At 42.4% G+C, this 144,179-nt stretch overlaps 2 protein-coding genes across 3 annotated transcripts; both read right to left on the bottom strand.

Moving 5' to 3' along the window:
- Positions 1 to 10,011: 10,011 nt before the first annotated feature.
- Positions 10,012 to 24,006, bottom strand: LOC308396509 (histone deacetylase 2). The gene is made up of 14 exons (XM_080881868.1): positions 23,825 to 24,006; positions 22,192 to 22,304; positions 21,981 to 22,098; positions 21,734 to 21,808; positions 20,495 to 20,633; positions 20,212 to 20,353; positions 19,868 to 19,960; positions 14,849 to 14,957; positions 14,598 to 14,738; positions 13,210 to 13,318; positions 12,206 to 12,336; positions 10,991 to 11,146; positions 10,827 to 10,884; positions 10,012 to 10,380 (listed from the first exon to the last, which is right to left on the bottom strand). Exons 1-14 carry the CDS (start codon positions 23,877 to 23,879, stop codon positions 10,350 to 10,352), a joined length of 1,470 nt encoding a protein of 489 aa, XP_080737994.1. The 5' UTR covers positions 23,880 to 24,006; the 3' UTR covers positions 10,012 to 10,349.
- A 3,388-nt stretch (positions 24,007 to 27,394) lies between these two features.
- On the bottom strand, positions 27,395 to 110,848 carry LOC308397448 (heparan sulfate glucosamine 3-O-sulfotransferase 5). 2 transcript variants are annotated; one of them, XM_080883372.1, is made up of 3 exons: positions 110,771 to 110,848; positions 29,536 to 29,677; positions 27,395 to 28,454 (listed from the first exon to the last, which is right to left on the bottom strand). In XM_080883372.1, exons 2-3 carry the CDS (start codon positions 29,640 to 29,642, stop codon positions 27,524 to 27,526), a joined length of 1,038 nt encoding a protein of 345 aa, XP_080739498.1. In that variant the 5' UTR covers positions 29,643 to 29,677; positions 110,771 to 110,848; the 3' UTR covers positions 27,395 to 27,523. The 2 variants fall into 2 exon arrangements, with proteins under 2 accessions (XP_080739498.1, XP_080739499.1); XM_080883373.1 differs by lacking the exon at positions 110,771 to 110,848 and having other exon boundaries at positions 29,536 to 29,683.
- Positions 110,849 to 144,179: the final 33,331 nt, after the last annotated feature.

Raw genomic sequence — 144,179 nt, forward strand, 5'->3', positions numbered from 1 at the left:
AATGGCACTAAAAAGACCGACTGTGTCTTCCTAACATTACAAACCATTGGTTATGCAGACATTTGAGCATGGAGACTTGAGTCAAGCTCAGTCTGCAGGATTCACTTTAATAATAAACATAATTTCCCATTTTTCTTTTCTGTTCAGTCGCACATTCTTACACCTCGTTTCTCCACATTTATCTTGTAAGAAAACCACAGTATTAAATCAGGTTCATAATTTAAACTCACTTGGTTTCCTTGTTTCCTCTGTATAAAAATACTAAATAAGTGCTAGATTCACAGTTTATTATATATAAACTGCTTCCCAGCAGTAATAATATATCCTTCAGTTGCACCAGAAGCAATGTGTCAAAGAGCTACATCTGAGACAATATAAAATATATGCTGTAAGGCCTGCCATCTTGTTACATTGCATGTTTGAGGAAGAGCAACTTTCCTTTCAACTTGTCCACACTTCCCTCTTGTGGCAAAAACACACAATTACATTTCCAGGAACCCAACTAAAAGCGGCTGCAGTACCGTGGTGAGTTTTCCCACCAAGAAATTCTTAAAGGAAATGACAGTTGTTGTTATCATACATGTGTAGGTGCCACATATACTAACTACAGTGGGGCAAAAAAGTATTTAGTCAGCCACCGATTGTGCAAGTTCCCCCACCTAAAATGATGACAGAGGTCAGTAATTTGCACCAGAGGTACACTTCAACTGTGAGAGACAGAATGTGAAAAAAAAATATCCATGAATCCACATGGTAGGATTTGTAAAGAATTTATTCGTAAATCAGGGTGGAAAATAAGTATTTGGTCAATAACAAAAATACAACTCAATACTTTGTAACATAACCTTTGTTGGCAATAACAGAGGTCAAACGTTTACTATAGGTCTTTACCAGGTTTGCACACACAGTAGCTGGTATTTTGGCCCATTCCTCCATGCAGATCTTCTCGAGAGCAGTGATGTTTTGGGGCTGTCGCCGAGCAACACGGACTTTCAACTCCCGCCACAGATTTTCTATGGGGTTGAGGTCTGGAGACTGGCTAGGCCACTCCAGGACTTTCAAATGCTTCTTACGGAGCCACTCCTTTGTTGCCCGGGCGGTGTGTTTTGGATCATTGTCATGTTGGAAGACCCAGCCTCGTTTCATCTTCAAAGTTCTCACTGATGGAAGGAGGTTTTGGCTCAAAATCTCACGATACATGGCCCCATTCATTCTGTCCTTAACACGGATCAGTCGTCCTGTCCCCTTGGCAGAAAAACAGCCCCATAGCATGATGTTTCCACCCCCATGCTTCACAGTAGGTATGGTGTTCTTGGGATGCAACTCAGTATTCTTCTTCCTCCAAACACGACGAGTTGAGTTTATACCAAAAAGTTCTACTTTGGTTTCATCTGACCACATGACATTCTCCCAATCCTCTGCTGTATCATCCATGTGCTCTCTGGCAAACTTCAGACGGGCCTGGACATGCACTGGCTTCAGCAGCGGAACACGTCTGGCACTGCGGGATTTGATTCCCTGCCGTTGTAGTGTGTTACTGATGGTGACCTTTGTTACTTTGGTCCCAGCTCTCTGCAGGTCATTCACCAGGTCCCCCCGTGTGGTTCTGGGATCTTTGCTCACCGTTCTCATGATCATTTTGACCCCACGGGATGAGATCTTGTGTGGAGCCCCAGATCGAGGGAGATTATCAGTGGTCTTGTATGTCTTCCATTTTCTGATGATTGCTCCCACAGTTGATTTTTTCACACCAAGCTGCTTGCCTATTGTAGATTCACTCTTCCCAGTCTGGTGCAGGTCTACAATACTTTTCCTGGTGTCCTTCGAAAGCTCTTTGGTCTTGGCCATGGCGGAGTTTGGAGTCTGACTGTTTGCGGCTGTGGACAGGTGTCTTTTATACAGATGATGAGTTCAAACAGGTGCCATTCATACGGGTAACGAGTGGGGGACAGAAAAGCTTCTTACAGAAGACGTTACAGGTCTGTGAGAGCCTGAGATTTTCCTTGTTTGAGGTGACCAAATACTTATTTTCCACCCTGAATTTACGAATAAATTCTTTACAAATCCTACCATGTGGATTCATGGCTTTTTTTTTCACATTCTGTCTCTCACAGTTGAAGTGTACCTCTGGTGCAAATTACTGACCTCTGTCATCATTTTAGGTGGGGGAACTTGCACAATCGGTGGCTGACTAAATACTTTTTTGCCCCACTGTATAAGAGCACTCCTGTCACTTTGTACAAATGAGGAAACGGTGTCAGTATTATAGATTTCATTTTGTACAAAATATTCTTTCTGTAAAGAAAACCCAATAAGCTGGTGTCCATATTCAAAAGGCAGTAAAGGGGGATGAGTTAGAGCTCTTTATCAGCTGCAGTACCGTGCTGTACTTGGAAGAGTCACATTTTCATCATACCCAAATTCCCATCTGCAGGTCCCAGGTTTTTCATCTGACCTCTAACCTCAGCCTTGCATCCTACTAGATAGACAATGTGCAATTGGGATAGCAGCAGCGGTAGTATCTAGATTTTTTTTTTTTAAAGCTTATTGAATGTCTTAATTATAGAGTCTTTACCTTACATAGAAAATGGCATGTGTGTTGTGGACTAGCACTACATAAATAGCAACACTTATGTTACTCTGGGTTAAAATGCCTTGTTGATGCCAGCAGTCAGAGGAATGGTCAGAGCGCTTTGAGCTGGTAGAAAGCTAGCAGAAACTTAAATATCAACTTGTTACAACCAAAGTCTTGCAGGGGAGCATCTCCTTTGATATTCGAGGTATCAGAATGTAAAACTGATGGTTTGTGTGGGCTCATCAAAGTTAGACACCAGAAGATTATAAAAATGTTGCCTGATCTAATCAGTGTCAGTTTTTCTTGGGACATTAAGATGATATTATCTATATTTGGAGTACACAACATGAAAGTATGCTTAATGGTTAGAACTTAATATTAAGAATTAACACAATTAATTTAAGTCATCTTGCTGCTGTTGCTTCTTTTAGGTCACTAGCAGCAAAAGCATTTCTGTAGACAAAAGCTGAAACTTGGTGTGTTTAGGTGCATATAAATACTATATTCATTGTTTTTCCTATGATATCTGCCTAACTATACCCCAGAACAAGTGAAGCTTACCATCATTCCAGTGTCATATTGTACATGTAACATGTTTCTGTTTCATCTGACCTGCTTTTGGCCTTTAAGATCTCAAACCACTTGGTGGAGGCCTTGTACGATATGTCACTGTGCCAGAAGTTTTTGCTCCAATATTACATTTTTCAAAGCAGGAACTTTTTTTCTGTATGATGTAAGGGGGCAAATTTCCATCAGCATTACATAGACTAACAAATGAGTGTTGGCTGTGTGGGCTCTGGATTTGTGGACCCAGTTTGAGAAACACAAAGGGTAGGAGTAACTGAAAACGAGCATTTAATGTCAATGAATCTAAAGTACAGGTACAAACAGAAATAAAACACTAGGAGAAACAGTCTCAGAGCACAGATATACAAAAGTGGGATACAGGCAGATGTGAGGGACAACACAATAATGAACAGAAGCAGAGACAACATAGACACCACATAACAAAGGGAGAGGTAACAGGCGGAGTCTCTTCAGACCGGCTGCTGTCCGCACCTGGTGGTGATTTGGTTACCAGTATTTAAGTCTTCTCCAGATCTTCTGCTAACCTACATTAGTGAAAGCCCGGCAAGTAATCTTGTGTGTTCATAGTGATCGCATCACGCTTACCTTGCTTCTGTCCCCGTGTTTTAGTGATCCCTCGGATCCTCGTTTCTCCACAACAATACTCACGCTCACCTCAACGCTGATCTTCAATTCAATTTAATTTAATTTATACAGCGCCAAATCACAACAGAAGTCGCCTCAAGGCGCTTTATATTGTAAGGTAGACCCTACAACAATACATACAGAGAAAAACCCAACAATCATATAACCCTCTATGAGCAAGCACTTTGGCGACAGTGGGAAGGAAAAACTCCCTTTTAACAGGAAGAAACCTCCGGCAGAACCAGATTCAAGAAGGTGCAGCCATCTGCAGCGACCGTTTGGGGGAGAGAAGGAAGAGAGGATAGAAGACATTCAGATCTTCTCGGTACTTCACAGCCACGATTCAAGCTCGTGCTCCGGGATTCACTGGATCATTCTGCCAGGACTCACCACCAACAGGATGCCCACCTGGGCCTCTCTGACCGCCTCTCCCGTTCTGTGCTCTACCTGCTAACCAGTAAGATGCTAAAATTAACGAAGTTCTCTATTCTGACAAGACAGTGGCTGTATCCCTCTCTTACAGTGACTCAGAGCACCACCATTTGAACCACCAAGTCCCCCTTTATCTCTCACTTTAGTCCACCATTCCCTGAAGCCTGTGTTCATCATAGGTCACAGTTTATGTGTGGTATTCTAAGCACTGAAACATTTTCTGTAAATGAAGCTTGGTTATCACTTTCAAATCTGGGCCTCTGTCTGTATCTGCATTTGGGTCCATTCACTCAGCCTGGCCACCCCGCCGTAACACCACGAAGAGCCACAGAGAATCGACAAGACTTCTGAACTTCCATACATGGTTATGTGAACAGTGGCTATGTGAACAGGTGTGAAATAGACATGTTGTATGAAACACAGAGTAGAACAGTTATCATCATTTACAAATGATGGACTAAATGTATATTTATATGAGATTTAAACCTTTACTTAATCACACATCACTAGATCATGAATGAAGCGAAAGGAAAGGTCTCCTTAACTTAACTTTTATTTACATATTTATGCAAAACTTACTGATAAAATACAACAATAAAAAAACCCTGCCAGACTGGTATTTGCTTTATTGGCTGAACTGATCCTTCATCTGTGGATTTAATTAGAATACAAAATCTTGAATAAACCACATTCTTCAATGTCAAATTAAATTTTTACAGCAGTGTTATATAATCCATGGATATTAGTACATTTATTATACCTTATGTACTTTGAACTGAGGACACAGGCCACATCCACAAAATGTAATTTTCAGTAATCCAGTTTTCTGTCAATGGGAATGCTACCGTGGTTAGCCTTATCATCATTGGACAAAATAACAACTCTCTAAACCACAACAAGGTTGGAGCTTAATCATATAGCTGTTAATACGCCACATATGTTGGTACGTTCTAAGCATTGCTGGAAACCTGAGTGTGTGAGCCTGAGCTCAGGGTAAATGAAACCCTAACTGACAGATAACTGTCTGCATTTGTAGATCACTACATGCATTTGTGGATCTGCCACAGCAGCTGTATAACAAAGGTCAGGTGTAAAAACAATTGCCACTTGTAAGGCTGGGAGAACTGTGACTGATATCTGTGCATGCCTACAGATTTATTTACACACTCCCTAAGCTGAATACGCACACAGATCTCAGTACACATATTTAGATCAAAATACACACAAATGGTAAGGTTCTTATATAGTGCTTTTCTACTCTATCTGAGCACTCGAAGCAACTAATTCATTCACCCAATCACACAAGCACTTTTTCTAAGCTGTTAAGTGCTTATTCATACATCGGAGAGCAACATGGGGTTAGTATCTTGCCCAAGGATATTTGGCATGCAGACTGGAGGAGCCTTGGATTGAACCACAAACCTTCCGGTTAGTAACTGACCTGCTCTACCACCTGAGCTACAGCCATGGTCACATACCTGAATATGCACACATGCATTTCAATACACATATATTTTTTTGTATATAGTACACAATATAATATAGTTCTGTTCATGTAGGCGATGAATCTTCCTCAAAAGTTGAAACTTCTAACAACCAGTCATATCTATCTATTTGAACGACACAAAGAGGACTAAGGAGCTTGGGAAAAATATGACTGGACTTCTTTGAGTTTCTTGACGATGTTTCGCCTCCTATCTGGAAACTTAAAAGAAGTCCAGTGGCTTTTTTTCCAATCTCCTTAGGTTACCATGACCTGGATAACTGAGAACCTACTGAGAGATACAAAGAAGAATTTCAGATGGTGCCTTTGATGTGAAATGGACAGGTCCGTTTTTGATCAGCTCACAGCAGCAGCAGAAATCGGACAGTAATAGAAAAGAGATTGAAAAGGCAGTTTGTGTAATGACTGATAAATGCTGAAAGAAAAAAGTCCAGAGGAAAGAAATTTAATAAGATGTGGAGTTAACCCTAAACTAAACTTGTTAACTAAAAGCAATCAACATATATAGACACACATCGAGTTTGAAATTTCTCTGAAACAGAACATCTCTACAGATATCTGACATCATCATGAAACTTTCCCTTGTTTTTTTTGTTGTTAAAGATTATGTCAGGGTATGGGTCCTGTAGAGACAAGGATACTCCGCTAGTAAGTCAATTCAATTTTATTTATATAGCGCCAAATCACAACAACAGTTGCCTGAAGGCGCTTTATATTGTATACAATAATACATACAGAGAAAAATCCAACAATCATATGACCCCCTATGAGCAAGCACTTTGGCGACAGTGGGAAGGAAAAACTCCATTTTAACAGGAAGAAACCTCCGGCAGAACCAGGCTCAGGGAGAGGCGGCCATCTGCAGCGACCGGTTGGGGTGAGAGAAGGAAGACAGGGTAGAAGACATGCTGTGGAAGAGAGACAGAGGTTAATAACAAGTATGATTCAACGCAAAGAGGTCTATTAACACATACTGAGTGAGAAAGGTGACTGGAAAGGGAAAACTCAATGCATCATGGGAATCCCCCAGCAACCTACACCTATTGCAGCATAACTAAGGGAGAATTCAGGGTCACCTGGTCCAGCCCTAACTATATGCTTTAGCAAAAAGGAAAGTTTTAAGCGTAATCTTAAAAGTAGAGATAGTGTCTGTCTCCCGAATCCAAACTGGAAGCTGGTTCCATAGAAGAGGGGCCTGAAAACTGAAGGCTCTCCCTCCCATTCTACTTTTAAATACTCTAGGAACAACAAGTAAGCCTGCAGTGTGAGAGCAAAGTGCTCTAATAGGGTGATATGGTACTACAAGGTCATTAAGATAAGATGGGGCCTGATTATTTAAGACCTTGTATGTGAGGAGCAGGGTTTTGAATTCAATTCTGGATTTAACAGGGAGCCAATGAAGGGAAGCCAAAACAGGACAAATATGCTCTCTCTTTCTAGTCCCTGTCAGTATTCTAGCTGCAGCATTTTGGATTAACTGAAGGCTTTTCAATACTAGTCCAGTATTGAATAGCACTCTGGCTGGGCTGTCTGAGATTTAGATGGGGATGAGGTAGGTGGCATGAAAGAAAGTCTGAAAGGGAGAATGACGGCGAGCACAGAATTAAACAATGCAACGCGGAGAACGATTGGTTCAAATAATCTAGAGTATGAACCTTGAGGCACCAGACTACTGGAAACATGTAATGACAAACAACAACAATGACTTTACCAAGGAATATGATGTAACACCTGCTGATATTCCTGCAAATTAGCATATTGTCTTAAAAGCACAGGCAGAAAAAGTATCGATGAGTCACTTTAAATCAAGCGAGAGTGCTTTTTCTATTCATTTTTTCTAGACTACAATTAGTTCAACGTGGCTGCACTAAACAGCACATCATAACCTCTCATTACTTCATAATGTGTGCCCATAAAACATCCATTCACTCAATATTCTCTTAAATACCATTGCATTGGCAATATCCTGAACGTTCACACCACTTGTAATATAGCAGACTGCAGGTGATTACACTACTGATTCTCTTATTAACAGTTTGTGTTTGATAAGATTCAGAACATCATCCTTTGTATTGAGGATTCCTTTAAACATCTGAGTGAGTCAGAGCTTGAAATTGAGGAACTGAGCTCAGCAGACACGAAAATGGCTTTAAACAGTTCTCGAGAGACAGACAGGATTATGGCCTTATCTTTGGGAAGGAACTAAGATCCCTCTTATCTGGCACTTTATAAGAATATGCAGAGAAGAAAGGAATGGATGCTAGGCTTGAAACAGTTACTAAATCTGCCAAAGATAAAAGAGTTTTAGACAATTTAATACCAATCGCTCTGCTAAACACTGATTATAAGATTCTGTTAGGGGCTATATTTGTGACGCTGAAGAAAGGCACGAGGATTTCATAGTCAGGATTTGTAAAAGGAATAATAATAACAATGATATAACGCTGGTATTGGAGCGTCTTTATTATAGCAAAATAATTCAAGAAAGAGTGTATTTCTATTTTAAGATTTTCACAAAGCAAAGTTCATATTGAAAAGATTTATCTCTTTGACTCTTTGAATTTGGGGAAAAATCTGTTAGTGCCATTGGTTATCCAACGGAATAAATAACTCTCTAGGCCAGGGGTGTCAAACTCAAATACACAGTGGGCCAAAATTCAAAATGGAACAAAGTCACGGGCTAACATTAATATTTATTGAAAAAATAATCTTCCTCCAGATATAAGAATGAATCTTTTCTTATGGACTCAAACAAGTTTAGCTGAAAAACTGAATATGGAACAGCAAAGCTTAATACTAAACAATATATATATTAGCTGTATAATACCAGTAGGCCTGCTCTAATAGTAATTTGGTATGGCTTCGCGGGCCAAATGTAATTAGGCTGTGGGCCAAATTTGGCCCGCGGGCCAGAGTTTGACACCTATGCTCTAGGCCATCACACTTGATTCAAGATTTCAGATTAATTGAGGAATGTGTCAAATATGTAGTAGCAAACCAATTTTCCTCCCTCCAAAGGGAGGGGTTATCAACTCGGTTCCATTTGTCTGTTTGTTAGCAGGCTAGCTTCCACAGTTTTTAATATTTCACTTCAAATGTTATGTGATGGTTGATATCAAAAACCAGCTTGAACTGATTTAATTTGGATGGAAATTGGGTCAAGGTCAAGTCACACATTACTGACCAGCCTGCACCAACCCCTGACTTAAACCCCTTTGAAAATCTTTGAGGTGATCTCAATTGAGTTTTATTTATATAGCGCCAAAACACAACAACAGTTGGCTCAAGATACTTTATACTGGAAGGTAAAGACCTTATAATAATACAAAGAAAACCCCCCAAATTAGATGACCACCTATGACCAAGTGCTTTGGCGACAGTGGGAAGGAAAAACTCCCTTTTAACAGGAAGAAAGCCTAATCTAAAAAGTAGAGATGGTGTCTGCCTCGTGAATCCACAATGGAAGCTGGTTCCACAGAAGAGGGGCCTGATAAGAAGGCTCTGCCTCCCATTCTACTTTTAAATATTAGGAACTACAAGTGAGCCCAGTCTGAGAGCGAAGTGCTCTAATGGGGTGATATGGTACTATAAGATCATTAAGATAAGATGGGGCCTGATTATTTAAGACCTTGCATGTAAAGAGAAGAATTTTAAGTGGGAGCTAATGAAGTGAAGCCAATATAGGAGAAGTATGCTCTCTCTTTCTAGTCCCTGTCAGTACTCTTGCTGCAGCATTTTGGATCAACTTTTCAGGGATTTTTGAACTAAAGAGCAAGGTACATGCCAGAAGACCATCAAATATGGAGAAGCCTGAGAGATTTGTCAAAGAATGGGATTGCTCAGGAGACATGCGCATGACTCGTTGAAAACTACAACAAACAACTGCAGGCTGTTGTCCAGCAAAAAGGATACGCAATTCACTATTCCGGAAAACCACTTCTCAGAACTATGAGCAAAATATTTATAATAGACCGGAAACTGACAAGGGGTCAATACTTCCTTGTCATTCAGCTTGTTATATGAATGAAGAAGCTGAATGAAAATAACCAAGTTCACAAGTTTGGGTCACTAGTTACTCCTAGTTACTGCCTGAGGTGGGCTTCCATCACAGCAACACTGTATGAAAGCTATGCATTACATATGCATGCCAGTAATAATCCTTCATTCCACCTGTGTCTGGGAAATAAATTGCATGTACTGTGATGCCTTTTCCCAGGTTAGAAAGCCCTCTTGTGGCTGAACATGTTCAGAACATGAATCTATGATGAGCTGAAACAACAATCTCAAAGACAACAGTATAAAATTTTTTTTATTAACAAGCACAAAATATCAAAATTCAGCTGTAAAATCATTACAGGTTCACGTAAGGGTTTAAACTCTTGTTTAACGACAAAAGAGCTGATTCAGAAGATTAAGCACATTGGATTCACATCGTTTAATAAGCACCAAATCTGGAAAATTCAAGGGCTGAATTCAGGATAACCACTGACACACAACACAAAGAGACAATTTACAAGTAGAAAACAAAGAGTCATAATAAATATAATGCTTCTTAATGGTGTTTTGGGGAAGTGCAGGATCCTTGAGGCTCGACAGCACCAGTTAAGATCTTTGGATAAGAACACTTTAGGTACTGCTGGTCTGCTCAGTTTTCACACTGCAGAGGAAGAAAAATCGATTAGTTCAAACAACAGAAATGTTGCTATAGTGATGAGTTAAGTACTGGCTACATATAACATTAGAACAACAGGCTACTAACGTGTGCACATACTGTGGTAGCCCAGTGGTTGAACAAGGTACAGCTCCGGATCAGAGCAACAGCTGACTGCACTGGCGCTTTGGTTTGCCCAATATGACTTTCACTTGAGTTTCTGAAGCATCTTTTGTGTTTTGATGTCACAGTAAAATAACTTCATGAAAAATGACAACAATCCCACAGTCTCTCCACATCTTTGAAGTATTGTGCCCTAATCAGATTTGTGCATATAAAAGCTCTGCTTGTCATGCACAACACAACCTCATACTCAGTTTGAAAAAGCATGCAGTAACTGCATTTAAAAAGGAGCGAGAACACTCAGTGTGTGAATGAATTCAAACATTCACCTCTTTGAGTCAGTCTTCTCAGCACTGCTGTCTTTTGTCTTCTCTTCTTCTTTTATATCTAAGGTGTGAAAAATGGGGAAGAAAGAAACCTTTTAATCACAATCAGCGTTACACATTGTTACACTGTTAATAACAACAATCGAGTAAGCATCAAAGTAACCAACCAGCTTTCTTCTCCTCTCCTTCCTGTTTGTCCTCGTCCACTCTGGGCCTTTTGGCTCCTTTCTTGTGATTGGCTGTGTTCCTCCTGCCTCCCTCCCCTTCATCCTCAGAGTCTGAGAACTCTTCGTCACAGGCTATTCTCTTATCTGTAGCACGGACTGCAATCAAAGACCAAACTCTGGTGAGTTTGAGTGAGTGAGTTGTAACACAGCATAATAATGCATATGCAGTACTGCTGCTCCTTTTTTCCAAACCTGGGGTCCTTTCTCCCATGGGTTGGCAACCTTTCTGATGATGAGTGCCATCTAAAATTTCCCCAGAAGTCACTGTGCCATATCAACCATTGCATTAGGAATAAATTTAATAACGCTCTATATCAACAGTTACACACTATATAGAACAAATTTATAGAACTATTTTTGTTTGCAGATGTTGGCATAGTGCAGTATTATATTTATGTGTATTTCCGTGTTGCTGATGCTGCGCTGAGCTCCTGAAGCATTTGAAGTGTCGGAATGTGGAAATTTCAACATTGCTTGAAAAAACTGCCAGCTAGCAACGTCCTTCTCACCGGTAGGCTAAGTGATTTTTAGGCAATTAAAAGTTGAATCTGGTAGTTGGGGTTGTTAGCTAAGATACCGTCATTAAGAAGCAGCACAACTAATGTGTCTATGCGAGCTAATTTGCGATGTACACCGGTGGCCCGGCCATTTATTTTTAATACACCTTCTCAGATTAATTCACTGCGTGTCGTGCCATCAGTTAACCCTTCGCATGCCAGCTGTGGCACAAGTGCCCAGGGTTGCCGACCCCTGGTCTAAATTACAAACATGTCTGGGTAAACACTGCAGGCATTTTCCAATTTTAGTGTTCCCACTCAATACTGTTCTTCACCCTTTGATTCAAAACATTTTTTGATCATTTCATAAGTTGAGAGCCAGAGTAATGGGACCGTAAGGCTAATGTGGTACAATGCAGAAATGAAGATACTGCAGAACTGCACTGATAACATCCCCCTCTGTCTTATTTTCCACCTTTTTGCCACTTAGTGTCTCAGAAGGCTTTTCTTATTTCTCTGTTTTGTGCCTGTTCCCCCATCTTGTCTTAGAAAATAATTGTAGACGACAGCAGAAAGAGGCTTGCCAAAGAAGCTATAACCAAAAATGCAACGTACGCCATAGAAGCCGATGCTTTGTGAAAACGAATGAAGGTCTTACTGGACAAGCGTTTGTCAGGATCCTCTGTGTCCTCATCCACTGTGTCGTCTGGGACAGCATCCCCTGGGATGGCTTGCATCTGAACCCCTGGAGCATGAGGCAGCATCCGCAGGTTCTCAAACAGCCGCTGCCTGAAAAGTCACATACTGATCATCTGCATTTCAATGTCTTTATTAATCAATTGTTGTACATCACTTTTCTAGCCTAGCAACATTTTGACATTGTAATGTGAAGGTGGTTGTTTCCTTTCCACTGCTGCTTGCTCATAGCAAGTCAACGTTTTCTGCCTGTTATTGTGGGTCTTAAAGAACTTCAAATCGATGTTGTTGTGTTTCAGTGATAAATAGAACAGAATAGAACTGAAAAAGCTGAATTGAGATGAAGGCTGATATAAGTACAGTTAACTAGAGTTGACTGACAGATTAATATATAAGGGGAATAATGACTGTAGAACTGAATGGGTCGGTGATAGATGTTTTGCCAGGCAGAGGCGTCAGAGTGTGGAGAGCGTGTCTGAATGTGTGGAGTACTGGGCAGATTGTTGGCTGTACGGAGAAGCAGGAGAAATGAAATGAGCAGAGAATCCAGAGGGTGGAGAACTAATCTGAGCAAATAAAGAGTCAAATCTGGAGCACAGCCACCGAACTGGATGGCTCTCAGGGTGGGTTTCAGGCCTGAGAAGCAGCGCAGAGGAGGTGAAGGGCTACGGACTGAGGTGGGGCAGCGTGGACAGTGGAGAAGCTGCAGGTCCAGTTGTGGACATTGACTATCTAACTTATACAACAATTCATTTATTAGTTAGCCAACTGTGAGGTCAGCTTTCTAAGTTCAATCTGTTTTCATTCCTTCTGTATTTTAATTAAACTAATACCACACTGTCCAAAATGTATTTTTAACTTGTCAATAACATTCTTTTTCCACAATTATTCCAAATCTCCAGCAGTTCTAGGCTTGGAATTCTGGCAGTTCTAGAAAGAAAACAAATAGTTTCACATTTGACATACTTGATTTTGTCCATATATTCCTGTGAGTTCTGGTTGGTCATGTTGGAGGGGCTGATGTGGAGCTTGAAGTCAGGCCCGAAGTACTCAAAGTAGTCATTGTATGGCAGTTCTACAACAGAAACATCGTTGAGATGAGAAAAAAAAAACTGCTGGAGAAAATCTGTCAAATGAGGAATCACGTTAAAAGAAAAAGGGGTGCTACCACACCTGTTAAGATTTATTGAAACTTTATAACCTACACTGATCATGAGTGAGGGCAAGATGAAGAGAAATGTGTAGGGAGGTAAGTTAATGTGTTGAAATCCCGTTAAGAGAACTGCTGTCCCATTCCACGCTCTAATTACATCCCCCCTCTTTATGTGGAAATCTGACAGTCTGCTGACTCAGCTCCTTGTGAGCAAAGGCAGGAAGCAGGTTGGCCCTTCCCTAAGGTGAAGTTAACTAAAAACTCCATCACCTCCAACAAGCCTCACACTGCAGGCTACAGACACACACATTAAACTTTAAATGACCAGCATCACTGTTTGACATGCTCCACTTATTTGATCTATACCTGCAAAATTTAAAAAGAATATACATATGGTCCTGCAGTGATATTTATTTTGTTTTTTAGGCTTTGTTGAGTCAAGCTTGTCTATGGCAAGCATAGTACACTCCTCTGGCACCAATTCTTAAGAAGCTAGTAACTGCTAATGTAGTCTGGGGTCTCTAACTTCACACAGAGATCAAGAGAAGGCTATAGAGGTCTTTATACACCCAGATTATTTCAGCCTCAGCAGGCTCTACTTTAAGTAATAATTAGATAATATATCAGTTAAGTGGTGTGCACAACTACTCAACAAGGCTATAAAGCACTGCTGCCCTAAATAAATAGCACCCAAATTTAAGTTAACCATATGGACTGTATGTGTGTGTTAACCATCTTGGATCTGTCCAACCATCAGTTCAATTTTCAATTCAATTCCGCCTGAGAAACATGGAGTCAGACTTCGAGGTGCTCGTTCTCATCTCAACTAACTTCAAACTCAGTTGGAAACCACCCAAGTGCAAGCTGGAGGTCATAGCTTGATGAAATGAACAAAACCACATCGTCTGCAAAAAGCAGAGAGGTTATTCTGAGACCACCTCTAACTCTGGGCTGCACCTAGAAATTGTGTTCATTGAAGCTATGAAAAGAGTCAGTGACAAAGAACAACCCTGGTCACCTCAATGATGTGGCGAGTTAAACGAATCGCTCTTTTTATTAATGTAGGACACCTATTAAGTGCCGGTTCGGTAAACCAGATTGCCACTTAGCTTTTTTCTTCTTTCTTGTATAACAAAGAAAGCAAAGAAATCCAAGACAATTTTAACTACAGTCATTCACTGACATGGAAAAAGTGACTAACCGTCAGGGATGTCAGTGTCCAGAGCCACAGCTGTCTCATAGGTCCAGCATCGGGCCACATTTCGAATGGTGTATCCTCCTCCACCCAGCATGAGCAGTGGCAGGTTGAAGGACTTGATGTATTCCACACATTTGGCATGCCCTTTTAGGATTAAAAAACCCAGGAAAAACACACAAAATGCAAGACATTCAGTATGGTTTGTGACATCACTTTATTACACCATTCAGCATTACTGTACTGTGTATGTTTACCTCGGATGGTGAGGTTAAAGCAGCCGAGGCGGTCTCCTGAGAGAGAGTCTGCACCACACTGAAGAACCACAGCACTGGGCTGGTACATCTCCATCACCTTAGCCATCACCTACACAATCAAAGCAGAAAAATCTGTGACTCCTTGTCAACACCTTTATATTTATCTCTAATTCTTTAGACGTAAGGAAGCACTATAATTTCTGTTAAACATAATGACGACACCAAGATGGCGCCGCGTATGGATGCCCTGGTGCTTCAGTGCGTTACTTTTGTCTTGTTTTTGTGCATTTCTTCTGTGTCTGGGCACTCCTCTGGATATCCTTACACCAGAGAAGAGCTCCTTAACTGCAGGACTACAACGCCTGTGGATTTATTTCCAATATTTGTCGCATCTGCGGCAGATTTACTGCTGACTCTGATCAGGAAAGTGAGACGTCGAAAGAGAGGTAAGCGAGCCGGCGTACTCGTGCGTTTGAGGAAACGCGGACTGAGAACGGCCCTTCCTGGGATCTTCCTTTCTAATGTACGCTCACTCTGGAATAAGATAGACGAACTGGCCCTGATGAGAAGCATGAACAAAGACTTTGCCTCCTCCTGTGTCTTATGTTTTACGGAGTCGTGGCTCAGTGAGGACATCCCGGACTGCGCGCTCAAGCTGGAGGGCTTTCATCTGCTGCGCGCGGACCGGCAGGCCGCTCTCTCCGGTAAAACCAAAGGTGGAGGTGTCTGCTTCTACATCAATAGTGGCTGGTGCACAGATGTAACAGTGATTGCTCAGCACTGCTCTTCCTCTCTGGAATATCTTTTTATTCACTGCAAACCGTTTTATTCTCCGCGGGAGTTTGCTTCATTCATCCTGGCCGCTGTTTACATCCCGCCAGACGCAGATGCGCAGGCAGCTCAGTGCGCACTCGCGGAGCAGATACTGCACACGGAGCGGACATTCCCGGACTCTCTCATCATTGCTCTTGGGGACTTTAACAAAGCCAATCTGAGCCATGAGCTTCCAAAATATAAGCAGCATATTAAATGCCCGACCAGAGAAGAGAGAACATTAGACCACTGTTACAGTACGATCAGCGGGGCCTATCGCGCGGTGCCCCGCGCTTCACTCGGACTTTCTGACCACGTCATGATCCACCTAATCCCCGCGTACAGACAGAGGCTGAAGCTCTCCAAACCTGTCGTGAGGACTAAAAAACTGTGGAGCAACGAGGCTGTGGAGGAGCTTCGCACGTGTTTGGAGTCTACAGACTGGGACACAATGAAGGCTGCTTCTAACAGCTTGGACGAGTTTACGGACACTGTCACCTCCTATATCCACTTCTGTGAGGACAGCATTGTGCCATCACGCACCAGGGTGAGTTATAACAATGACAAACCCTGGTTTACTCCTAAACTCAAAAAGCTGTGGCTGGAAAAGAGTAAGGCGTTCAGAAGCGGAGACAGGGACTGCTACAGAGAGGCCAAGTACAGGTTCACTAAAGAAGTGGACATTGCCAAACATCAGCACTCTGAGAAGATGCAGCAGCAGATCTCAGAGAATGACTCGGCCTCTGTGTGGAAAGGTTTTAGGAATATTACAAACTACAAGCCTAAAACCCCCCACTCCACTGATGACTTGCTCTTAGCCAACACCCTTAACGACTTTTACTGCCGTTTTGACGAGCCATCAGGCAGCCTTCACACCTCCAACGACCCCAACAATAGAGGCACTTTGGACACTCATTCCCCCACCTCTCCCCCCTCCATAGAGCCATCACCACCTTCAAACTCTTCACCTGCAACACCCGCCCCCTCACCCCACACAAAAGAGGATTTCACACCACCTCCTCCGACCACAACTCTTCATATTCATGAAGCAGATGTGAGGAAGCAGTTTAGGAGTCTGAATGCTCGGAAAGCTCCCGGCCCAGACGGTGTGTCTCCTGCCACCCTCAGACACTGTGCAAACGAGCTGGCCCCAGTGTTTTCTGGCATCTTCAACTCCTCACTGCAGGCATGTCATGTGCCTGCCTGCTTCAAGTCCTCTACCATAATCCCTGTCCCCAAGAAACCTAGGATCACTGGACTAAATGACTACAGACCCGTGGCTCTGACATCTGTGGTCATGAAGTCATTTGAGCGCCTAGTTCTCTCCCATCTCAAGACCCTCACGGCCCCCCTCCTGGACCCCCTGCAGTTTGCATATAGAGCCAACAGGTCGGTAGACGACGCCATCAACATGGCCCTACACTTCATCCTGCAGCATCTGGACTCCCCAGGAACCTACGCCAGGATCCTGTTTGTGGACTTCAGCTCTGCCTTCAACACCATCCTTCCAGACCATCTCCGAGGCAAGCTTTCCCAGATGAATGTGCCTGATCCCATCTGCCGGTGGATCACTGACTTCCTGACGGACAGGAAGCAGCACGTGAGGCTGGGAAAGAATGTCTCGGACTCCCGGACCATCAGCACCGGCTCCCCTCAGGGCTGTGTTCTTTCTCCTCTGCTCTTCTCCCTGTACACCAACTGCTGCACCTCCACCCACCAGTCTGTCAAGCTAATCAAGTTCGCAGATGACACCACCGTCATTGGGCTCATCTCGGACGGGGACGAGTCTGCCTACAGGAGGGAGGTTGAACGTCTGGTGTCTTGGTGCAGCCACAACAACCTGGTGCTGAATGCCCAGAAGACAGTGGAGATTATTGTGGACTTCAGGAAGCACACAGCCCCACTCCCCCCCATCATCCTGACTGACACCCCCATCACCTCTGTGGACTCATTCCGCTTCCTGGGTACCACCATCACCCAGGACCTGAAGTGGGAGCCCACCATCACCTCCGTCATCAAGAAAGCCCAGCAGAGGATGTACTTCCTGAGACAGCTGAAGAAATTCAACCTGCCAACACGGACGATGATGCAATTCTACACTGCAATCATCGAGTCCATCCTCACCTCCTCCATCACCGTGTGGTACGCTGGAGCCACTATCAGGGACAAACAGAGACTGCAGCGTGTTGTGCGCTCTGCTGAGAAGGTGATTGGCTGCAGACTCCCATCTCTGCAGGACCTGTACACCTCCAGGACACTGCGGCGTGCAGCCCGGATCTCAGCTGACCCTTCTCACCCTGGACACAGTCTGTTTGACCTGCTCCCCTCAGGCAGGAGGCTCCGGTCCATTCGCACCAGAACCTCTCGCCACAAGAACAGTTTCTTCCCCTCTGCTGTTGGACACATGAACAATAACCACATGTTTGTCCCCGCCACTAACACATGACCCTACGCTGTGTCACTGCATCATTTCATGTTTGGCACTGATCACCACCTGCACTCATGTATATATCTTTCTACGTAGCACTCATAATTCTTATTCTCATGTATATATCTCATGTATATCTCATGCACATATCTTTCTTTCTACATAGCACTTTAATTCTTATTGTCTGCACTGAAGCACCGCAGCAATTTCCTAATGTTGTAAACCTCAACATCTGGCAATAAACCCATTCTGATTCTGATTCTGATTCTGACACAAGCCCGTGTGCGTCTAAGAGCAAGAGCCAAGCAACACAAATTTTGTATCTAAGAAGGGGGCTGCTTCAACATCTTCCGATAAAGCACAGAATTTTGCAACAACATGCTTGTGAAAACACTGCCTAAGCTAATTTTATGCTAATATTTGACTTACGCTGTGTCACAGGATAAAAACATGTCACTACTATTGCACTGTAATGCTTCTGCTGGCACACTGTTTCAATAGATTCACACTAGATACACAAATTGTGCATCTGAAAAGAAGAATAGAAAATACTTACACCTATAAATGTTACCGAGTGCCAGCTGCAAGCATCAATAAAAAAAAACAAGAGTAGCTGTCTGTCTCCTATGTGACTACAGTACTTTAGATTTGAATTGCCTGCTGTAGCTAACCCTAACCCTACAATTAAAATCAGAACAGTGAGCTAAAAGACAACATGGTAATTCTCTATTGGTTTGCCTTTGAAAATACAATATTTTATCTGTTGTTTTTTTCCCCCCAGCAATATATTTATTTATTAATTATATTAGAGATGTTCCTGGTGATCAATTTCCTAGTCGACTAGTCGTGGGAAAAAAAACTTAGACTGCCCGACTAGTCTAAAACTAGGAAACAAAACTAAGACAATCTAAAGTTGGGTCGTGGGGGAAGCAGCAGGGAAGCCCAGACCTCCCTCTCACCACCTCCACCAGCGTATCCAGGAAACGTTTAGCCATTCCCAGATGTAATATCTCAAGCATGTCCCAGATAAACGCCCAGTTGGAACACCTTACCCTGGAGGCGACAACCTTAGCCATCTCCTTTCAATATGGAGGAGCGTTGACTCTACTCTGAAGTTGTCCCAAATGATCTAACTCATCACCCTATTGCATCCTGTCAGAGAAAGCTAATTTCCTCCAGTTGTATCCGCGATCTCATTCTAATAACGTTAGCCTAGATCAGGGCTAGGCAACTCCAGGCCTCAAAGGCCGGTGTACTGCAGGTTTTGGTTGTGTCCTTGATCCAACACAGCTGATTTAAATGGCTAAAATACCTCCTCAAAATGTCTTGAAGTTCTCTAGAGGCCTGGTAGTGTGATTCAGGTGTGATCCAGGGTGATATCTAAAACCTGTAGGACACCGGCACTTGAGGCCTGGACCTTGCCTAACACTGGTCTAGATTGATAGATTCATGGCGTTTCCCAACAACAATCTGCTGTTGGGAAACGCAACAGCAGATTGCCCAATGCTGCCACCTGGTGGCAGATGGCAGCATTGGGCATCAATTAAAATTTTAACAAGTATAACAATTAGACTAGCAAGTCTGGTACTGACTAGTGACGACAGCGACGAGTAGTCAGCTGGGCAACTAGTTGCGGACATCCCTAAATTATATATATATTACTATTTAATCATTTCCTTCTGGATCAGTTCATTTGGGAAGAGCGAAAAAACGAAGTGCTGTGACTTTTAAAGGGTCAGTTATATTTGCAGTGCAAAACAAGCATTTGTGGAACTCACAGGCTTGAAGATTTGCTCATATGACTCGTCATCTATGCCATCCCGCAGTGGGAAGTTGACAGCGTAATATTTGCCTTTTCCAGCTCCAATATCCTAAAGGTAAAAAAGACAAAAAAGTGCATACTGAATAATCTCCAAGTATAGACTCCTCAGCAGTGTGCAAATGCATGTGTTAGCTGCACCAAATTAACAAAGCCCTTATATCTTTCCATGAACAAAAACAAAAAATAAATACTCACACAAATGCAAAACTATCCTATGATATCATCATACAGATTTTGCTGTTTTCAATTAAGAAATTATGACTTCTTAGTAACCAGCTGAAGGAAGAGTGTAAGGCTCACCCGAAGGTCACCAGTTCCAGGGAAGTACTCCCCATATTTATGGAAGGACACAGTCATAACTCTGTCTGTTGTGTAGAAGGCCTCCTCCACTCCATCTCCATGGTGGATGTCTATGTCGATGTACAGCACCCTCTGGTGGTACCTGGTAAAAAGGGCCACAGACAGAGCTCGGATGAGTACAAACACTGCATAGAAACAATGCTGTGAGAAATGGGTCTTTCACCTGCTTTCATTTAATGAATTTTTATATGTAGATGGGAAACAAAGCGGGAAATATTCTCACTTGAGCAGCTCCAGGATGGCCAGCACAATGTCATTGACGTAACAGAACCCTGAGGCCTCCGATTTCTTTGCATGGTGGAGTCCTCCTGCCCAATTCACTGCAATGTCTGTCTGCTGTCGGTTCAGCTTCACTGAGCCAGCTGTACACAACAGGAAACATGTTTGATTATGCAGTTTGTAAAGAAACTGATATATATCTGATGAGTTAATCAATAAGTCACTTAGTCTAACTTTGTTGTCATAACCGGAAAAATGTTTAATCAAGGCTGGCACTGAAACAGCTGGACAACTGAAAGCCAAGAACTTGTTCCTGTAACTGTGCTCTCCGGGAACAGGTGACAATAAAAAGAATTTGCTGCCTCAGTCTAATGACCACTGCACTGACTTTGTTTCTCAAGGATTTGACTGACAGTAATGAGGTCCTACATGAGCAATTACAGCTTTCTGTCTGTTCTTTTATAGAGGACTATTTATAAAGATGGTTGGTGCTAACTATACAGATCATGTTTCATTCTACTCTGGTTGATGACTTGTCAACAAACACAGTGCTTGTAACTTATACCACAAAGCAGGATTTGGGGTTTAGTGAGAGAACTTCAGGAGTCCCACCAAATCCTCAGGATTACAAAGGTGGTTCACAAAGGTACACAAGATAAGGATTCATTTTTGTAGGGAATTCAATCCTGACCTCTTATTCCAAAGACAGTCATGTCTTTAGGAATATTATCCTTCCAAAGACAATGTAGAAATGACTGAGAACCACAAGACTTTTTAGATACAAATAATTGTGTTATTCTGTTAAATTGGCAGTGTCTATTAATGTTACAGATAGGTCTAATGTTGCTGAAACAGGAGCTCAATGACTTCCTGATGTTCCACACAAAATATTGTGAGTGTTGTGAATGTCATCACGTGGTGCATGTTCCTGCTTGTCTGCTGTGGTTCTATGGGAAGTAGTGTGTCAACTAGCAGATGCAAAGACAGTACTGTGGGTACTGATACTGCTATAAATGAGTAACTAATCCAATCGTCAGTTTTAGTGTCAGTTAGGATCTGAGTATCTATTTTTTGACAACCCTACTACAGACTATTTATCACCTCCAGAGTTGCAACAGAATGAATAAAACTGTGTCACAGTATATCTTTAACATAAATATTCAGATTGCTTGACTCAACTGACTTATCAAGACCTTTTATATGACCGCTTAGCAACATCTGATTCATCATTAGCACGACTTACCAGCCGAACCACCAGCAGACAGTTGGCAGAACTCAAACAAGCCATCGAATACTGGACAGTCCTCCCCAACATTGACTGCAGAGTAAATAAATACATAAATAAATAGGAAACCAAAAAATAGGAAGGTGTTCAAAATTTTGTTTGAGCAGTATGAATGGAAACAGAAGGGCAGAGGAGCTCCTTGTATTTCGTACTTGGAATAGTACACAAAATTCTGTAATGTCCCAAAGAGGACACAATGACTTACACCTCTGCATCTGTTTGCTGAACTCTGACATGTTGTCTGGTCGTATGGATCGGAGGAACTTGATGTAGTCATCACTGTGATATTTTGTCATCTCGTCTGCAGTGGCTTTGTGTGGCCTCTGAAACACAAGACATTCCAAGCTGGTTGGAAACTACAACAAGGAAGGCCAGAACCTATGGTATGCTTAGTGTCACATGCTTGGAAAACATACATAGACCTCCATCTTCCTGTACAGTCCATAGTTCAGAAGTAAGTTGTGGGTCATCCGGATACGATGTGGTTTCATGGGGTGCCCCTGTCCATAGTAATAATTTCCTATGTCACCTGCAAAGACAAAAGGAACAAGATAAACACATTTCCATCCGATAATAATTATTAATTTAAGCTGCGAATGAAAATAAAAATGGATGCTTTTCAGGTTCTGTCTGAGCAACAAAAGAGATTTTACACTTATTTACACATTCTATAAAAACAGCACATTTTGTACTTTTCATCAAAATTGACAACCTGCCAATTGTGTACTGTGTTTCTCCCCCCCTTCTTAATTCTTGGCTGTTCCTGCTCTAATCCTGACCACAAACAAAAAGACCAAATGAAACCCCCATATGTTAAGGTATTAACTGTTTTACATCTTTGAGGTATTCTGTGGCTGCTAAGTTAGCAACTAGCATGACACAAACATAATGCTAGAACAGCAAATAACAGAAAAGCAAAGGGAAAACCGAGTTTTTCTTAACACAACAACAGCGGGGAACAACAGCAACATCATTCACGGTGTAATACCATACGTATAATTCAAGCATTTTTAATGTAACTGAAAAACTATGGATGCTTACCACCAAGAAGTAGATCACAAGATTGTGCAGGTCAAACAGTGATGTTTACTTCAATTTTACCTGCACATGCAGTTATCCTACAATAGCTCACTACACCTCCTTCAGACTATGAATGTACTGCTGATCTCAGTTGCCAATATTATTAAAAGGTATAAAGTTCATGGGGCTGTAGCCACCTTCCCAGGACATGGGCGCAAGAACAAATGCAACTTCAGGTTGAACAGAGAAATAGCACGCAAAGTAGAAAAGAGAAAAAAAAAATACTGGGTTGTTGTGTTTAGTGAGAAATAAAAAGCAACGTAAAAACAACAATAACACAGCATTTGACTGTTAAATATTCAGATGAAAACTGAATGCACGGTTCTAGTTCTAGTACATGTAAACTGAATGCAGGGCTATATGTGAACAAAGTTAGTTTTTACTGCAAGTCTCTTCAAAATTCTGACAAGATACTGTAACTATGTTCCTTGTACATGAGGAATACAAATAAGGGGTTTCTCTTATGAGAGAGAGTGATGTTAGACAACACGGTGATACGCTCCAATAAGGCCTGAGCACTTAATTGTGTAACAGTGGCACATTTTGCTTCATTATTTTTACGAATGTAACTCTGACGACGACTCATCAGTTCCTAATCATTTTTGATTTAACAGAGGTAACGCGGTGCACAAAGCCCGATCTACGTCTGCAACTATAAGTTATACAATCGTGACAATGAGTGCTTGTGTCGCAAATTCTCAACATTAATTTAACCGAAGCCCTCCTCTTTTCTCTGACTCGGTTGAAGTAAGGTGATTTTTTTTTACTTTTACTCATAATAGTAAACACACGAATACTCTCTTTGCACCGCGGATACCTTTCAAACGATGGTCATTAGCGCCTACTCGTTAGCTTGCTAGTGTTAAACAGTATACATTCACCAGCAGCTACACTGACTAGCTGGCTAGCGTTAGCCTGCCAGATGGCTCAGTTTGGGCTGCCCATTCACACGCTCAGGATGTCCCATACCGTCGTAGTAGTAGCAGACCTTCTTCTTGGTCCCGCCTGCGGTCGTGTAAGCCATTTTAAAAGTGCCTCTAGAAATAAAAAGTTGGTTTGAATTTGCTTCAGCAGACAGAAGATGGGATAGACGGCATCAACACATAATTACACACGGCGGAAAGTCGCTGAATGGGAGGCGCAACTTCGGCGGGGAGGGGCGGGTTAGACAACTTCGGTAGGCCACTTACCCCACCGCGAGGAGTCCCATTCAACCCAGAGGATGGGAAAAGTGGACTCATAAGGATGTGTGAAACATGGTAAAAACGCGCTTCATAAAATTCAGTTCCACTGCTTTATCCGTTACATTCTTTCATTTCTTACTACCATGCAATAGAATTAGATACATTTATGGCTGTAACAAATATGGATTTTTTAACTCCATTACCTGAAGTATTGCCCAACAAACCTGTCCCTGACCCACCTGTCAGGGACAGGTACTGGCGGTGACTGCGAAAATACAGGCGATCGTTGAGTTTCCAGTCCCACAAACGAGAAGGGCGCTGCGCCGATTTCTAGGAATGTGTGGTTATTACAGAGGTTTTTGTAAGAACTTTGCCACTGTTGTCGTTCCTCTCACCGATTTGATCAGTCCGGTGAAGCCTTTTGTGTGGACGCCTGTTTGTCAGACTGCTTTCGAGTCTGCGAAAGCATTACTGTGCAGTTCCCCTGTTCTTACGGCACCAAATTTCATGTCCCCTTTCAAGCTCGAGGTTGACGCTAGTGCGGCTGGTGCAGGAGCTGTCCTTATGCAGGAAGACCATCGCGGCGTGGATCGCCCAATTTGTTATTTTTCCAAAAAATTCAACAAACATCAGATTAACTACAGCACTATTGAAAAGGAAGCCCTTGCCTTGTTGTTAGCCCTGCAGCATTTCGAGGTGTATATCGGATCCAGCTCTATCCCTGTTCAAGTGTTCACTGACCACAATCCATTGGTGTTTCTCTCCCAGATGCAAAACTCAAATCAGAGACTTATGCGTTGGTCCCTTCTTTTGCAAGATTTCAACCTGCAAATCAAACATAAGAAAGGGACGGAAAATGTCATCGCTGACGCCCTGTCGAGAGCAATTTCATAGTTTGGGAATTAAACAATAGGAGGGTTGTTTAATTGTTTTTGTTTTTCGTCAGTTTTCACCTGGTTTGATATTTATATTTACCCCGAGAGTCATTTTTGGGCAATGCCCTGATTTTATGCTGAGCTTTAAAGGAATTTTAAGAGGGTAATACCAAAAAAAGCCAGTACAGATTTGCACATGGACAGAGCTGGAGCTGTTAACTTATCAGGTTGTACATGAGTACTAATCAGTTCTTCGGTTTTTCCACAGTTATAGTGTTGTTATGGAGCTATATCTGAGTGGAAGACTTTTGAGAACCAGACCACATTTTAACAAATCTGATGTCTGAACATTATATATGTATATAGTGAAAGTTGGGGAAATGTCCACTTAAAGAAAATCATGGCAGACAGAATCCTCTCATAGCTTGAGAGTGGTTCCAGATTCTTTGTGCAGCAGTAATCCTGTACAGTATTGCTCAGGTACAAGGCAAACTGTAAATGATGATGAAACATTTTTTACCAAAAACTATTTTGGTAGTCTCTTATTCTATTCATGCCCCTTAATGTAGCCATATTGTGAACTTTGGACAGAACTGGGTTAGCTGTTTCTGAATCCTGTTTTCATGCTAAGTTATTCTAAAGACAGGGTTATTTTGTTTTGGAACCAAATCAGACGTTAATGAAACTCAAAGTCTGTACTGTAGCAACTGTAGTGTCTAGACCTAGTCTTTGTCGTTTTTAGTGCCTTAACGTAACCGAATGAATTTTTGAAGAATTGATGCTAATGTAGAAATCTCTGATATATATGACTTAAACTTGGGTGTGTGTGTAAATTCTTTGCTCCACTGCCCTTCCATTTTCCAAATGCAGACTTATTTGCTTTAAAAAATATTGATGAAAGCAAGATTAAACATTACATTCAGGGATATGAAAATAATGTAGGGACGTTTGTGTCCAGAAACATGAATCAATAGAACATTTCCCATGTTGCTTGTTTGTGTTTATTGTGTTATGGTGTGTTGATACCTGTGCATTCCTGCATTATCCTTTTGTGTTGCACATTTCGATGATTTTTTTGCTTGCTACCTGGCCTGACCTGTCTCCCCAATGTGATGTTTGTATTGTATACGGTCGGCAAGGTCTGTCATCTCGGTTGTGGGCAAAAGACCTTCAACTGACAAATAAAGGCTATCTCATCTCATCTCATCTCATCAACATTTCTTCAGGGAGACACCGATGGTGGTTTTGGTTTGTACCCCACTAAGTTTCTTTCTTTCCACCACTCAGAATTACAACCACGGTGTAAGTCTGCAAGTCAGTTATTTCTGATCTACTACCCTCAAAAAGAATATTAAAATACACCAATACACATGAAATCCTCTCACAAATGTTTACACATTCTATTAATTTAACAACACACTTATGATACAGAATGAATATTTGCACAGAACAGATTTCCTTTTTTAAAAAAAATCAGCATAGAACAAACAGCTGGTTTGACATGAGTCATCAGAGGACACCTTCTTTTCTTCACTAAGTGTTGGTAACCCAATGAGAAAGCAGTAGGGGAAAAGAACAGTATACTTACATTTATAAACACAAGCTCAAGTCTTAAATGCTTTAAAGGTTTTGGACATGGTGACAGCCAAGCTTGCAACACTTATAACTATTCTGATAAGCCAATCTGTTCTACAGACTAGGTATTATGTTAAAAACTAAAGGAGGCCACCTTCTAAAGCAGCGGTCCCCAACCCCCGGGCCTCAGACCGGTACCGGTCCGTGAGTCATTTGGTACTGGACCGCGAGTGTTGAGGCTCAGGTGTGAAATGTATGGTTTTCAGGGTTTTTATCGGTTTTCAGCGTTATTTTGTTATCGTTTTTATCATTAACTCGGTTTTCCTGGGTCTTTTCACGTGTGTTATGAATAAATCTTCTTTTTTTCGGTACCGGTACTAGTTTTATTTTGTTGTATTTATCTGCGACACCTTAAAGGCCGGTCCGTGAAAATATTGTCGGGCATAAACCGGTCCGTGGCGCAAAAAAGGTTGGGGACCGCTGTTCTAAAGGACTGATCACAGCAGGCGTTAAATAAAACACAATGAGCAAACACAAAAGTCTACTGTGTTATACTGGCAACTGGATTTTACATGCAGTTTTGGCCAGGTAAACACCACGATAAGGAATGATGAACTTTTTCTGTTCGGTTTTGAAGGTGTTTTTTCATGAAAAAAAGCATCACACTTATAGCTTATCTTAACAGCACGAATGTCAGTGTTTGATAATCTCTTAAAAATAATCTCTTTAGTTAATCACACAGCTCAGCACTGTTTTTTTCTCTACATGGGGAAAACATTGACAGACAAGTGAGTTCATTTGCAAGATCAAATGCTTTGAACTGCAGCTTTTAGTCAAACCATGAAACTATTTTGTTCTTTTTTCTTTCACACATTTGAAAAGAAATTTACATCAAGTTCCTTTTATATTTGGTCACACTGTCATCCTGGTATTAAATGCCATCAAAGTGCTATTAATGTCTTTCGAGGTCTCAGAATTTGGCATTTTTAAATAAACCCCAATTCAAAGAATCTCATCAGAGGAGTTTGAGCTCATCATGGCCAGTTGAATGTCCTACCAGTGATCTGGTAAAACTTCTGATTGAAGGGATGAAAGAATTTTTGCAGTTTAGTCACTACTGATGGGTCCACCTCCGGATGGGTGCGGCCCTTGCTGCCTGCCAGGCACTTGTTAAAGACAATGTTAAATCGCAGACAATAAAATCCCCTGGTGGCATTGAAGTACAGGTTATACTGGCTGATCCTGGAGGGGAGGTTAAGGAAGCGCTCAACAAGCTGCAGCTCTGGCAGCGGGTCTGTAATAAGGCGATCCCCATCCACAATGTGAAACTGCTCCACGGGAAAGTACTTCAACCAACGCTCCAAATGTTTGGTGTAGATGCTGGTCCGGACTGCTTTGTATTTCGTGTTCACCTCGCAGGTGTTGGTGTCAATGACCAGCTTCTCAAACTTGTGGTAGGTCTTGTTTTTGCGCTCCTTGCCCTCCAGCACTTGGGTATAGTCCGACACAGCTCTGGTGGTAGGCTCGCGCACGATGATCAGCAGCTTGATGGAAGAGTTCATCTTGAATATCCGTTCAGGGACTTCCTCTGTGATGAAGTAAGCGGGGCTCTTTTCAATGGTGATCTGATGAGGGAAGGAGAAGGGCATTTTCCCCCTGTACCAGTCGATGCCACGAGCGTAATTTTGGTCATTGTCAAAGAAGTGGATCTCTTGTGAAGCCTTGACAACTGCTGGATGCAGGTTGAGCATTTCCAGCAGGGCACGGGTGCCACCTTTACGCACCCCGATGATAATGGCCTGAGGCAGTTGTTGGACCAGGTTGTGCAGGCGAATTTGCTCTTTGGTGGCATTGCCCTTACGGATTTCATGTAGGAGGCCACGCTTAAACTGCAGAGTGCGGAGAGGAATTTGCTCTGGTTCAGGGGCGGACAGTCTGCTGTCAACTGGGCAAATGGGCTGTAGCCTGAAACACAGGAAAAGAACGCATCTATCTTATTTTGTATCTCATTCTATAAGGAATTTTATCGCTCATAGAATACATTTATCACTTCAATCTTAACTAAATAAGCTACCTGAATGTAAAACTTATTATTAATGGAACAATTCTCTGAAGCTAATGCAAAGAAACATCCTGAAACATCTATGACCTTCTGAGACCTCTGAAAAGCCTGCGGTATGTTAAGACTAAGGCTTTTGCAGCAGATGTTTAAAGTACTGTGAGTTGCGCCACCACAGCAGACTCGTCCTAGCACCAAGGACACAGCAAGCATAAAGTCACCCACTGGTTTGTCCTGTTTCTGGGGTATTGAACTGAATATTCTCACTGTCACCAAAACCCTTTTTTTAAAACAAGGAAGTATAGTGAGTCACTGAGTAGTAACCACAAACAGCCATAAACTGCCAAAGCTGCTGCCCCCTGCTGGCCATTATGCAGGTTTAAGGAACTGTCTCCACTTTTTAGACTTGAACGCTGCATTCATATTTTACATACAGTCTGTGTCTAACAGATCCCTCAACTGGTTCATGGTTAGTTCCTCATCAACTATGGTATTCATTTCTTTGGAATGCCATTTCTCTTATGCATACCCAAGTCCTCACACCACACCACCTTTTCAACATGCAAAATTGTGAGCACCACATCTTTGTCAATAAAGATGACTACAGCAGTGCATATACCAGATATATGACTTGTTTGTTTTTAGAATAACTGATGGCACTAAGTACTGTAAAAATTTCACCTCAAGAAATGAAAATACTGAAGAATTTCTCTCATTTAATCTAAAGCAGAAAATCTGCCTCAGTCAGGAGAACTTCACAACCTCCATTTTAGGATAAAAAATGATTTAAATGTGTACCTGTCAAAGCTACACATTGCCAAGTTGCATGTCTATGAATGCATAAATACTTCAAGATTTTATAAAGTACAGAAATGTTTCTGGAATACACTGTGATTGGTTTAAAAAGTATAGGACACTAAAGTTTGTAATGCAAGTTGCTTTAAATTAAGGCAATGTATGTTTTAAAATATACCCGCCATGACTTACCTATCCAAAGTCCCAACCCTGGCCACGAGATAGAGGACACTTCCGATAGCAAGGCTGCCCAAAACGAAGAGCTTCTGTCTCAGCAATGCCTGCTGTTTGAATAGCATGGCCCTCCATCAATCTTCAGGACTGTGACTTCAGCCTGCAGAGAGCCAAGCACATAAACTACTAATCACCGAGGGAAGAGAGACAGCCTAATGTTTATTAACACACACTCACTCAAGTCTTACAAGTGATTAAGCCGCGCTCACATAAGGCTGAAAAGTGCTGCATTGCCATTAAAGGAAACGCTTGCCCAACCACCACTTTGTTACATTTATTTATTTATTTATTTATTTCAGACAAGCTGAGAATCTGATTTAATGGAATACACTGGCATGCTGAGAAAGATCAGTTACTGCTACGGTTTTAAAAAATTGGCTTCAGCATTCCAAATGAACAATTCTGTATGCACAAGAATGAATCGATACTTCTTGAGAACGACCACATGACGGTGAATATTCTGAAAGAGGTCCTTTTGTTGAATAACCTGCAGATAACTGCTAGTCCTGCAGTTACCCTGAGGTCTGAATAGCTTTTCAGCAACACTGCACTGCTGTTAAGGTTTTTCTCTTGCTTGATGTGAAGCCAAGAAGCAGCTTTGGAGAGCCTTCTATGTGTTACAATGACAAATTCACATGACTGAACTCAGCTTTTCGATCATGTCGTCAATTGACCCATTGTTAATCAACAGTGTTTAATTATTGCATCCCGACTGTTACATAATGAATTTATTAAGAAACTGTGACTGTTTTATTTCAACTGTCTCAATAAACAAATGATGTTTCCTAGCTTCTAAGTGTCCTTAATGTCTGTCCTCACTTTAAAACTAAACTTCATATCTCTATTTGTAAAAACATTCAAAGCAAAGTTGAGAAAAAAATCCCCCAAAAAGCTTAGTCACATTATGGTGATGCATATTGTACTGTTTACCTTCAAAATTGGAAATAAATCTCATATTGAGCCAAGAGAGGGCACTCTATCCTTTCAGTGGAGTGCAGAAGCACTGGTCTCACTGCCATTTCTGTTTTGCTCTCAGTGTCTAAACCTTTTGTGCATCTGCAATCTTTGCACAGCATGAGCAGGTAAATTACATTATGAAATAGCAGTTCAATACAGAAGGCAGAGGCATTGTTAAAAAAGGGCCTCTGAAAGTGCAGTCTAATCCAGCCCTTAAAACAGGCCAGCATTCGCGACAGAGCACTCCCCCAGTGCCTCATGAATAAATACGGATGGCTTTTGACCCCTCTATGACTGGAAAACATTTTGCTCATAATGCCTCGTAGTGACTTCTGAATGGAGACCTGCAAAGCAACTGCAATTTCATCACTCTGACAAAGCAGGAGAATAAAGCCACTTAGCCAGGGGCCAGCCCTGTGGCTGTGGAGTCCCATTTAGAAAATAAATGTTTTTCATTACAGCCTGTATCACTAAAACAAGTGGTACGTCAGTCAATTCCAATGAAGGGGGAAAAAAGTCAGTTTAATACTTTTTTGTGCAGAGACAGACCATTCCAAGTGCCAAGCAATCCACCTTCAGATTGTGTTATTTGTGAAAAACAACAGCAAAAAAAAAAAAAAACAACCCCAAAAAGAACTGAGATTATATTATCAAGGTGATTTTCTTTCCTTTTACTATAAACTGATTTAAAATGAGCCTCTTATCTATTATTTGTGTATAATAACAACATTTCAGCCCATCTGCATTCAATACACTCAGAGGTTTCTGTTTCCCCACCCTCCTTATTGCTTGTCTTTTCTTTCTTCTACTTTTGAGTCAGATACTTTCTCTCTGAGAATAGTTTGGTGGTTTCATCCCGTCAAAGAAGAGTGTAAGACGAAGACTATACAATAATTTCAAAATACAAAACCCTGGGTCACCTACCCAGGACCGCAACACTGTGTAATTTTTCTTTTTGCATGGTTGTAGAGTTGTGGTTACAGACTTTATTGTCTCGTCCATACACTTACATTTTGAGTTGAATTAATTTGCCAAAAACAGATTAAATACAGTTTCAAGTACTAAAATAATTTACACATTGGTAACACAGAGTGAAACGAGACTGGAATTCAGGACGTGTTTTAGTGTTTTAATGTTTGCAACTGCACTTTAAAAATCATAAAAGGGATGAAAGTGTGTCGATATTATCTCACTGAATAAAACATACATGTATCAAAAATATTTACTTCCCACAGAGAATATTTTGTCCAATAATCAAAGAGCTAATGAAAATGGTCACCCTGCTCAAAAGCTACACTTGTCTCATAAGCACATGTCTGAAAGCTAGAATATTTAGCAAAGGTCAAATGAGCTCGTTCTAAACTATAGGGATGGGTACCGGTATCCGGTGCCATTATGGCACCAGTTCTGACATAAACGGTAGTAACCAGACCGAAAAGCAGCGCACATTTCGGTGCCCTTTTTCCCCTGAGATGTCATACACTTTGGATTCTAGCCAATCATTTTACCTTTCCAAGGATAGTAGGTAGACACGTTCTTTTAGAGCAGAGCTACAGATTAAAAATGCCCAAGGTGAAGCGGTCAAAAGTGTGGCTGTACTTCTCAGCAAAATATGCAAACTCAGCAGCCTGCAACAAGTGCTTTAAGGTGATACTGTGCAAAGGAAGTAACACCTCGAATCTGATGAAACACCTGGCGACACATAGCATTTTTTTAAAAGCCGAAAAATGCACCGTATTTGATAGCTTGCTGCAAGACCTCACACCGAGCACATCTACTGCCGGTGTGGTGCTTGTTATCAGACCCGGAATTAGCAACATCCCCCAAGAACCCGAAGTGGAGAGTCCTGGCCCCTAACCCTGCCAGTGTAGCAGAAATGATGACGCATGATGACGGCAGCAGCAGCTGTTCTTCTCTGCGTGAGTAGCTTAATGTTGTTCATGTGTAATTTACGTTGAGTAGGCTAACCACGTTATTACATTAATGCATGTAAGGTGAACTAGCAAACAACGTCGTAGTTACATAGTTGTCTTCTTGTTGGATGGCAGATACTCCCTTCACCCTGGCCAAAAAGGCTAAAATGACCAAAGAAAAAGTAGAAAACAGCTAAACAGGAGAGGTTTTTGGACAAAGTTTGTGTTTTTTCCATTGTTTAAGTGCTGCTTCCAGCCAAGAGTGATACCATATATTCCCTATAGCTGCAGAAAAGGCTAATATTGTTATCTTTTTACAATAAAACAGCTAAACATGAGAGGTTTTTGGACAAAGTTTGTGTTCTCCATTCTTTACGCACCGGTTTGAGCACTGTTTAAGCACCGGCACCGTTTCAAAAGTACCGGTTTGGCACCGGTATTGGATAAAACCTAAACGATACCCATCCCTATTCTAAACACTAAAAAAATCAAACCCATTAAATATTAAGATCCAAACTGTTGGAGTGTAGGTCTTTTGACTTGCAAAGACATTTAGCAGCTCTTAGCTGATACTACATTGTACTAATAAATAGAGAACATCAGTTACTCCAAGTTAATTATGATTTATTGATAAGCATACACAGCTTTCTGTCACTGAGTTACATCCTGAACACTTGTGGCTCTAGGTATCTGGACCTAACCTTACAGCTACAGAGAGAATTTTTAAAAATATATACATTTTTTTGTTACAGCGCATTGTGTTCTACGTCCTGATCGGCTTTAGACCATGGTCAATCAATCTCCTCCGTGCCATGTCTCCTGTACAGTACAGAATGCGTTCAGCTTGTCAAATTTACATAAATCTTCGATCGCTAGCAGTGTGACTCTGAAGTGCTGTATTGTATGTTTGTAAGTTTTCTCCCCAACACACACAACAATGTCGATGAAATGTTTTGCACCGTCAAAGGGACCTGCTGCAGCACCCAAAAGGCAGAGGAAGATGCTAACCATCAAAAAGTTGGACTTCTGGACATGCTAAAGGAAGGTAGATCATAAGGCGCATTGTGCGAAATAAAACAGTCAGATAAGGCAAACTTTACTCATTCTTCTTGCTTCCTCTACTTCCGTACCATTGATTCATTGTTCATGTTTTATAAAGTTCATTCATGTTGAATTCTCTCGCAGATTCTGGGTCAGTTTAACCCAGTTTTTTTGAGTTCTCATGTTTTGGTTTGATTTTGTATTTTGTATTATTATTCTGACTCTTGTGCTTTGTTGAGTGTTATTGGAATTCTATGTTTTTGTTTATTTGTGTTATGGGATTAGTTCTTAGGTTTTCTGTCTAATGTTTAGTGTAGATTTAGTTCTGTGTCTGGTCTGTGTTTTTTGTGTAGTTGTTTCTTGTTTTACTGTGAAGGTCTGCGAGTGCCTGTGCGTGGATCCTCATTTATTTCCCCACACGGCTCACTCCATTCGCCGTGACAGTACAGACCAGCCAGATTATGGATCCAGCAGCATTCGCCCCACCCAAGGAGCTTCAGGAGGTCATTATTGACTCTGCTTTGAGATTAAATAACCTGTGGCTTGCGCATGAGGGAGAATCATTTCCCTACGCTGTGGAAGCCAGGCTACAGCAGCTTATTTCTGGTCACCCCTTGTCATGGCTGTGTGCAGGCAGGCAGGGAGGAAGGACCCAAAATGCAGGACTCTGAGGCAGATGTAAACTCAAAACACGCAGCTTTATTGCTGGGCAGAAAAGGAACATAAACTTAACTAAACTAAGAATACAGAAATAAACTAAGCAGACAGGCAGGCTAGTAGACGGAACACACAGTTAACTTGAGGGTAGAAGACGTTAACGACGCGACACCGAGTAGGGGAAGACACAGACACTAAATACAAGAGGTGAACGGAACGAAGAGGAAACAGCTGGGAGACACAGCTGACGCTGATTACACTGACGAGACAGGGAGAACACAAAGCTGAACGCACTGACATAGGACTCAGACCTACAAAATAAAACAGGAAGCACACGACAGACAGAGACACAGATGCAGACTCACAAGCAGGCATAAAGACATCATGGACAGACAGGGGGGACATGGACAGGCAGAGAACAGAAACCTAACCAAAATGGCGAATGATAATGAAATACCTAATCAGAATAACAAAAGCATAAAGAAACACAAAACACTGAGTCAACAGGCTCAGGACCACGACACCCCTGGCTATTGGATTCACTGCACCCGCTTGTACAGGATTTCATTCTCCATGAACTTCACCTTCACCCCCCGCCGCTACCGCTCGCCTGCTCGCCCCACAGCCGGATGTCGGTACAGCTGGCTGATGTGAGTGAGAAGAAGTCTGACTCTGGCACAAGGACATTTTTTTTCTGGTTCAGTCTTCTGTGCAGTAAGTGAGGGAAATGGTTTTTCCTGGCTCCCCGATGACTGCTGTAAATGAGACTGGCTTTCCCGAGACTGCAGTCGGCCAGCTCCGTGAGGATTACTATGAGCCCGCCTGTAGCCAGCTCACGCCTGCACAGGCGCTCTACAGGATGTTGGGGATTATTATTGTGCCACCCAGTTCTCCCAGTGTTTCCACACCACAGCCGGAGCAGCCGCACCAGAGTTTTCCCCCGTCACCGTCAAGCACCTCCCGGCTCCAACAGGAGTCCAGCTTCTCTCGTGGACGCCGAGCTGGGGTGAGTGAGAAAGACTCTGTTCCTCCGCCTTTTATGTCAGGGATTACACAGACTGTTGTCACCAAGGCATTATGAACCCCAGAGCTCCTGTTTGTGAGAATACTGTTTGTTTATTTCATCCTCACCGTCTCACCCTAAGCAGGGAACACATTACACAACAACATCTGCTGGTTCTCTTAAGCTGGCCTTCTTCGAGACAGTTACTCCCTCCAGGGTCTCCCCAGAGGCTGGGTGTCAGCCACCAGTCAACTCTGGACCCCTAGAAGTTAAGACACCAGCGCCAGCAGCTTCACCTGGGAACTCAACTGAGCAGTCTCAGCCGTCAGCACCCACTGAGAGTTTTAATGAGTTCACCCATCCACCTTCGTTAGGTGTGTTGGAGAACACTTTCAGCCCTGCATCCCACTGTCACTGCCTGCTCCAAGCCAATGTGCTGCTCAGCTCCGGCCAGTGTCCACACTGCCAGAGGTCTCCGTACCTGCTGGTTCAGTGACTGTCTCCGCTGGAGGGTCCAGGAGGCCCATTCAGCCGCCTGTCTCCACTGGAGGGCCTGAGGGGTCCGTGCAGCATCAAGCCACGTCAGCTGGGGGTTCTGGAGAACCCAGCAGGCATTGTGTCAAGTTAGCTGGGGGTTCAGGAGAACCCAACCAGCATCAAGTCTCGTTAACTGGGGGTTCAGGAGAGCCCGGCTAGCATCAAACTACATCAGCTGGAGGTTCTGGAGGACCCAGCCAGCACATCCTCGTGTCCACTGACAGCTCTGGGGAGCCTGTTCAGCCACCACCTGCTCCACCACCTACAACTTCCACACTGTCGCCTGCAGCATCACCACCTACAACTTCCACACCGTCGCCTGCAGCGCCACCACCTGCAACTTCCACACCATCGCCTGCAGCGTCACCATCTGCAACTTCCACACCGTCGGCTGCTGCATCACCACCTGCAACCCTCCACACCGTCGCCGTCTGGTTCTGCAGCTACCACGCTGCCGTCTGGTTCCGCAGCTGCCACGCTGCCATCTGGTCCTGCCTCGTCTGGTCCTGCGGTTGCCACACCACTGTCTGATCCAGCTCGGCCTGTACCACCTCGCCTTCGCCGGCTGCTTTCCAGGCCTCTAGTTGGACATCATTGCTGTCGAGGGCGGCCTCTTGAACGAGTTTGTTGCCGCCGCTGGCTTAACGGCCGGCCTCCGAACCTGCTCTGTCGCCGCCACTGCCCTCCACGTGGCCGGTCTCCGGACCTGCTCTGTCGCCGCCACTGCCCTCCACGTGGCCGGTCTCCGGACCTGCTCTGTCGCCGCCACTGCCTTCCACGTGGCCAGCCTCCGGATCTGTTCTGTCGCCACCGCTGGCTTCGCGGTCGGTCTCTTGACCTGCTCTGTTGCCGCACTGCCTTCCGCATGGCCGGCCTCCTGATTTATTTTTTTTTGTGAGAGTGTCTCATGACAATGACGTAAGCAAGTGCGACGTTCATGGCAACAGCTGTGTGCAGATCAAAAATGGATAATATAACGAGTGCGGGAGAGAGTATGACCGTGCAGCGTTTAAAGCGTGGAAGGACTGATCTTACTTTGAGTTTGATTCCGTAAAAAGTGACAAAAACATTAATAATAATGGATTGGATTTATATAGCGCTTTTCAAGGCACCCAAAGCACTTTACAATGCCACTATTCATTCACTTTCACATTCACACACTGGTGGAGGCAAGCTACGGTTATAGCCACAGCTGCCCTGGGGCAGACTGACAGAGGCGAGGCTGCCATATCGCGCCATCGGCCCCTCTGGCCAACACCAGTAGGGTAAAGTGTCTTGCCCAAGGACACAACGACCAGGACAGAGAGCCCGGGGATCGAACCGGCGACCTTCCGGTTACAGATACACTTCCCAACCCCCTGAGCCACGGTTGCCCCCATTAGAAGTTCACACAGCTACATTCTGAAAATATGTTAAAAGTTTATTTTGTGACTCAGAAAGAGTAATAAGTGTAATACCTGCCACCATTGTTGGAAACGGGAATTGGCTGGGCCGCGCTATGAATCCTGGGATAGGTTGGGCCACAAAGGTTTTACACCAGACCCATCCTTCAAATCTGTGGAAAAGGAGTGTTACTACCCGATCCGTACTGGAAACCCGATCGGTACCACGCATGCGCAAACCTTACGTCACTTCCTCTCTTTGCCAACATTGCGACAGTTATGTATTTGAATGACACGGTTAGCGCCCAGTTAGCTCCTATGGCCCAGTTAGCTCCTAGCATTTCTCAACAGCTCTGCCTCCTTTTCGACTGCCTGGGACATTTAAACAATGGATAATTCATATACAAACAAATTCATGCTTTTCTCCTCAACAGAGAGCGTCCCCGATTGAACAGCAGCGCCGTAAAATAAGAAGAATGGCTCCTAATTACAGACTTAATAATACTGACTTAGTAATATGTCACGTGAAGATTCATCCGCCAGATTAAGTGTTTACTGACAACTGACAGTGATAGCGGACATCATCATCACTATTCCAACAATCCTCTCCTCACAGACAAGCAAAAATACACTCGACAATCACTAAATCAAATTTAACATGCATTTGTAATGACACTAGTTCAGTTTACAATAGGGTTCATTCGCTCGGTCAGCAGGTGGCGGTATCCTTGTACACTGGGGAGTAAACTGCAATTAAACGAAACAAAGAAGAAGAGAACATCTGCACATGCGTAGTACGGATCGGGTAGACCCGATTTGTACGGTCCGACTTTGCACATGCGCAGTAAGGATCGGGGACTCCTGATCCGTAACTATCTTTTTATTTTTTGTTTTTGTCTTCATTATATTGAAATGTTTCATTATTGCAAAAAAATTTAAGACATACTTATTATAGACTGCAGACCTGCTGTTGGTTCCAACACCATCATTAAGTTTGCAGATGACACCACGGCGATTGGACTCATCAGTGACAACGATGAGGCCGCCTACAGGGAGGAGGTGGATCGTCTGGCTGAGTGGTGCGACAGAAACAACCTGCTGCTTAACACCGAGAAGACCAAGGAGCTCATCGTGGACTACAGGAGGAATGCTGACCCACATCCACCCATCCACATTAAGGGGACGGCTGTGGAGCGTGTGAGCAGCTTCAAGTTCCTGGGAGTCCACATCTCCGAGGATCTCATCTGGATGACCAACTGCTCCAAGCTGGTCAAGAAGGCTCACCAGCGCCTCTTCTTCTTGAGGACTCTGAGGAAGAACCACCTGTCCTCAGACATCCTGGTGAACTTCTATCGTTGCACCATCGAAAGCATCCTGACCAACTGTATAACAGTCTGGTACGGGAACTGCTCTGCCTCGGACCGGAAGGCGTTGCAGAGGGTCGTGAAAACTGCCCAGCGCATCGCCGGAGCACCACTTCCTGCCATAAAAGACATCTACAGGAAGCGGTGTCTGAAAAGGGCTGGGAAAATCATCAAAGACCCCAGTCACCCATCACATGGACTCCTCACCCTCCTGCCCTCTGGGAGGCGCTACAGGAGCCTCCGGACTAAGACCACCAGGTACCGGAACAGCTTCTTCCCCACAGCTGTCAGACTCCTGAACTCTGCCTCCTGACATCTGACCCACATTAACACATGGACTGAACATACACACACCCACAATGGACAACTGTACCCTCAAACACACAATAATAACATGGACTGAACCACCACTCACAACCACTAGCACTTTATATAGCCTCTGTAGAAATTATCCACATATCTCACTTATCTTAACTGCACTACTGTATAGCTCTATGTAAATAATCATTCTGTACATTCGATCATTATTAATCCTACAACTGTTTACAACTTGCATAGTTCCCATTTCTGTATAGCTGTATATCTCAGATTTCTGTAAAGTTATTTATTTCATATTCTGTATAGTTTTTCATATTTATATCCTGTTCATAGCCTGTACATAGCTTGTACTCACTACAGCCTGTACATACTTATAGTTATAGAATATTCACAACATACTTCATACCGTGTACATTATAACATACCATAATAGACCCATTTCTGTAATATACTCACATATCTATATTATTGCTAATATATATTGTAATATATCTATATCACTAAAGCACTTCTGGATGGATGCAAACTGCATTTCGTTGCCCTGTACCTGTGCATGTGCAATGACAATAAAGTTGAATTCTATTCTATTCTATTCTATTCTATTCTATTCTATTCTATTCTATTATTCTTAACATCTTAACAGATACTCTGACCCGTAACTATTGTAAAATGCTTTGACCGGAAGTAGACACCTTTCGCACATGCGTGGTACTGATCGGGTTAACGGTATGGATCGGGTAGTGACAAGGAGGACGCATTTGGATGAGTCTTTGAATTTGGACAGCCTTCATCGCATTGCTGTAAAGCAGGGGTGCCCAATCCCGGTCCTCGAGAGCTACCGTCCTGCAGCTTTTAGATGCATCCTTGTTCCCACACACCTGAATCAAATGAATGGCTTGTTATCAGGCCTTTGCCAAACACGATGGCATGCTGAAGAGGTAATCAAACCATTTGATTCAGCTGTGTTGGAGTAGGGATGCATCTAAAAGCTGCAGGATAGTAGCTCTCGAAGACTGGGATTGGGCAGCCCTGCTGTAAAGTAATCGGCCAACAAATGCGGCCTCCGAAAGATGCGGCCCCTGAATTTGGACGATAACGGAGGATGCTTCTTCTTCTTCAGGGTTTTCACTCTACTTGGGCCTACAATCTTCTCTTCTGCAGCGTCTGCAGCTGGTCCAGAATGCCGCAGCACGTCTCTTGACCGGCACTAGAAAGTTTGACTCTATCACCCCTGTTCTGAAAAATTTACACTGGCTTCCTATCAAATATCGAATTGATTTTAAAATTCTATTGTTTACTTATAAAATTTTAAACAATATGGCACCTGATTACTTAGCTGATCTCCTCTGTCTGTACAGCCCTCAGAGAGCACTAAGATCATCGGGCCAACTGCTCTTGGTGCAACCTAGGTCTCGGCTGAAGACCAGAGGAGACCGTGCCTTTGCCGTTGCTGCACCCAGGCTATGGAATACTCTCCCTCTTCATATTCGCGCGTCAGATTCCATTCAGTCTTTTAAATCACGTTTAAAAACGTATTTGTTTGATCTGGCATTTAAGGCGAATTAGGGTAATTTACATCTGGCTCTGTATTTAGATTATGTAATTATCTTATATTTTATATATTTGTAATTTATATTTTATTGTGATTTTATTTGTACTGCGATTTTACTGGAAAGCACTTTGGTGTACCTCGGTCTAAAAAATGTGCTATATAAATAAATTTTGATTGATTGATTGATTAACGGCAGCTGTCATCCTCGTAGATGTATTGCTGCTGTCTTCTGTCTCAGTCTGTTATTACACTCTTAAAACCTACTTATGCCTACGTCTTTCAGGATCTTACAAAGCTTAAAATGATGCTTCGACTATTAGATTAGCCGTCGACGATTTTGATAGTCGACGTAATCGTGACTAGTCGACTAATCGTGGCAGCCCTATATCATATGCAGGCACCAAACATCCCATACATGTATAGAGGCGCAGTCTGGATCTACGTAAGATGTTGCTTTTCCCCTCCAAGTGCAGCGATATAGTCTGAATGTTATAGTACTGAAATGCTGACTATTACTTTCATTTAACTCCATAATTTTATTATTTTTCTTTCTTTGATAAATAAGGAGGCAACGTCATTGATCTCTACCCGTTGGCTAATGATGTAATACCTGTTGCACGGAGACAGGGAGTTTTGTTATCTATTCGTAGCCTTCGTCTGTTCTCATTCAATAATTCAGTTATACCAGTAGTACTTATTGAACTACATCTGCCTTTTTGTGTTTGGTTGTTTGTTTGTTTACATACTTAGACTCTGCTTTGAAACACTCCAGCAATTACATTTGGACTTGGTGGCTGATACACAATTTCAAAACTTAACAGTAAGATAAGGGGTTTCAGCTTACAATTCTATGGCCACAGGAGCAGTGGTTAGATTGCTTCAACACCTAGGTTGTTGCTATCATAGACAGGAGAAGTAACACTTTAAATATGTTAAGTTTGAAGAGCTCGCTGCTTGTTTTTGTTCTTTTTTTTGGCAGCCATTTTCTGTTGTGAGGAGGGTTTGGGGAGGGTAAGGCTCACTGCTATGAACCTCATACACTGTTCTTTTTTTTAACCTGTTCTGAACTAATTTCCACCCACTGTAAAGTTATTCTGTTCTTATCATCTAAGGCCAGTGTGCATATTGTCTTTGCTCTATAAATCAGATGAGTCTGCAGTTAAACTTTCTAAGCTGGAATGTTAAAGGTCTAAATCATACAGTCAATAGAAGGAAGGTTTTCTCACATGTGAAACACCATAACACTGACATGGCTTTCCTGCAGGAGACCCACATCAGGGCCGTCTCTTCTCACATTGGAGGGGCAGGCAGAACATTCAGTTTGAGGCCCACAATGTCGTAGCAGACAAATATGGCAGATATGTCATAGTCAGTGGGAAACTGTATAACAGTCTTGTTGTCCTAGTAAATGTGTATGCTCCTAATACAGATGACGAGAATTTCTTTAAACAACTATTCTCCTCTCTACCCGACTTAAATATCTACTCTCTTTTTCTGGGGGGTGATTTTAACTGCTGGTTAGACCCAGCCATGGATCGCTCATCCACTAAGAGTAATGTTCTCAGAGAAAGAAAAAAGAAAACAAGCAGAAGAAAACAAGAGTAATAGAATAAACAACATCACAATGATATATGGGAATATGACAGTAAATACTAAATATTAAACATTATTGTGCAGCACATAAGATCAACAGAACACATATGTGCATTTTTTTTCTCTGCTTATTCTGTTGGTTTTTGTTTTTTGCCCTTCTCCCCCGTCCATCTTCTCAGCTGTTTTTGTTTCCCTCTTTCTTTCTCCCCTTCTTTCCCCCAGTCAAGTCTGTCCCGTATTCAGCAAGTGAAAATAAAATAAACAATAAAAGGTGAATCAAATGGACCATTACGGCAAGGCTGGGATGGTCAATTTGGTAAAGTAAATCCGTTGGGCATCTTTCTTTGCCTTTAGACATTAATTCTGATGGGAAAAGAGCCAAATGGGACAGGCCAAAAAAAAAAAAGAAAAGAAAAAAAAAGACTAATGTTCTCAGCAGATCTGCATCTGTCATTCATGCCTTTCTATCAGAATATGGAATGTGTGATGTTTGGCATACCCTAAATTCTCATAAAAGAGATTACTCCTATTTTTCACATGTGCACCATACATATTCAAGAATTGGTTACTTTATAATTGACACTAATTGTCTACAGCAGGTCCACTCCTGTGCCTACCATAGCATAGTTTTTTCAGATCACGCCCCTCTCACTCTGTCTCTGTCTCTTCCACATCCTCCTGTTAAAGCTGCACAATGGTGTTTCAATTAGACCCTTCTGTCAGATAAAAATTTTGTAACGTTTATCCAGGATGAGATATGCTTTTACTTTGCCACCAACTCTTCCCCAGAGACTTCCAGCCTTGTCGTATGGGATGCCTTTAAGGCTTATATCAGAGGCCAGATTATTGCTTATTCAGCAAGAATTAAAAAAAAAAACAGTCCACCCATGAAAGAAACAAGTTAATGCAACAAATTAATGAGACCGATGAACAGTATGCTCTCAAACAGAGTCATGAAATATTTAAAAAGCGTGTAGAACTTAAAACAAGACTTGACCTACTCACAACGTACTCCACTGAACGTTTACTCTTACATGACAAATCCAGATTTTATATGCATGGTGACAAACCTGATAAATTACTGGCGAGCCTTCTAAAAGGTTCTTGGCAAGGCAAAGTATTCTTAAAATTCGACAACAAGATGGCAACATAGTCAAAGATCACAAAAAAATTAATGAAGTGTTCAGGGATCTTTACTCACAGCTTTACACCTCAGAGTCCCAGAGTCTCAGAGTCTGACTGCAATGCAATTAATGAGTTCTTAGCTAAACCTGACATTCCTGAAATTCCACCAGAACTTAAAACAAGGCTGGATGAACCCATCTCTCAGTTAGAAGTTTCTATGGCTATAGCTTCAATGCAATCTGGCAAGTGTCCAGGTCCGGATGGCTTTCCGTCAGAATTTTTCTCTTCATTACTGTCCACGCAGCTTAGTGCAAGCCTCACGGACTGCATCAGACAAGGATCTCTTCCTCAGTCATTCTATGAAGCCTGTATTACACTTATTACAAAGAAGAGAAAAGATCCGTTGGAATGTGCCTCCTATAGACGCATTTCTCTATTGAACACAGACGCTAATATATTAGCTAAGATACTTGCCCGTAGACTAGAAATAGTTCTTCCAAAAATTATTTCAAAAGACTAGAAAGGCTTCATTAAAGGTCGTCATTCATATTTTAACATAAGGAGGCTATTTAACATAGTTTACTCCAGCTCTACAGACTCTGTAGTCTCTCTTGACGCTGAAAAGGTCTTTGATCGAATTGAGTTCGATTATCTCTTTGCAGTCCTTGATAGATTTGGCTTTGGAGCAAACTTTACTTCATGGATGAAATTACTCTATTCTCAACCATCTGCTACAATACGAACTAACCTCCAATTGTCAAAACCTTTCAAACTTCACAGAGGCACATGCCAGGGATGTTCTCTCAGCCCCCTGCTTTTTGATCTGCCATAGAACCCCTTGCCATTGCGTTCCGCAGTTGCAAAGAGGTACACGGCATTTGGAGAAACAATACAGAACACAAGGTCCCGCTCTATGCAGATGATCTCCTGCTTTTTATTTCTAAGCCCTTAGCCTCACTACCATTTGCATTGAATCTGCTTAGTCAAGTCAGATTTCAGGGTATAAACTGAACCTTACTAAAGTGAGCTCTTCCCGCTAAGTAGCAAAGCAAGTATGTTAGACTTCACCAGCTTGCCCTTCAGAGTTGAAAGGAAAACATTTACATATTTGGGAGTCACAGTGACAAAAAACATAAAAACCTTTTCAAAGAAAATGTGAGTGCATTGCTGAACCAAGTGAAGCGGTCCCTCACCCACTGAACACCACTCTCTATGTCTCTGGTAGGACGTATCAATTCAATTAAAATGACCATTCTACCCAAATTTTTATACCTTTTTCAGGCCTTAACCATTTTCATTCCCAACACTTTTTTCAATGAACTGGACTCTGTCATCATCTTATTTATGGCCAAGCCCAAGGCTTAATAAGATGCATCTTCAAAAATCTAAAATTGAGGGTGGGTTTGCACTTCCCAACTTTCATTGTTATTATTGGGCTACTAACATACGATGTTTGGTGTTCTGGTATTTTTACCAGAATCGGAGTGGTTGTCCTGACTGGGTGACTATGGAATTGCATAGTGACAACAGTATATCCTTACCAGCTGCACTTTGCTCTCCACTCTTATCTTCTTCATTCAACTCCATCCCCAACCCTGTTGTTGCACTCATTAAAAATATGGGGCCAGTTTAGGAAATACTTTAAACTCTGTGACTTCTCCCTTCTCAGCCCCATTGCATCTAACCATCTCTTTAAACCTTCTATCCAGGATGGTGGGTTTGTGGAGTGGCACAGAAGTGCTTTAAGGACTTATTCATAGCCAACAAACTAGCATCATTTGAACAACTTGCTAATAAATATAGTCTTCCACCAACACACTTTTTCAGATACTTGCAAGTCAGGGAATTTATTTGTTCCCAGACCTCAGACTCAAGCCCTCCACCAGAGTCTACACTATTAGAGACTATCCTACAACTCAGTCCAACCAGTAGAGGGCTGATTTCCTTGCTTTACAATAAAATGTTAAATTTGACACATCCCTCTTCATCCAAGCTCAAGACACTGTGGGAAGAAGTCTTAAACATGACAATCTCTGACTAACATGGGCCTCTATACTCAAACATGTCAACACAACATCATTATGTGCCCGCCACTGTTTAATCAAGTTCAAAGAGGTGCATAGAGCCCATTTCTCAAAATCCAGACTATCCCATATCTATCCTGAAATCACTCCATATTGTGACAGATGCAAAACTGCTGAAGCCTCACTGATCCACATGTACTGGTCTTGTCCCAATCTCGTTCAGTTCTGGACAGACGTTTTTCATACCCTGTCCAGGATTCTCAGTGTGACGCTGGCCCCTGGCCCCCTTTTTGCTCTGTTTGGCATCAGTGGGAATGAGGTGCTTCGACTGGCCTCTAAAAAACAGGCATTATCATTCTGTTCCCTGTTGGCCAGGAGGGCAATCCTACTGAGGTGGCGGGATGCTGCCCCTCCCTCTCACAAACAGTGGTTATATGACCTCATGACGTGTCTAAAACTGGAAAAGATAAGACACTCACTCCAGAACCCCACTGGGAAATTTCAAAGCATGTGGGGTCCCTTCTTTGAAATCTATAAGAATTTTTCAGCAAACTCTCTTATGTCAGGTGTGGAAATACAGTGTGCAGGTCTAGGGTAGTGACCTGGGTGGGAATAAATGGGATTATTTTGCAGGGATTATGTTACTTTGGGATATATCATACATATGTTTATATTTTTCTTTCTTTCTTCTCTTTTTTCCCTTTTATTTCACAGCTGAAGATACATTTCTGAACTCATTTCACAGCCTAAATGTACTACTTAACCCGAATGTACAGATCATCTGTAACCCCTTTCTTTTCTTTCTGTTTATATATATATAATATATATGTTTATATTTATATGTATAAAAGGAAAACCTCTTAATAAAAAGACATTGTTTAAAGAAATGTGCTAACTACATTCTAAAGGAAATGCTACACCAGCCATAAAAACCCTGCATTTCAGACTGATGCTAGAAAAACTCTGAGGATTGAGTCAGTCCTAACCTTCACCTGCATGTCTACAAGCAAGCTGAGAACTCGCATTGGTGAATTAAACTGCCAACCCGTAGCTTCAAAGATTAACTCTTCAAATTCCAGCCAATAAAATCACATTTCTTCAAATGCTCCAACATAGCTTTTACCAATCAAATCTCATCAACCACTAAACATCAGTCATGCCCATCATCAAGTCCTGAAATGATGTCTAAGTAAACACTGATGAAACTAAAATGATATACAAGTACAATTCACTTACTTTACTGTGATGTCGAATGAGTGGCTACATAAGCAATCACCTCCGTCTTGGGTTTTTTCAAACTGGGTGTTAAATGGTTAGCATTCCAGCTGTAGTATCTGAATAAATGCAGTGCAACTGGCTGACACTTTCAAAGCTCAACTTTTCTCAGTTCTTCACCTAAGGATATAGTCTTATTAGGTTGGAGACAGTGGCACAACCAACATTAAAGCTTACAATCAACTTACAATTTTGTTTCCTTTCAAAGACCAGAAACCAGGCCTGAGACACTCACAGTCAGTTGATGTGGTCAAACCCACGTTGGTGCATCAAGACGCAGATTCTGCAGTAGACCATGCAGAATCCACACATCAGATGTGACTCTCTCAGCCACGGGTGGGGCAAATTTATAAATAAATTATATATAATTTTTTACATTTATCAACAAACAGTTGCAGCTAGTTTATTTAATTCGTGACCAGCATTCTACCAAAAGCAGAGCAAATTGATTTCTAAAAAATGAGTGGTTCATTCTGAAACAGTGTGCAACAGTTCAGATAATGAACTGCTACACACCCATCTCTTGTCCATGTCTATATAACTATAATTATTATATGTTCCAGTAAACGGGTAAAAAAATAACTTGTGTCAGGGTCCAAATATATATGGACTTAACTGTATGTGTCAGTCAAATGCTGATTGCTTGACAAGTAGAACGGGGAAGACAGTGAAAGTTCATCAAAAAATTGTGTTCAAAAAATTGTTTAATTATTTTTTTAAAATTTTGATTCATTGTCACTTTAGCTCTTTGTAGTTTGCAGCTTTTCACATATGTAATGTATGTAATGTATTTAACATGTGGGTAAAAAAATGAAAAAGACAAACAAACTGCAACCCCCCACGAGCGCACGCTGGAAGGAAGCAGAAAAAAAAATCTGTCACAAAAGTAGGCTGGTTTTTACTACAGTGTATATTTATCCTTTCTTTAAACTGACAGCATGTACTGATGCATTCTGACCTTATTTTGTATTGAACACTGAAGTTAAGCAGCACGGATGATCAAATAGGAAATACAGTTAAATGGTTGATTTAAAGCCAACAGGTTAAACCTTTGGTGTTGTTGTGTCTGTTGTCAGCATCTGAAGAGAAATAAAAGAGACTGAGAGTACTGCACATATTTATTTAACTAATCCTAATTCTAACAAATTATAGGATTCAAGCATTAGTCTAACGTACTAACATAGTCCCATTAATAGCTTTATTTTGACAGATATGTTTTGTAATAGCGCCTATTAACGGAAGTAAAAGGAAAAAGACGCATGAATGTTGTTCTGTGTGTGCACTGCTGTGAAAAGTCAGGAAGAGATTTTGTGTACCGTCTTCCCTCTAGTGCTCTGTTAAGTTCAGCTCTGTCCTGTTGTTCTTCTATTTCAGTAAAATCCCTTTTTTTTTTTGCAAAGTAGGAATATGTGGGGCTCAGCTCTAAACACTGTGAGATAACACTACACTCGCTGATTTGATCCATCCAGCTCTGCCAGTTATGCACTTGTTCTGACAACAGCTCCACCTCTCATTCCAAATAAACTCTCCTAGTGGCAACTATCATTCATTTATTAGGTGTAAAAAAAAAAAAGACCTGCTTTTCATTGTTAAATTTAGCACAGTTTACTATGAACTCATTGCCACAAAGCTTTGAGTTTCATTATTTGATTGGACTCATCAGTATAGATTGACTCTAACTGATTATACCATGCCACGTGTCTGTGTAAATTTGATGGCCCTTTGAGAGCGGTTGCAGTCAGTCCTTGTTGGACCATGACAGGTGATCTCCCACCTGAGGAGGTGCATACGGGACCCCAAACTTCCGTGTGACCAGTTGTTCGTTGTCACTGCTTGCAATCGTCCCAGACATTAAAGAATTCAATGCAATCATTAATTTTTTTCTTTGTTGCAAAGAGGTTGCTCTCCTACTTTTCTTCTACTGTTACTGACGCCTTAAGCAGGACAGGCAAAATGAAGCAATTATTCCACAATTGAGACCCATTCAAACTGAATTAGAGGCGGGAACACTGAAGCCTTAAATATAGGTGGCAACCTCACACATATTCATTCTTGCAGACAACTTTGCTGACTTGGATTGTAGCTTGTAACAACATTTTTTTTGTGTGGTAAGAAAACTTACTGCAAGCTTAAGGTCCACACCAACCAAAACCAGAACTGATGTGCTGCCATACTGAGCACACCACAGGAAAGTGGAAATAGTGTCTGTCCATAAAAATGAGAAACTACATGGAGATCTAGCTGATGATTGTCACAGAATTGAGCAATGCATTTAATATTTTAATATATGCCAGCAAACTCATCCTTGGAGACACAATGCTACAGTGCACCAACTGTGCTTGTATCTTCAAGTGAACTTCAAAGAAGTATAACAGACATAACTATTTGTTTGTGTGCACAACAGAGTGTAATATCTGCTTAAGAATTAGAATTTATTTTCATCACATGTTAAATGTTGTAAGCATTTTGGCCTCACTGTCATGATAGGCTGTGTGACAGGCAGGCAGAAAAAGTGGACCCACGAGCAGGACTCAAACAGGGAGATTGAACTCAAAGCGCAGCGTTATTGCTGGAAAAAAAACCCTCAAAATAAGATTCACATAAACTCTGAACAGAGGAGCTGGAATGCTGGGCCACTGGAACACAACAGACACACAGCATGTAAAGGGTACAATGCAACAGAGAGCAAAGGAAAACACAGGGCTTATGTACACAGGGGAGTAATCAGGGAATGGGAAACAGGAGGGAGACACAGCTGGGAGACATTAGCCTAACGAGACAGGGGGCGTAAATCTGAATGTAGCCGACAAATGCGTCCTCCTTTTCCCCGAATTTGAAGGATGGGTCGGGTGTGTCCTTCGTGGCCTACCATATCCCAGAATTCATAGCGCGGCCCAGCCAAACTCCAGTTTCCAACAATGGCGGCCGCTACTAAGTTTTAAAATTACTCATACTAATCTTTCTGGGTCACAAAATAAACTTTTAACATATTTTCAGGCGAAAAAGTAGCTGTGTAAACATCAAATATCTGCTCGGTTTATCAAGATATCGCATATTTGCAAAAGTGCTTCGACGTTTTCGGAGGCGTCTGCTACCCACCAGCTCGATAGCTAGCCGGGACTTTCGCTGCTCGGGTTAAACGTAATATATAATTCACTTAGACAACCTAAAAATGTTATTGTTGGGCTTTTTTCAGTGTTTTGTTTGTTCGTGAGTAAATCGGTTTGGCTGAGATTAAAGTTATTAGATTAGATTAGATAAAATAAAACTTTATTAATCCCCCGGGTGGGTTCCTCCTTGGTTTTTACACAGCTGACTAAACGTCAAACAGAAAACTGATTAAACAGAAGTATAAGACAGTCGAGAATTTACGCCAGTGTCCCGTTATATTTTAGATAGCAAGGAGCAGACGGCTGAGTTTATTAAACTCCACCGAGACAGCGGTGACGCTAATCAGAAGGCTAGACCGTCCAATTTCACGGCCGTTTACTTCCGGCCTACCCGACCTTCTGAGGACCCGGCGTAGACCGCGAAGGCCGGGTCCTCAGGAGGATGCAGCCCATGAATTTGAATAATACTAATCAAAATTAGCACAACTAAAGAATCAGAGCCTAAGTCATAAAAGAGAAAAGTACCAAAATAAAAAAAACAAACAGAAAATGCTAGGTCAAAATGACCCAGAACCATGACACTCGCAAATTTGCTGTTATTAAATTTCCATTTTTTTTATGTAGATGTGAATCTAAACTTAACACTTCTTTCAAAAGTATTCTGGAAAAAAATTAAAGGAGAATCAGTTTTAATTTTTCTATTATCTTTTTATTTCTAAAAGGCACTAATTTAATAACTCAGTTCAAACCCTTGTGCTATTACATATTTACAGTCTGTTGAAGCATATAAATACAATTCCTGTGGCAATTTAAAAGACTGCTAGCTGAAAGATGTGTGATATTCATGGGGACGGAGATGGCAAACATCTAGTCTGAACGGATCACCATCCTCTATTGCTTTTTTTACTTGGATCACCCTGCTTTCCTGCTAAATCTTCCATGGACTGTGCCTTTTCTTCAGCTCTTCACTGTTTTGACTGACATGTGTCATTGGTGATCCATCATGCATGAGCTCACAGCATTACTGCACTAACCCTGACCCCAAGAGGCTGAAGAAACTCTAATAGAAAACCCTTAAAAAACACACACGTACACTGAGCGATTAGAAGAATGCTGACTGGCCTATTTTTGTGTAATTAAAACACTGAAGAGCATTGCTGTTTACAGCCCAGATAACAAGTATAATTAATTTCCAGATACCAGAATGTGGAATTAAAAAAAGTGCCTATTTAGTATGTCATTGCAGAAAAAACAAATAAAGTGCTTACTTATAAAGGCCCTTGCTGTGCTGTGCTAATATTCTGCACTGTTCTCATTTTTGCAGGAGCACACAAAGGCAATCGTAAAAATAGACCACAGCAGCTGAGCTCTTATTAGAACACTTCCTTTTCTGTTTATTCTTTGTATTACTGAAAACACTCCTGTTAGGTGAAGAACAGCACTCCCTTTAGTGTACCTGTCTCACACATTAGCTACAAACTGTGGGGCTCTGAGACTGACTCAGAAGGATGGCAGCAGCAATAACAGCTGGATGGTGTGATGGAAGAGTATTCATGGGGACGTGCTAAGATCTATCAAGTCAATGTCATTTTCTCCACTTTACATAATACACTGAGGCTCTACCCTTTTATTTTGGTGTTTTAACAGGGGAAAGGACTGTGTAGACAGATGGAGAGGACATTAGTTACTTGACAAACAGTGGGACTATTTTCATGTCCAAGGTATAAAAACCTTTTCCAATACAGTTTTTCTTTTGTTATCCTCATCTACATAAAAAACCCTCTGTTTTTTTTGTAGCTAAGGTCGGTATCAGTCTAAAAACAATAGTGATAAATAAGTATGGTATCACTCCCACTTACAGTCATAGTAAAAAGACAGCACACTCCATCTCATTTCCAAAGTTTTCTGTATCAGGAAATACTAAAACTTCGTCCAGTTCTTCTTCCATCTTAAAATATTTAAACACAACCAGACGGACAACCAAACATGACATATTACAGCACGTTATTATTTATTTAACAGACACTAAGCCAAAATACAGAAGCAATGTGTGAAAAACTATGCTACATAACTTAGGACCCTGTAGAACCACCTTTAGCAGCAATAGCATTCAGTAATAACCTCTATAGCTTTATCATTATCTCAAATATTTGTTTTTTAATTTTTCTAATTCTCCTGTCATTTAACAAGCAAACTGAAGTCTATAGAATCTGAAATGTAGATCTTGGATTATTTGCATTTTCTCTGAGCACTGCATGGTCTGACCTTGGGGGGAGTTTGCTGGGATATCCATACCTGTAAAAATTGGCAACTGTCTTGAAAGTTTTCCCCTTGTGAATAATCTTTCTCACTGTAGAATGATGGACTTTTGAAAATGGCCACATAACCCTTCCCAAATTGTGGCCATTTTCAGGTTTTCCATCAGCCAATTCCCCCTACTATAAAATTAATTTCTTGTTTGACAATCTGGATCTGTAAGAGTGGCAACATTAAGCAGCCATCCAGTTCTCAAATACTTTGGTAAAATTGAAATGAATTTACAATAATAAATTATGTTCAATGAGTGGGCTCACTGAGTAGTTACTCTAGAGTATGAAAATGGTGACAATGCTAATAATTAAGACAATTACCAGAAGTAAATTTCAGAGCAGTTCACATGTATTTCATTTAACCTAGCTAGGACAAATCATGTATCATCTATCATGGAAGCCCTGGCCTCACACTTCCAACTAAAACAACAACTCTGTTTTTTGCCAGCTAGATGTAACAGAACAATGGAAGTTACCAATGTAGTGTATTGAGGGCCATGGACTATCGTTAGTCATGGGTTATGTCTGTGATGGGCTTCTTCAAACATGCAAACAAAGCTAACGAGATGGATTTGGCTCTTTGGTGGTTAAAATAATTTCTCCAAAATTAAATGACGACAGGCAGCAGCAACAGCAGCAGCAGTCGTGTGTTGCTGTAGTACAGTCAGCTGAGGACATTGTGAGGAAAGAAGAGAGAGGGCAGAGCATTGATGAATTATTCACCACTGTGTGCTTTATTATTGTTATAGATCTTTGCCTTATGCACAAGGGAATGATTCTGCTGTTCAGCTTTGAGCTCCGCCCTCCTCCGACCTCAAGTCTACTCTTCCAAACCAGACGCCCATTTTGTGATATTACACTTACATTATTTATCACCCGTCGCTGCAGAAGCCGTTGTCTCCAACTCTACGCTGCCAGCATCTTATCCTCATTGTGATATGTGTATTTTAGAAGAAGCTTCAAGGCAAGGAAATACACACAGGCTCATGAATGCATTTGCATATGTGCCAGTATGCTCTGGAAAATATAATCGGCCTGCACCATCTCTGAATTCCCATATCTGAAACAGAATAACTTGGAGAGTGTATTCATCTTTAAGAACACACACACACACACACACACCAGCACACCAGTCTACCAGTACACTGGACAGAACGCAGAACTCTTATAATCTGATACATTTAAAAAATGTTTCCCAAGTTAACCAAAGTATGTTTCTACTGCAGGGAGAGTAGCATCTAAATTAACTTCAAGGGTAATGAGTTTATAACTGAAAACGTCACCGTTCAGGGGTTATTACCTTTAACTAATACCAAAATCGGTAAGTAACTATGGATATGCGAAATGTAAAAAAACAACTGAATGTTCCTGATTTTTTCATTATTTGCACATATGTCACAATGTTTCAGATCATCAAACAAATTTCATATATATATTCAAATTACTTCAAAACTACTTGAAAGAGTTGTTTCCAAACAGCTTAACTGATCATTTGCGAAGGAGTGGTTTATTCGAAGAGTTTCAGTCAGGATTTAGAGTGCATTTTAGCACAGAAACCGAACTAGTGATATCAGTGCAGCATTTGCAGAATTTAGATGATACCCAGGTTTAATATCCAGCTTTTGCTTTGTTTTTTTTCTCTTTTATTTCCCACAAAGCCAGATAATACAAATCAACTATTTAATACAACAGTACTGTGGTTAATCCTTACCAATTCTTAAACTCTGGCTATCTCAAGAGTTTGCCTTTTGTCCTTTCACCTTCTTGGGATCAAATGACTGTTGAGGTTTCTTTCTAATATTATAGATGTGAGTCTTTACTTTACAATATAAAGTGCTTTGAGGCAGCTGCTACCATTTTACTGTGAACTGTTACTATGTTACAGTTGAGGATATCTGGGAACAAATATACTGCAGAGTGCAGAGAAGTGCTATGCTATCAGAATGCAGGAATTTCTTTAAGCATTCCAGATGATGCATCCCATATGACTTCATAGAAACTGGCTGAGTGAATGGTATTTGTGGGAAGTTGTTCTCAAAAAACAATATTTCACAGTTTTGATGTCCTCATATGATGATAACCTGGACATTCTGACGAGTATAACTGTTGGATCAAACACAGTCAATGGTGAGTTTTGCTATTCGACTATAAAGAGAGAATGAGATGTGCAGATTTTAAAGCAAAGCATGAAACCAACATCAGTGAAATTTGTTAAAAATTAAGATATTGAGAGAAATTCTTAGATTGGCCAGTGGCTTTAGGTTGAGATCCTAGGTGAAAATGTCCATCACTGACAGAGGAGATAGCTCTAATTTGCTTGAGTTTCTGACAATAATCTAACAGTTGCTTGAAATCCTAAACCTGATTTGCTCTGTTGGCTGCATGCTCTCCAGCTGTGAGAAAAGTCAACCTTGGATGTAAACCCCTGGACAGCTGCAATGCTGGTGTTCATCTAATTATCAAACTTCAGATCAAGGTTTGACGTGGCAGGAGAGGAGTATAGCTGGACTGCTGTGTGACCGTCAAACAAGACAGCAATCATAAACATTGAGCTGCAAGACAAACAGGAGAAGAAGCTACAAAATGATCTCTGGCATGCCAGTGGTGTGACCATCTCTGACTAAACACTCAAGCAGACTTCCTGAAGGTCATCTGAGAGCCCAACATCCTCTAGTGAGCCGTGTGTTCACTGCCCGGCACACTGGAACCCAATTGGAATTTGAATAGTAGGTCCGCCACTGGTGCCCCGTGCTTTTTAAAGATGAGTGCAGGTTCACCCTGAGCACCTATGACAGATGTGAAAAGATCTGTAGAAGCCGTGGAGAATGTAATGCTGCCTGTAACATTGTTCACCATGCTTGATGGTGGGGCAGTGATGGTCTGGAGATGCATATCAATGGAGGGACCCACAGATCTCTACAGGTTATTGGGATGAAATCCTTGGACCCACTCTCAGATCCTATGTTAGTGCAGTGGGTCCTGGGTTCATGCCTGGTCTTATTGAGTGGTGAAGAGAGGAGTGGTAGGAGTGGTCAGCCTACTAAAATTACTCGAAGAGTGCATCAAGTACTCGCCTCGGAGGTCACAAAAGAACCCAGAACAGCTGAAGAATCACAGGCCTCATTTGTTTCAAAAACTGTCAGGTCAGGATTCATGATTCAAGAATAAGAAAGAGACTGGGTAAACATGGCATCCATGGGAGAGTGCAGTGCTCTCCAAGAAGAACACAAAGGTTCATTTCCCCAAAAAACACCTTGATAATCCCGAAGATTTATGGGAAAACATTATGTGGAATGACAAGAAAAAAGTTGAACGTTTTGGAAGGCTTCAGTCCCGTTATTAGGTGTAAAAGTAACATAGCATTTCATAAAAAAAAATCATATCATTAGTCAAACACGCTGGTGGTAGTGTGATGTTCTTGGGCTGCTTTGCTGCTTCAGGACCTGAACAGGTATCTGATGGACCATGAATTTTACTCTCTGCCAGAAAGTCATGTCTGGCCATCAGTTTGTGTCCTGAAATGGCCTATTCAAATTCTGAATTCAAATCAGATAGAGTTTCTTTGGTATGACCTTAACTAGGCCATTCAGCCAAAAAAAATCCTCCAATGGGTCAATTGAAAGAATTCTGCAAAGAAGACTGGGCCAAAGTTTCTTATGTCCCTATAACACATGTGGACCCAGTGGTAGTAATAGAAAGTCCAAACCCATCAAAAGGAGAAGATTTTGAAGCATGATGAGATGGACAGAATGCTTCATTCTGCATGTTTAACATTCATTGTGTGGCAGTCTTTAAAATAGTGTTTGTACTGTACCTGGTGAGTAGATGAAAGATCATCAGGAAGGCCAGCTCTGTTCTGGGATGGACCCTGGACCCAGTGCAGGTGGTGGGAGACAGAAGGACTCTGGCCAAAATAACATCTCTGATGGACAGAGTCTCCCACCCCATGCATGTAAATGTTGCTGAACTGCAGAGCTCCTTCAGTGACAGACTGCTGCATCCTAGATGCATGAAGGAGCGTTTCCGCAGGTCCTTCCTCCCTGCAGCTGTTAGATGTTTACATCTGTGCTGTAACTGCAATAAGTTAATTAACCGATTCACACTACAACCTGGTTTGCCTCTTACCTGTAGTTATTTTTTACTTAATTTAATAACTGTACAGTAGGGCTGCACGATTTTTTGGCTTAGAATTGAGATCACGATTCTCTCACGATTTTCTTTTCCAATATAAATATTTATTGCACTTATTAACTGCACATCAACTTCGTAACAGTTGAAACTGAACATAAAAACAATAAATAAACATAAAAACAAAAAATGTCTCACATTTTGTGGTTGCCGCAAAATGTTGTACTGCTTGAAATTCCGTCTCCACCGTTGCTCGACACTGCGTGTATAGAGCAGGTAGTGCAACAATACAAAAATAGTTGCGGGACGGCACTGTGTAGCGTTTGTCTAGGGTTTTGATCATTTTCCTAAATCCCTCGTTTTGCACAGTGTTGATGGGAACCATATCTTTGGTCAGGTGATAAGTGATAGCCTCCGTAATTTCTTTGTGCCTGCGGGTGTCACAGTACGGCTGTGTGCAGGCAAAAGTAGGACCCAAACGCAAACTCACGGAGACGAAACGTAAACTCAAAAACACAGCTTTAATGCTGGCATAAAGTGAAACACAAAAAACAGTACTGAACTTAAACTGGGGAGACTAAAGCACGGGGAGAAATCACACAGCTATGAGGGAGGACGCAACACTGACAAAGAGAAACATGGGGCTTAAATACACTGAGGGATAACGAGGGGGAATGAGCCACAGGAGGAGAGCACAGCTGAGAGTAATTGAGCAGGACGAGGCAAGGGAAGCAAAACTAGAAACATTAACATAGAACAGACTGTGAAAGTAAAACAGGAAACACACTGACGGAACTCAAGACATGTGGACTTAACAGACTGGGGGAGACAGAACATAGGGATCTGAAACATGGAACAGAAAGGCACAGTAGATCAACATGAACATAACGCCACAGGGGAAGAGTAAAACTGAACACGATGAACACAGAAACACCAGACCTCTTCACAATAAAACAGGAAACATAATGAGACGTAGACATGACAACCCAAACTTCACAATGTAAGACACAGACATGAAACACATGAAAAGCAGGGGAGATTTACCATAGTTGGAAACACGAGGGGGAAATAATAAGAACTAGAAACACTTAAGCATGATAACAAATGAACTTAGGAACCTGAAGGGCTTACATAAACTAAAACATCAAAATGAACTAAAACTCAAAACACTGGGTCATAAGACCCAGGATCGTGACAGCGGGAGTTCGACGGGTATAGGGAAGCGCTGTATAAGGTTCCCGTTATTGATGTTTGGGTGGTTGACCGGGACGGATTTTCTCCTGTCACTTTCTCGTCATCCCTGACGTGCTCTCCGTTGTTTTTCCCCTGCTAATTTTAGCATCACACGGCACAGCTTCTGTATCAGGTGGTATAAGGCTCCGCCCTTGTCATTTGTTGAGCAGGAAGAGTACGTCCCGGATCAAAATGCGGTACAATCGTCGTCGTCTTTTTTTTTTTTTTAAATTGTTGTCATTTGGAAATGAGATCGCACATAAGTATGAATCGAGATCGCGATTTTCTAACGATTAATCGTGCAGCCCTACTGTACAGTACTCTCTGTATATAGTAACCACTGTCCTGTAAATATGTAAATATGTAAGAAAAATTGTGTATGTTTCTGTTCCGTGTCCTGTGTACTGTTTGTTGTTGTTGTGTATGTGTCTTTTTGGCTGCTGTTACAACCAAATTTCCCCTTGTGGGACAATTAAAGGATTATTCTATTCTATTCTATTCTATTCTATTCTATCTTTAAGCCTTTCTACCTGAAATCTTTTCTTTTCAAAAATTCAAACCCTTTCCTTTTGTGTCCAGCAAAAGCAAACAAGAATTCCAATCATCTAAGTCTTTATTTTCAATTTGCTTTTCTGTGATTTAGAGATGATGATGACAGATCAGCAAAGCTGGTCCACAAACATAGCCATTCACTTAAAAAAAGGTGGAAGTGCAAGATGATAACGTGTACACACTGTCAGTTGACACCTACAAGGGTCTAGTTCAGCCTCCACACTGAGGTAGCATGAGAAGCTTACCTGTTTGTTCAACAGCGAAAAATTCCCCTCAATTAAAAAAAAAAGGCAAACTTGAAGTGTGCTTACGTTTTTACTCCCAAAGACTCCCCTTCTTCCTTTTCATTTGCACCCCTACTGGCAATCCTCAGGAATACCTTGCACACGTGTTGGTCGCATAAATGTCCCATTTAATCCTGAGATTAAATTATTATAAAGAATTGTGAGATTATTATATTATCTTATGCCACGTTATGCCCCTAATTAAAGATTGTGAAGCTATTATGTAGTTTTAGTTTTCATTATTCTCATGAATTAGAAGAAGGTGATAACTATTACATTTGTTAAACTGATTTGTATTACATTGGACTGCTGATTTATTGTCAGTCAGGTTTCAGAGTTCATCACAGCACAGAAACAGCTTTAGTGAAGGTTACAAATGATCTTCTTATGGCCTCTGACAGTGGACTCATCTCTGTGCTTGTCCTGCTAGACCTTAGTGCAGCATTTGATACTATTGACCATAATATCCTATTCGAGCGATTTGAACATGCTGTAGGTATTACAGGTACTGCACTGCAGTGGTTTGTATCATAGCTATCTAATAGACTCCAATTTGTGCATATAAATGGAGAGTCCTCTTCACACACTGAGGTTAATTATGGAGTTCCACAGGGTTCAGTGCTAGGACCAATTCTGTTTACATTATACATGCTTCCCTTAGGCAGCATCATTAGAAGACATAGCATACATTTTCACTGCTATGCTGATGACACCCAGCTCTATCTGTCCATGAAGCCAGATAACACACACCAATTAGTTAAACTGCAGGAATGTCTTAAAGACATAAAGACCTGGATGGCCGCTAACTTTCTGCTTCTTAATTCAGATAAAACTGAGGTTTATTAGATTATTCTGTTATTATATGTTACCTTATATATGTAATCAAAGTAGTTGAATTAGAATACTGCTGTAGATCACATTATACCCTTTAATATAGAGTGTGTGAGCTGTATGTAGTTTAGTTCTCATTATACTTTTGAGTTAACAGAACATATTCACATATTAGTTCATTAGATAAATGTGCATCACTCTGTATCCTTGATCTGCTGGGAATGTGTTTTCTTGACATGCTTAATTGTTGAATCATGAAGAGAAGGTTGTAAGCAGGAGACTCTGTGTCTAAAGACAGGGGAGATAGACAGACCACATTCCACACCCCCAGCTTACAGAAAGCAGAGAAACAACTGCCGAGGTCATAACTTAGGCGCTGTAACAGAGAAAAAATGTGATGTTTTGGCTTTTACGACTAGCTGGGGGCCACTAGAGACTATAAAAAGCTGAGCAACCCGTCACCATTTTGAGACATGTGCCTGACCCTCTGGTAGCATCTCTCCCGTCCGGACGTTGTAATGCTCTTATTGTTGAATTGTATGGAAATAAATGATTGTTGATTGAGCATTTATACACCGAGTATTGTCCTTCCTTCAGCCCAAAGATTCAAAGAATTGGGAGAATTCAACAACTTGGTGCCGTGTGACCCGGATCTTTGGTGTGCTGAGGAGGTGTAGATTTGGCCTTTGGTGAGATCGTGGGGCAAAGTGAACAGAAGGCCGGCCTAAAACAGAAAGGTAAGCACAGCCTGTTGTATTATAAATACCAAATGTGCATATTGGGCTTTCCAAATTAATCTGTTCACTGAGTCACATGTATTTTCACAGTAAATTTGTCGGTGTCTGGTTTTTGGCGCAAGATACTAACAACATAAGTTGAGGCTGAATTCCAGTGTGTTAAATAAACTGCTTCTACCGAGAAACTAATAAGACACTACGTTGAGCTAGTTGCAGTAAACTGCTTCTACCGAGAAACTAATAAGATACTACGTTGAGCTAGTTGCAGCCACTTTACCTTCCACATTTAATTTTGTCTAATACTGGCTTCTGTAGCAATAATACGTTAGAATTTCTTCTGAAGACGCGGCCATTAGTCCAGTACATTGAAGTCGAGGTTTGTTTATTTTGTTTATGGTGTCAGTGACGTCCTGGCTTTTGCCGGCTATGAAATAGAAGTTGATTTAAGGAAAAGCAGATGCTGGCTTCACGGTGCAGTTGAACGCTGGCAACGCGAGAGCGAAACACGTCCGTAGGTTTGGTTTATGATACGGCGTGTTCCGGTGGTGCGGCCGTGAAGTGCAGTAGTGGTTGGTGCTAGTTTTAGTACATTGGATAGAGGTTTTGACGGTGGTTTGTGGCGTCAGTCGAGTATAAAGGGCTGCGGTCATAATACAAAGTAAAAATTTAGTACATAGCAACACCTGGTTTATGATGTCAGGTATAACTTCGGGGATGCAAGCATCACTTTTATGATGCGACTTTGCCCCGTGGTGGCGGTCATAAGCGCAGAGAAAGGGGTATTTTGGTCTATGGTGCAGTGTGCTTTAAGAAGATCTAATAGTTGAGCTCAGAGGTTTCTGTGCAAATTTCTGCTGATGAGAGGCGCTCTCTGTGTGTCACACTGATGGTGTAACGCGCTGTGTGTGTAAGGCGCGCTCTGGCCATGGGTGAGGCGCGCTCTGAGTGTGCTTTTTGTGTGTGTGAAGTCTGAACACAGTGACAGTGACGGTTGATGTGTTTGATTAGGAGGACATTAGAGCAAATACACATTTTAGGATCAAAGGTTGATGCCTAGTGTACCTGTGGAACATTTTGCCCTAGGAGTGGCGACCCTCCTGTCCGTGGACGCGTGGCCAGGACCGGCGTCGTCCGGGTGCCGAGGTGGTGACTTGGGGAGGTGAGGGCCCCCGCATAGCTACGGAAATAACACTGGAACGGCCGTGTAATCACGGGTTCACATTTATTCCGGACTAGAACAAGACACATTTTGCGAACAAACGTTGAGTCTAGATTAGTAAAGAAATATAAAAAGGTTGAATTCCTCGTTTCAGTGGTTGAAATTGTTGTGTGCCTGTCCCCTGACGAGTGTGAAATTAAAATAAAGAGGGAATTTGGAGCCACATGGAGATAGACGGGCATAATTGGGTGTATTACTCTGTGGTGTAATAAAAATAAAAAGGAGAGATAGTAAGAGGTGTGCAGTGGAGAATTATGGAGGAGTAGAGAGAGGAATGTGTTGGGAGACTGGCGTACAGTTTACGCTGTCAAGGTAGGCGTGTTGCCTGCTTATCGGTTTAAAAGCGATGAAAATGAAATTAAAATAAATCTCTTAGTGTGTTAATACAGGAAGCTGCGGACCTGGACCAACTGCCCCCACAAGCACAGCGGCCGAAGCAAAATTATAGGTAATGGGAACCACACCCAGCACGAATCAGCAGCTGTGAAAAAGACAGCAGCGAGGAGAGAATTAGAGGAGAAATCAAGAGAAGTTTTAACACATAAAATTGGGGCCAACGGACTTGTGGAGGTTGGGAAGGCGTCCGGAGCATCACAACAAAAAGGTGAAACAAAAACACACAAGCAGAGAAATCTGAGAGAAAGGCTCCTTTTAAGGTAACGCCTAGTTTGAGAAAAGATAAAATTAACCTGCTTTTATACAAATGCACATACACGCAATGAAGAAACAGCTTACACTCATGAACACGTGAAGATTTTCCAGCAAGGTTAAAGAAAAATTAACATACTTAAATGATGAAGTCTATACATTACTGACAAAGAAACCCTCTGGGTTGCAGGACAACAATTTAACTAAAAAAAAAAAAAAGGAACACTGGTCTAACCAACCAGGCAAGACGCAACAAATTTAGTGGTAAAAAGAGTCAAATTGTGACATGTTTTCTGTTGATTGATTAACAAAAGTGATTACTGAATGAAAGAAAATTCCTTTTTTGGGTTTTTAAACATGATCTTAAGAATTTTAATATGTACTTGTGTTGTCCTGTCAACTTGGTGGGTTAGGAGTTGATTATATCGGGAGAGAAAAAACAAAAAAAAAAAAAGGGGGAGAGAAGGCTGACACAGGGCCTGGTCCCGGTGTGTCTCCCCTCTGAATAACACAGCGAACACAACATCATTTTCCTGTTCGTTTGTTTTTGTTTTGTTTTGTTTTTGTTTTTTCTATACATATTTAATTACAGGCTGCTTTGCCGGCCCTGAAAGCCGAGGCTGACTGGACTCCTGCTCTCCCCCATACGTGACACTGACCAAATGCTGCAACAGCTGGACCCACAACAACGACCTGAGAATGTCAACAGACCTGCAGGAATGTGATCTCATGCAGCCGAGACGGAGAGCACTAAACCTAAGGCCCGTTTCACTACACGGGGGAAAATTCCCAGACTGCGTCAGCTGACAGAGCTGTGACGAGACGCCCGCCAAGCCCGAATGAAAAGTAAGGCCGAGCGAAAGAATGCTGACCTTGATAACTTTGCATTCACACTGTGCAGGACAGTGATGGACCAACACGGATGATCGGGTGGCGAAAAAGGGCGTGACCGAGACAAGAGGAGTAACTGAGGACAGAAGGCACCTCAGAATGGACAAAAACACAGAAGAAGATGCAGGTTTCACCTGCGGTGAACATCGACACTGGAGAAAGGACTGCCCCAATTGGGGTCAGAACCAGGACGGACTGAATTTTGAGCAGCAGCAGCAGCAATGGTCGCAAACAAACTGAAAAGGAGGGGGGCAGGACCCCAGGGCATGCTTCAGGCCGTGGTTTACCCAGAACACCAGAACAGGAAAGTGATGAACACACACACACACACGTCTCCAAACACACAGATTCAGAATGAAGTGAAATACACACATGAACACGTGCACTCGTTGAGTCAGTGAGAAATATCACACACACACACACACACACACACACACACACACACACACACACACACACACACACGGGAATGTTGATTCACTGAGAAGTGATGCACACACATACACATGCACACGCTTGTGCAATGAAGAGTGATCCACATATACACACACACACACACACACACACACACACACACACACACACACACACACACACACACACACACACACACACGCTGATGCAATGAAGAATGCTTTGCTTATGCTGATATGCAAAATGCTGCACACAAACATCCCAATGCATAATTTTTATGAGGAGCCATTGATTACTTAGAATGTGTTATATGTCACCTAGAAGGCATTTATGTAGATTTTAGGAATAAGCTCTAAAATGGTTTGGTTATGAAAACAATGTCTGTGCGTGATGTCTGTTTATGGCTCAAGGCCTTGAGTGAATTCTTTGCTGTGCTTCACACAGCCCTGATGAGGAACAGTGGCACAGAGTGAAAATGATGAATTAATAGTGTAAGTTTTAGGTCGGAGTACGGCATTTTCTGTGATTGAGTTTTAATTCAAGGAGGAACAAAAGGTGTTACGGCACCTGAGGTTCTCATTCCCACACAATATTGTCCCGGCAGGAAGCAAAATGTTCCTGTGAATTTCTGGTTGATTGTTTGGTTTTGTTTAGCGCTAGCTTGATTTTATCAGTGAGCTTTGGCTTGTGTTCTTTCTCGTAAGCGAGAGAGGGATAGTTTTATGCTTGGACATGTCTGCAACGGGCCCTAGTTTGTGTTATTTTAGTAGTATTTTGTTGGTTATGTCTGTTTTCGTTTTTGTTACAGTGCACTGGAGAAAAAACATCTGAGAGGTGTGATCCACCGGTGGTGATATGTTGATATTTTGTGAGTTCATGATTTAACAATCAGCTCTTTAAACAAGGCCTGAAAGATTGAAATTTAAAGCGCTATAAAATATTATTACTGTAAACAGTTGCAAAGTGTGCTTCTCCATGATTGTAATTGGCTTGGGAGAAATTCACTTATAGGGAACACTGATCTAAAAGGATTGCACCGAGTCAATCCGGCCCAAAAAACAACAAGGAATTGTTTTCCTTTAAAATGATGACGTCATCTTGCTGGTGATGAAGGCTCGAATAGGTTGCGCGGGAGACTCCATTATCAGCAACATCTGGTATGAATGTGTATGGAGGTATGCATGTGAATGGACTGTGATGGACTGACGACTAAAAGTTTTGACTGACTTGATACTGAGACAATGACTGCACCCACTTTAGGATTAGTAAATGCCAATAAACAATTCATAAACAATTCACCCAGCCGACAAGAGAAGGGTGGATGCTTCGCTTTGTTTTGTTTTGTTTTTTCAGGAGCAGGAGGATAAGAGAGACTGGAGGAGGAGACTCTAGCTTCACATAAGTATGAACTGCAGACTTAACACTGTGGTTGCTGATTTTGAGTTACCAATGTTTGCATTAAGAAAACTGTGCTATATTAGCTGTGTTTTGAGTAAGGTATCATGTTATATTATTGGGAATGCCAAATGCTACAGTGGAGAAGACTTTTGATACCACTCATGACTGGAATATGTTACTATTAACCACAGCAGGCCACTGTAAAAAGTCAATTAAATTTTATAGAGGAAAATCGCCAAAATTGAACAATACCTATGAATGACTGGCCACATTCAGAATAGAGATATGCAAGAATAAACATTGGTCCACATGATTTAGGTTCTCACTTGAAATAGTAAGTTATTAAATGTAGAATATAATCGACAGGGACATTTGATAGGATGTGGTACTGCAAAAGAACAAGAGCAAAGTAAATAAAGAAAATATTGTGTTTAGTTTGGATAAATTCAAATTAAAATGTACCATTACACTCAGAGGATCAATATGGAATAAAACATATGCAAAACTTGTAGGAAGTACATGACTGATAACTGTTCTGTCCTGAGCGTTTGTTTCCAGAGCACCCACTTGACCACACCAACAGTTTCTCGCCACCGAGGAGGGGTACTTGCAAAAAGAATAAAATAAAAATCTGAGTTTAACAAAACATTTTAAATGTAAATATCAAGCTTACCTTTCTTTTTCCATGAAATGTGCTTGTGGGCACGCCAGCCATTTTGAAAAGGTGGGCAAAACAATTGGCAAGGCCACACCCCCACACATGTGATATAATTTTAAAGGTACTGTTGCCCTCTCTAAGAAACATCAGGACTTAGAGGAGTGGCAAGTAGAGTATGCGAGCTACAAGCAAAAACTAAAATGTGTACTACAGTGTGCAAAAATGAAGTACTGGGTCATCAGGGGGTCATGAGGGACATTTATAAAACTAAAAGTCCCACTAACCTTAAAGTGCACTTGAAAAGCTCACACAAGAAGGTTAACCTAGCTTACCTAGAAGACCTCATCAGGGGGAGCACACTCCCCCTCCTTGAAGAGCTCACCCACTCAACCCGCATCCCCAGAAAACAGCTAACCCCAGATAAGGCAGCGTGATGCATCCCGAGACAACAGGACTGGGACATCTAAATAAAGGTGTGAAACAATCGCCTTCAAAAGGTTATCAATTCACTTCAACCAAAATTAGGACCACACGGTGCGGCAAGAGTTAATAGTTATTAGTCTCAACACCCAAGGATAACCAGAAGAGCATGACTGATATGATGGAACTGGGATTTTGTTACACTTAATTTTTGCAAAACACAAATAAAACTAAATTGAAACTAAGGATTTTCAGAAAATAAAAACTACACTAAACTAGCAAAGAATTGGTAAAAACTAATTACAACTGGTAAAAATTGAAAATCTGGAGTCGAAACTAAATAAAAATAACAACTAATGGAAATGGCGAAAAGTTTAAAACCCTGGTGCAGAGATTGGCAAATCTGACCAGGAAACGTTATAAAATGGATTGTCAGGATAGTCAGCATTAAAGCCACTTTTGACAGTCCATACTAGGATGGCATTGGACATCTTCGGGGCAGAAAAGGGTTGGTGTGACCAAGGTGTGGTTTGGCTTGTTGTATGTACATTTCAAAATGTTACAGCTCTGGATGGACCAGTTACCAGATATGATGTCACTAACCTTCTCTTTTAAGTGTCTAGCTCCAATGAATTGACACATGGGAGTGTGTCAAAAAGGGGGAGTTGAGTCCGAACATCAAACAATGGTGTTATGAACATTTTATGACTTTATTTGTGTGTTTAATAATTTAGCTATGGTAAAACTTAAGCTTATAATGTGTTAGACTTAGAAAGGGTTCACTAATTTTTGATTTCTTTTACACACACATAGATTATGATTAGAATAGGTTCTGAACATAATATTTTAAACCAAATTTGAATCATTAGAAGAACAATGGATAACAATATTAGATTATCAAGGCTAGGGAGAGAGGTGTTTTGGTTTTCTGTCTCTTGCAGAGAAAGGAACAGACACCAGACGGGGACCCGGAGATGTGAGGACCCTTCACAGCAGGGACAGATGTAGGGACTGCCGAGACAGCAACTGGGGTCAAGTGTCATGACGTTTGGGCTCCTGGAGAAGATGGATCCCACAAACACAGCAATAACCATGAAGGGGTTGGCGAAAACCAGGAACACCGGACCAACGAGGTTCAAGAGGCTCTTGGCAAAAAGGGGGACACGGCGGTGATCCCAAAACACACAGATCTTGTTTGAAATCGGGGCAGAATAATCCCCAGAACTGTGCAATGACTAAAGGGTGGTCTAACCCCGGAGGTCGAAGAAAGAAGCTGAGAATCACCCAACTGGAAGACACTGGTAGCTGCAGCAATAAAAATAAAGGTTAAAAGCTCCTTAGACAGAGGTTCTAGTCTAAGTACATTTGAAAGGTATAAGGGGGCATTAAAATGGGAGTGGAAAACTGGAGCACCAAAATAAAGCTGTGGGAGAATTGGGGAGTGATGGGAGAGTCATCTGTAACTGCTGTTATGGTTGTAAATCTAACTTTGCTTGCATCTGAACTGCGTGAACACAGAGGTCATCCCACATATGGTCCACCCGTTAAAGGGGGACAGAGGGCCTCAGGATCAAGAAAACCTGGACCTTGCGACCCTGGAGTGCATGTTGTAAGTGATCTCTTTCAGAGATCAAAAGGGGGAATTATTAGATTATTCTGTTATTATATGTTACCTTATATATGTAATCAAAGTAGTTGAATTAGAATACTGCTGTAGATCACATTATACCCTTTAATATAGAGTGTGTGAGCTGTATGTAGTTTAGTTCTCATTATACTTTTGAGTTAACAGAACATATTCACATATTAGTTCATTAGATAAATGTGCATCACTCTGTATCCTTGATCTGCTGGGAATGTGTTACACTGTTTTCTTGACATGCTTAATTGTTGAATCATGAAGAGAAGGTTGTAAGCAGGAGACTCTGTGTCTAAAGACAGGGGAGATAGACAGACCACATTCCACACCCCCAGCTTACAGAAAGCAGAGAAACAACTGCCGAGGTCATAACTTAGGCGCTGTAACAGAGAAAAAATGTGATGTTTTGGCTTTTACGACTAGCTGGGGGCCACTAGAGACTATAAAAAGCTGAGCAACCCGTCACCATTTTGAGACATGTACCTGACCCTCTGGTAGCATCTCTCCCGTCCGGACGTTGTAATGCTCTTATTGTTGAATTGTATGGAAATAAATGATTGTTGATTGAGCATTTATACACCGAGTATTGTCCTTCCTTCAGCCCAAAGATTCAAAGAATTGGGAGAATTCAACAGGTTATTGTACTCGGCCCTGAAAATCTTAGAAATATGGTATCTAACCAGATTCTTACTCTGTATGGCATTACCTTGGCCTCCAGTAACGCTGTGAGGAACCTTGGAGTCATTTTTGACCAGGATATGTCCTTCAATGCACATATTAAACAAATATGTAAGACTGCTTTCTTCCATTTGCGCAACATCTCTAAAATTAGAAATATCCTGTCTCAGAGTGACGCTGAAAAACTAGTTCATGCATTTATTACTTCCAGGCTGGACTACTGTAATTCATTATTATCAGGATGTCCAAAGAACTCACTGAAAAGCCTTCAGCTAATCCAAAATGCTGCAGCAAGAGTCCTGACAGGGACTAGAAAGAGAGAGCATATTTCTCCTGTTTTGGCTTCCCTTCATTGGCTTCCTGTTAAATCCAAAATTGAATTCAAAATCCTGCTCCTCACATACAAGGTCTTAAATCATCAGGCCCCATCTTATCTAAATGACCTTGTAGTACCATATCACCCTATTAGAGCACTTCGCTCTCGCTCTGCAGGCCTACTTGTTGTTCCTAGTGTATTTAAAAGTAGAATGGGAGGGAGAGCCTTCAGTTTTCAGGCCCCTCTTCTGTGGAACCAGCTTCCAGTTTGGATTCGGGAGACAGACACTATCTCTACTTTTAAGATTAGGCTTAAAACTTTCCTTTTTGCTAAAGCATATAGTTAGGGCTGGACCAGGTGACCCTGAATCCTCCCTTAGTTATGCTGCAATAGACGTAGGCTGCCAGGGGATTCCCATGATGCATTGAGTTTTTCCTTTCCGGTCACCTTTCTCACTCACTATGTATTAATAGACCTCTCTGCATTGAATCATATCTGTTATTAACCTCTGTCTCTCTTCCACAGCATGTCTTTTATCCTGTCTTCCTTCTCTCACCCCAACCGGTCGCAGCAGATGGCCGCCCCTCCCTGAGCCTGGTTCTGCCGGAGGTTTCTTCCTGTTAAAAGGGAGTTTTTCTTTCCCACTGTCGCCAAAGTGCTTGCTCATAGGGGGTCATATGATTGTTGGGTTTTTCTCTGTATCTATGAAGCGCCTTGAGGCGACTTTTGTTGTGATTTGGCGCTACATAAATAAAATTGAATTGAATTGAATTGTGAATGAATGATATTGTTTTATGATGCATTATACTGCTGAGTTATAAGAAATACTGTTTTTAGAGAGTCAGGACCTTGCTTTTTCTGATAGTAGAGGGGACAGAGAGCACATTCCACGGGAGCTTCACTCCCACCATTGTTGAAGGCAGACGAAATAGGGAGCCAAGGCCATAAGTCAGGCTCGCTTTTGATTAGAGTCCCAAACATGATAGCTTGAACCAAGTTTGAATAATTAAGAGACCAATTGAGGAGATAAGTGAGGGAGGCGTAGTAGGGAAAGGTGTTTGTTTTGTCTCATGTCTCAGAGGGTGTTGTCTCATTCCCTGGGCCAGAGGACAGCTAGAGAGGGTCAGAGCGAGGGCAGTGGACCTGGGAACGGTGACCCGGGCCCATGATGCCATTGATGGACATGGAAGCAGCTGAGTGGGCCGAGGAGTGGCACAGCGCAACGTATGGTGACCTCTTGTGGTCAAGAGGTCAAAAGAGGGAGTGTGGAGATCAGGGAAATATTTTACTTCTACTATTCATAACCATCATCATAACCACTACATTAATTATCATTTCATCAAAGCATTTATTCAGTAGATTACACATGTTCTTAGTTAAGATTATTACACCTATCACAGAGAGCTTCTGTCTGAAGCTCAGGTCAGAAGCGTCAGAAGCGTCAACGGGTGGGGTGAGGCCGAGTGCATTTTGAGGTCGAGACACACGCACACACAAACAGTAGTTAGACTCATGTTTAGTTAAGAGTTCAAATAATAGTTTGCAAAAGCTTGTGACTGCAAAATTGTGTCTGCCTAAGGGACAGTTTGTTCCAGGGGATAAGCGAGTTAGAAGATTAATAGGAAGCACCTGGCTTCGAGACGGAGAAGATGTCCTTTTAAATGTGTCAAAAGTCGTCAACAGAACATTTGTGGTTTTGAAACGTATGCATGTATTGTATCTGCTTTGACGCATGAGGGGCGTCATAAATAATACCCTGATGTTATAAAAACAACTGCTTGTGTATCATTGGGCGGAGATCGATGCTGTCTGTGTGCAGTGTTCATCTCCCCACGCGTGTGTTCATTAAAATCATTGTTTGAATATTAATCATACCACTGGTTTAAAACTGGGCTAAATATCACCATATTGTAATAATGTAATCATGTATTGTAATCATTCTAATCATGCTACCTGAGATCTGAACCCTACAGTGTTTTTAGTGGGGTTTATAATGAAATAAGCATATGAAAGAACTGTCTCAAGAATTGGAACTTTACTGTACAGGAAAGTTTAAATCTTGGTTGTTAAGTTTATCAAGGTGCTTTTCTGTTTTTAGTTTCTAGAACCTATTAATCTTGAGGCTGACTAGCACATGCCAGATTTCATCCTTTACTAAGCTTGAGTAGCAGGCTTGTGACTGCCTTGTACTTTGAGGCTGACATGCGAGCATGCTTCACGTCACATCTTTGCCTATATCACTGTACTTGACAAGTAACATGATTAAGTGAGTCTGTTTTTATCTTTTGAGCCAAGTGCACTGTGATTTGTGAGTGGAGGGCATATAAAAATGGATATCCAGAAGTGTGTGTGTGTGTGTTACTAAAGGGCTCTGGATTCTCTCTGTCTCTGGGAAACCTACATCGCATTAGATACAAACACCTGCTAGCTGAGAGGTCTCAACAGCATCTGTGTACCTGCTGATGCTGAACAACCCCCTGAGAGGAGAGGCTGTGTCCTAACAACCGTCCACCTTCTGGTTCCGAACGGACTAATGAGCTGTTGGTGGATGGTTGCAGCCCTACAGGCACACAGACAGACATAAAGATAGTGATGGCAGGCCTCCTGATGCCACCTGTTGTGTTTGCTTTCTGTTCCAAGAACTCTCAACAGCAGCCTGCCTCTACAGCTTCAGATCATCTGATTTTCTTCAGGTACTCAGACATTCAGTTCCCCAGTGTGTCCACAACATTAACAGGAAGAGCAAGCTAGAAGAAGAGACATCTTTGCAAATTGTTGATTTGACAGCTGAAAGTAGCTCTATCCTGAGCTACCACAATATTTATTTAGCAAGAGAAGTTCAGGGAGGGCCCACATTCTTCCACACAGTGGTCCAGATGTTGTATTCTGTGTTGATGTATTTTAAGTACACACAAAAAAATGCTGGGTTATTTTCATGACTTGACTTCTGAGTAAAAGCTATAGGGTCATAGGTTGGGTTAGTTTGACCAAATATTAGGCCAACAGTTTTGACTCTGGAGTTGGGTTGGTGATTTGCTGGGTTCTTTTATTAACTCCACAGCTTGAATAATTTTGGCGGTTCATAGGTTGGGTAGCTTTGATCAAATACTGGGTCAAAATTATACCCAAATGGTTGGGTTGAAGACAAGCTTACAAGAAGCCACATCATTCTTCACAAAAGACCATTTTCAATTAGACTGTGACCTGATCAGATATCACTGAACCTCTCCTCTACTATGAAATAAAACATGGTAAGTAAAAAGGGTTAGAAGTTTACCTGCTCAGTAAAGGCTTTTTAACAGATAACACCAGCTAGCTTGTGATGAAGAAAGCTATATTTATTTCTATTTAAAAAGCCTGATGTCACATTTTAAAGTTATTACTTGAAATGAGTCTTAATTTGCTTTGTTTGACAAAATATTCAGAAATCACTGTATCTAGAACAAAGAAAGTATAAGATTAGGTGTTGCTATACAGCATTTGATAAAAAAGGGTAAAACAAATAAAGAAAAGAAAAAGGAGCACAGTTTAAACTATTTATTTAATTTAATTATTTAATTTAGCCTAAATTATCTATGTTGGTAACCTAACATCTTTTCGTTTTAAAAGTTAAGTCAAGGATAATCAATCTCATTAAAAAAAACAAATAGTTATGTCTATAACTTCTGTTCCCTGAAGGAGAGGAACGAGGTACAACACATAAGTAGGGGATATCATGCCCTCGCGTGTCCTGGCTGAAGAAACCTTTATTCACGCCTTAAAGGCAGATGACGTGTGATGACACGCGCACAGCCTCGCCTGCACATATAGCCGCTGTCATCACAGTCATCCCTCGGTTCGATAGCCGCTCTTCACCGAGCCAAAACTGCAAAAACAAACTTCAAAGTAGCGCTACGCATTCAGCGGGAGGCGTGGATGATGAGCGGCGATAAACTTGTGAAAAGCAAGTTATGCCCAACTCCACCGGTGGATTCTGACAGCGTGTAAAAGTGTGAAAACATCCACGATCACCACCGGATTTTGAAGGGCTGGACTGCTGCATGATGGAGAGGAGGACACTGCCACGGCCCTTCTGAGGGTGTTCGACTCCGACACTGACAATGAGGATTTCTTTGGTTTTGAAAGTGACAACGAAGGAGAGAAGCGGAGAGTGGATGACGAAGCCATCCTGAGCCTGTTTGTATCCGACACTGGAGAAGAGGACTTTGGTGGTTTTAGTGCGCAGGAAGAAGAGAAAGATGGTGGTGAATGACTGACTTTTCTTCTTGTTAAAGCTGTGTCACTGCACCTGAGCCTAAAAGGTAATCCGAATCTATGTTTCTGGTGTGCTATAGGTTACTGTTATGTACTACATAACAGGCTACTCCTGGTCGTTGTGTCCCTGGGCAAGACACTTTACCCTACTTGCCTACTGGTGTTGGCCAGAGGGGCCGATGGCGCGATATGGCAGCCTCGCTTCTGTCAGTCTGCCCCAGGGCAGCTGTGGCTACAACTGTAGCTTGCCTCCACCAGTGTATGAATGTGAGAGTGAATGAATAGTGGAATTGTAAAGCGCTTTGAGGGTCTCGAAAAGCGCTATATAAATGCAACCCATTATTATTATTATTATTACATGTGCAAATATATACCCATAACTTGTTTTTCAAAATATTAATAAAAGGGGTGTGTCTCCAAACAGCCATCTCTTTCCTGACAATTCCCTTTGTGCATATTCTCTTACATAAGTCAACATTGAAACACCTGCGGCTTTTAGTCAGGTGCAGCTAATGTATGTACAAAACAGGATTTTCCCCTGATTTTAGCTTGTGCGGCTAATATTCAGGTGCGCTTTGTAGTCCGGGAAATATGGTACATGCCCCGCAGAGCAGCCACCGAACCGGAATCGGACCACCACATCCTTAGTGAGTGGTAGACCCAGCAGAAAGGACAGCATGAGCCACCGAAGGGGCTGTAACATCCAACTGAACTGATAAAACCGCACAAAAGTGTGTGGTGATGCCCAATAGGCAGCATTTGGACGCAATACGACCTTGTGGCCATCAGGAAAGAACTGTGTGCAGGAGGTATGCACAGACAGCGCATGAAGGTCACCCACTCGCTTTGCCGAAGCCAAAGCGATAAGTAATGCTGTCTTATATTAAAGAAATTTCATATCCACAGACTCAATAGGTTCAAACAGGGGGCTACAAAGGGCCTCCAGGACCAAAGACAAGTCCCAAGCAGGGACACTGGACTTAAACACGGGCCTCAGCCGGCGAACCCCTTTCAGAAAATGTATGGCGAGGGGATGTGCACCTGGTGTCACCCCATCAAAGCCAATATGACAAGCAGATATAGCTGCTAAATAAACCTTAATTGTCGAAAATGAAAGGCCCTTATCCAGCAGCTCCTGCAGGAATGTCAAAACATCCACAATAGAGTACTGACATGGGAGAGTGTGGTGGTCCTGGCACCATTGCTCGAAGGTTTGACATTTGTAAGCATACAAGCCTCTAGTAGATGAGGCCCTAGCGCCCTGAATTGTCTCTATCACGCTAGGTGGCAAACCCTTAGCAATCAAGTTTAACCTCTCAGCAGGTAAGCATGAAGGCACCACAGATCTGGGCTCAGATGAAACACTTCTCCTTCCGTCTCAGAGAGGAGATCCCTGCGGAGAGGAAGCTGCTAAGGACTCGCTGCTAGCAGGCTGATTATCTCTGCGTACCACGACCTTGTGGGCCACCAAGGGGCCACTAGAATCAGAGAGAGGGAATGCCAACGCACTCTCTCTAGAACTGGAGATATCATTTCCACTGGGGGAAATGCATACAGGAGCACGTCTGGCCATTGGTGCGCTAGCGCGTCCAAGCCCAAGGGTGCATCGTGGTTGATTATGGAGAAGAACAGGGGGCAGTGAGTATTTACCCTGGAAGCAAAAAGATCTATTTGCGCCTTGCCAAATAGATCCCAAATCTGAGCCACTATTAAGGGTGTAACCTCCATTCTCTCACCAGAGGACCCCCCCTGGAGAGAAGGTCCGGCACGCAGTCTGCGTCCCAGCTGAAACTGAGCAAGGCAGTGATGAAACGTGGCCATTCTGAGCTCCGACAAACGTGCGCGGCTGGAAAGCGAGCATATTTCCAAACCGAGGATAGAAACCTGCTGACTCGGGATTAGCGAGCTCTTTTGAAAGTTCACAGAGAACCCCAGTGTCTGAATGTGTGACAGAACCAGTGACAGCTGTATCTCCGCCTGCTCTCTGGAGCAAGCTACGAGAGCCCAGTCGTCTAGGTAGGCTAAGATGTGGATGCCTCTCTCTCTGAGGGGCGCTAGCGCTGCCTCGGCACATTTCATAAAGGTGTGAAGAGCAAACGACAGCCCGAACGGCAGCACTAGGTAGTCGTAGGCTAGGCCCTCGAATGCAAACCTCAGAAACTGCCTGTGTTTCGGGTGTATAACCACATGAAAATAAGCATCTGTTAGATTGATTGTTGCAAACCAATCTCCCGGGCTGACTGCATTCAAGAGCTGTCTGAGTGTTAGCATCTTGAACCTGTACGTTCGTAGATACATGTCCAAGTCTCGCAGGTCGAGGATGGGACGAAGCCCTCCCCCTTTTTTCGGAACAGCAAAATAACGGCTGCACCAACCTTTGTCTGTCTCTGAAGCGGGGACCACTCGTATTGCTCTTTTCTGCAGTAGCGCCTTTATTTCCTCTCTGAGTATCATGGCGGCCTCGGTGTTGACAGTCGTATTTATGACTCTCTGGAAATGAGGCGCCTTGACCCAGAACTGCAACTGGTAACCCATGGCAATGGTTCGCAGCACCCACGGAGAGGGGGCGCAAGCACGCCACTGAGGGAAGTGAGCAGCCAGCCATCTAACCTGCAGCACCGTCGGTGGGGCGTTGTCGCTCCCAGTGTGTCTGCAGGGGACTGCATCACCTGCCTGACCTGGCTCATTCTGCCCGCAGGCTGAGCATTTGTGATTGTTTGAGAATAAACAACACTCTTTATTGATTTTAAATGGAAACATGTACATTTATACATTTTGTTGGAGGCACCTTTTCTGGGGCACAACAATGAAAAACAGCAGGAACACTCAATGTGGTCACCTGAACATTTAACACACCTGAACAGGGAGTTACCTGAGGTATTTTGTGTGCAGGGGTTTTGTGCTTGGGAGACAGTGTTAGGAAAGTGCAGAGCCTTCTGGGGCTGACAACCTGAACAGAACTTAAGTGGCACCTCTTGGGCGGCAACAGAGGGCTAAAAGCAGCGTCTCCCTGCTGCTGGACCCCTTCTCCACTCGAAACCACAGCTAGGAGGGCTGAGGCTTCTTCCTCCTGGGCGTCGTGTCCCGCCGGGGGCCCGAGGGTGGGCCTTTGCTCCAGGCCGACTGGCATGGCACTCGGGCCGGAGGATGTGTTCTCGCTGGCGGCACACCCACTTCAACAGTCGGCGCCGGTCTCTTGCCAGTCGGCAGAGGAACGGCGGGCCTGTGAGAGGCAGCTGCGGGCTTGGGCTGACGTCTGGGGATGATGTCGCGCAGAGCTTCCGTCTGCTTCTTCCTGAGATCGAATCTAGCCTGAATGGCTTCAAGGGAATGTCAGAATAACCCAGCCGCAGACACTGGTGTGTCCAGATATACAGCTCTGTCCCTATCTGGGACGTCAAAGAGGGTCAGCCACAGGTGCCTCTGCGCCACTACTGTCAAAGCCATCCCTCTGCCCAGGAAGAGCGCTGCACCGATGACAGAGCTCATGGCGCGAGCAGTGCCGGCCTGAGCCCGATAAATCTTCTCCAGCTGCGAAGCAGAGAATCTGCAGTGCTTAGACGGCAGAGTTGCCAACACCATGGTTATGGGACGGGGCCAAATAAGCACCCAGAGATGGCTCCATAGGGGGTGGGTTAGCTAAGCCAGCCCCCTCGGCGCCGTCCAATTCCATGTACTGTCCATAGCCGGGCACAGTGACGCGGGTAGACAGAGGTTTGTCCCATGATGCTGTTAGCTCGCAGAGAAAGTCTGGGAACATGGGAAGGCAGTGTTTGGCCATTGCAGGCTCCAGTGGGAGGAAAAAACCTGCGAACCGCGACGGCTTCTGAGGTGGCAGAGGAGAGGGCCAGTCCACCTGCAGCTTCTCAGTAGCACGGCGAAACAGGGAGAAAAGAGTGGTTAGACTACACGCCTTTGGAACAGAGGATCGCAAGTTCGATTCCTGCCTGGGGCGTCTGTATCCAGTAAGGGTCCTAAGGCTAGACCCCCTATGCTAAGCAAGGCTACCGCAGACATGAGCGAGACAGATAAATATGAAGGCATGCCGGCTCGGACGTCGCCCGGATCAACAAGGTCCGCGTCAGGTGTTGAGGAACCAGGGCACCCTGACGAAAAGTGGGCTACTGGAACAAGAAGGCATCGGTGGGCAAGAGACGAAAACAGGGCGTTGTTGGAATGCTACTATGCAAGTAACCCCGGCGGAAGGGGCTACATGAATAGGATGAGGGACCTATGGATTCTTCGATACCCAACATCCACAATGACGGCGAAACAACTAGTAGCTCAGTGTTCCAACATTCGAAAGAAGGGACTGCTCTCACAGCTAGAGATTGACGAGGTACAACACAAATGCTACGGCAAGGAGGAGTCAGGACGCCAGGTCAGGGGGGAGATATCATCACCCCCACCCGAGATTGGGTACATAGCCCCAAGTGCGATAGGAGAAGGATCGTTGAGTGTGAGAGGAACTGACCTGAAAAATAGGATCATGGCCAAGCTTGAAACCTGGATCCCGCGTAGCCGGTTACCAAGATTACGTGAAGTTCCCTCAGAAGGTCTGCTAGATGATGTTAATGCAGCACTACGGACAATACCTACAACCACGATTACCGACACTAACAAGCTGATCTACAATACGGTAACAGTGATCAGTGAGATGCTTGGCTACAAGTTGAACAGCGACAAGGGGCAGTACCCTCCATGGAGAAGGAGGCTAGAGGGCAAGATCAAAGTAGCACGGAGGGAGGTTAGCCAACTAACGGAGTTGCAGAAAGGTGCGACAAATAAGGTGCCTAAGAAATACAGCAAGCTGTCCATACCTGAGGCCTTGGAAACTGCCAAGCAAAGACTCACAGCCTTGGCCAGCCGCTTGAGGAGGTACACCAGAGAGATAGAAGGCAGGAGAATAAACCAGCTGTTCTCCACAGAACCAGCAAAGGTGTACTCTCAGTGGCAAGGGAACAATAAGAGAACAGCACCATCAAGGCTGGAGACGGAGCAATACTGGAAGAGCATATGGGAGAAGGATGCAACCCATAACGGCAATGCTCAGTGGCTAGAGGATCTGAGGGCTGACCACAGCGACCTCCCTGAACAGGGTCCAGTAACCATCACAGTGGCAGATATCCAAGAAAGGGTCTCCAGTATGAAGAGTTGGACAGCACCAGGGCCCGACATGGTTCACGCCTACTGGCTGAAGAAGCTGACTGCACTCCACGAGCGTCTGGCAGCACAAATGAACCAGCTGCTAGTTAACGAGAGACACCCGGAATGGCTAACTGAAGGCCGGACGGTCCTGATCCCCAAGGACCCCAAGAAGGGACCGGTCCCCTCCAACTACCGACCAATAACCTGCCTCAGTACTACATGGAAGCTCCTGTCAGGCATCATATCGGCTAAGATGAACAGGCACATGGGTCAATACATGAGCGGGACACAGAAAGGAATTGGCAAGAATACCAGAGGCGCAAAACACCAGCTACTGGTAGACAGAACAATCAGCCGAGACTGCAAGACCAGACTGACCAACCTGTGCACTGCCTGGATTGATTACAAGAAGGCCTATGACTCAATGCCCCACAGCTGGATACTGGAATGCCTAGAATTGTACAAGATCAATGGGACCCTAAGAGCCTTCATCAGGAACTCAATGGGGATGTGGCGTACAACACTAGAGGCCAACTCCAAGCCCATAGCACAAGTCACCATCAAGTGCGGGATCTACCAAGGAGATGCTCTGTCCCCACTGCTGTTCTGCATAGGCCTGAACCCCCTCAGTGAGATCATTAACAAGACTGGCTACGGATACCGACTACAGAACGGAGCAGTTGTCAGCCACCTCCTGTACATGGATGACATCAAGCTGTATGCCAAGAGTGAACGAGACATCGATTCACTGATCCACACTACCAGGCTATACAGCAATGACATTGGAATGTCGTTCGGACTGGAGAAGTGTAGTCGGATGGTAACAAAGAGAGGGAAGGTAGTCAGAACTGAGGGGATTGAACTACCAGAAGGCAACATTGCAGACAATAGAGGACAGTTACAAGTACTTGGGGATCCCACAGGCGAATGGGAACCATGAAGAGGCCGCTAGAAAAGCTGCAACCACCAAGTACCTGCAGAGGGTCAGGCAAGTCCTGAGGAGTCAGCTGAATGGTAAGAACAAGATCCGGGCCATCAACACGTACGCCCTGCCCGTGATCAGGTACCCTGCTGGGGTAATAGGCTGGCCAAAGGAGGAGATAGAAGCCACTGACATAAAGACAAGAAAGCTCCTTACCATGCATGGAGGGTTTCACCCCAAATCCAGCACCCTGAGGCTGTACGCTAAGCGGAAGGAAGGGGGCCGGGGACTGGTGAGTGTCAGCACCACAGTCCAGGATGAGACAACGAACATCCAAGAATACATTGGGAAGATGGCCCCAACTGACCGAGTGCTCAGTGAATACCTCAGGCAGCAGAAACCCAAGAAAGAGGAGGGAGACGAGGAACCATCATGGAAGGACAGGCCCCTGCACGGTATGTACCACCGGCAGATAGAGGAGGTGGCTGATATCCAGAAATCCTACCAGTGGCTGGACAAAGCTGGACTGAAAGACAGCACAGAGGCACTAATCATGGCAGCACAAGAACAAGCTCTGAGCACAAGATCCATAGAGGCTGGGGTCTATCACACCAGGCAAGACCCCAGGTGCAGGCTGTGTAAAGATGCCCCAGAGACAATCCAGCACATAACAGCAGGGTGCAAGATGCTAGCAGGCAAGGCATACATGGAACGCCATAACCAAGTGGCCGGCATAGTGTACAGGAACATCTGTGCCGAGTATAACCTGGAAGTCCCGAGGTCAAAATGGGAGATGCCCCCAAGGGTGGTGGAGAATGACCGAGCTAAGATCCTGTGGGACTTCCAGATACAGACGGACAAAATGGTGGTGGCTAACCAACCGGACATAGTGGTGGTAGACAAACAGAAGAAGATGGCCGTAGTGATCGATGTAGCGGTTCCGAATGACAGCAATATCAGGAAGAAGGAACACGAGAAGCTGGAGAAATACCAAGGGCTCAGAGAAGAGCTCGAGAGGATGTGGAGGGTGAAGGTAACGGTGGTCCCCGTGGTAATCGGAGCACTAGGTGCGGTGACTCCCAAGCTAGGCGAGTGGCTCCAGCAGATCCCAGGAACAACATCGGAGATCTCTGTCCAGAAGAGCGCAGTCCTGGGAACAGCTAAGATACTGTGCAGGACCCTCAAGCTCCCAGGCCTCTGGTAGAGGACCCGAGCTTGAAGGATAAACCGCCCGCAGGGGCGTGCTGGGTGTTTTTTTTATATACACTGAACAAAAATATAAACGCAACACTTTTGTTTTTGCTCCCATTCCCCATGGCATGGACGTAGAGACCTAAAATTCATTCCAGATACACAATATAACCATCCCTCCCAAACAGTGGTCACAAATCAGTCCAAATGTGTGGTAGTGGGCACATCTGCTATATTGAGATAATCCATCCCACCTCACAGGTGTGCCACATCAGGATGCTGATCTGACATCATGAGTAGTGCACAGGTGTACCTCAGACTGCCCACAACAAAAGGCCACCCTGGAATGTGCAGTTTTGTCTCACAGCAAAATGCCACAGATGCCACAAGCAATGAGGGAGCGTGCAATTGGCATGCTGACAGCAGGAATGTCAACCAGATCTGTCGCCCGTGCATTGAATGTTCATTTCTCAACCATAAGCCGTCTCCACAGGCGTTTCAGAGAATATGGCAGCACATCCAACCGGCCTCACAACCGCAGACCTCGTGTAACCACACCAGCCCAGGACCTCCACATCCAGCAGGTTCACCTCCAAGATCGTCTGAGACCAGCCACCCAGACAGCTGCTGGAACAATTGGTTTGCACAACCAAACAATTTCTGCACAAACTGTCAGAAACCGTCTCAGGGACGCTCAACTGCATGCCCGTCGTCCTCATTGGGGTCTTGACCTGACTCCAGCTCGTCGCCGTAACAGACTTGTGTGGGCAAATGCTCACATTCGATGGCGTCTGGCACGTTGGGGAGGTGTGCGCTACACGGATGAATCATGGTTCACATTGTTCAGGGCAGATGGCAGCTGAGAATGTCCCAGTTCTTGCATGGCCAGCATACTCACCGGACATGTCACCCATTGAGCATGTTCGGGATGTGCTTGACCGGCGTATACGACAGCGTGTGCCAGTTCCCACGAATATCCAACAACCTCGCACAGCCATTGAAGTGGAGTGGACCAACATTCCACAGGCCACAATTGACAATCTGATAGACTCCATGCGACGATGTGTTGCACTGCATGAGGCAAATGGTGGTCACACCAGATACTGACCGGTTCTGGGTCCCCAGACCCCCAATAGCGCAAAAAACTGCACATTCCAGGGTGGCCTTTTGTTGTGGGCAGTCTGAGGTACACCTGTGCACTACTCATGATGTCAGATCAGCATCCTGATGTGGCACACCTGTGAGGTGGGATGGATTATCTCAATATAGCAGATGTGCCCACTACCACACATTTGGACTGATTTGTGACCACTGTTTGGGAGGGATGGTTATATTGTGTATCTGGAATGAATTTTAGGTCTCTACATCCATCCCATGGAGAATGGGAGCAAAAACAATAGTGTTGCGTTTATATTTTTGTTCAGTGTATATATATATATATATATATATATATATATATATATATATATATATATACCACCCTTGGGGGCATCTCCCATTTTGACCTCGGGACTTCCAGGTTATACTCGGCACAGATGTTCCTGTACACTATGCCAGCCACTTGGTTATGGCGTTCCATGTATGCCTTGCCTGCTAGCATCTTGCACCCTGCTGTTATGTGCTGGATTGTCTCTGGGGCATCTTTACACAGCCTGCACCTGGGGTCTTGCCTGGTGTGATAGAACCCAGCCTCTATGGATCTTGTGCTCAGAGCTTGTTCTTGTGCTGCCATGATTAGTGCCTCTTATATATATATATATATATATATATATATATATATATATATATATATATATATATATAATAAAGGCCCCAAACTGAACCTTGAGGGAAACCACAAGTAAGGGAGGTAGAGGATGACCTAAAATCGGAGACTGCCACAGAAAAGGATCGGTGATGTAGATATGAGGAGAACCACTCCAAGGCAGTTCCAGATACACCAACCCAATTTTTCAGCCTTTCAATGAGGATGTGGTGGTCAACTGTGTCGAAAGCTGATGTGAGGTCCAACATGAGTAGAACAGAGCATTTTCCTGCATCATTATTCATCAAGATATCACTAGAGACCCTAAGAAGAGCTGTCTCTGTGGAGTGAAATCGACGAAAACCAGACTGAAACTTATCGTAAATGCCATGTTTATCTGCCATAAGTTGCTTAGCCACAACCTTTTCTAGAAGCTTAGCAATTAACGGTAATTTAGAGATACGTCTGTAGCTGCTCCAAAGAGAGGGGTCTAGCTGAGGTTTTTTTAAAAGTGGGAGAATAGCAACATTTTTAAAATAAACTGGAAGTATACCAGATGCCAGTGAAGAGTTGATTAAAATGAGCACACATAGGCCAATAGATTGGAGTCATTTTTGAATAATGATGCAGGTACAATGTTAAATGAACAGGAGGATGCTTTCACTGAATTCACAAGTTTTACCAGCTCAGGTAGTGAAACAGGAGAGAAAGTATCCAAGATAATGGGCCGAGATGGGGTAGAGATCGAAATAACAGGTGCTGAATGTGAAAAATTCATTCTCACGTTATGAATTTTTGCAAGCAGAAAAGAAAGAAAATTTTCACAGTCCTCGTTAGAAAAAATAGGGGCCGCAGGTACAGCAGGAGTAACAATGCCACTAATGGTGTTGAATAGCACCTTAGGATTGCCTCTGCTCTTTGTAACCAAGTGTGAGAAATGGGCAGCCCTCGTATCTCTGATCGCATTATTAAAAGAAGCTAAAAGGTCCTTAAGATAGAGGAGGTGCACATTTAGATGAGTCCACCTGCGCAACACTCCTCGACTTAACAGGACAAATTTCATCTAAAATAGAAAGGCAGTAATCATTAAAAAGACTGGTTGAGAAATCAACACCATTTTGAGGAGATAGCTGTAAGTTAAAAGCATCCACAAATTTCTCCACTGTGGAGGAGTTTAAGATGCGAGAGCTAACCATCTGTCTAACGGGGGACAAAGGCTCATTAAAAGACAAATTAAAAACAATAACATAGTGATCAGAAATAAAAATGTCCTAAGAGCAAATAAAATCAATATTTAAACCCAAAGTAAAAACAAGGTCCAGTGTGTGACCTTTGCTGTGTGTAGGACTGGACACATGCTGAGCAAAATGAAAATAATCCATAATGTTCATAAAGTCTCTGGCGAATGGGTTATAGTAATCATCAACGTGTATGTTAAAGTCCCCAACTATAAGCACCCTAGACAGCTTCATAGTAGCGGATAAGAGGTCACTGAGCTCCGATAAAAATAACCTGTTATATTCAGGTGGACGATACACCACAGCACAGTAGAAAGGATCCTTGTTACCAATTTTAAGCAGCTGCAGCTCAAATGAACGAAAAAGTCCAGTTTTCACGGAGTGGCAGGAGAAACGGTCCTGGAAAGCCACGAGGCTGGGTAATAAAAGTATAGCCATCTGTGCAGAGTTCAATAAGTGACGAGTAGTCTACATCCCGCTGCCAGGTCTCAATCAGGAATAAAAAATCCAGTTTTTTAGATAATATAAAATCATTCAACAAGAATGATTTATTAGACAGAGATCGAGCGTTAAAAAGCGCCATATTCAGTGAGCTAGAAGCCTCATTATTTGCAGAGGCTCGAGTTAAGGGACGTCAGGGCATCGATCACTAGACATCCCTGCGCTTAGCTACCTTGCTAGTAATCAAAATGTGATGGCCACAGCGACACGTGAGTTTATACTCCCAATATTTAGCCACCATCTTTGATCCTCACTAAATAAACTACCTTTGTGGGTGGCAGAACCTGGATATCTGTCATTGCTGATCAACAGTGGTATTTGATCAATGGGATTTGATCAGTGGTCATGACAGTTTGCATATTAATGATCAAGGAACTGACCTCACAGCCCATTGTTCATTCAGTGAGCTGGTTTCAGTCATTGTGCAAATCTACTATTTATAAGATTGGGGAAACCTGCAGTCAGTTGAGACTGAAGAAATCACTTGGATGAGTGACGAAACCCTTTTGGAGTTCCTGCTATTTAAATATCACTAAAGTTACTGTCACCATACAAGCTCACCCAGTCACACATAGTCAGAGCATTTTTATCTAACACTCACACACGACATCGTATGCATCGCAGGAAACTTGGGGTTCAGAATCTTGCCCGAAGGTTAGGATTGGATGGTTGGTAGATTCTACAACCTAAGCCACAGCCACTGAAAAACACCCCAGCACCATCCGCACTAAAAAAAATCTTGTGATGACATTCATACCTGGACTAGCAAAGGCCTCAGGGGATCGAGTAGTGACAATAAGGTGGGAGGACAAGGTGAAAGCTGAGTAATGTGTAAGTGATGAGAGTCTGAGTCATGACAACACTGCAGGGACTGCTGAGATATCTCCCTGCTGAATGACCAGCTTGTGCCATTCACCTTCTTGGCAATCAACTCAGTCTCTGATTGGTTTATCTTGAGTTGAAATGCAGCAACCTTGGGGGCATCCTAACCGTGCAGTTTCAGTCAGGCATCAGCAGTGAATGCTTTATGTGTATGCCCTTCGACAAACCGGGTCTGACAGCCTGCGTGAACATCCTGGGGATTGTTGAAGATGAGGTGAGGGAGGGAAGGTGGGGGAAGCAGAGGTAGCTGTAGGTGTAGGGGCAGCCCTGCAGTGAAGCTGACATGTGCAAAGAGCTAATTGGCCATGCAGCACTTATGCAAAAGCCTTTTAACTGTTTCCAGCCATCAAGCACCCTCTGATTTACTCTGACAGACCCTCTGCTCCACTTTGCATAAAGACGCGTAGGTGTTTAAAATTTCATCTGTCTCTCTCAGCAGAGGCCTATCATCACTGTCCAGGATTATTTCTCCATCAGGCTGTCAGCAAGAAGCACAGCTCAGCAGGACATTAACCCTTTCAGCTCATCCACTCAGTTCATCCATCACATTTCTTTGTTTTACACAAGAACATAATCAAAAAATTTTGCAGCTGTTATGAATCATCTTAACATTGGCACAATCTAAATATGCTGATCAGAAGGAGTATATTGGTCCCCAGTGAACTCATCATCACCCACCTGTCTCCCCAGTTGATTGCTTGGCACAGTGCTCCGTTCACAGGGCATCAATAAATTATCTGACAAAGGAGAACTTGAGATATAATATATATCAGGCTCTTAAAGCCAGGATGTCTCCAATACAGAATATCCTTCAGTTTCGGGTGGTCTTTTATAGAGATCTCATCACTAACAGCACCATACTTTTGTACTTAATGTTGGTTTAAAATGGAGCACTGTAACAAAAAATAATTTCCCCCAGGGATCAATAAAGTATTCTGATTCTGATACTTAAGTTAATTGTTATTAATTTAGCAACACTGCTAAAGAAAGGTCAGAACAGGAAAGAACTCATGTACAGATATTACTGTTTATAAGAAATAACAAGCAAAGACTCAATGTCATGACTAAAGGCTTTTAAAGCAGTGGGCTTCATCCTGCAGTTTGTTGTGTCAAAAACCGCTTTCAGGCTCTTGTCGTTGTCTGCTGCCTCAATACAACCTGCCAGGAGAAAGTTCCAAAATCAGTGCTGGGTAACAAGACTGTGGTTTACATCCAATCTGAACATTTTCTTTTATTTGGTAAATTGTATATAGCACTTTTCTACTCTCCCAGAGCACTTTATACAACAACATGCTCACCAGCTAACATTCACACTCAGATGCATCGCAGAGCAACTTAGGGTTAATATCTTGGTATGCAGACAGGGATCGAACCACCAACCTTCCAAATAGTAGATGATGCTCTACCTTCTGAACTACAGCCACCTCTTTATGTCCACTTGTTTCATTAATGTTTTTCTTTTGCTTTTACTCGACTTGTTTTGTTGTAGGTTAAAATTGTGGTTTGTATGTATGGATTGATTAATTTTTTTGGCATTTTTTATTTTATTTTTCTAAATATATTCTTAGATTGGGCATCTGACAAGGATGCCTCCGGGGCGCCCCCTGGGTGAGGTGTTCCGGGCATGCCTCACCGGGACGAGGTCCCAGCGCAGACCCAGGACATGCTGGAGAGATTGCCAACAGTACGGCGTGTTTTTAAGTTCCGACTCATGGGAATCCCCCGGCAGCCTACATCTCTCGGCTGGCCTGGGAACGCCTCGGTGTTCCCCCGGATAAGCTAGAAGAGGTGGCTGGAGAGGGAAGTCTGGGCTTCTCTGCTTAGGCTGCTGCCCCCGCGACCTGGCCCCGGATAAAGCGGAAGAAGATGGATGGATGGAAATATATTTTGCAGTATCTCCTTCCCCAGGAATGAGAATTGACTGCCTTACATCGCCCTTACCTTGTAATCGGAAGGTTGCCAGTTCGAGCCCCGGCTTAGACAGTCTCGGTCGTTGTGTCCTTGGGCAAGACACTTCACCCGTTGCCTACTGGTGGTGGTCAGAGGGCCCGGTGGCGCCAGTGTCCGGCAGCTTCGCCTCTGTCAGTGCGCCCCAGGGTGGCTGTGGCTACAATGTAGCTTGCCATCACCAGTGTGTGAATGTGTGCGTGAATGAGTGGATGACTGGATATGTAAAGCGCTTTGGGGTCCTTAGGGACTAGTAAAGCGCTATATAAATACAGGCCATTTACCATTTACACACATAGTTAACCCAATGCAGTTCATTCTGGGCCAGGAAAAACCTTGATCTATAACAGTAAATGACGATTAGTTAAAAAATTTCCCAAAGTGAGGACACCTATAACAGTTTAAAGGCCCGCATGTATAAAAACACGTTTTGCATAATTTTGTTCAGCTAACATAGAGTAATTAAAATGCATAAATAGGATATTGTTAGTTGTTTGTTAATAGTACCGTTTTGACAATTAATTACATTGGGTGAAGATGAGCTGGTCTGTTACTCTAAAATCAAAGGAAACCTAACTATGCATAGTTATAAGTGGATTGTCAGATTTTCCCTGTTTTTACACAGATGAGACAAAAATGCTGATTACGTCAGTGCAACTCATAGATAGCTGTCATGTTCATATTTAGAAACATTTGCGCTGTTGTTCATGTCACTACTTAGATAAACATGTTTCCATGTTGAAGTGACTCTGTCCCTATCACACTCTGCCAAGTCGCATCATCATCGTCTAACATTAGTCATGCATTGTTTGGTTGCTGGGATTTTTCCTGGGTCAATCCACCTGTGTAAACTGGTTTGCCACATAATGAGTCGGTTTCACCATTTCTATACCTTTGTATTTTCACTAATTCATAATTATCCACAGTTACTGTTCCCTTCTTGATCTGAGGGCTACATTTGAAGCCCCGTAGCTGAACAATAGTTCAGTCAGGATAACTACAGTGAACAAAAAGACATTTATTTGTTACTGCAGTAACTTATAATGGAAGGGTGGCTCTCTTCTCTGTGAGAGGGTACACTATCTTACTACTCTCATCTACATACATGAAATTCATTAGTTAAAAACAGTAGAAATGATACAAGGGGGGGGGGGGGGGGGGGGGGGGGGGGGGGGTTGGAATTGTAAATGAACTTGGTTATCCTGGGCTCACTTTGGACTCTACATTTAAAAGCCACAATAAAAAGTTGCTGTAAAATTTCACTCACAGAATTTTAAATTATATAAAAGGACATTTTAATGTTTTGGGTTATGTGGACTTTGATGCTTATCTCCTGCATTTCGTCCTATCCTCTGCTAAATTTCACACAGAAAGATCTTTATATTCTTTGCTGTTGGCAAACTGGCTCTTAAATTCCCATATGGGGTGGAGCACATTTGGATACAGATGTTTAAAGGCAAACTTTGCGCAAAGACCCAAGGTGTGTACTTTTTGTGGCTGCTCTGCCAGTATGCACTCTGCATCAGTGAGTACAAAATTGGTACTTGAGTGGATCACTAGTCATAAATTCACCACAAATGTGTGAGGAAATAAGGTCCAAATTGCCAAGGAATAGAAACAGTTTTGTGTTGGCTAGAAGAGGCAGTTCGTCTGCCCATAAAGCTCTTGAAAATTTGCCTGACTCTAGAAGTGCACTTGATGTCTAAAATGGTTTAAGTAGGAGGTGAAATGCAAGGGTACACAAAAAAGAGAGGTTTTTTTTTCAAAGACTGCAGGATTCTGTTTTCACACTGTGAAAGAAAGCAGCAATGAGCTGCCCATCATCTGCTCAGGGAGCCAGTCAACTGTTGCCAGGCAGGGGAGGGAGCTCTGCTTGGTTAGGCAGATTCCTCTTCACATGTCCATTTAACTGTGTCTCCCTGCAAAGTTTCATCCTAGCATCAGTGAACTGTGAACTGACATGGCCCAGCAGACAGCATTGAGAAGGAGAGCAACCACTGTAGCACAATATTCTTCATTCTAGGCATCACTTTATTCATTCTAAACATTGTGGGAATTAATATCTTTCATAACAATCTTAAACAAATGACAAGCTTTAATCTCTTAACATCTATCAAGTGGTTGGCAACCACTGACTGACATCTGTAACTTGAGAGTTTTACATATCTGGACACCCAAATGGAATCGTAAAGCAAAAGAATTGTCCAAAGGACTTATGCAAAATTTGACTTGAAAGGTAAAAACTTCCAATTTTTGAAATTATGCTTATTAGCTACATCCACTTCTGAGTGGTTTAGACCTTTATGCAGAATTTCCATTTATTATTTATTTATTGTTATCCACAAATAGAAATCTTAGGAGAACTGTAAAGCCAAAATAGATCTTCGACTGTTGATATGAGGGGCAGCAACCTCTAGTTTCTGGAACTATGATTGCTTAGCATATGGCTGAAATGCAATGTACCCTTAAAACACTACCTTACCCCTAAGTGGTCTGCCTACGGCTTGCTAAATGTTAAGAGGTCAGAAGAAAAGGTGGTGAGATAGTGTGAGACAGTGTGACTTTCACGAGTCATATTTGCCAGAATCTGAAACTAACTATCCATCATCCCAGTCTCATAGTCCTTCAATCAAATCTGACTGAGGATGGGAAGTAATGCCAGAGTTTCCAGCGCAAGCCACATTACAAAGATGGCTTAAGGGAGGCACTCTTGAGTGTTTCAAGGCTGAAAAGGAGCACTTAACTTGTTTTGCACTGCCCCTGCCTTATTTCATGTTTGTGATGTTTCTTGCCAGATTTCATGGAATTGTGGAACTACAAGTTAAAGTAACTTAATATCTGTCAGGGTCTTTTTGTTTGGTGTTGCCTACACTAAAATACGTAGGAATGCCTCTAGTGACCACTCATGATCAGAATTACAGCTTAACAATGTCCACAGCTGGACTGTTAGAGAGGAGTCCAAGTGATGATACAACAGACAACTAATGTGTAGCTTAAAAAAGGAAGTTTTCAAAGGACTCTTTGCAGTTCTGTGGAAAACTAAGTACACCCTTCATTAGGATTGAAGAGGATAAATAACAGCCAGATGCTGCTAATCAAACACACTTGACTAATTGATTCACCTCTATAAAAACATACGTTTTGGGTATTTAGTTATGTTTTAACACAAAGTCACAATTTTCCTGGGAGAAGATTTCCCAGCAAAGTCACTTCAATGCTCAGAGCATGTAAAAAACTCAAGACCTACATCTCAGGCTACAGCATATTTAGTAAAAGACTGAACAAATATGGCTTGTTTGGATTATTTGCCAAAACCCCCTCTTCTGACTACAAGAAACATGGCAGCACAGCTTAAACTTGCTAAAGAACTACAAATTCTAGAAGAATGTTCTTGGGTGGGCGATATAGCCTAAAAATTATATCATGATTTAACTTTTGCCACTTGCAGATTTATAAGTATAAATACACGAAGGGCATTTACCATCCTTCTTTTTCAATGAGCCATTTTCATTGATGACACACTTCCTAATCTGAAGTGTGAATCTACTGAAACAAGGTGTCTGCAGTGAGTGAGGGGACAGTGGAGTGTGAGATTGACAGACAGCTTGGTATAGCGCCTGCAGTGATGTGTGTGCTGCTGTTGTAGTGAGGAGAGAGCTAAGCATTAAAGTGAAGCTGTTGATTTGCTGGTTGATCTACTTTCCTACCCTCACCTATGGTCAGGAGCTCTAGGTAGTGACCAAAAGAACAAGGCCATGAATACAAGGGGTGGCAATTAGTTTTCATAGAAAGTTTGAAGGGTCCTCCCTTAGAGATATGGTGAGAAGCCTGGTCATTTGACAGCAAATTAAAGTAGAGCCACTGCTCCTCCACCTCGAAGGACACTAGTTGGCGTGGTTCGGGAAGTTGGTGGATGCCTCCTCCGTGATGCATTCCAGGCATATCAGACCAGGAGGAGGCCCTGAACAGACCTGGGACTCACTGGAGAGATTACATCTCTTTTGGCTGGCTTAAGAATGCTTCAGTGTCTCCCAGATGAGCTGGAAGATGTGGCCAGGGCGAAGGAATTCTGGACTTCTCTACTGAGATTGCTGCCCCCATGATTGGATGACTCAATGGATGGATTGATGAATGGTATGAAACAACTCCCTAGCATTTTAGCTTAACCACAAATAAAATACCATAACTTTGGGACGTTTCAGAAGCCTGCACAATGTTGTCACATAATGATCTTCAAGAGGTGAGGTGAGTATGGCAGCCTCGTCGCGAGCTCCCCCAAGCAACAGCTTTTTTCTGTGTTTAATTTTACTTTTCCTTCATTTTTTCACGAGTAGCACAAGTCCCTTTGTGTACGATCGACAAACCTTACTGGACATAAAAGATGGTCTTTCTTATAACTTTCCGGAGTTCAAGTTTTGCAACACGGACGCTCCGTTTGCAGACCCCCCATTCATCTCACCTGAGACGCCTTTATTCTCTGGCCCTGGAGGCCTCAAACGCCGACGCAGAGGGAGAAGATCTGGCGTTCTGGTTCGACTGAGATGGCGCACTAACAGACCACCGTTACCCAGTTTATTACTGGCTAATGTGCAGTCTCTGGAGAACAAGCTGTGCGAGCTTCGGGCACGGATCTCATTCCAGCGAGAGATGCGGGACTGCTGCGTGATCTGCCTCACAGAAACCTGGCTATCGGATAAGGTACCGGACTCCGCAATACAACTACCGGGGTTCTCTGTGCACCGCGCGGACAGGTCACAGGATCTTACTGGGAAAAGCAGAGGCGGTGGTGTATGTTTCATGATCAACAACAGCTGGTGTGATTATGCGAACGTGCACCCGGTCAAATCCTTCTGCTCACCGGACCTGGAGTACCTGATGATTAAGTGCCGGCCATTCTGGCTACCGAGGGAATTTACAGCAGTGATTATTACGGCTGTTTACATTCCCCCACAAGCCGACACTGACCGAGCACTCAGGGAACTGTACAGCGCGATGAGCAGTGAGGAAACCGCACACCCAGAGGCAGCGTTTATCACGACCGGGGACTTCAATAAGGGAAAACTGAAGAAAGTCTCACCAAAACTCCACCAACACATCCATTTCAACACTCGTGGAGACCGGCTACTTGACCACTGCTACACCTCTTTCCGGGATGCGTACAAAGCCCTCCCCCGCGCCCCATTCGGCCAATCAGATCACCATTCCATCCTGATCCTGCCCACCTACAGGCAGAAGCTGAAACAGGAAGCTCCAACTCAGAGGGCGGTGCACCGTTGGACCGACCAATCGGAGTCTGCGCTGCGGGACTGTTTTGATCACGCGGACTGGGAAATTGTCATGGTCCTGCGGCCATGACTCAGTGACTTTGTGTTTATGTTCTTTATTGTTATTACTTTCATTATTATTCTTGGGCTGTTTTGGGATGGTTTGTATTTGGGATTTTAGACACTGGGTTCTGGGTTTGTGCTCCCTCTATTGGTCCCTGGTGTTAGTGTTCCCCTGTCTCGTCAGGTTAATCAGGTCCAGCTGTTTCCCCCACCTGTGTGTGATTTCCCAGTGTCTCTTTGTGTACTTATAGTGTGTGTTTTCCTCTGCTCCTCGTCGCGTCGTCTGTATTCATACCTTGTGAAATCCCCTGCGTGCTCTCCCTGCTGCTCTCCCTTCATGTTCAGGTTTGCCACTCTGTGTAGTTTATCCCAGTTTAGTTCGTCCTTAGTTCTGTTTGCCATCTCCACTTTATGTCTGGTATTGTTAAGAAATCACCCTTCACATCTGAATAAGTGCTGCATTTGAGTCCTCCTTCCACTCTTCACACGGCCGCTGCCCCGAACCGTGACAGTACGACGCGACCACAAGATGGACCCAGCAGCGCTTAATCCGTCCAGGGAGCTACGGGAGAGGCTCATCGATGCCACACAGGAGCTGATCGACCTGTGGCTGGAAAGCCCGGGTGGCACGTCCCAGCGCGCTATAGAGAGGCGGCTACAGCGTCTGGTGACCGGTCTCCCATGGCTTCTGGACTCGCTCTGTTCGTGGGAGCAGGAGTTTCTCCTTTTGGACCTTGGACTTCACCCCGCGTCTGCATTTCCTTTCGAGCAGCCCGAGGCGGTGAGTGAGCGGGATGCATGGGCTTCCCCAGATTCCGGGACTTTGTTTTCTGGGGCTATTCAGAGCGGGATGGGAGACTGTACGGGTCGCTTACCTACCTTCGTGGTAACGGATCCTTCCCAAGTGGGCGTGTACAAACCCTCTGGAAAACTGACAGACTGTGTCTCTGCCGCTCCTTCTGAGCCAGGACTTTTTCGCCATTCTCCGGCTCAGTTCTGTGTCCAGCCACAAGCTTCCCGGTCTGTAGCTCAACCGTTAGCCTCCCTACGGACACAATTACCTGTTCCGCCGCCGCTCCAGTTAGCCACTCAGTCACCACCACCGCTAGCATCGCTTCAACCCATAGTTCAGTTAATGGCTGAGTCACAATATTCACACTGTTTTTCCACCGCTGTTTCTAAGCAGGGAGACGAACTGGTTTACAACGGACCTGTTCCTCAAAAGCTGGCAACATTACAGACTGTTGCTCACTCCGGGGCTTCCCCAGAGGCTGGGTTACTGCCCTCAGCTTACTCTGGACCCCTGGAGGCCAAGATGCCAGCTGTGAACTGCACCGGGCTGTCACTGCCTGAGCAGGGTCAGTGCTCTGCGCAGCTGCAGCCCACCGTACGTGCGCCAGAGGCCCACGTGCCTCCTAGTTTTGTTTCATGTGTGCCAGAGGCCCACGTGCCTCCTAGTTTTGTTTCATGTGTGCCAGAGGCCCACGTGCCTACTGGTTTTGTTTCATGTGTGCCGGAGGCCCCGGTGCCCGCTGGTTCTGCGGCTGTTTTCGCTGGGGGGCCCGAGGAGCCCATCCAGCCTCCTGCTTTGCCTGCTGGGGGGCCCGGGGAGCCCGTCCAGCCTCCTGCTTCGCCTGCTGGGGGGCCCGAGGAGCCCGTCCAGCCTCCTGCTTCGCCTGCTGGGGGGCCCGAGGAGCCCGTCCGGCCTCCTGCTTCGCTAGCTGGGGGGCCCGAGGAGCTGGTGATAAGCTGGTTGCTTATCACCAGCTGTATCTACTTATTCATAGCCTGGTTGTACACACCCACCCCAACCCAAAGAGCTGCGCGAAGGGACAGAGCAGCGGACCTGCAAGGAGGACCCCAAAAATGCATCACACGGGCCAGGACAATGCATGGGAGGCAAAGCAAGGAAAAGGGAAAAGAAGGGAAGGGAGCCACAGAGCCAAGTCAGAAAGAACCAGCAGTTCCCCCCTCACCCCGGTCCCATCAGCCTATATATCTAGTGCAACTCCCGCCCCACCCGGAGCCAAGAGATAACACAGGAGAGAGCCCCCGATGACCACCGAGGTACCCACATAGTCATAGGGACCTCTCTTAATTATGATTCCTTATGAAAAAGGATTAATCAAGATGACAATAAAGCGAAGAATCTATCTAAAAATCTGCTGCCTTTTTTTATCTTCAAAGGATGATACCACAGCTGATAATGCACCCATTTAAAAAGCTGTGGTGGAGGTGACATGGTATCACAGACCTTGACAAATTTCCACTGGGTTAAGCTCTATACACTGTCTCTTTATTTGGTCCAAATAACCTTTGCGCTCTGCAAAGCATCCTCATTGTCCTTCAGTAAACAAGCCATAAGATTATAATGCAAGGGCTGGAGGAGAATCCATTAAAAGTCTCTTGATCCCCCACAGCCAGACACATTCAATTCAAGAGAGGCCTGGAGTCACAAAGGAAACAAAGCTCTGTTATTAATGGGCTCCGTCTGTCTTGGACACATTTGCCATTTCTGTAATGTCACAGAGTGGCGAATAAGGACGCAATAAAACTCAGAGCCTGGAAACTCCACTTATTACAATTAATAATTCATTTGACGGCATTAACTAGGCAAAACTCTACATCTTACATAGCTGGAATAGAGAGTCTGTGGTAAGTATGCGCAGGGGTACCACCAGGGGCAGACCAAACCAAAGAGATTGTTACTGCCAAAAATGACTGCACCAAGAGCACAGATCATGAATAATAGATTTGATTTTAGATTAACACAATGATCACCAAACATGGGTAAGAGACTGTTGTGTTTCTTCAAATTGGCAGATAGTAGTCATCTTGAAAATGAGGTAGCTTTAAATTGGCAGAAAAAGGACACCTGGACATTCTTCTAAGTTCTGCACACGATGGGTTGAGGATACTTCCAGAGCACATTAAAGATGCAATCTAGAAAACCAAAGAACAACCATAGCACAAGAGGGACCTTTGAGTGACATACAGGCAACGCAATCTGATTGGTTTATATGTGAGCATATAAACATCAGCAGTATAAGCTACAATTACTTAAAAAAATTGATGAACACATGAAGACTCAGCACGCTAAAACTAAAGGAGGTGGATGATGTAATACACTAAACAGTGGTACTAGTTAATTTTAAGAACTCTTGGTCAACAAGTGTGAAACAATACCAGTTCAGGCTTCACAGTATTTCTGTTTGTTACAGCCAGACAGTGCAATTTAACCGAAATTAGGGTGGAGGGACCAACTACTGCAAAACAAAAATGGAAATCAATGGGCTGTTTTCTGTTTTGTTCTGTTCTGTTTCTAGAATGAAAGAAAGACGTACAGGTGAGGCTGCTCTGGGCTTCTGCTTGTGAAAAACATGTTGTTCATGTGGAATATTGTGAAGCTTCTCAGACGATACAGTTTGGCTCATATATGAAAAAGCTGAGCTGATTTGAGTAGAACTAAATATATTTAGTTCCACTCAAATCAGTCTTAACAAAGACCCATCTGAATTATGTAAACGCTTTATTAAAACAGATTGAGACCTTCCGCCACCAGTGATTCAAAAATCTGCTTTGCTTTCTGCTTTGCTTAACTACAAAGAAAACCAAGTATTTGAATAATAGAAAGGCAAATAGGTGCCCACAACTTCAGTGAGGCAGATGATGTCAAGTCCAGCTGACTACACTGTGTGCTTTAAAGTGCTGCAAAGTGGAATAAAGCACAGCTGGAAATCTGATTACAGCAGACAGTCTGAGGCAATCTGGCAAAATTTTCACTTTAATCATATTTTGAACCCACCTACGGAATAAATGTGCACTGAATCAGATTTTCAAAAACTGCTTTTAGCATTTCATAAGCAAATCAAGCTGTTGCATTTTTAAGGGAAAAAAACAATCATTAAGTGTTCCTACATGATATAATTTAATTTACAGAAAGCATTTGTATAGAGCATATTTTAAATCAAGCACTCATGCTTTGGGAGTTTGGGATCTCAGTGACATTAGTAGCTCAGTATGACAGATTACAAAGACCTTGCTGCACCTATGATCCTATAAATAGACTCAGAGGACTTCTGTAGCACCTACAAAAATACATTAGGTAGCACTTCATAACTTTACTTCACAGTCTGCAACTTTTGGTACAATTTCCCAACCTTTAATTATACAATGCAATTAAGGGTACAAATTCCAGTACCTAAAAATATCCACAGGTACCTAATTACACTTACAATGTAGATAAAATAGAACAAGTAAAAAATAAGAGTTTTAAAGGAAAAGAGAAACCAAGCACCCACTTCCCAATTTGTTACCAAGGAGGGCTTTTAATATCTGCTGTTTGATGAACTGACTTTTTATAGGCTTAGAGTTTTATCATGGTGGATGGGGGTATGGTTCCATGCTTTAGTGTAAAAAAAAATACTAGTTTTCATACTCACATTTCTACAACATTCGCCTTCACTCCATGTGAAAAATGCCTGTTTCCTCTCTCCAGAGAGTAGTCATCTTGAAAATGAGGTAGCTTTAATTAGGTGCGTAACCTGCGTACTGTTCTAAAGAACAACTAAGAACAAGCATCAGTAAATCTGCTAACACGAAGCTTTAGCCACATATGACTTCAAATTTCTTTCTGAAAGGCCATTTTACACATGAATATGGATGAAACACTGGAACATTCAAGTCTTTAACATTTGTGAAAAGAGCTTTCGTCTGATGAAAGGGCTTCAGCAGTGAAGAGAAGTACGCTGGAAGGCTGGTCACATTAGTTTTAATTGGTCAGAATTTGTTGCATTTCATGCCCGTACAGTCGTCTGACATGAAAAAGAACGTACAGAAACGTGAGTACAAAAAGTAAAACAGCAATAAGCAATAAGATGTAATATCAGCTGTGGATAACTGTTACAGTAAACACATGCTGGTTTCTGTGTAGTTGTGGAAAGTTAAGTAAATCCAATAGGTCCTCAGTTTCTCTGATACCAGGAGTATGTGATATTGACCTGCAATGCTGCTGAACCATGACACATGGGCATCTGTGACACAGGGGAGAGTGTGGCAAATCCTTTAACATACTACTGATAAAACTACCAGGTGAGTCTGGGCTGTAACCGAGAGCATTTCCTACACAGTGTTCAGACAGCATAAAAGTTGTATCCTGTCAAAACCAGAATGCTGCAGCTTAGCTGGCTGATCCAGCACCTGTGAAAATACAGCTGCTGCGTATGAGATCAGAGCTCCATACTGCAATTTCAGAATACTTCGTTTATATTCTCTAATGTTTTTATTTTGACACTCAGGATTAAGCTTTGATAAGGGCTAAAACCACTTTTGGGGATCTCTATGCACATTTTCAGGCACTGAAAAGTTTTATGAATTGCAACAACACATCATAAAGTCAAAGAGATGCTGAAGTATTCCTGTTGCTGCACACCTGTTGTTTAGTCTTTACTTGACCAAATGGTTTCCTGCCTTCTATCAGAATTATGTTGTCAGCACAATCTAGGCTGAAATGAGCATGGCCAAAAATTAATGTTGCTGAAAATTGATGGCTGTGGGCTATAATGCCCAGCAGGTGTTTCAGTAATGCAGCAGTTACCCTTCATGGAGCATACAAACAGGTTGATGTCATTTTGCATTTTACTCTCTCCTTCATGTTACCATCCTGTGACTACATCTTAAGTGGTGACGCTGCCACTATGCCAACGCAATGAAGTTAAGGGCTTGTGTGAAGGGCAGTAGTTTATGTGTCTGTTTTGCTCCCTGTGTAGCCCGGTGGCAGCAGTTTATCAAGTATACTGGAAAGGTGACTGCAGTTACACCGACGTGTCATTGAGCAGCAATGACCCTGGTCCCTTCCTCACAGGACTCAGCAATTGCTTCTATCTCTTAACATCCACTTCAATTACAGCTCATCACCAGCAGCTTGTTGGAGTCGCCAGCAGCAATATGCAACAATAAAAAGGCACAAAGCCTGAGCACACTGAACAGCCCTGAATGTTGCTCATCATCTTTATCACTACATTTCTGCCAGTCAGTTCACAAATTTGCAGAAAGTAAATCATTCTTTTCCCTGTAAGGCTTTGGATATAATTGCAAATATTTTCAAATACACCTAAGCATATAAAGTAAAAGATATAAAAAGAAAGAAATACATAACAGGTATACAACACGTTCTAATCCCAAAACATAACATACCAACGCAATGTGAGAAAATGTTGCTATGTTATGCTTTCGGGCGCCCAACCCAACTGTATGTTACGCATGAGAGCGGGTTGGAGCGAATGTATAAATGTAAGGTTAGGGTTAAGGTTAGGTTAGTGCTGCAATAGAAAGCCGTGAAGCGAATAAAAAGGGAAGCGGGCAGCTTTCTATTCCACTTCAATCAAGAATCCAGAGCATTTGATAAGGACGCGGAGGTGTACCTTTCGCGTTACTATGACATGCCTCGGGCCGTGACAAATCGCCAGTATGTTACGCGTTGGGAATGATAATGCTCTGTAGGTATGAAACTACCCAGCATAACAATAGACCTTCTGTTTACGTTAGATACAACTTCTTTTGCCACTAAGCTGCTGAACAGCTAGCAAATCTAGCAAATCATCTGCTGATGTAGTCATTCAATCAGTCAGATTAAAAGATAAATTCAAATTCTAACAGTTGTTGCTCAGTATAATTTGGTGAACATTAATGTACTCTTGATAGCCCACCCAAGTACAGCCTGTGTTGGAATCACTGAAGTCAGCATTATTTGACAGAGGAAGGCATTCATTTTCTATGAATAATTCAGCTGTCATGACATGAGCAGAGCGGGGTGAGGGCATTGAATAAGAAACAAAGAGTTGAAGTTCTTCTGACATGACTTGAAACAGAATCTCTAGCAAAAATAGGCTAGAGCTCCAGCAGATTAAAGACTTCCACATTTGCTCAGGCACCTAATTTCCATAAAAATGTATGATGAGGCACTTGAGTATTACAATATATGGAGCTGTTTAGTTTTATTAAGTAAATTGATGAAAAAATTAGATTTCTCAGTCTAAGTGGATATAATAACCTACAGTATTACTTTAAAAGTCTGTGCTGCTCCCAGCTTAGCTTTAAAACAGAATAATTGGACAGTAGAAAATACTTCTAAACTCTTCCATCTTGCAATACCATAATAAACAGATTGGTGTGTGGTAAGGCCAGTTCAACCTCACTGTGGATTTGTCAAGGCAAATACTCTGACACACTCATTTTTACCTCATCAAGTACTACACTGAGGCCAAGGCAGTCAGCTGCAGAGAAGACATTAAATCTCTGTGCATTAACACTAACAAGGCCAGAACAGACACATTACCCTGTGGACTAAAAGTATCTCGCTACTGGCTCGAGTAGGAGATAAGGCCAAGAAAAAGAAATACATTTAACCTACATTCAGACAAACTCTAATAAACAACTCCCCTCCAACCTTTAAACAGTCGTGTGTTATACATAGTAAAATACATTTAATGACTGGAGTCCTCTTTTGGGGCTGTTCTCTCGATTATGCTGTGAGCAGCTATTGATTTCAGGTTGTCTTCTGCCTCATTAGACCATGGCAGAGCACTGCCCTGCAAGCTAAAAGAAGATCCATAAATAAGCTGACTACACAAGATCTTTTGTAAAATTGTTAAGCTTTTATGGTTACTGTGAAACAATAAAGCCAAAAAAGGACAGGTACATTTGATGGCCTGAGAATGAATGAAGCACCAAAGGTTTGAGGTTTGTCAGGGTTCCAAGTTGCACTGAATTAGTCCTAACTGAGTCATTATACCTATTACCATTTCATTATGCCGGTAGCCTATGTATGAGGCAGAGGCTTGGGAAAGGAGAAACCAGAGTCAAAGCCACAAACAAGATCAAAATGATCCCTCTGAGGGTGTGTTGCAATTGATCTGCTTTCAACTCCAGAAATGCTGGGAAAAAGATGCAAACCTTGCTCACCACACAGCCAAAGACCAGTGGCCCTGGCTGCTCCTGAGTGTTTGATCACTTAATTAAAACACTAGTACAGCTGCAGGAAATGTAAAAGAATAAATGATGTCTATTTCATGGGAAACTCTTTGAATGATCAGAGGAGCAGACAAACAAACCCTTCTAACAGGTTTCACTTCTCTTGGCAAGGTTGATTGGCAGGTATAATCTATCAGTCCTGTCCCATCTCCTATCTTCATTTGAGGGTTTTTCTTTTTTTGGTTATTGTTTTTTGGTTATTGTTGGAATAATTGTCACAATTGTTCTGTTATTACAGCAATAAAGTCACTAAGCTAATTTCTACAACTCTTTCCAATATCTACGTGGTATAGCCCATCAACTTTATCTCTCTTTCATCACTATAGCTGCACATCCTTTCCAACTTGATCTCTCCATCTATCCAAGACAAGTCCTGAACTTCTTCTTCAGTGTCCAGCCTCGCTATAAACCTTTTCTTTTGCCTTTGCCATACACCTAGCCTTGCAGTACTCAGTATTTAATTTCTTCTTCACTTTCTTTACTTTTTCATTTCCTACTCCTTCCTTTGAATAGTCTCCTGCACTTTGCGTTGTCTTCATTCCTCTGTTGAGATGATACTGCAAACACCTTGACAGTTTCACTTCAGCTGTACTTTCCCAGTCACCAGGTAACTCTCCCCTACCACCGAGAGCCTATGTCAACTCTTTCCTCAACTCAACACATTCTTCCTTCCTCAACTTCCACCATTTATTCCTTTCTCTCCCTAACGCCATACCCACCCAACACCTCATCATTTCTGGTCCCTTCACCTACATGTCCATTAAAGCTCCAATCATCACCCTCTGTCTATTGGAGAAACTATCTACAACTTCCTCCAACTTCCTCCAGAAATCTTATTTCTCTTCCAACTGACATCCAATGTCATTTCTTTCATTTGATATATGTAACTTCCTTCTCTCCATAATCTCAACCAGCTCTCTCTCTTTACCAGTCATAGTTCCAAATTTAAAGACCCTGCTTGTCATGGTCCCTGTGCCTCACCAGCTGATTCTGTATTAGGCAACATGTTTTCTCTCTCTCTCTCTCTCTCTCTCTCTCTCTCTCTCTCTCTCTCTCTCCCTCCCTCCTCTGCCGGGGCGATGCTCATTATGGGCTCCCGCCCCTGGCCCACGCACCTGCTGCCGATCGGGATAATCACAAGGCCGATTTAAGACAGCAGCACTGTGTCACTCGTCGCTGGATCGTTGAGTTATCAGCATCTATCCCGGACCTTTCCCTGCCTGCCTGTCATCCCGTGGACGAGTGAGTGGATGGTGTTTCCCCAGTGTGGGGAGTGAAGAGAGAGAGCCTTTGGAGGACGTCAGATTCCCGTCTTTTCCCTCACATACCCCGGAACCCTGGACCCCCCTCCCCTCCCTCCAGCACTTTGTAAATAGCATCACCTGGTGTCGTTGTGTAAATAAAATCTGTAAATCCTGTAAGGAGTCCCGGTCTGCGCCTGAGTCCGTTAACTGAAACCTGACAGAACGATCCAGCCATCATGGACTCAGCAGGTCGGGACCCAGCCGCTCAGGACCCTGTTGCTCAGGCACTCATCGCTCAGGGAGCTGCTCTGGCTCGACATGAGCAAATGCTCGAGCGGCTCCACCACGAAATGGCGGCGCTTACGCAGGCGGTCGCTCGCTTAACACCTCTGGAGAGTGATCCCCGGCCGGCGGCTCCCGCCCCCCAGGAGCCTGCGCCTGCCGCTGCGAGCGCACCTCCGGCACCTCTGCCACCCTCGGACGGACCCCTGCCCACGCCGGAACCTTTTACGGGTGAGTCGGACAAGTGTGCTGGTTTTCTGGCTCAATGTACTCTTGTGTTCCGTGAGCAGCGGCACTTCCATAACAACGACGGTGCCAAAATAACCTTTTTTGTCCAGTTGCTGCGGGACCGGGCTTTAAAGTGGGCTCAGGTCGTGCTTAGCTCGGATCCCGGGATTGCCTATGCTGATTTCCTGTCTAAATTCCAGACCGTGTTCAATAAAGGCTCAGGCGCTGAAGTCGCCGCGCTTCGTCTGCTGAACTACAAACAAGGGAAGCGGAGCATGTCTGACTATTCTATTGATTTTTGGATTTTGGCTGAAGAGACAGGCTGGGGCCCGGAGGCCTTACGGAGTGCACTGCTCAATAATGTTCGTGAAGAGGTGAAAGATGAACTCATTATGCGAGATCTCCCCCACTCTCTCACCGAGTTAATGGCTTTATGTATTAAGGTGGATGACCGGCTGCGAGCTCGTCGTCTGCCGCGGCACTACAATTCCCAGGAGGCCACGGGGCAGTGGAGGGCTGGCTCCACCTCGGAGCCCAGCTCTTCCCGGCAGGCAGAGAGCGCAGACGGAGGAGAGCAACCCATGCAGATTGGAGGCTCGCATCTCTCCGCCGCGGAACGCCAGCGCCGTATCTCTGCCGGTGAGTGCCTCTATTGCGGCCACAAGGGACATGTGGTCGCCTCTTGCCCATCTCGAGCAAAAGGTCGCGCCCACCAGTGACGGTAGGAGTGCTGGTGGGCGGTCTCAGCCAAGACAAATCTCCTCCACGGTTAATGCTGTCTGCCCAGCTCACGGTCAACACCAAAGGTCATGCTCTCTCCGTTTTGATAGATTCAGGGACGGAACAGAATTTTATTGACTCTGAGTTAGCAGACCGCCTTCAGCTAGGGCAGGAACCTCTTCCCCACACTTTGCATGTCACTGCTTTGTCCGGCCAGCGCCTACCGTTATTCTTACTCTGTCTGGCAACCATACTGAGGAAATATGTTTTTTTGTGTTTAAGGCCACTCGGACGCCGCTCGTTCTCGGGCACCCCTGGCTTCGTCAACACAACCCGTGCATTAATTGGCTTACGGGACGCATTACGGGGTGGGGAGAGGAATGCCATATGACCTGCCTTAAATCCGCCTCACCGCCTCACACACCAGCCTCCCTCGCCAAGTCGACCGCGCCCTCCGATTTGTCCAGAGTGCCCCCTGTTTATCATGATCTCACCGAAGTGTTTCGCAAGGACCGGGCCCAGTCGTTGCCTCCTCACCGACCGTACGATTGCGCTATCGACTTACTCCCTGGCGCGCCATTGCCTACTAGTCGTCTCTACAGCATCTCTCTACCGGAGCGAGAGGCTATGGAGTCATACATCTCAGAGTCCCTCGCCGCCGGCTTGATCCGCGCATCCTCATCGCCCGTAGCAGCAGGGTTTTTCTTCGTCGAGAAAAAAGACAAGTCTCTCCGCCCGTGCATCGACTACCGTGGATTAAATAACATAACCATCAAAAACAAATATCCACTCCCACTTCTGACCTCTGCTTTTGAGCTGCTCCAGGGGGCGACAGTTTTCAGCAAATTGGACTTGAGGAGCGCATATCACTTAGTTCGGATCCGAGAGGGCGACGAGTGGAAGACCGCCTTCAATACTCACCTTGGACACTTTGAATACTTGGTTATGCCGTTCGGCCTCTCTAATGCTCCTGCAGTTTTTCAAGCACTCGTTAATGATGTTTTGAGGGATTTCATCAACAGGTTCGTCTTCGTCTACCTCGACGACATCCTGATCTTCTCCAAATCACTGTCAGAGCATGAGACCCACGTCAGACAGGTCCTGCAACGCCTGCTGGAAAATCGGTTGTTCGTAAAAGGTGAGAAATGTGTCTTCCACGTGTCCACAGTTGCCTTCTTAGGCTACGTCATCGAGCAGGGAGACCTACGTCCTGACTCAGCTAAGGTGAAAGCCGTGGTGGAGTGGCCTGAACCCCCCAACCGACGGCAGCTGCAGCGGTTCCTCGGCTTCGCTAACTTCTATAGGAGGTTCATCCGGGACTATAGCAAGGTAGCTCTGCCTTTAACACAATTGACCTCTCCCAAGGTTCCTTTTCAGTGGAACGATGCTGCCCAATCAGCCTTCCTGGAGCTGAAAGAGCGATTCGCCTCAGCACCCATTCTGGTCCAGCCCGACCTAACCCTGCAGTTTGTGGTGGAGGTGGACGCATCTGACACGGGAGTAGGAGCGGTCCTCTCGCAACAGAGGGATGGTAAGCTCCACCCGTGTGCCTTTTTCTCCCGTCGTCTCACCCCCGCAGAACGCAACTACGACATTGGCGATCGGGAACTTCTTGCCATCAAGCTCGCCTTGGAGGAGTGGAGGCACTGGCTGGAGGGCACTGCCCAACTGTTCATCGTTTGGACAGACCATAGGAATCTGGCATATCTGCAAACCGCAAAGAGGCTTAACGCCAGACAAGCAAGGTGGGGTCTGTTTTTTACACGGTTCCACTTTTCAATCACTTACAGGCCAGGATCCCGCAACGTCAAGCCGGACGCCCTGTCTCGACAGTTCTCCACCTCCGAAGACCCGGCGGACCCTGCTCCCATCCTCCCGGCCACCTGTGTGGTGGGGGCTGTCTCCTGGGAGATCGAGTCGGCCATTCGCGAGGCTCAGAGAGCCGAACCGGATCCAGGAGGCGGCCCTGCGGGGCGCCTGTTCGTTCCCCAACCTGTCAGGTCTCAGGTATTACAATGGGCACACACAGCCCGTTTCTCCTGTCACCCAGGAATACACCGCACAATTACTTTCCTGCAGCGCTACTTTTTGTGGCCCACCCTGAGCCGGGACGCCAAAGAATACGTCTCCGCGTGTACAACCTGCGCTCGAAACAAGACCCCAAACCAGCCACCCTCGGGTCCGCTTCATCCCTTACCCACGCCTACCAGACCATGGTCCCATGTTTCTCTGGATTTTGTGACCGGCCTCCCGCCATCTGCAGGTAATACGGTCATACTCACGATCATTGACCGCTTTTCTAAGGCGGCTCACTTTGTTGCTCTGCCCAAGCTGCCTACAGCATTGGAGACTGCTCGCCTGCTCACCACCCATGTCTTTCGCCTGCACGGCATTCCAGATGACATCGTGTCTGACCGGGGTCCTCAATTCACGTCCCGTGTGTGGAGGGAGTTCTGCACCTCATTGGGATCTAAGGTCAGTCTCTCCTCTGGTTATCATCCGCAGAGCAATGGCCAGTCCGAACGGGCGAACCAGGAGTTGGAGGCGGCCCTGCGCTGCGTCGTCTCTTCCAACCAGGCCGTCTGGAGCGAGGAACTGCCCTGGATCGAGTACGCCCACAACAGCATGACCTCCTCCGCCACGGGCCGGTCCCCTTTCGAAGCTTCTCTGGGGTTCCAGCCACCTCTTTTTCCCTCCCTAGGTGTCGTCGGGTGTGGAAGGCCACCCGGGCTGCGTTGTTACGCACCAAGGACCGCAACAAACGCTTCGCTGACCGCCGCCGGTCCTCCGCTCCCGCCTATACTGTTGGGCAGAAGGTATGGCTTTCCACACGCTTCGTTCCCATCCGGGCGGAATCCAGGAAGCTCTCTCCTGCCTATATCGGCCCGTTCGAGATCTCGGCTTTGGTTAACCCTGTGTCTGTTAAGCTCAACCTGCCTCGCAACATGAAGATACACGATGTCTTCCATGTGTCTCAGGTTAAACCTCTCCGGTCCAGTCCTCTGTGCCCGCCTTCCCGGCCCCCTCCTCCTCCCCGGCTCGTGGACGGTCTGCCGGCTTACTCGATCACCCGTATCATGGATTCTCGGCGGCGGGGGCGTGGCTTCCAGTACCTGGTGGATTGGGAGGGCTATGGCTTGGAGGAGCGGTCCTGGGTCCCTCGGGCGGCCATCCTGGACCGGCGCCTGCTGCGGGCGTTCCATCGTCTGCATCCGGATAAGCCTGGTGGGTCGCCGGGGGGCTCCCGTTGAGGGGGGGGGGGTACTGTCATGGTCCCTGTGCCTCACCAGCTGATTCTGTATTAGGCAACATGTTTTCTCTCTCTCTCTCTCTCTCTCTCTCTCCCTCTCTCTCTCCCTCCCTCCCTCCTCTGCCGGGGCGATGCTCATTATGGGCTCCCGCCCCTGGCCCACGCACCTGCTGCCAATCGGGATAATCACAAGGCCGATTTAAGACAGCAGCACTGTGTCACTCGTCGCTGGATCGTTGAGTTATCAGCATCTATCCCGGACCTTTCCCTGCCTGCCTGTCATCCCGTGGACGAGTGAGTGGATGGTGTTTCCCCAGTGTGGGGAGTGAAGAGAGAGAGCCTTTGGAGGACGTCAGATTCCCGTCTTTTCCCTCACATACCCCGGAACCCTGGACCCCCCTCCCCTCCCTCCAGCACTTTGTAAATAGCATCACCTGGTGTCGTTGTGTAAATAAAATCTGTAAATCCTGTAAGGAGTCCCGGTCTGCGCCTGAGTCCGTTAACTGAAACCTGACACTGCTCTCACCTCCACATTGCCTTTCCTTCTGTCTCACTGCCTTCTAACATGCCTTCCCTTTCTTCTCCTTTGTCTTTGAACAACAGTGGCATGGTTTCCACTGCTGGTTTAACAGCATCGCACTGATTGGAACGCCTGAACTCAATGATTTGAATGGGTGAGTGAATACTTTTGGTAATATAGTGTATAAAAGTAACAAAGCTGGTGGACACTGGTGACCCAAATAAACTAATTGTCTGCTGACCCTTGGCGTGACACAAGAACGTCTACTCTGTCAAGCGCCAGAGTCTTGTGATACAGGATCCGTACTTACATGGAACCATTTTAACCAACAAAGTATTATATAGTAATTTTCTTTTATTTATTCAGAACTGCCATTCAAACTGATATGCAAACTCTGCACAAGTAAGCACTACTCCAGCAACAGCTCTTTGTAAGTTCATGTAAGCTGCAAGCTGGTCTCACCCTGGACTTATTCCAGTGCATTGCATTGGCCACTGTCAATGTTATTCAGCTCCAACACAATGACTAAAAGCACCAAGAGTTTATATGCTGTCTAAGATATCCCAGATCTTAACATAGATTGTTATGATGCTATCTGCTTGAGCTGTGAGTGTATGGTGTATGGTGAGACTGTCCAGGGTAAACTAGCTAGCAGCGAGGCTAAAAGCTGGAAGTCTGTACGTATCTGAATGGAGAACTCACTTTAGGGAAGTGAATTTTATTCTTTTTTATTCCCCCCCCCAAAAAACTGTACATGAGTAGAAAGAACACTCTTTCTATTTTCTTCTTTTTTTATCTACACAGTTTGCATATGTTCATTGGAAGAAGCTACAGCTGACAAATGTTAGTGCTTTTTTGTGAGCTGAAGAAGGCCTACAAAAGAGTCAAATATGAAGGCGAAAATGTCTTATGATAAATGTATTATTTTTCTAGAAGATAAAAGCATGCCTTTATTGATTTTCCATGTTTCTAATAATTTGGCTGCCTTACAGCACATTTTAGTCTCTAAAAGTCTTTACATTTCCCTACTCTCTGTTTGGTCACTATGCAGAGCTGCCAGAGAAAGACTGAGCTAAATTCCTGTGATCTTAAAAGGAAACGAGGGAAATTAATGGCTAGCCCTTCACTGCCTGCACTTTATGATTGATAACAGCAGAAGGAGGGTGGTGGGTGATTTCAACAGTCTGGCAAATTTTGAATTCCAGCTCCTTCAGAATCAGGGTAAATTTGTGCTGACAGGTGATAATTTAAACACACTGGAACAGCTGGTTCTGAGTAACAGGGCATCTGTATGCGCGTGTGCATGTGCGCTACATTTAGCTGGCTCCATGCACGCTTGTATGAAGACTGGTTGTCATATTTCCTTTGAATGAATTCCATTCGTTCACAACATTTAACTTCATGCTTATGCAGGTGTGTTGGTCTCAGAAGCCAAGAAACTCTTTTTTACAGAACACTGCCTGCTCAATCCACAGCTCTAGAGATATAATTTTCCTTTGTTTTCTCCCTTATCAAATGTCTCCCTTCTTATACAAACCTGCAGAACTTTCTGTGACTTCAGACTAACAAGGAGTTTCATTTCAGCACTCTTGTAGGACATTTTTATAAATATATCCTGTCTAGAAAGTGCTTCTGTTGACTTGCATTCTTATATAATTCAGTTGCAGTGACTTTGTTGGGACCACACTCATTCTTCCCTAAAATAGTCAACAGTATTTCTCACTGAATGTATCTGGATCTTCTTGATGAGTCTTTAGTTTCACAGACTATGCAATAAACTTTGTAACACATATACATTTAGATGTGTGTCACTGAGATGGATAACCATTGCGCTCTACTCTTTTATTCCTTCATGTATGCATGTATGTAAATGGCTGCGTAATGTACCATCACAAATATGTAAATTATAGTGCTTGTGTGTAATCTCCCAGAATCCAGGAAATCTTTTGAACACTTTTACACTGCCTGACAACATACTGTATATCAAAAATGGACATAGCACAGCATGAATAGGTTGGTCAAATGCAATATTGTACATTTACTCATGTACTTTACTAATATATAGCAGTGTTTTGGATGGAAATTCTGCACTTCATGCATTGTACTTGCTTGAAAGCTTTAGTTGCTTCCTGTTTTCCTGCACTTGTCAACATCCGCCAGGTCAGTAAAAAACACTTAGCAAGCATAGTTTCAGAAACTAGAAGATAGCACCTTCCAAATCTGTTCTTTTGTTATTCAGATAAATGTTCTATATAAAGAAGTCAATTAGATGGGAATTATATTATTATCTGGCACATGCAACACAAATGGTTCCTAACATTTCCCACATGCCCATGTTTATTTGGGACCTATAAATCTACTTGTGACTTATGAATGCAATTTTTCAAGAAGGAATGCACCCAGCATCACAAAGAGTCAGCTGAGACATGACTAATGTTGAACCAACCTAGAACAGCTGAACCACACAAAACAACCTTTAAATATTACAGGGTCAACAAAGTTTTAATAGAAGAGTTAGACATTGCCCTCCATTTGATTTGTGGGTGTTGGTGTATATTTACGTTGTTTACACATGCCAGCAGTCTTAATTTGGTGATATTTCAGAGTAGAGCTGTCACTTCATCTCAGAATAAGCCTATAAAGCACTGAAGGTGCTGACACATGAAAAGAGATATGAGTGGTGGGATTAATCATGTGCCACAGAATGTGTATAAGGAGGGACGTACCTCAGCTAAGCTGCAGGAAATATGATGCAGGGAGAAAGAGGAAAGATGGGGCACACTGATTGATGAGTGTGGTGTGGATTTAGTTCTCTGCCTACCTACACTCAACTCCACCCCCACCCACCTGAGGTTGGTTTAAAGTAACAGCATGTGCCATGAGAAGCAGCAGCAGGTTCCATCAGCCATCTAAGCAACACAGGTGGACAGGAAAAAGTCAAAAGCCAAGGTCAGGCAGGGAAGTATTCAAGTTTGCGGCTGTGTTCATAAGAACAGAGATGATAGTAGACTAATATAATGTTCAGCCAGTATATAAAAACACCTAATACCACCTAATATTGCGTATAATGTGTAATCAGAAGCTAGGATGGTGGTAGTGGATCGTTTAAGACCTGTATGTTGTAGCTTGGGACCTCTATGGATCAAGTTTTTCATGCACATCCCACAGGTGCACAGTAAGACTGGAAGTGGGAAGTCTGGAGACCAGGTTGTGTTCCTTGAGCAGTTTTTGCAGTATGACAATGTGCATTTTCCTATACAGGGAGACTACAGCCATGGGAGTGTGTTACCTTTGGTGTTATGTGTTAAAACGCCACATTCTTCTCACTAAAAATTGCATTTCTGTATTGATTTAATGTTTATTAAAACATTATATGAGCTAAAACATAGGAAAACTAAGTAACTGGTCCTTCTCCTGCTATTACAGCCTCTCTGGACATCTGCCAAATCTTTGCCAAATCAAACATGCAAATAATCAAGATTCAGAGCTTTCGTAATGACAGTGGGATACAAATGATTTGAGCCGTACTATTAACATACTGGAAAGAGTTAGTGAAGCTATAAGCAGAGCGGTGATAATCAATGAGCGGCATTATGACTCCATGCTGAGAAGGAGCAGTGCAGATGTGTTCACGGGATGGTGGATTGGACTGTGGCACTGACAAAAGACATGAAAACAGATTTTTCACATTTTAAGCTTTTTAAAACAGCACAATGATGTTGAACTTGGCCCATGCTGTTAGTCATATTACCTACAATGGTGTGAAAAAGCGTTGGCCCTCTTCCTGATTTCCTATTTTTTGAATGTTTGTCACACTTAAACATTTCAGATTATCAAACAAATTGAAATGTAAGACAAAGACAATACAATTACATTTCTAAATGAAGGTGTTTATTATTAAGAGGAAAAATTTTATATTTCATCTTCCTTTGCAGAGCTTGTTCAATAATGTGTTTAATGTTGATACTTGGAGATTTAAAAATCTGATATATTAGCTAATCTAACTTCCCTAGCATTTGTTATATGTAGTTATTGGAGTTATATGGAGTTACTAAGAAAAACTGACAATACCGTTTAAAAAAAATTAAGTCGTGGATTATTCGAATCCACTCTGTTTGGATCAGCTGGTTGTTGAGTTTGTGACATTCCAAACACGCAATGTCAACAAGTGCAACGTGCCCTCTGGTGGATAAACTATGTGACACCAACACTCATATCATGGTTGGAGGGTGTTTCGTCCATCTCTATTTCACTTTTGTTCATTTGGATTTATCAGCTGTTATAAATGCCAATAATTTGACATCAGTTAAAGATGAGCCATCATCCAGGCAAGTCAAACTACAATTGTGGTAACATAGAGTAGTCACACAGACAATACCACAGTACATGTACATGTAGAGTGCCAACAACACATTAGCAGCAAATCCTTTCATTATAAAATGCTTTAACACAGAGCCAGTGGAATTCTAACTCGTTCAGCAAGTTTCTATTTGCATTCTAATAGCAAGAGGTGACAGTTTGTTTCTGGACTTGTAGTTAGCACAAATCCATCTTCACACAAAAACTGTAGCCCAGTAATGTTTTGTAAATTTCTATAATTTTTTATAATAAACCAAAGAATGGTGCATGTGGTAGGTGTATTTCTGGTAGTGTGCTGGATGATTAATGATTGTCATGGTTCTGGGCCTTTGACCCAGCATTTGGAGTTTATGTTTTTGGTGACTATTATGTCTTATTATTATGTCTGGTTTAAGGTTAATTTCATTAGTTTTTATTCTGTGTCTCTGACCTAGGTTCCCCTTGTGTTTTTGTCCTCTGTACCCTCTCTGTGTTTGTGTCCTTGTGTCTTGTTTCCCTTTTCTGTTCCCGTGTTTCTGTTGTCAAGCTCGCGTGTCTTTGTCTGGTTATCACTGTGTATATAACTTCCTGTCTTACTTTGAAGGTACCTCGTCTCATGTCATGTTCAGTTTTGCTTCCCCTGTCTCATCATGTCTGATTAGCCTCGGCTGTGTTTCCCTCCTGTTTCTCATCCCCTCATGATTCCTTGTGTATTTAAGCCCTCTGTTTCCCTCTGTCCGGTGTCGCGATCTCCCTCATGGTTGTGTTTCTCCTGGTTTAGTCTGTATTATTTCCTGTCTAGCAATAAATCAATGTCTTTTGAGTTAAAGTCCTGTCTGCGAGTCTGCGTTCGGGTACAACCCGCCTGCTTCTCACAGCTAGTTTATGACAAATGACACCTTTGGAAAATATTAAACTATGATTTATCTCATTCTCTTGTTGTACCTCGCCTGGTGTGAAGCTACACTTATAGGACATGTCATAAATCTGAGTTTATAAATGTATTTATTTCTAAATATGAATTAAATGCATTTCAGAATACTGACTGTGCAGTACATAAATAACATCACTGAGTGTGTTTATGTGTTATACTTCTTAAAAGAGGAACACAGGTAACGCAGGTAACACATCTCCATTGCATTTAAACCCAGAAAGTTTCTCTGTTCACTCAGCATGGATGAGAGGAGTGATGTGATGTGAGAAGGAGAGCTCATACATACCCTCTATTCCTCATGACTGCCAGAGCGGGTGTATTGCACCTGGATACTGCTTTATGTACTCACGTTGCTGCAGTATCTAAAATGGAGAAACTGAAATTCACTCTTCACCAAATGGACAATCACTAATTTCTATTCCAGCACACAAAATGGTAAAAATATCCTCCCGCCATCTGTCTTGAATTACAAACCATCACATCATGGAAATGTGTAAGCAAACTCAGCTCCTGAGCCCAGGGAGAGGTTCATCTACTTTCTAGTTTGCATGACAAATGGGAAGCTATGCTTGGCATGCAGTTGGGAGACCGTGTGCATAGTTCAAATATACTCACAGAATGAAATAAAACACAACTCGTGGGTTTAAAATTGCTCCCCCCTTCAAGATAATTAAAAAAGCAGCCCAAAGGATTTTAATATTTCAAAGGCAGAAAACAGGTGATGTAAACATGACCACCACGGTAAGCATGTCTGTTATACCCAGCGCATAAATGTCTGTATGTCAGCGCTGATTATTCAAACCCTGTTTAAAATGTGACACGTGTGTTGTCCAAAAACATTTCCTCTAAATTTGTAAAGTTACTGATTTAAAACATATATTTTCGAATTTTTAGTTGCATGTCAAACATATGATAGACTCTTGAGCATATTTATATAGCTAAATCCACAATGGTATAATCACGCTGAATAAAAGATGCCCAAGCACCAATGCACTCTAATGCAAGCCTCTGAACTGTATGTTGATAAGTACATGAAGCGTACCTCTACCTCTATAGCTGAAAGCGGTTTGCATCCGCACTCTGAGGGTCTGCTGAATTGTTTTTAATATGGCACTTTTTAACAAACTGCAGATGATGAAATCCTATTTATTGGAGAAAGTGTCCTTCAGCTACTGTTGCTCATACTTACTGAGTTCCCTAGCTACTTCTTTACTATGTCAGTAAACCTTTTGAAAAGGAAGGTGTTGTAGATTTAAAGAAACATCTTAATTGAACCAAAAGCAAAAAATTGTAATGAATTTTATGTGACTGTTCATATTAAATCCAACAACAAGTGAAAATCCAAAACCGGCTCCAACCCTTTGTATTAATGATCTCCCGCTCTCTCTGTCTCTCTCTCTCTCTCTGTGTGTGTGTGTGTGTGTGTGTGTGTGTGTGTGTGTGTGTGTGTGTGTGTGTGTGTGTGTGTGTGTGTGGGTGGGTGTGTGTGTGCGTGCATGCGCTCACAGAAGGAAGGTCACAGCAGGAGCTTTTCTCAAAAGCATCTCCAATCAGTTTTTTTTTACAAGAAGTGTATTCTTTGCAATACTTTATAAATATGAAATTTTAAGATTTTGAGTTCATGCACATTGTGAAACCAGAATCTAAATATTTGTGTCACAATGATCTCTATAAAAGCATGTTGTTTATGGGGATAATGTGACAAATCTATTGTGGGCCCTAATAATGATCAATGGTAAGTGAAGAGGAAGCTTGAACCCTAACTCTGGACATTTTCATGACAAGTGACAGCACAGACATGTGCTAACGAGAGAACATGTTTTTCATCATAAAGACTGTGATATGAAGCATCGTTAAAGTGTGACTTCAGAAGTACAATTCACTCTTTTACTAACACATTGTAGATAAGTTTATTGCTGGACAACACAGCTAACAGCCTCACACACTCTTTAGATTTTTGAAGTATTGTGTGTAAAGGTTTTAGTCTATCAAACCTTACCCTTTTCTCCCCAGTATCACAACAGTATGACTCCCAAAGTACGGCTCAGTAAACGAACAAGGACTCTAAAGTCAGAACAGAAAGATACAGTTGGAAGATGATTGATTTTTTATGATGTGTAGTAAACTACACCCTCTTCTTCTTCTCTTTGTTGTTGTTCTTGTGTGTGTGTGTGTGTGTGTGTGTGTGTGTGTGTGTGTGTGTGTGTGTGTGTGTGTGTGTGTGTGTGTGTGTGTGTGTGTGTGTGCCTTAGAAGTCAAATAATACATTAGCCATACTTAAAAAAACATCTGAATTTCATTTAGAACTGAGATTCTAAGTTGCAAGCAGAAATCTTATGCACAGCCAGGAGCATGTTTCCCCACTTTCACAATGCTAAGGTGTCAAATCCACAACCCCCAACAGATGGTTTGTTACACATGGGCGAGAAGAGCAAGCTTTACTTACTTTACTTACCTCACAAACGATAGATTTTTAAAGTTTTTGGGTACAATGACTTAGCCACAGATGTAACTTCTACTTTTGATAAAGATCACTCCACCTGCATATTTCTTAAGAAATTAAGCATCTTTATTAAGCTCTTATTTATAAATGTCTACACAATAATAGACACTGTGTGCTCTGTGACATTATAGTCTTCTGCTTCTGCTTCCATTGGTTTGCATTTTAATCTCCCAACCTTTCAGGTTGTTATGAACGACTTATATTTCTAACATTTTGTGATGTAAAAAGTTTTTATTTTCTGTGTGATGGAATGAGTTAAGACACGAGTTATTTAAACAATTACAAATTATAAAAAGCACACAATCCCGTCGCACAACATCAACATTTATTTATATACAAAAAAATAATGCTTTTTTACAGAAAAGAATTGTAACTTCATATTTTATTTTTTTTAATTTTATTTTTGTATATAAATAAATGTTGATGTTGTGCGACGGGATTGTGTGCTTCAATTTTACTTATAATGTGCAAAATCACTACAACAGACAACTCAAGGCAATGCCGTCCTCAGTAAGGATCTTGTTAGACAGTGTTTCTAAGATTTTTATGCCCCGTTACAATAACCTCAGTTTTATCTGAACTTAGAAGCAGAAAATTAAACCTCATGTATCTAAGACATCCCGGCAGTCAAGACGAATGACTTTAATGAAATTTTCATGCTATTTAAATAAATTGTGTATGCTCCACTTATGTAGGTTAACAAATGCCTTCTGTGATAAGCTGCAACACATTAAAGATCACGATTAACGTGCTGCATGTTTCAGCATCAGGCCTGGTTCAAGATTCTAGTAGTTTATGGGTAACAACCTCAAATTATTCATTTTAACATTATTAACAATGTGTTGGTTTGTAAACTGTTCCATCCAGTGATGGAGGTTTTTACAGCAAAGAGATTGATTTCTTTACAGCCACCATGTCAGTGGTAACCCATCCAGGGTTTGGAGTGGAGCTGGATTTTGAAAATAATATCAAAATTTTGAAATGAACTCTAATGCATTGAATTAGGCCTTGCAGATTTCCTGTGGTTTTCCAGTGTGTTGATCCAAATAGGCAAAAATCATTAAAAAGGAAAGAGATGGGTGTAGATCCAAACCATACCCCTAATATGACAATGGTTTGCTGGAGACAATGGATGTTAAGATGTTAAAGACTAAGACTAAGTCAACTATGCAAGAAAAAAAGACATTTATGCAAAACCAGAATAGAAAATGTTTTAAAAATATAACATTTTGGTGTGGATATATACGACATTCTCTCAGTAGCTTTTTTTCTGATTGTACACTCTTCAATAATGATATTAGCCAATATCAGAGAGGCCTGTTGAACCTCAGACATGACCTTATGCTCTTGATGAACACTTTGGCCTTTTTGTTGGACAACCACTCATGTCAGAGCAGGAAGTCAACTGAATTTTCCTCCATTTGTAAGATTTTTTGTAAGGCCTTCATGACCATAGCTTGGTGGAGTACGCACTCCATGGAAATTTTTTTCTAACCTTTTCCAGTTTGGAAGTCGTGACTTTGATTAATGAATGATGCACTTCTGTAGACGTAGAACACAACAGAAGACCAATGTTTGGGCTCTTTAAATAGATCAAAACCATATTTAATTTTGAATCATTTTTCTCAGTAAATTAATGCAGTAGTATTATGCTTTTGTAGTATTTGTTTAATAATGTTCTTCTCTAGATTTAGGAAATTTATGCAATTTCTGTCAGATTGTATGGAATTTCTGTTGGTACTTTGGTGAGTGGTTGCTGCTTGTAAAGTGCTTTATAAATAAAACTGGCTTGGCCCACTACATCTCAGTGTTGCTACATGAAATTAATTGATACATTTACTGACTGAAAAAGAAATATTATATAGAAAATTTCAAATATCTGGATCAAAAGGTAGGAATATGTATTTCATATTTGTTGGTATACTTATTATAATATATCAACGTAATATATCAGTTAAATGTCAATATTTTATTTTATTTTATTTTATTTATTTCCTTGTCCCATTCATTACTTTAGCAATCAGAATTCTTGCCAGGAAAAGACGACCAACTGATTTATTTTTTCACATTTTATATTATTATTATTAATTTATTTATTTTACTTTATTTTAAGTTATTGAAAAAATAAAAGGGAAAAATAAAGTTTTTCAAGCACCCGTGTGTACACCTGTGTGCATGAGCGTGCTTGAGTTCAAAAGGTTTATCCATGTAACGAGGGTGTGGGGAGCCATAGCCCCGCCCCCCATGGCATGAAGCAGACATGGAGGAGACCCAGGCCAGGACATCCACAGGCCCCCAGAGTGCAAAAGCCCAAGTAGGACCACCAGAGAGGCAACAGCGCCACCTTCCTGGAAAGAGCTGAGGAGAGCCCCAGACGTGAAATGAACACTATATAACCATTCACACTCCCCAAACATACTCTATACTCCCAGGTCCAGGTATCACGGCCCCCAATGGGACAATCAACCCCCAGACTCAGGGGGTGTTACTCTTTTCCCTGGGATGGAGGCAAGCAGACTGCCCCCACCCACAGGGAGGCCCAGTGTCCCAGACCACAGCCAGGCTGCCAACTCCTCACAGACCCCTGCCCAGATGGTGTACAGAGAATGTGGGTGTGAAGAAAATGTAAGTATTTCTGAGAATCCAATTAAAAGGTTCTAAAGGAATATTTTTTTAATACATCAACAGCGAATGATAACTGATAATAAATAAGGACATTATTATTGTGGACAATTTATATTCTTAAATACTGATATCACGGTCTGCTTCAATAATCCAGTGCTAGTACTACTGCCACAAGAACAGCCACTGTGTAGAGCAACATTACTATAAGATCCACAAACAAAGGAAAGAGGCAAAAAGTAAATGGCCTGTATTTGTATAGCGCTTTACTAGTCCCTAAGGACCCCAAAGCGCTTTACACATCCAGTCATCCACCCATTCACACACTGGTGATGGCAAGCTACGTTGTAACCACAGCCACCCTGGGATGCACTGACAGAGGCGAGGCTGCCGGACACTGGCGCCACCGGGCCCTCTGACCACCACCAGTAGGCAACGGGTGAAGTGTCTTGCCCAAGGACACAACGACCGAGACTGTCCAAGCCGGGGCTCAAACCGGCAACCTTCCGATTACAAGGCGAACTCCCAACTCTTGAGCCACGAAAGTCTGCCTTTAAGGAAAAGAAATTAAATTTCTGTCACAAAAAATTATCCACAGTCAACTTCTCTCTCTTTTCTGCTTAAAATTAGATGTTATCCCATGCAGGGCTCCTTAGTACAGCAAAACTGATTTGTTAGCACATATGACGTAACATATGACATAGCAACCATACGATGCGTAGTGGTTCTCCTTGCCTAAAACGGGGCCAGGAGGCAGAGCAGGACATGGTTGCTAGGATCTGTTCCGATTATAACGCTGAAGGCTAACCCAGGAGGTCGGGGGCTCCAAAAAAAAAAAAAAAAAAGAAACATGCAAAAGAATAACTGTATGGAGAGGAAGTTCAGTAAATCACACATTACTATGTCACACATATAGCAGTGAAGCCCTTCTGCATCACTGCCACAGTGAGCAGATTGCAGAAGCTGCAGACCCTGACTCAGACTCTGACAATCATGACCATACTTACAAATTGTGGTGGAAAGATTGTGTTTGCCGAGCCTTGTGGGACAAATATTAATTTAATTTATCCAAATATGAACAAGAGTAGATTCATTTTAATTATTTAAATGAGACAGCTCTGTGTGCAGCAGATTGTTCTGCTGGTGAATCTGCGGCATCTTACACCTACTCTCTAATTACTAACAGCAGTGTTGTACATGGATGAAACAGAACAGAGCTGGGAGGGAGCAGGATTCCCTGTGGCCGGAACACAATGTGAGTCAAAAGGAGATAACGTATTTTTCACACTCTGATGCTATGTTGATATCTAGCTTTCTCTCTGGCCCATCTGTCTCTTTCCCAACTCTCTTTGTCTCTCTCCATCTTAAACTCCCCAAGCTGAAATTTGATTAAAACTGGTACACTTTAACTTGTTGGATAATTTTACTTCATTAAAATATAGCATAGGCATTTCTTTCACCCACTGATGAGATCTGGGAATGTGGTTGCTTTGACAAAAAAAATGGTGCATAGAGCAGGTTTCAATTGCCGTTTCAAACTGCATGAAAAAAGGTCACTCGTAATGACAGTATGACAAAAAAGTATCATCTTTCTCTGCAGTTCCTGTCAGCACAGTCTTTAAGTATGTTGTTTGATGGGTAGCAAATGTAATGTTCAATTCAGTTTTCAGCTTTATTTTCAAAATGCAGCTGTTCTCGCAAAGAACTATGATTAAAAAGACACGAAATAGCAAATACAGTTAACAGCTTTGCATTTGATTGCTAGAAGACTCAAAAAGACCTGAAAGGTGAAATATTTCATCCGCATTCCAAATGAGTGGTTAAGCTGGCAGAAATAAATGCCACATGCCAATCCCAAAAACTGTAGTTCCTCTAATGGCCACTTGAGGCTAGCTTTAAAATGGAGTCAGTCTGCATAGAGTCCCATGTTTAAATAGTAGGCTTTACAACAGAAATTAAAATATTTACAGTATCTTATAAATAGGCATCCTCTACCCATAGAAAGCAGGGCTGCTTTAGTTAGCATCTATCTTGTATCCTAATAAGATAGTTTCTTGTATCTTCTAATATAAGCCACTGTAGCCTAAAGCTGTCTGCTTGGTATAATCATGGCTTATTCCACTCACAGCATTGGTACTGTTGGTGCCTTTTAGAAGATTTTGGATCTTTATGCATCCCAACTGTCCTTTTTTTTTTTTTCTTTTGCCTGAACCGTTTGGTTCTTTAGCCATTAGAATTATTGTCTCAAGGCCAAGAAAGATGCCCAACTGATTTACTTTACCAATTGGATCATCACGGCCTTGCCGTATTGGTCCATTTGATTGACCTTTGTTATTATTATTTATTTATTTATGTTACTTTATTTTCAGTTGTTACAGACATGACAGACATGACTGGGGGATAGGAAAGGGAGAAAGAAAGAAAGAAAGAAAGAAAGAAAGAAAGAAAGAAAGAAAGAAAGAAAGAAAGAAAGAAAGAAAGAAAGAAAAACAGAGGGGAAGAGGGACCAGTCCCTCTAGGCATATCAGATTGGAAAAAAGTTGGATCAGAGCATCCATAATTATTTAAGAAGATAGTATTATCAAAGCAGATAGAAATACTAAACCTCTGCCATAGAAGAGAGTCTAAGAACTCAAATCTGAATGCTCTGATGCTCTGAATAAAAGTACAAAGTTTCATTGTCACTGATTATACAGCACCATGCATGAAGGACACAGCGGGTAAAAGATATAAAGTTGTACATCGTGAGAAAATGGGAACATTGAATAGTTTTATCACTGCACTATTGGAAAGTATCTGCAAGCACTCCTCACTCTCAATGCTTGCTTACTTTTAAAGCATAAAATAAGAAGACGAAATGCATCCCTGCTATTATGAGAACAAGCATTAGCAAGATTAATTTGACAAACACATTTCCCAGCTTTACAATAGTATTTTAATGCATAAAGTATCATTCAAAGGAACCTATAGGGCTGATGAGGCTGTTGCATAATGATAAAAGGTTCCCACTGGTGAAATGGAATACTTTATTGCACACAATAACATCAAGTATCAGAGAAACTATCCTGACAATGTGGGTTAGAAAAGTGTAATTTGCTTCACACTAAATGGACATGAGCTGGTGCGCTAGATTAGTGTTACCTGGTAAAATGAAACACAAAAAACATTTCTACATACTCTGAGTTTTCTTTGTTATGTCTGGTCCCCCTAGTATTTTTTAATACCCCGACGAATTCAAGTGATGTATCTAATACTTGGCGGATTATACTCAGGCAAAACTAACTCTAAGACTACTCCTAAGTGGTCGACTAACAACCTTGTGGAAGTTAAGAGGTTAAATCTACCTTATATGAATAATATACTTATTCAACCACCTACAATATGACTCTGCACAGTGATTGGTAGTTCTGGAGTATGTAACAAAACTGTGTCCCATGTGTGAGGTTTTTTGTGCACTTCTGTTTGGCTATCATTTTGGTGAACTCTACGCACCACACCTGGGTGCTGAGGTTTTGGAAAACAGCATGGTTTTGGTCCTGAATAAGCATTTGTATGTGGTGTCCACATGTGGAAGTTGTGAGAGAAACCAGTCTCTCTGTGTACAAAAAATGTAGTATTGGTTGTTGTAGTCATTCTTTGGATGTAAAGGAACTTGGTAGATGTGAAGATCTGACCCAGGTTAACAAGAGCCAGATCATTATGGACAGACTGCTGAATTAAAGCATTTACAAAGACACACTCCTAACTGGTAAGAGTGGGTTGGGGAATGTCTGTAACTAGACTGACCCATAGTATATTCTCTACTCAAAGACTTCAGGGATCTGGAGATAACATCTTGGTGCCATTGTCAGAAAGACACCTTCAGAAGCATTGTGCATGTCTATACTTCAGTGGTTGGAGCTGTTTTAGCAGACTGAAAGTATATTGTGCAAGCAGAGTCAGAGTGATTTGGTTCATTGGTGTATACATACATAGTGATAATGCCAGCAGGCCAATCTGAAAATATAAAACAATAATAATAACCTCATTAGTCAATCTCTTTCATTTCTAGCAAAGTATTTAGACTTTTTAATATTAGAAACATGATTTTAAGTAAGAAAATTCTGTACCCTGAGTACTTGAAAGTGAATTATAAAGTCAGTTCATTAAAGTTGCCTAAAACAATCCCCTGTGTTAACCTGTTCACAATGTCGCCTGCTACGCTCCTGCTGCTCTTCTGCTTATGGCTGTTAATTAGTTTGGATGTCAAATGATGTCAAATAATTAACAAAGACAAATAGCTTTCGTGTCCACTTGCTCCTATCCCACCTCCACAGCTGTGGAGATCTTGCTCTTCTGTAGCTTGTGTTTATCAGGCTAGAGAAGCCAAACCAAAACTGCTAATGCATTAATTTATAACACAAGCTGGCAAGACAGCAAGACAGCTGCTGAAAGCGAAATACAGGCAGGCTGATCGGGTGAAAAACTGCAGTGTAACCACGTGAGTCCACTATTAGCCCTCTTGCATCAAGTTACTTTGTATGTGCTGATACAGCCTTGGGAAACAAATGTCCTTGTGTGACTGATTGCAATTATTCTTGTGCAAGACTTGCCGGTTTTCATCAAAGCCAGAGCTGTGCAGTGGCTTACACTTTTATTTACTGTCAGTAGGATTGCTTGTATTGTTTACAATAATTTAGGTGGACTGAAAAGCAGGATGGAAACGGGGAAAAGCAGTATCACTTAATTAAGTACATTTTTAAATTTTGGGGGGTAAAAGGCCTTCCAAAGTAACATACTATTGTAATCACATTATATTTGTATGCAAATGCAATAATGACCTATTAGTGTAAAAATGCTTACCGCACATATATTACATGGTATAAAAGACTCGCTTACTTAATCAATATGATCAACTTGGAAACATGCCCCCTTGAAACCCATTTAGGGGAACTGTGGGCAAATCCACACTGCACAGTGTGTGATTTTCCTCTGATTTGTAGACCTCTGCATTTGGGGTGGCTGTAGCTCAGGAGGTAGAGCACGTCACCTACTGATCACAAGGTTGGTGGTTCGATCCCTCCTCCAGTCTGCATGTCAAGTATCCTTGGGCAAGATAATAACCCCAACTTGCTCTCCGATGCAGCTATCAGAGTGTGAATGTGTGTGAATGTACTTAGAAAGCACTGGGTATAGATAAACTGCTTGTGAGAATGGGTGTGATTGGGTGATTGTGACATGTTATATAGAGCAGTTTGAGTACTCCGGGAGAGTAGCAAAGCGCTATATAAGAATCAGTCCATTTACCAATCAGTCTCAGAGTGGTTAGTCCACACCATGGGCCAGCTATACTAAGCAGAGGCCCACAGTGTGCACACAACATGCCCACTCTCTAGCTCCCCTACTGCACCCCATGTTGCGAGCACATTTCCTCGGCTGCTGACCAAGGCACCATAGAGCATGTGCTACATGTGCCCCACTGTACAATACCACCAGCAATTGGTAAGGAATGTCGACCAGAATGCTGCTCTAAAAGAAAAAAGAATCTTTATTCACAAAGGGTCACCACATGGGTCTTGATACGACCGACAGGAGGTTTGTCTCCTCCTGTACTCAAACCAGGATCGTTTGTCTGTAAACAAAACAAATCATAGAAGTCTGTCTGAAACAATTTAGGGGCTACATGCTTGAATTATTATGGATTAATGTGACCTTATATCTTTTGCATGACAACAGGCAGTTAACCTTCTATTTTATTGAGGTTTTGAATCAGTCCTTAATATAAATAATGTGCCAGAAAACCATGTGAGCCCACAGTATGTAGCTATGGCTGAACTGTAGAGTTATGTGGGTAGGGCAACCCCATACTTAGCCCACCAAAATTGGTGTGTCCACAGAGGGCAGTTTTGCCCTTTGACACCCCCTACGTGACTACACACCCTCACAAGTCATCCAGAGCTACCTGCTTGGGCATGTTTGCTGGGTCTGGGGGTCTTTTTAGTCACAATATTAATTATAAATTAGCCAATCTTTATAAGGGAACTGTCCTCATGAGTTCAAATCGTGAGAAAGTGAAAATTAGAAGAGTGACAGGAGGAGCAGTCAAAAAAGAAATCCTAATTGGTAGCAGACAAAATACAATGACCTCAGTTCAGATTTTGAACAAATATGTGGGGTCATTACAGAGACTTCTTTCATCTAAGGAGCTAATGTGTATGTGATATGTCATTTCTGTCACATGGCCAATATGTGCAGCACTAAAAGTGAGCCTACTTCTGTTTGTGACTCCACCAAAGTCAGCGGACTTTAACTTAGCTCAGACTATCCCATCTGTCATGGAACAAGAGGTGGGGTACAACCTTGACAGGTTGCTGGTCTATTGCAAGGGTAACACAGAAAGACAGACAACCATTTGTATTGCTAAAAACTATCTGCTTTTAAAAGCATTCATTCTATCTTCATCTTCAGGAAGAGGAGTACAGATGTCTGGTGAGGAACTTTGTCGCATGGAGTCACACAAACCACATGCAACTCAACACCTCAAAGACTAAGGAACTGTTGTGGACTTCGGGAGGTCCAGAGAAGGTCCACTGCCAGATCAGATAGATGGGGGAGGAGATGGAGGTGGTCAACAAGTACAAGTACCTCGGGCTGTGGGTGGACAATAAACTGGACTGGTCATGCAACACAGAGCACCTGTATAAAAAAGCCCAAAGCCGACTGTACTTCCTCAGGAGGCTGAGGTCTTTTAACATCTGCAGGAAGCTCCTGAGGATGTTTTACCAGTCGGTGGTTGCTGGAGTACTTTTCTATGCTGTGGTGTGCTGGGGGAGCAGCACAGCAAAGAAGGACTCATCCAGGCTGGAGAAACTGATCAGGAAGGCTGGCTCTGTGGTTGGCATGAAGCTGGACACTCTGGTGACAGTGGCAGAGAAAAGGACACTAAAAAATACCTGCTGGACATTATGAACAATGCTGGGCATCCTCTGCACACGGCTATTAACAACCACAAGAGTCTGTTCAGTGACAGGTTGCTTCTCCCCAAGACAAGAACTAACAGACTTAAAAACTCCTTTGTCCCACACGCCATCAAACTGTTTAACTCCTCTCTGGAGGGGAGAGGGAGGGGAAACAGGAGGACAAAGGAGGGGGGAACAACTAAGCTGTAGTGCCTCTTCACCTCACTGTGCAATACCTTTTGTGCAATACTTTTGTTAATAGTCAATGGTGCAATAGACCTCAATACTTGAAATGTGCAATTCACTTGTATTTTTATTGTTATTCCTATTTATTCTATTTATCCCCTTCGTATATTTTATTTATATATGTCTCTGTATTTATATATGTGTGTGTGTGTGTGTGTGTGTGTGTGTGTGTGTGTGTGTGTGTGTGTGTGTGTGTGTGTGTGTGTGTGTGTGTGTGAGGGATTAATAAAGTTTTATCTTATCTTATCTCTTATCTTATCTTCATATAATTGGAAAGGACTGCAAGCTGGCTAGTATAATATCTTATAAGACTGTGTTGTCAAGAGCAGTGATTGTCTTTTAAGACAAGGTGACGGTTGTGTAAAAAGTGACAGTGAATCTTTGAAATGGGACTCAGAACGTTATTTGCTATAAATTACTGGGAGAATCTCTTCTCAAGGTCAGCTGTAAATATGACAAGCTTCAAACAAAGGCCAGTCAAGCTCACCATCATCACTTGATGCTTCATCAATTGGCCACATATCCTGCTGCTTGTACTGCCAGGGCCAGTTGAACAGGGGGCTTGACCCAGTTCTATGGGAAGGCCTTTTAAAGTGCTTCTAGTAAAAGATAGTCAGCCTTCAAGAATATATGTAGAAAACTCATAACTGGAGACAGCCAATTACTTGGCAGGTTCCATAAAGACTGAAAAGGATGAGGTTTGGGACTGATTTGCCCTTCCGTGGCACTTGATGAAAAAGATGCCCGAGTTTACTGATCCCTTAAGAGATCACAGTCCAACAGTTGCAGTATATAGAACTCAATATACATTTTTTTGTAATATAGAGGTTGCTTTGTATTAATTCCAAATATTTGCAGATAACAGTAGAATTACTAGTTCCATCAGAGGCTACTTCATTGACACATTTTAAAAAAGCATTGCTTACATTGCTTAAAGAGAATTGCTTATTAGATTTTTACAAGCTGTTTCCATCAGTTGCATGGCACCAGTGATCAGAGACTGGCTTAAAAGGGATAAACCATCTTCGGCTGTACAACTTAATTTATGGAACAGATCTACTGAGTAGACTTTAAAGACTAAGCCGGCTGTCAAAAAAGTTACAAATATTTAGTCAAAGAAGTGTTCTTTTTGTTGTATATATAATTTGTGTGCATTAAAGAAAATCCAAAATGAATTTAAACGAGTGCAGGTATGCTGTACAATTAGTCCACCCTGGAAAAAGGTCAGCTAAAAGACACCATTAAGGCCCAAAATCACCATGACATTTATGCAGCTGATGGGTGAATGTAAAACGTCTGACCACAACTGTATATTGATGTCTTTTTCTCAAGCATATGGTTGTAAAAGGTGTTTTCTCTAATCAAGCTTAAATTTAGACACATTTGGAATGCAACATATCCAAGAATAAACCCCTTCTGTTTGACAGATGCACAAGTAACCTTACATGCCTTTGTCTGTTTTTTTTTTTTTTTTTTGTAAAAAGACTTGACTACTGCTAGGTTTGACAGTCTGAAACCAGAAAACACTAAAGGCTTGAAATACTAATAATGAAAGCTGTGAGGATTCCAGAGGGCAAATGCTAATAATTTTCACATCTGTTTCAGGGACAGCTGAATGAATTGTGTTCATCCTCTGATTTTCCATTTTGCTCTGTCCAACAACCAGGAACTGCAATGACATTCCTGTCAACCTCAGCTGTACCTTCTGTTTGGCAGCACTTAGTAAATGTTAGCATGCTAATATGCTAAACTAAAAGCTAAACTAAGAATTTAGGCAAGGCAAGTTTATTTGTATAGCACAATTCAACAACAAGGTGATTCAAAGTGCTTTACAGAGACATTAGAAACAAAAACAAGTAAAAAGCATGATTTAAAATTGATTAAAACAAGCAAATAAACTAACTAACTAATTAACAAACAAACAAACAAACAAACAAACAAACAAACAAACAAACAAACAAACAACAGTATATAAAATCAAAACAGATAAAATCAGAACAGTAGATAAAATCAGTAGTTAAATGTAAGTTTTGAAATTTAAGCTTAAAAGTGTGGATTTGGTGCTTTATTCAAATGCAGCTGAGAACAGGTGAGTCCACTTTTTTGGTCTTAGTGAGGACTCGAGCAGCAGAGTTCTGAATGAGCTGTAGTTGTCTGACTGATTTTTTAGGTAGACCTGTAAAGATGCTGTTACAGTAGTCAAGCCTACTAAAGATGAATGCATAGACTAGTTTTTCCAGGTCCTGTTGAGACATCAGATCTTTTATCCTTGAAATATTCTTGAGGTGATAGTAAGCTGATTTTGTTATTGTCTTAATGTGTTTTTCTATGTTTAGGTCTGCATCCATCACTACACCCAGATTTCTCGCCTGGTTCGTGGTTTTTAGGTGTATAGATTGAAGTTCTCTGGTGACCTGTAATCGTTTTTCTTTGGCGCCAAAGACTATTACCTCAGTTTTGTTTTTGTTTAGCTGGAGAAAATTGTTGCACAACCAGTCATTAATTTCCTCGATGCATTTACCAAGAGCCTGTACAGGGCCTTGGTCTCCTGGTGACATTGTGATATATATTTGTGTGTCATCTGCATAGCTATGATAGTTTATTTTATTGTTCTTTATAATCTGTGCCAGTGGGAGCATGTAAATGTTAAACAGAAGGGGTCCCAAGATGGAACCTTGGGGAACTCCACATGTGATACTTGTCTGCTCAGATGTGAAGTTACCTATTGATACAAAGTATTTCCTGTTTTCTAAGTATGTTTTGAACCAGTTTAGTACAGTTCCTGAAAGACCTGCCCAGTTCTCCAGTCGTTTGAGTAATATGTTGTGGTCAACTGGAGGGGCGATGGCGCGATATGACAGCCTCGCTTCTGTCAGTCTGCCCCAGGGCAGCTGTGGCTACAACCGTAGCTTGCCTCCACCAGTGTGTGAATGTGAGAGTGAATGAATAGTGGTATTGTAAAGCGCTTTGGGTGCCTTGAAAAGCGCTATATAAATCCAATCCATTATTATTAACTGTATCAAATGCTGCACTGAGATCCAGTAAAACTAAGACTGACATTTTTCCACTGTCTGTATTCAGACATATGTCATTAAACACTTTGGTCAGAGCGGTTTCAGTGCTGTGGTTCTCTCTAAAACCTGACTGGAAGGCATCATAGCAATTATTCTGTTTTAAGAAGTAATTGAGCTGTTGAGAAACTGCTTTTTCAATGATCTTACTTAAAAATGGGAGATTTGAGATCGGCCTGTAGTTGTTCATTTGTGTCTTGTCAAGATTGTCCTTTTTCGGTATAGGTTTTATTACAGCAGTTTTTAGTGATTCTGGAAACACACCTGACATTAAAGAAAAGTTGACGATCTGTAACAGGTCTGACTCCAAAGTCTTTGAGACCTTTTTGAAAAAATGTGTTGGCAGGACATCTAAACAGCAAGAGGCGGAGTTCAGTTGACCTAAGATGTCCTCCAGGTCTTTGCTGTTAATAGGGTGAAACTGTTTCATGGTGTTTAAACAGTTTTTCGGTGGACACAGTACATATCCTGGATCTGCTGTTGATGGATCCATTGCTTGTCTAATCTTTTGGATTTTTTCTGTGAAGAATTTGGCAAAGTCATTGCAGGCCATGGTCGAATGAAGTTCAGCTGCCACTGACACAGGAGGGTTTGTTTGCCTGTCAACTGTAGAAAATAAGACCCGAGCATTATGGCTGTTTTTAGTGATGATGTCAGAGAAGTAGGACCTTCTTGCACTCCTCAGTTGTAAATTATAATTGTGAAGTTTCTCTTTATAGATGTCATAATGAACCTGGAGGTTTGTTTTTCTCCATCTGCGCTCAGCTTTCCTACACTCTCTTTTTTCATTTTTCACTAGTGTGGAGTTTCTCCATGGAGACTTTTTCCTTCCAGAGATAACCTTCACCTTAATGGGTGAATTTAGCTCCACTAAGCTAAATTCTTATAAAATGTGTAGCATAATTGTTCCAAAGTACAGAGTTACAAAGATTCTATAAGAAATTGGTAGTTTTTCATTGTTATAAGTTATTGTAAGATATCTCTATAATCTGAAATTGAGATTAAAGCTGTGTTTGTACTAACACGAGAGATCTCACACTGTACCAGGATTTCTACTTTGAGAAATACTGAAGATACAACAAGCCGATGTTTTATGTTTGTGTAGACCGGTTTAAATCGATTTTCAAGAAAAAAATCTGAACTGACAAGACTTTTGTCTGTTATACTTTGCCAGCGCAACACTGAAAAATAGTGCATAAAATCATAGTGGATAAGCATAGTGGACATGGCTGTTTTTAATTTCTGACTCCTTATATAAAGGTTCTCCAGCTACATTAAGGAAAAGCTGTGGTCTGAAACAGCTGTGACTGAGTGTAGAAGCACAGCTGACAAACTTCTGACCTTTGACCTTTATTGTCCTTTTGAACATTTTGTTGTGCAGCTTGCTTTGTAAACGTGAGCATTCTCAGTGCATTTTACTTACATCACAGTACATGACGTGACCTCTTACTGATGAGTTGCTGCTAACATTCAAGACTGCCTTGTGTAGCTTCAATGAAAAATGTAAGCGCTTGCTATCGCAGACGCCACAGTAACATTTCCTCAGAAGGTCCGTTGGTCTCTCGTGACTAGTGGCGGTGGCGGATGGAGACATGTGATAGCGCTGGCCTTATTCTGCTTTATTCCACCGCTTCCAGTGATCATTTCCACAGGGTGTGTAGCCCTTTGCATTGCTTTTATACAGAGTTAATACCACTGGCTCTCTTTTTCCTTGCTGGCTCCTGTGCTGGCTGATCTTATGATAGCGCAGTAATCATCAGTGTGTGTGCCAGAGATAGGTCTGCTCTGAGAATTTCCTGTAATGATCACCTACTCATCCCCTCTGTCTCAGCCTTTCATTTTGCTATGTCAGGCTTTCATACTAATCCATGCTCATTATCTTATCTGATGTAATTTGTAAAGCACATAGACAAAACCATTCGACTAGGAGCGAGGTTAATGTGTTTCTCTATTCTTTCTTGAGGATTCTTGAGTGCTCAAGTGTCTTATTTGCCGATTGAGCCTGACGTTTGACAGTCAGTGAGTGTGTACATACAAGTGTAAGCGCAAGCAAAGTCAGGCTCTGGTGGATGACAAGATTAAGACACACATGGTTTGGGATCAATAGTTCTCGAATCTACCAAGCAACTGACTCACAGGCAACCTGCTCAACTTGTCTGTTTTATAGACTATGTGCACGTTAGCATATGCTACTGCGGAAACTCCTGTGGGGAGCTTTTTTTTTCCGGTTCCCTATTCACGCCTTGTTTACGGTCCAAAACAAGTTAAGCAAATGAATGAATCAAGCGGCGATTTACATTTCTATAGATGTCTTGGGCATTTACCCAATATATCTGTAAATGATATTCATCGACTTGTCGATATATTCCCCCCGCGCCTCAGAGCAAAAGAGAAAAGGGATTCAAATGTTATATTTCTCAGTATCTGTAAACAGCTGTCCCTCGTTTATCGCGGGTGTTATGTTCTAAAAATAACCAGCGATAGGTGAAATCAAGTAGCCAATTTTATTTTTTGACGGTGCAAAATGTTTCGTGGACATTGTGGACATACAGTACTGCACTTCAGAGTCACACTGCTAGCGATCGATGCAGCGATTCTGTACTGTACAGGAGAGACGTCACGGAGGAGATCGTCTGCAGCGATCAGGACGCAGGACACAATGTGATGTAAAAAAAAATAAGCATGCAAACTTGCACTAAAAAATCTGCGAAACAGCGCGGTGAAAGGTGAACCGCGTTATAGCGAGGGACCACTGTAATTTTGAAGGTAAGTCACAACATACCCTTCGTGAATACTAATATATAGAAACCCTTACCAGCAATCATTCATTTTTTGTGTGGCTTTTTTTCACGGTTTGTTAACATGCTGTGTAGGTGTGTACTTGACTAGCTGATATCAACATAACGGGGAAACATCTGGTTTGACTATTCTTCACCTGTAGTTTGAATGCTGAACATTTGCCTGTTTAAATCATAAGACCAGTCACTATACAGAGATGTGCTTCTGAATGTGGATGATGTGTCTTCTGCATGCAGTAATGCAGTTCTGCTTGTGTTGAGTGATGTAAACAACTGATCGATCTAAACTCCTTAAACGTCAAAATTGATCATTAGATTTTTTCATGACACAACAGTGGTGAGTGTTCCCACCTTCTCCTCCTGTAACTTAACGCGATCTTTCCGTTTTCGAGTTTTGGACATGATTTTGGAGTATATCTTCGCAGTAGCGATTGACCGCAAAGTAAAGCTACCGGAAATATACAACCCTACATCCAGTCTCAAACCAGGAAGTTAGCATTTTCTCGTGCACAGGGTCTATTAGACCGGAGATGGAGTAGCCATCCCCTTTGTGCCATCGTAAACGTTTTCCTGCTTAATTTACTAAAGCACTTATTCACAACTTTTTTAAACGTTAGCCAAGGTAGTTAGCAAAAGGATCTCTGTGACAATTCTAAGTCACTTTGGTACGTTTTCTGGCTAATACTAGCAGTAAACGCTGCAGTATGCAGTTCGAGGCGGTGCTAAACATGGGCAAATGTAAAGAAGCCGTTTATTAGTTACCGTATTCTTCGGACCATAAGGCGCACTATCGATGAACGGGTCTGTTTTCATACATAAAGCGCGCCAGATTATAAGGCGCATTAAGCGAAACAAAACAGTCAGATAAGTCAAACTTTACTCAAATCATTCTTCTTGCTTCCTCCACTTCCATACCATTGATTCATTTATGTTGAATTCTCTCGCAGCTGCTCTATTTATATGTTGTTGCAGTATATTAATGACTAACCTCATGTTGTGGATGGATTATCTCAGTTGTTCTCCTGACTGAAGTTTGGTCCGTTTACAGCATCCTGCCATGCGATTGCATTTGTCCCTAACCATCGGAAACTTTTATCGAGTGGAAAAAAGTTAGCATTCATCTTCCAGCTTCACTGCGTTTATGTCATGCTAACATAGCTGTGTCACTAGCGATCTCGTAGCACATCATTATATACCAGCTGTCCAACTTGAGTAACCCTACAAAGGTCACTGCTGTTTAGTTTTCTGTCTTCATTTATGTCAGACGTGATAGCAGGGCTGTACATTTGAATTTTTTCAGAAATCTCTCAGTCAGAACATGGTATATCATGTTTAGGTGGAAACTAGAGAGCTAACTTCCTGCTAACTTCTAACTCTGTTTTCTAATTCTGTTTTCATGGATGCCTGGATGTTAAACTTAATTGTTAAACCTGGTAAAGCAGCAACACTGATTATTTTATTAAAGATGAAAGAATTTAGACAGATTCTCAGTGATGCTGCACTGCTCGTTTGACTTTGGGACCTGAAGTGAATGGAGTTTTGGATCCAGATTACTCCGCGAGGCTCCTGACTACGGTAGCCGTTATGCTCTGACGATTCATCAAGCGGTGCGGCTTCGTAGCTTACCAAAGTCGTACCAAAACATTTTTTTGACAGAGTTTTGAACGCCATGTACCACATAAAATTGGTTCGAGGTCAGTAAGCATACATAAGGTCAGTATTCATACATAAGGCGCACCGGATGATAAGGCACACTGTCGATTTTTGATAAAATTAAAGGATTTTAAGGGCGCCTTATAATGCGGAAAATACGGTAGTTGACATTTTTACAATCCATAGTTTTTTCCATGCTGCCTATATTTTCTTTAAGTATAACACAAAATTACCCTGGTTGGCCATGACATGTGTATATATGTGCACATGCTGAATTTCTTTTATACATTACATTATATCAGTTTCAGTAAGGAGATCAGAGACTGAAGTGATGCTTGTGCATCTGAACAATGAGCATTCGAATATGGCTTTATTCATGTTTTTTAAAATACAGAAAAACTTACAATTGCCTCACTTTAATAACTTCAGCATGTCTCGGAATCAAACTGGGAACTAAAACAGAACATAAATATTTTCTTCAGTTCTGCAAAGTCCCTCAGGCCATCAGGCATTTGCAGCTGTTCAACTGCCCTCATGCAGTCTTCCCCATCCAGTTGAATGTAGCAGCAGATGGGCGGAGTCAAACATTTGAGCCAAACTACGTTGAGCCTCTCCCTGAATTGCACACTGCAGTCAGGGACTTCTCGTTTGCCTTGCACCTTGCTCTCCCATCAGTTTACCATCAAAGACCTGTGGTTTATCCACAATGTGCATTCACAAACTACAAAGAAAAAAGGTGCTGGCCTCTCATCTTTCCCAGCTTCAGTCACTGTTAATGGCAACCAAGGCAAACTGTGTGTCTAGATTGTCCTAAAATGGTCTGATTCTTATATAGCGCTTTTCTACTCTCACGGAGTACTCAAAGTGCTCTATACAACATGCCTCATTCACACCCATTCTCTTTCTAACGACATTCATACTCCGATGGATGTGTCGGAGAGCAAGTTGGGGTTAGTGTCTTGCCCAAGGATACTTGACATGCAGACTGGAGGAGCCAGGGATCGAACCACCGACCTTCCAATCAGTAGGTGACCTGCTCTACCTCCTGAGGTACAGTCACCCATAAAAGACACAGATAAAAACATACTACAGACTGGGGCCCATCAGTGAAATTTAAGACCTTTTACAATATGTGATTTAAAAATCTGACCTAAACAAGGTGATGTGTCTGTCAGTGCGCCCCAGGGTGGCTGTGGCTACAACGTAGCTTGCCATCACCAATGTGTGAATGTGTGTGTGTGAATGGGTGGATGGCTAAATGTGTAAAACGCTTTGGGGTCCTTGGGGACTAGTAAAGCGCTATACAAATACAGGCCATTTGCCATTAATGTGTTTTTTCTCTTTCAGACAAATTTTAGGTTTTAATAACTGGCTGTTATCAATGCTGATAAAAAAACAGATTAAAAATAGCTAATAGCTGATAATATCCTCCCACCAATAAATTAGTCAGGTTCTATTTTAGACATTCTAAATAGAATAGGCAAAGAGTAGAAGATATTTCAATCAACCAATTATATAAATCAACACAGATGTCCACCAGTGAGGCATTGTTGGCCAACCACTTCCTTGGTCAACTCTGTCCATGTCCAACACTTATGTGGCACCATATTTGAGCTTGCAACATGGAGTGATTTCTTTTTTCCCCTGTGTTTGTCCACATGATGCTGCATACTCAATACTGGAAAATTTTGTAAAATATCTATAACCACATGAATTACTGAGCTTAATATCATAAATCCCTTAAAAAATGTGAGATGTTGAAACTAAAACATATATTAATGGTGGGATGACTTCTATTCAATTCAATTCAATTTTATTTATATAGCGCCAAATCACAACAAAAGTAGCCTCAAGGCACTTCTAAGATAAGATAAGATAAGATAACCTTTATTAGTCCCACACGTGGGAAATTTGTTTTGTCACAGCAGGAAGTGGACAGTGCAAAAGTTATGAGGCAAAAATTAGAATACAATAAGAATAAATACAGTACACAACTGTACAGAATAGAATAAAATAAAATACTATATACAGTAGAATAAAATAAAATAAATATACAATAAGATAAAAATAGAATACAAATACAAATACTATATACAACTGAGTAAAAATACAACGATGACAGAAAGGATTATTGCACTTAGTATTATTGCATATGTATGGATGTGTGTGCTTGATCAGTTAAAGTCTTTATTATGGAGTCTGACAGCAGTGGGGAGGAAAGACCTGCGAAATCTCTCCACATTGCACATGGCCCGTGGCTATATAGCACGGATGAGAATTAATTGCTTGCTGAAGTTAATTTAAACATTTTTTTGGTACATGGAGTAGGAGAAACTGCTCAATCAGCAGGCTGATGTATGAATAGAATGCGCTAGGAATGAAAAGGGAACCTTAAGAGACGAGACACCAAGATTAGGGCTTGGTGCCCAAACTTTCTGTTCAACCTTTAAATAACCCTCCAGAGTAATGATCAACTCCCCACTTTCTCTCAAAAGACAGATTACTGAAGCAGTTCAGAGGAGACTGCATGATGGTGAAAGACATCTAGAACTCCTCTCCCCACCCTCTCCACCCAACCACCCTCTTTGCTAGGACAGATGTGAAAGCTTTTAAGACTACTGCAAGTGTTCATTAGAGATAAGGGAGTTTGTCTGCACACATAATTGCCCAGCTCCCATGGCAGCCTGTATGTGCCAGTCAACTATTACTACTATGACAGGGGTCGGCCAGGCTCCCGCCACTGTTCTTGTTCCATGACATTTAGACCCATTTAGGCTCATTAGAATTAAGAAGCCAGATTGTGTTTGCCTGTTTTGCTCACACAGAGGATAAATGAGTGGCAGCTTCAAGTATTTTCTTTACTTTTCCTGCCCTGTGGTTCAATAAGGCGCTTAGACATCAGAATATCCTTGTATTTTACTTCTCATTAATGTTTAGTACTTATTAGTTGTTTGTTGTCCAGTTGTCATTTATAATTTTAATTGTAATTTTAACTGTCAGTACATCTGATCCCACAAAACAGCTCTTGTTATTAACTACCCTTCTTAAAACTTGAAAGGGAGGCAATTGAACTCAATGAATTAAACCTTGTTATGGATGGTGAGATCAATGGATGACTAGAAGGAAGGCAGGTTTCTATCAAACTGTGGCATGAACTCCAGAGAACTCAGCTAAATTTGAATACATGCTCATTTCTACCCATGTCTAATTGAAACTAAGACGTTGGTACATTGAGGTACAGAAATAAAATGACAAATGATAAAGACTCTGCAGACACCACTATTTTGTTAGAGGCACACAGTCTGACCAGGACTGATGACTAAATGCAGTGTGCTGCAATTGGCTGATTTTAAAAAAGTAGACAATCACGTTTCTAAAATGTATGCCTTGATAACGATAAGGTTTGACACATTTATCAGAATGTGTGTCACTTCTTTTAGGTGCACTTTTGTTAAAGTAGGATTATTATTCCATTTGCAGTCGGGAATATTTGGCAGCATGTCTCTGCTCATGGACCTCCGAGCAGAAAGATAGTCCACATCACCTGACGACTGTCATTGACTTTAGCTGATCTGTTGGGATTGCTGCTGAATTTGATTCTGTAGCCTGCTAAGATAATGCTCCATAAAGAGTGATGTAGCCTTCACAATAGTGCACTTAATTGCTAAACTGCTAAGCCTAAACATCTTTAAAGTATTAAAACTAGAAAAACATAGATATCTTTATAGAATCAGAAATTAAATCAAGATCTAAAACAACTTTTCTTAGTAATGACCAGACATCTGGAAATATTTAGTAAAATTAGGTAAATGTGGCTTACTAAGAATTGTGCTATTGCCTTTTTTGGGGTCTAGTAGGGACATGAAGCACCTTATGTTTGATAATGCAATTATGTTGATTTGTGCCTATGAAAAGCCTATAGAGAGGAGTTGTCAATTAATCCAAACGTGCTTCTTGGAGTCCTCCAAACACCCAACTGCACATTGCTTGACATGGATGAGTGTGTCTTGAGTGTGTCTTGGTTGAATGTAGACTGGTTGACAAGTGGAGCAAAAAAGAAACGGAAGCAACAGTGGAGTTCATCAGGAACAGAAGAAATGCAAAACAAAAGAACAAAAAACTCCATTAAGATCAAAAACAGTAATAAATAAAATGCATACTGAATATAATATAGACATTGACTGCAGTGAACACTTTAACACTAACCCCCATCTAACACCAGGTCGCTACAGGTAGACAGGCACGCTGTAGCTGCCCATGGACTGCCAAGGTGCTACTAACATTAAACATTTATTTCACCTAGAAGCTGTGATCCAACATCACACCATCACAAGCTATTTTAGAATAGATCACCTCTGTAAAAATAGTCACAGGTCAATGATTCAACAACCATGTTTTTCGGAAAAGATACAATGAGGCGCATGACCTGAAGTTATCAGTCCTTTTTCTTTTGAGTTGCCAATGAGGAACTAGTGTATGTTACACTCTTAATAGAATATATCTGTGCATGTTTTGGCGACAAAAAGACACATACTATACTCATCGGCGTAACTTTGTGGTGAACACATTGGGGGGGGGGGAGGTCCAGATTTCTGTCTAAATAAATAATAAATAAATAAATAAATCCCCCTAATCCCCCTGGAAATTACGCCCCTGACTATACTTACATTACAACTGAACTAGATACTAAAGACATTTAGCTGTCTTTACTGAGCTTTGTCTGACTTGTGCTTTTGTCACAGGATAATGTGGCACCTATTTTTATGGACAACGAACCTGGGAGTGCCTTGGACCTTGTGCTGTGCCAGAGTCAGAAAAAATCCTCAGAAAGGGTGGCATGGCTAAAACCATTACGGTAATTGAAATGGTCGAAAACTGATGTTTGTGTATCTATCTAGTGGCTATAGGCCAAATAGTTTATAATATTATATTTACATTTTTAAGTCAATTATATAGATATTTGGATCAATCCAACCACCCCTAGTGTGGAGTGGCCAAACTTTAGTTTGTGATTGCCATGCCCCGCCCCCTAAACAAAGTCTGGCTCAGCTTATGGGCTCAGTTGGCTTTAACGGATCCGGCATGATCCAGGTCTGGCTGCTGCCAGAGTGGATTCTATAAATGATTGATTTCAGGATTGAAACTTACAAATAAATTAATTTTGAGCTTCTGATTTTTAATTTGTAAAAACTGCTTTCACGTTATTAATCTGTTATTCAAATAAAAGAGTTTTGTCAAAGCCATGTCTCAGCTGGACACAAGCTGTCCTTTGGTGTCAAAGTGAAGCAAAGCTGAAGCTGCGTTCATTTTAAACATGCAGAGTAGCCTTGTACAGGGACAGATTTCAATGTGAATTATGTTGTTTTCCCAAATTTAACCAAATGGTTATTTCTAGGTCATTTTTTAGTAGCCAAATTGATGTAGTTCCTAACTCTAGTACCTTTGAAAATATTTTCAAATCCTTTGCAAAGACTGTTCCCGACCACAGGGTGAGGTGAAACTAAGTAAACATAAAATGGAACACAAAGACAGTCTCCACCAACTTTATGACAACTGCCACTCTACTGTCCTACCACAGACTTTGTACAAACACTGAGATACTGAGCATAATGAAGATATGCAGCTGGCACCACACCACATGATTAGAACATTTAGAAAAACAGTAAAAAACTGACGAACTAAAATTTAAATTGAGTGTACAGAAAGTAAAGAATTCTGAATACTTTTTGAATGGAATTTATGGAAGATTTCTTTACTGCAGATTTGTTTTAGGCTAACAAGACAGAGCCCAGGTTTGATGAGTGAAACTTTTAGCTCTGTAATGTGCCAGTTCAGTAAAAACTTTGCACAACAACAAAATATTTTAGAGTCCTGTCTGGTTTCAACTTTAAACAGCCTGTCTGAATGACATACTGTACAAACTTTTTTGCTGCATAATTTCAAAGAGAATATTTTTACTGTTTGCAGACAGGCTGCTTCTATCCTCCAGCTCAGAGTCTCAGGGGAGTGCCAATTAACTTGTTTTTCTTGTCTTTGATCATTCAGTCTGAGATGGTGCAACATTGTGCCAGATTCAGGTAAAGATGAGATTATCTCCTTTTTGTCTTTGTAAAAGTATTCAGGGAAACTGGATCACATCTGCTCTGTCCAGGTGTTTGTATTACAACACTGCAGATAAACACGATTCAAGAAATGACAGACACAGACTTCTGAGGATAGCCCGTGGGGTTTTGAAGTGGATTAAACAGAGGAGTAAGTGTGTTACAGAAACACAGACTGACACTACTGAGCTGGCATTCAGCCATTATTGGATCTTTAAGGGAGGGATTCACATAATTTGGCCCTGGCACTAAGCCTCCTCTAGAGAACTCCTTAACAAACGCCATGGCAAAAATGGATGCTGTGTTTGTGAATGAGTGGCATCCATAAAGATGACAGCAGGCCTTCATGGGATACCGAAGCAGAGGTCTGTCCTAAAATAAAGCAAGCTGTTCAGGGTAGATGACAATGGTGAATGTGGTCCTGTTGGTTGGCACTAGGCCAGTTTGGCATAATGACACTTGCTGTTGAGCAGGTGATAACCTTAGATTGCTAAAATCATCAGCTGTGAAGCTCTGTAAATGGACGCCAACACCAAAGATATGTGGTGATGAACGAGCGAGCCAAAGCTGATGTCCTGCCTGCCCAGATGACTGATGAAAGCACACCTCTTAAGTTACACAGTCTCCTCTAAGATGGCCAGCACACATCATCAAGTTTTGCTTTTGGCAAGCAGTTCCATCCTTTAAAGTTTGATCTAACTTCCTCTGGGCTCTGTGATCAGTGGCATGTCACATCCCGGGAACAAAATGCAGTAAATATGAGAAATAAACAACTTCAGGTTTCAGCTTGACAGAGTTATTTTTCACCAGCGGGAGGAGGATGAGCGGACTCCCTGCCTGGTCCCTGATGAGGTGTTATGACAGTAAGTTTAATAAAGTATGAAGAACTCATTAATAAGTAATGCTTGGCTGTGTTGACAAATAATGCAGAGATCATCAGCTGGAGGCCTGGAGTAAATCACATCAACTGAGGCAGTGAAAGTCACCAAAGCCAAATCTGGAGTTATTCCAGTGAAGGGAGCTCAGCCTGTGAACAATCTACAGAGATGCATCGCTAGACGAGGAAAATGCATATAATTCTCTTGAGGCCTGGAGTGAAGACGGCACTATTTCCTGCTGTGACATCTATCAATATGTAAATATAATGCTGAAATGTCATTTACAGTAATATTAAAAGAATACTTCCAGATTTTAAGAAAATGTAAAGACATGTCCATACATGAAATTCATCTTCCGTTACAATTTCTGCTCACATCAGAAAAAAAGTGGCGATCTTGGTTAAAAAATTAAAAAAAAACTAACTAACTCTAACTCCAGGCTGGCTCCAAAATTGATTCAGTTTCTACAGAGCACTATGACCAAGATGGTGCAGTCCTATGGTGGTGTTGCTTTCCCTGTTTGTTGTGTGTTTCTGGGTCCCTGGAATGAAGCAATTCTGAATGTGTCCATTAACGAGACAGTTTTTTCTGGGCACTTCTGCCTAATTTATCACTGATCTTCCCATGATCAAAACAAAGGCCACAGAAGAGGGGCAAGAGAGGGGGAGCATTAGTTCGGTTAAGACATTAGGGAAACCGCATAGCCTGATCCTCTCCAACATTCACTTTCTGGCAGGCAGGATGAGCCTACTGATATCTGCACTTAGAAACAGCATAAAAAAGTGCTCGTGTAACTGGGTGAATAAGGTAAGTTGTGTAAAGCACAGATAGAACAGAAAACCGCTATATAAGAAAGAGGCCATTTACCATTTTCCTCTCTCAAATCCATTTGACTAACAGAAAGAAGGCTGCATGTGAACAAGACTTTTTACTGCTCTACCAGTGGCTCTCTCGAGCAGTGGGATGCAATGATGGTTTCTACATCAGCCAAAACTGGTGTATGAAATCAAAACCCTATCACACAGCTGCTCACTAAATGTGGATTCTCTCACAGTTATCTGCACACCCTTTTATTTGCCTAGAAAATTGTCTATTGTTTTTATGATGATAGCCAACATCATAAAGAAGTCTCTACATAGATACAAGTCTGCACATTCCCACAAGGCTGGTTTAAAATGGAGCACTGTAACAAAAAATAATTTCCCCCAGGGATCAATAAAGTATTCTGATTCTGATTCTGATTCTGAAAACGCTGGTTTCTGGTTTCAGTGTTAGTCCTTCATATTTGGATTCTGCACTCTCTACATCAGTTAGAGGTTAGCATGTTTCTTCTCAGCAGCATCATCATCCTCAGAAACTCAGTATATATAAAGTATATATTGATTTTGACCAACATATATGAGTATTTTAAACCTGACCTCATGTGAAATTGTGTTTATGTGACACTGTTTGGCTTGATGTAATGTTCTATTTGTTATAGTCTGCCACTGGTCGGTGAATGTTTTGACTCCTTTGAGTGTTGAAGGTATGCGGCAGATGTTGGAGTCTTTCCACTCCCTGGCTAAACCACCTGGGATTCATTAGCCTAATCAGCCGCAGTACAAAGAGACCAGCGCTGCCATCCAGACCTTGCCAGATCATCATCTTACTCAGTGTGGTAAACAGGCCAGCATTAAAGTCTGCTCTGTATACTAACAACATAGTCCTCATCTCTAACATATGCCTTGCCGGTCTTGTGTGCAGTTCCAGACCACATACTCACCCATCTTCATAGGACACTGGTTGTCACTCGCCTTACCTAGATCAGATACTCATCTGTCGGCTTCCTCAGCAACATTCTACAAACCGCCATCAATTTTCACCTGCCAACCATCTGATAGCTCTTGCTTCCCCATATTCATGACCAGTGGGAGTCTGGTCCTTTGCCTGGATAAGCGTGGATCCCCAGTAACCATTCTGACTAGTTCCTTTTTGACTCATGAAAATCTCCTTGACAATATAAACTCTGCCTGGACTAATTCCTGTCTCTTCTCCCTTTGACCACGCCCAACCCCTGTTGTTCACTATCCCCTAGCAAGAAATCTCCCCTTCGTCACAATTAGCTGTTTAGTATGTTCATATGTTCCCTATTTTTGCTTGGGTTTTGCTTTTGAGTCCACCAATCCTCCGTTTAGCCAGTCAAAACTCTATTCTGTTCTGTTTTGTTAGGTTTTTTGTCTGATTAGGAGCACATTGCAACTATTTTTCCTAGCCCGAAGAGCGTCTCCACTAGGGGTGGGGGAAAAAAATCGATACTGCGTAGTATCGCAATATTTTGTTTGCTAATAATGTATCGATACAGGGACAGCAGACATTGATATTTTGTTACAAAAACATCCAGTCTACCAGATGGTGCGGTTGAGCTTTTTCTCTAGTGAGGTCAGCGGAGGTTAGGTCAGCACATGGGAAAGTTGATCAAACAAAGATGGAGGAAGAGAAAGAACTCAGGAAAGCGCCATCTGCGTTTAAATCAAACGTCTGGACGTATTTTGGATTTTTTTAACAAGAATGGAACAAATGAGATGGATATGACACACGGGATTTGCAAGGTGTGTCATATGAAAATAAAGTACTACAAACATGAGGGCCCATCTTACATGGCACCATCCAAAAATAGTATTAACCGAGGACAGCAAAGCAAGCTCTAAATCAGCTCAACTGAAAAATCAACCAACCCTGGACACTCTCAGCTTAACAAAGCTATGTTCCCATTCAGAGCGAGCTAAGAAAATAACACAATCTATCACGTACTTCATCTGCAAAGACCTGCATCCTTACAGCATTGTGGAAAACAAGGGCTTACATGCTCAAGACGCTGGAACCCAGGTGATACCATCACAACGTTTTTTCGTGGACACAGCCGTACCCAATCTCTACATAGACATGAAGCGTAAAGTTGTGGAAAGTTTGAGCACAGCAGAAAGGGTTGCATTAACTTGCGACGCATGGACCTCACGGGCTGTGGATTCATATGTGACTATAACTGTCACGATCCTGGGTCTTATGACCCAGTGTTTTGAGTTTTAGTTCATTTTGATGTTTATAGTATGTATGTATGTATGTATTTAAGCCCTGTGTTTCTCTTTGTCAGTGTCGTAGTCTCCCTCATGCTGTGTGTTTCTACCTGTAGCTCCCTGTGTGTTTTGTTAGTCTTCCCAGTTTAGATTTTGTAGAGTTTTTGTGTTCAGCAATAAAAGCTGCCCTTTTGAGTTCAATCCTGTCTCCAGTGAGTTTGCGTTTGGGTCCAATCCCTGCCTGCCACACAGTCGAAACATGATAATAACAGCTCATTATCTCACAGCGGACTGGCGACTGCTGTCTTACGTTCTCCAAATTCGACCATGAAAGTCACACCGGAGCGAACATTGCCGATCTCCTGCAAAATGCAGCACAGGAATGGGGGATTGCCGACAAAAATCTGGTGGGTGTCACCGACAATACTTCTAATATGATAATTGCCACTCAGCTAGCGGGATACCTGCATGTGAAGTGTTTTGCCCATACGCTCAATTCGGCATCACAACAAGCCTTAAACCTGCCTGCAGTAGCCAGAGTCTTGGGGAGAGTGTGGCGCATAACTGGTTTTTCAATAGAAGCACAGTGGCAAAGCACGCTCTGGAGCAAAAACAGAAAATGTAACAGCTCCCGACTCACAAGCTTAAGACTGACGTCTGCACGAGATGGAACAGTGCTTATGACATACTCCAGCGTTTCCTTGAACAACAACCTGCGATTTGTGCGGCGCTGCTGTCTCCCGAAGTCAGAAAGAGTAGCACAGATATTGTTACTCTAAATGAGACAGATATTGGGAACACTGAAGAAATTGTCCGGGCCTTAAAGTCAATACAAGTTGCGACTACTGTGATGTCTGAGGAAAAGAATCCTACTCTGTCTCTCGTAGCACCGCTGCTAGCACAGCTGTTGCATGACACCCAAGACAACATCCGTGCCACAGCACTGGTCAGAAGCATCAAGCAAAGTATCAGTCAACATCTTAAGAAGATGCCAGCACTGTTGAGAGGAATTCCATCTTCACAGCATCAGCTCTCGGCCCACGCTTTAAAACCCTGCTGTTCCTGTCACCAGAGGAAAGACAGGAAACCTATGCCAGAGTGGTTGCTGAGGCTATAACCCTTCAGGTAAGGCAAACATTCTGGTGTTATAATTTAAATAACTTACTTACAATATTAGTAGATCAGTAATATTTTTGTCATATTGGTAAGGTTCTATTTAACAATTAAATACATTAATTATAATTTGCTAAAGGAAAAACAACATATTACTGCATACTAAAATATATAAAATATTTATTTTCTCCCTTTCTCTGTATGTGTGTGGGTTTTCTACAGGAAGGAAAGAGGCAGCAGCCTGTCTCTGAGCCAGAAGCCCATGAACATCATGAGGAACAAAATCCCAGACCCCTTCTCATACCAGCCAAGATGAGGAAGTCCTGTGGGTTAACAGACTTACTTGGTCAGACTTATGGTGATGTTGGAGCCCCACCAAAATCATTGTCTGCCACAGCTGAGGAGGAGGTGAAAAGATACCAGGAGGTCACGCCACTGGCACTCACAGAAGACCCACTAAGCTGGTGGAAATTCCATGAGCAAGTCTATCCTTTCCTGGCCACGCTGGCAAAAAGATACCTTTGTATCCCAGGTACTAGTGTCTCGGCTGAAACAGTCTTCTCGACCGCTGGAGACATCGTCACAGCAAAACGGACACTCTGACTTCAGAGCAAGTTGATCCTTTTTCTGAGCAAGAATCCTGACATTCCTTCACTGTCCAAATTTGTTTAACTTTTTTTTAGGGCAGCAATAAACATGACAGTTTACTTATTTTAATTTAAGACATGTTTTATTTTATTTAAATTTAAAACTTTTTTATTTAATGTAAAATTATATTTTGTTTTAATTTACTTTCAAATTCTTCAGTTGCTGAATGAGCTGCATAGTTTTTACAAATTGCATAGTTCAGAATAGCTATAATTGTACCAGATGGTTGCATTCAGTTAAGTTGGACTAGACTGTAATACAGTAATTCAGTTTGTCAGCAATAAAACTGACTGAAAAGAGAGAAAGACTGAGTGTGAGACTTTGTTATTAGATAAAATGAATATTGATAAAGTTTACCTTTATGGACAGAATCAGCAGTAGAAAAAAGTGATAAATTGCAAAATATCGTATTGCAATACTCAGAATATCGCAATATATAAAGAAAATTGCAATAATATCGTATTGTGAGTTAAGTATTGTGATAATATCGTATCGTCGGGTGATTCCCACCTCTAGTCTCCACCATAAAACTATACCACTAACTATACCAACAGAGTGCACAGTGGACTTTAAAAGGACATTTCTGTAAAAAGAAAATAAAAAGTATTGCAAAAAGGCAGGTTGACAATGACAAATAATAAAAAACTACAACACAGCTTGTGTTAAACTAGAACTACCTTTTAAATGTCTTGAGTGCTAACAACTCTACTGACACTATTATGCTTTACAAGCAATAAGAAATGGCAAGCAGACATGAAGAACTAAAATGTTGTGGATTATGTCTCTAAAGGTACGCTGTTTGGCTGAACTATATATATTATCCAAAAAAGAGAGATTGAGCTGCCTGCTTATAAACCTTGGTATGCAGTAAATGATTATAGGCTAAAGGCACAGACCTTGGTCACCACAGAGAAGGTGTGTTATATATACATGCATTTTTTATAGAGAGAAAAGTGCAAAGGCAGATAAAGAGAGAATCAACCTTGCTCTGAAGGTAACATCTGTGATACCTCTCCTGTAACGTAACAAAGAAGCAGTCACACCACTAAATGCAAAGTTAGCATGGTGTAATTAGTGTAAATGATGCAACGAAACACATACTTCCCACTCACATCTAAAGAATGAGGTCGCATAAGTTAGCAAAGTCACAGGTGGGTTCATTATGTGGAGCGTGAAGGTGTCAGCCTCATTAAACCTAAGTCAGATCAGTGGAGTGGAAAACGATCATACCACTGGGACTCTAAGTGTTCACTGGGCAACATATTTATTACGGTGGCAAAAAAAGAGATGCAAGTCAGCCTTAGAGAGAATCAAGATCTGCATGAATATGTTGACACTAATACTGGCAATAAACAAAAGCACATTACAACAACCTCTGACTGAATAAATTAAAGTTTTGCCTGTTGTCATTTGTTTTGACCGCAGCTTTAATGCATCGTGCTTTGCATGCATACGCAGGTACAGCACCAATTACAATTACCGATGTGCAAATCATTTCCATTTAATTTGTTTATTAAGTTAATATTATAAGCTGCTCAATAATAATCTTCTCAACCTTCAATGGTGAAAAATGATCAAATGGCTGCCGCTTGTCAAAGAAGGGAGCAATGTGCTAGATCAGTGATCTCTACTCAAGATAACCACTAAAAGTCTAGGCATTCATCCACATTTTAGATGTAGCTGCTAGTTCAGAATGGATGGCCCTACTGTATGTGACTCTTGTCCTAGTTTTAGGTGTTTCAGTCCACCAGTGTTTCCCCCATTTCAGAGTGCTTGTGTAGGAGAAGCCCCACCCAATCATGAAATAATACAGGCACACCCTCAGCTTCACTGGTTAAGTCAGTTCCATTTTTTAGCCCATTTCCTTCATTCCTTTTGGTTTAACAATTTATCCAGGGTAGGCTGATTAAGCACAAATAGCACTGTCCTTGTTCCTACTTGCAGCCAGTCACAATCATAACTGACGGTTACCCAGTATAGCCTGAAGAGACTCAGACTTCACAGCTATTCCAAAAAATACACAAGCTTTAAAGGAATGGTGTGTATTAGCAGTACTTGGTGACAGTAGAAA

The sequence above is a fragment of the Rhamphochromis sp. 'chilingali' genome (assembly GCF_963969265.1).
Source record: "Rhamphochromis sp. 'chilingali' genome assembly, chromosome: 5".
NCBI classification, from domain to species: Eukaryota; Metazoa; Chordata; class Actinopteri; order Cichliformes; family Cichlidae; genus Rhamphochromis; species Rhamphochromis sp. 'chilingali'.

Coding starts and splice junctions, on each gene's coding strand:
- LOC308396509 (XM_080881868.1), bottom strand. CDS start 23,879: ATGGCTTACACGACCGCAGGCGGGACCAAGAAGAAGGTCTGCTACTAC. Junction 14,958..19,867: donor ATGAGCAAATCTTCAAGCCT/GTGAGTTCCACA, acceptor TTGATTGTGTAG/GTGATGGCTAAGGTGATGGA. Junction 13,319..14,597: donor GGACACTGACATCCCTGACG/GTTAGTCACTTT, acceptor TTTCTGTTGTAG/AACTGCCATACAATGACTAC.
- LOC308397448 (XM_080883372.1), bottom strand. CDS start 29,642: ATGCTATTCAAACAGCAGGCATTGCTGAGACAGAAGCTCTTCGTTTTG. Junction 28,455..29,535: donor AGGGTTGGGACTTTGGATAG/GTAAGTCATGGC, acceptor CCTGTGTTTCAG/GCTACAGCCCATTTGCCCAG.